Consider the following 120,763-nt stretch of genomic DNA (forward strand, 5'->3'; position numbering starts at 1 on the left):
GCACTTCAAAAGGCCACATACCAAGTTTTGTCGCAATCCAACATGTCTAAGGAAGTACAGACAAAGAAACAACTTCGAAAAATCAGCCTTTAACACCCTAAAACAGACCATGTAACTAGAACCCATTTTTGGTGCATCAAATTGTTGTGGGACAACCGCCATTAGATCCGAAATAGTCGAAAACCATTATGGGTCAGGTTTCGGCTTAATCAAGCACTCCTGGACAAAGTTATGGGTAAAAGACCGAAAAGGGGTAAGCCCCACACTATTCCCAATGTGCCCTCCCTGAACCAAATCACCATTGATGGTGGTTGTTTTTATAGTTCTGGGAAGTGACTTTCGGGAGCCATATCTCACCTGTCTCGAGTCGGATCGCGCTCAAATTTTGTGAGCTGTTGTCTCGTCAAGACGAGCGTTTGGATATGTGGCACGCCCCGTGACCACACCCGAGTGGGGAGAAAAGCTATAGAGAGGTTGTCGATTCGTAAAGAAAGTTGCAGAAAAATCAATAGCGACACTCCTCGCTCAAGCGGCCAAATTATGTTGCACGCATAACGAATCGACGTGAGACCAGTTCCATCACGTGCGTAAGCTTCAGGGTTATCCTTGATCCGAACCTTACACGTGATGAATGGTCAGATTTCACAAACAAAGGGGTCCACACTATTGTAAATTCCAGCCCTCATAATTCAGATTTCAACCAAAACCAAAACGATGCAAAATCTTCGTCCAAGCACGAAATTGAGCTACATTTGTTGCCACATGATCTTGATGGCAAAACTTGGAAAAACATCAAGAAACGAGTGCACTATCGATAGGAAGTTTCTAAGGTTCACGTAAATTTCAAGTCACATGATGGTGGCATAAAAAACACGATTCGTGGCTCGAAGTTGGTACCAAATCGATTGCCACTCCGATCCCTAGAAGAAAAAAATCATCCTTCAGTCAAACGGGCACCAGAGCAACTACTGATCATCCACAAAAGATCACGCATGTTATAGGGCAACAACAGGGACTCTTTTAGAATTTCATGAATTGTTAGTCATTTTGCACACATTTTTAAATTTTATTTTAATTCAAAATAATTGTAATGATCATCAATTGAGATAGGTTTTTGATATCCACCCATGTTTGGGCCCAATTCTATAAATACATGCCAAACCTAATTGTAAAAAGGACCCCCTTCATACTTTTAATTGATGAATAAAGTTTGAGTTTTTCCATTGAGTTTGGGTGGCACATCTTGGAGAGAGAGAGGAGAGAGAAGAAAAAGTCTAGTACCCCTCAATGAAGGTAACTTTCTCTCTCCTCCTCTTTTCTCAACTCATCTCTGTCTTTCTCTCTCCTCATCCTTCCTCTCATCTAACTTTATCTCTATCTTCCTCTTCTTCTCTCTATTGCTCTCATCTCCCTCTCAAACATGTACAACAGTGACCATCATCATACATGCCTCTCTTTCTCTCTCTCTTCTTCATCCTTCCTCTTTTCTTCTTGCTTTTTTTCTTTTCATCACTCCCTCTCTTCTTCTCCTTTCTTCTTCATTCTTTCGGCTTTATCTTTCTCTCTGTCTCTCTTTATCTAAACATGCACGGCAATGGGAATGCCATGCATGAATCTCTCTCTATTTTCTTCTCTCTCTGACATACACGGTGATGACAGTGCTGTGCATAAATCCCTTTCCCTGTTTTCTGCTCTCTCTAACACACACAGCAGTGGCTGTGCCGTGCATGTTTTTTACTCTCCTCTTTCCTTATTCTTCTTCTCTCTCTACTAATTTCTTTCTCTGTTTCCTTATTTCTTCTCTAGCTCTCGCTCAATTTCTCTCCTCACTTCCCTTTACTCTCTCTTCTTTCCTTTCTTATTTCTCTACTTTCCTTTCCTCTTTCTCTTCCCTACCCACTTTCTTTGTCCCTATTTTTCTCTCACTCTGTTATTTCTTTTCTCTCTTCTTTTTCTCTTCAGTCATACACGACGATGCCCTTCACCGAGTATGACATTCTCAATTTTCTCCTTATCCTCTAAAGACATGCAAAGTGAGGCGAGCATTAACCCGAGTGGTGGGCCGGGCGCAGGGTATGACGTTCTCAGTTTTCCCCTTAGTCCTCTAAAGACATGCAAAGTGAGGCGAGCATTAACTCGAGTGGTGGGTCGGGCCTATGTTCAAGTTTCCCTTTCCCATGTTGTGCACGGCGATGGTCATCGCGCATGACACTCCTTTCTCATTCATGTCTCTCTCTCTGTCATGGACGGCGGAAGTCCATCACTATCCATGTTCTTTCTCTCTCCTCTTTCCTTTGTCAAGGACAGTGGAAGTCCATCACTGTTCATGTTCTTTCTCTCTCGTCTTTCCTCTATCATGAATGGAGGAAGTCCATCGTCGTCGATGTTCTTTCTCTATTATCTTTCCTCTATCATGGATGATAGAAGTCCATCGTTGTCCATGTTTTTTGTCTCTCATCTTTATCTATCATGGATGGAAGAAGTCTATCGTCGTCCATGTTCTTTCTATCTCCTTTTTCTCTGTCATGGACGACAGAAGTCCATGGTCATCCATGTTTTTTCTCTCTCCTCTTTCTCTATGATGAATGACAGAAATCCATCGTCGACCATGCTTCTCTCTTCTTTCTCTCTTTTTTTCTTCTCTCTTCTTTCTCTCTCTTCTTTCTCTCTTCTTACTCTCTCTTCTTTTCTTTCTCTTTTCTCTCTCTTCTTTTCTCTCTCATTTCTCTCTTCTTTTCTCTCTCTTTTCTCTCTTCTTTTCTTTCTGTTTTCTCTCTCTGTCTCTCTTCTTTTCTCTCTTCTTTTCCTCGCTTCTTTCTCTCTTCTTTTCTCCTTCTTTTCTCTCTCTTCTTTTCTCTCCCCTTTCTCTCTCTTCTTTTTCTCTTCCCATCGAACATTTGGGGCAGCAGAAGTGTCCCACGCAATGACAGTTCATAAGAAAGATGAGGCACCCATCATCAGGCTCAAAGAGCCAAGAGTCTTCGGTGTCCATATCATCATATATGGGGGGCATGACCTATGCGAATGCTTTGACTTCCACAACTTCTTTGTCTTCTTATCCTTCCTCTTCTATATCTCCTACAGGTACAACCTAGAAATATCCATACTTCAAGGCTCTTAGCATAGCGCTTGAAGGAACCAATATAAGCAGGACGCACCGGAGAAGGCTGAAAAAGGCGTTAGCTCAGGCAGCTAGATTCTTGAGAGTTGCTAACGCTCTTACAGCTCAAGAAAAGGCAAATCCATCTTGTTCCACTAAGAAACACAAGAGGTCAAAACTAAAGAAACTACAGTCACTTCTTGAGCCCGACTTTGAGCAGAGAATCAAGAGGGCAGATCTTCTATTATCAGAAAGCTTGTCACATGGTGCAAAGCTTAAAAGCATTACCCAGCACAGGGCAGATGAGTCTAAGGTCAGGGAAAATGCTACAACCTCCACCTCAGAAGCCAAGCATTTTGAAGTTTCTTGGTATGTCACTACTCCCTCTCCCCAATACTTTAAACAATTTACGCATCCTCCAGCTCCCTAAGCCCCTTCCTCGCCCAAATACCTTGGACAGTTCACCCATCTTCAAATTTCTTGGGATGTCGCTGGTCCCATATACCCAGCCACCTCCTAAGCCTCAACCTCAAACTCCCACTCTGTCAAAACAAACTCTTCCTTCCCAGTTCACTCAGATTACCCAAATTAAGCAGGTTGTGTAATCATGCCAGTCAGCAACCCAAAATAAACCTCTTCCACCTAAACCTATTATACCACCAAAGCTCGTGGTAGGAGCAGGAACACAAACAGTTGACGATGAAAAGGTTAAATATGATGTGATAGGACATGTAAGGAAACTTCCAGCCCTTCTTAGCATCTATGATGCTCTCATGCTCTCAAGGGATTACTGTATGGTTCTTGTTCAGGCTCTTTTGAATCCATAGGTGTACGAGCCCGAGGTGGAACCCATTGAGATGGACCCAACTATCTTAAGTGGATGCATGGCGATCACCTTCTCAGAAGATGACTTGCAATTGAGAGAAAAATTCCACGTCGTTAAGAAGCGACGTTCGCAGTCTCCAAAATCAATTGGGGGTTATGCGTATTGCCTCAAAACACCTAAAGGTGTTCGTACCTGAAACCAAGAGCTACGATGGGCTTGGGGTGAATGCACCTCGAATAGAAGCCAAAGCTCCTCCTGATTAGACTATTTACAATGATTAGGCTCATCACATTATGAGAACAATGAATTATGAGCCCAAGTTCATTCAAACATTAAGGGGAGAAGAAGCAATTGCTCCCCCATTCGAGGTCATTGAAGCTACAGTGACTTGTCACAAAACAAAGCAAGGTGTAGGGTATCCCTCCACGTCCCATTCCATGAAGGGGAAGAAACAATGGACAAGAGCAAGAGGAAGAGTGCACAGAAGCAAATAAAAAAAAGAGTCACGCATCACACTGAAGTAAAAATGATAATTTTATTCATAAAGCAAGGGGATATTACAAGTGTTAGAATAAAAAAATGGTAAAAGGAAAAGAAAATATGATGACACTGTCAAAATCGATCAATCACTTCATTGATCTTGCCCCTGTCAATGGGCAATATCTGAAGAAGTATTATCCCTAATACGCTCTTAAAGGATCCAATGTGCAATAAAAAAGGGTTAAGAATAAAAGAAAGGGAAAGAAAAAGAAGCAAGGCAATCCAAATGAAGTTTAACTCTTTTATTGCATTAGAAGGAGCTAAGAGTTACAATCAATGCCCATTATTAGGGAGGTTACAAATCTTTTACATCTGAGAAAAAGATAACGACTGCGAGAAAGCGTTGCTCTTGCATCTGAGGAAAAGAAGACAGTTGATCCCCAGCGTCACGTCACTCTTGCATCTGAGGAAAAGAGGACGGTTACAGGCCATTACAATAAGGTGGAAGTGCTTTGATCGAGTATATCAGTCATACAAGGTAGACTTCTCTGGAAATGAACTGGCCTATGATGGAGAGCACGCCCTCCTCACAATGAGCGCCCTTCCACATAACAACATGGAGTCCACAATTGTACTTGAGGACTCGGCTTCCAATAGGCATCATAAGCCCAACCTTTCTATTGGACACCACCCTTTGTCTACCTGAGTCAGCACCATGCGTGATCATCATCGCGCATAACTCAACACCGTACATGATCATCGTCGCACATAACTTAGCATCGTGCGCAACAATTGCCGCGTGTGAATCATCACCGCGCGTGACTAATGCCGAATGCATCATACCGTTGGCCATGAGCGACTAAGGCCCAACGCCGGTTGCATTTTCAAAGGCTAACACCGATTGTGACTTAGAGGGGTAACGTCAATTGTGTTTGACAAGGGGTTAAATGTCGGTTGTGTCCTCTATCACCGCACGTGTTCGCTCGCGACGGTGACGCTTCACCTTCTCGAGACTCTTCGTCTCCCCATGACCCTTCTTCTCCCCGGTGACTGTGCACCTTCCCGAGACTCCTCATCTTCCATGATGGATCAAATTCCTAAAATCCTCATCTTCCCCTTGATTGCAGCTTTTTGCCTCCTCGACCCTTCGGTTTCTCGTTGGGAAACCACTTCCACTCACAGAAAACTGACTGACACGTCTCCCTCTCCTTCCCGACACCAAAAACCACTGGAGACCTCCCGAAAATCAACAGAAGTTCACCGACAACTCCTTGCTGTGACTTGAATTCCTTTCCCCTGTCCTGATACTCTACCATCGGAATCTTAGTTGATCGGTAAACTGTTTGCCTCCTTCAAAATCCGGCAACAGTGAACCCAAAAAGCCCTTGCACTCCCTGTGTTTCCCAGGCCTGTATTCTCTCTTTTCAACCGGAATTCTCTCCTTCTTGCTGCAAAATTCTTGTAAAACCTTGCCCTTACCAGAGTTCTCACCGAAAGTCTTCTTTCTCTCTCTCACTATTAAAAGTTTTTACTTAAGATAAAAATGGTGAAAAATGGGGTTAATCCCCTTATATAGGCAAAGCTTCCCTGAAGTGCCCCTCACAAAGCAAGAATATCAGACAAGTCCTTGAAGGCCAAACTTCAATAGGTCGAACCGGGTTGGGTTCAAACCTGAGGCTCGAATAGATGCTTACCGCTGCTTATGCAATGTCGAGAATCAACCTTGAAAAGGGTAAGACCGGGTCGGGCTCAAGCCCGAGGCCCGAACGTAGGCTAACCCCAGTTGTGTTCTATATTGCCGAGCATGACTAACTCCACGTGTAACAAATGTTGTGCCTGTCAGTACTACTGTCACCCATGACCACTCCCGTGCATGCCAAAGTCGCTCATGCTAGCGTTGTATGCGGTAATGCTACCACCACATATGTTGCTACTGTCTGTGGCTAGCGCCGCGTATGTCTGAACTCGATCACAGTGAGTGTTTTACCATCATCCCCATTAAGAGTTATACTAGTGTCGTAGCCCATCAGCCCCAATGGAGTTAGGTGTATACCAAAAAGGTCATGCTTACCCCTTCAATCCCCAGTGGGTTAGTCTTGCACTGTCTTATCCCCAGGAGTCGGGTTACCTTCTATAAGCTTATTCGCTATGGAGTCTCACCAGGGAGTCGCACTCATCCCCTAATCCCCACTGAAGTCTGCTTCTCATCTAAACCCCTACTGGCCTTTCATTTTATACTCATGGAGCTTCACCTACTAGGCGACCCACACAATGGTCTGTACTGCATGACCTTAAACTGTGCAATCTTGGTCTAGTTGCACGACCCTAAACTGCATGATCCAAACTATATGACCTTAAACTACAGCAAAGGTCCAGTTACATGACCTTAAACTGCATGGTCCATGCTGCATGACCATAAAATGCAAAGTCATGGTCCAAACTATACGACATTAAACTGTAGTACCTGTCCTGACCGCATGACATTAAAGGGCTTAACACCATGGTCCAAACTATACGACATTCAACTATAGCATGATCATAAACTGCACGGTCCATGCTGCATGACCTTAAACTGCACAACCTTGGTCTAGTTGCACGACCCTAAACTGTATGACCTTAAACTGCAGCAAAGGTCTAGTTGCACGACCTTAAACTGCATGGTCCATGCTGCATGACCTTAAAATGCAGAGCCATGGTCCAAACTATGTGACCTTAAACTGTAGTACACGTCCTGAGCGCTTGACGTTAAAAGGCTTAGCACCATTGCCCAAACTATATGATCTTAAACTGTAGAACACATCCTGGCTGCATGACGTTAAATGGCTTAGTATCATGGTCCAAATTATATGACCTTAAACTTTAGTGGAGGTCTAGTTGCACGACCTTAAACTGTATGGTCTTAACTGCATGACTTTAAACTGCATAGCTTTAAACTGCATGACCTTAAACCATTGTGCACCTCATGGCAGCACGATGTTAAAAGGCTTAGCACCATGGTCCAAACTATATGACGTTAACCTGTAACGGAGGTCTAGTTGCACAACGTTAAATTGCTGGTCCTAGTTGTATGAATTTAAACTGCAATACACGGCCTGACCGCATGACGTTAACTTGCTTTGCACAGGTCTAGGAGGCATGACCTTAAACATACCCCCACACACGCGCACAAGCCTTTAACATGCGTATTCGTGCACATGTTGGTTAAGGAAGGTTTAGGGCTATCCATGGTCCGAGCCTCGTGCATGATGAACGATTGGATTTCACAAATGAAGGCATCAAATCTGTTATAAATTCCAGTCGACGGAATTCAGATTCTGATCAAAACCCAAACGATGCAAAATCTGTGCTTGGGCATGAAATTGAGCTGTGTTTATTGCCACGCGATCATGACGACATGCTCAGTGCAATACAACGAAGAAATCACCAAAAAATATCAAGAAACGAGGACACTATCAATCATAAGTTTCCAAGATTCACACAAATTTCAAGTTGCATGATCATGGCTTAAAAAACTCGATTCGTGGCTTGAAGTTGGTATCAAATCGATCGCATGTTGAGCTCTACAAGAAAAAAAATCATCTTTTGGTCAAACGGGCACCAGAGCAACAGCAGAAGGGACTATTTTTGAATTTCATAAATTGTTAGGCAGGGGTAAAACAATCACTTTACACCCATTTTTAGATTTTATTTTAATTCAAAATAATTGTAATTATCATCAATTAAGATGGGTTTTAGGCATCCACCCTTGTTTGAGCCCAATTCTATACATACATGCTAAACTTAATTATAAAAAGGACCCCCTTGATACTTTCAATTGATGAATAAATTTTTCATTGAGTTTAGGAGGCATGTCTTTAAGAGAGAGAGAGATGAGAGAGAAGAAAAATTTAGGTATCCCTCAATGAAGGTAGCTTTCTCTCTCCTCCTCTTTTATCTCTCCTCATCTCTATCCTTCTCTCTCCTCCTCCTTCCTCTCATCTAACTCCGTCTCTATCTTCCTCTTCTTCTCTCTGTCTCTCTCATCTTCCTCTCAAACATGCATGGCAGTGACCATCACCGTGCATGCCTCTCTTTTTCTCTTTCTTCTCCTTCCTCCCTCTTTTCTTTTTGATTTTCTTCTTTTCTTCTCTCCCTCTCTTCTTCTCCTTTCTTCTTCATTCTTTCGGTTCCGTCTTTCTCTCTATCTTAACATTCACGGTGATGGTAATGTTGTGCACAAATCTCTCTCTATTTTCTTCTCCCTCTGACATACATGATGATGGCAGCACCGTGCACAAATCCCTTTTCCTATTTTCTTCTCTCTCTAACACACATGGCGGTGGTAGCACCGTGTGTGTTTCTTTCTCTCCTCTTTCCTTCTTTTTCTCTCTTTCTTAATTTCTTTCTCTCTCTTTCCTTCTTTCTTCTTTGGCTCTCACTTAATCTCTCTCCTCACTTTCCTTCGCTCTCTCTTCTTTCCTTTCTTCTCTCTCTACTTTCCTTTCCTCTTTCTCTTCCCTAAAACCTCTTTCTTCCTCCTTCTCTTTCTCTCACTCTGTTATTTCTCTTCTCTCTTCTTTTTCTCTCCAGTCATACACGGCGATGCCCATCGTCGAGTATGATATTCTCAGTTTCCCCCTTATCCTCTTGAGACATGCACAGTGATCCGAGCCTTGATCGTCATCCATGTTCTTTCTCTTTCATCTTTCCATTATCATGGACGGCGGAAGTCCATCACCATCAATGTTCTTTCTCTCTCATCTTTCCTCTATCATGGATGGTGAAAGTCCATCGCCATCCATGTTCTTTCTCTCTCGTCTTTCTCTATCATGGACAACAGAAGTGCATCGCCATTCAAATCCTTTCTCTCTTCTCTTTCTTTGTCATGTAAGGTGGAAGTCCATCGCTGTCCATGTTCTTTCTCTCTCCTTTAATCTAACATGGATGGGTGGGTGTCCATCGTCGACCATGCTTCTCTCTTCTTTCTCTCTTTTTTTCTTCTCTCTCTACTTTCTCTCTCTCCATTCTCTAGCTTCTTTCTCTCTCTATATTTTTCTCTTTTTTCTCTTCTTTTCTCTCTCTTTTCTCACTCTTCTTTTCTCTCTCATTTTCCTCTTCTTTCTCTCTTCTTTTCTCTGTCTTTTTTCTCTCTCATTTCTCTCTCCTTTTCTTTCTCTTCTTTCTCTCTCATTTCTCTCTTCATTTCTCTTTTCTTTTCTCTCTTCTTTCTCTCTCTTCTTTCCCCTGTATCCCTCTTCTTTTCTCTCTTCCCCTTCTTTTCTTCTCTCTCTTTTATCCTCTCTTTTTCTCTACATCCCTCTCATCTCTCTTTTTTCATTCTCTGTTCTTTCTTCTTTCTCTCTCCTTTGACCAAGGGACAAGTCTAGCACTGTCACGGTACTCTCATCGTCGAGCAATATTGCTACTGTGTCGATCCATGTTACCGTACCCGTCTTACTGGCACATCAAACTTGTCGTTGTGCTAGGCTAGTTGGTATTAGTATTTTATCATTGAGTAGTATTATCGTTGCATAAATTCGTGTTACCTTGCCCCTCTTGCTACCACGTCAGGTCAATCATCATGCTAATCTAGCCACTGTGCTAGGCTAGCCACCGGGTAAAATGTCTCCTTCTTTTCTTTTCTTCTCTCTTCTTCCTTTTCTCAACACTCATCTCATCAGCTCTTCTCTTTTCTCCTTTGAATGTGCACGCCTGTGTACATTCACCCAAAGACAAGGTGGGGTTCCTCGGCCCAGTTATCTTATAAAATTAACCATGTGTGAGTCATTGCAAAAACAAGAGAATACAGGTCAAGAGAGGCAATTCCAAACCAATTATAGAATTGGGAGGCTTTCTTTATGATCTAAGAGGGAGACCACGTGAGCCAGCCCGAGTAGGTCCCGAACCCACCTTATATTCCACTGTCATTGATTGGTATACCTACACTTGTTCTTGAGCAAGGTTCTCGAGAGAGCGATCTCAAGTCCTGGCTTCTCCTGAAACCTGAAACGTGTGCCGCCAGATCATCTAGATTCGGAGGACGAGATCGAGGCACTTAACCAACCCGATGTGGTAGCAAGACGGGCATTGTAACTCAGACCGGCATGATGGCAATACTACTCGACAACAGAACGAACACTAATCGGCCTGGCATGATGGCTAGCCTTCTCGTGGAAGTAAGATAGGCACGGTAACTCAGACCGGCACGACAGTAATACTGTTCGACGACGAGACTACCATGGCAGTGCTTGAATTAGCCTTTCTATTAGTTAAATGAGAGGGAAAGAGAGAATGAGAAGAAAATAGAAAATAAAGGAAGGAGAGATAAGAAATAAGAAAGAAAGAGAAGGAAGAGGAAAAAGAAGAGAAGAGAAGGGAGAGAAATAGATGAGAGATTACGAGAGAAGTCATAACATAGACTAAAAGAAGAGAAGAAGGGAATAGAAGAAAGTAGAAGAGAGTAGAAGAAGAAGAGAAGTAGAAGAAGAAGAGAAGAGAAGAAACGAATGAAGAGAGAGGAAAGAAGAAAGCAAGAAAAGATGAGAAGTGAGGAAGAAGAGAAAGGAAAGAGAGAAGGAGGGAGAGCGAGAAGAAGAGAGAAAAAGAATAGAAGAGAGAACTCGAAAGAGAGAAAGAAGAGAAAAGGTAAAAGAAAGAGAAACAAGAAAGAAGGGAGAAGAGAGAGAAAGAAAAAGAGGGGAGAGGAGAAAAGTCAAAAGAGAGAAAGAAAAAAGAGGGAAGAAGAGAGAGAAAGAAGAAAGAGAGGAGAAGAGAGAGAAAGAAGAAAGAAGGGAGATAAACATGGACAGGGATGAGGTCCCGCCATCTATGGTAAAGGAAAAAGAAAGGAAAAGAAAGGAGAAAGAAACAGGGATGCCGATGGCTCCATGACAAAGGAGATAAAAGAGAGGAGAAAGCATAGACGGCAATGAGGTCCCACCGTTCATGGCTGAGGAGAGAGAAGAAAGACAAAAGTAAGGATGGCGATGGGGTTTCACCGTCCATGATAGAAAAGGGAGAGAGAAAAAGAGAACATGGACGGCGATGGGTTCCACTATCTATGACAGGAAAGAGAGAGAAAAAAAGAACATGGATGGCGATGGGTGGGTCCATGACAGGAAAGAGAGAGAAAAAGAGAACATGGACGGTGATCGGTTTTGCCATCCATGACAGGGACAGAGGGAAAAAGAGAACATGGAAAAGAAAAAGACACGTGCGACGATAGGCATCACTGTGCGTGTCAAAAGGGACTCAGACACGACCCAGCCCACCTCTCGGGAAAGTGCCTGGTTCAATATCCTCATCAGATTTTAAGAAAGGGAATGTCATGCACGGTAATAAGCATCACCGTGTGTGACATGGGGCAAGAGGAACTTAGATAGTGGCCTTGCCCGCCACTCGGGTTAAGATCCAGCTCATTGTACACGATCTAGAAGAAGGAGTACATCATGATCCGCGATAAGCACCGTCGTGCATGAATGGAGAAGAGAAAGAAAGAAAAGAACATGGAGAAAGAAATAAGAGAGATATTAGAAGAGAGATTACAAAAGAGAGGAAGAGAAAGGAAGGAAAGAAGAGAAAGGAGGAGAGAGAAGAAAGGAGATCAGGAAAGAGAGAGGAAGGATTAGGAAAGAAAGGGGGATGAGTAAGGAAAGGAAAGAAAGCAGGAAAAAGAAGAAAGAAGGTGATAAAAGACACACACGGTGATGGCCCACTGCTGTGTGCGTTGAGTGAAGAGAGAGTGACAGAAATAGGAAGAAAGATAAAGATAGAGAGAAGAAGATAAGGAGAGAGAGAAAAAGGAGAGGAAAGTGGAGAGAGAAAGAAAGAAGTGGAAGAGAGAGAAGAGAGACACGCACATCGATGGTGTCATGACATAGGCCCCTGACCCTTGCCGTCCCAAACCGGAGGGCGACAGAGTGCGGGATCACTATCGGAGGTCGCATATGTCACTCAGATCGGATAGAACTCAATACTCTAATACTGTGATAAACGGAGCAAACCACAAAAGTAAAGAAACATTATATAAAAAGCACAAGATCAAGATAAAAATAAAAACTGAAACTTTTGTTATTACATAAACAACTTGGAATGACACAATTTTTCAAGGCATCAAAGGCCTAGGTACACAACACCTAGTTTCAATATAGACAAAAACACAACTTGAGGCTGCTAAACACACACAAGCAAAAGATCTCCTTGGCAGGTACAAGCCTTCGTCGACCAGATCGATCACCCCACCGGCTGTTCTTGACCTGCAGCTTCTACTCTACAGGGAGGGAAAAAGATGAATGAGCTAGAAAGCCTAGTAAGAGGATCTAGTTGCTATGCATCAATGATATATCCATCTAGGCATTATAAATATATATATTTTTTTAACTATAAGAAATCATGGTGGAAAACATTTAATGTACAATCTTATCAATATATTCATCACGGATGGCATATCGAATATCATGGCTATCATACAATCAACATAACTATCATCATTCACCTTCGTACATCCAATCATTAACCACTCACTCCTTAGATTTACCTATTCCCGAAGTAGAAGACATAATCATCAGACCAAGCCAATCCCATTGGTTAAGACTTCTACCATCACTTAGGAGAGATGGCAATGATAGTGAGTCTTCCATTCGGTAATGCCCTCACACTCACACACACAATCCCCAGCGCGTTTTGGGACTTTTGATATGCACTTTCCTTACAAGACCCGATACACTATTTCTTTTTAGAATGCATTGAAATTTAGGGGGCACAACCCACCCATCACAATTTCAACCAAACTTCCCTCCTATCATAGGAAGTTAGGAAACACTGCTGGCCTCACTTTCATATCTGATGGCAACATATTACCACAAGTAACCCGTGCATAGCGCCTCTTAAATCACTTTACAAATATTAAACACAAAAGGGTCATGCTTGAAGCATATCATCAGATTATACATCGCTTGACATTCATCACTTGGCGTTTACACCTATTACATGATTAACACATGGAATTCACCATTTGGCTCTCATTATATAGCATTCACACTTATCATATGAATATTACATGGTACTGACAAATTAGCATTCACTTTCATCACTAGAATCTCGCATGGCACTCTCTAATTAGCATTCACATTCATCACTGGAATATCACATGGCTATCACTAATTTGCATTCGCATTCATCGCTTAAATATCACATGGAACTCACTAATTAGCATTCACTTTCATCACATAGCAAACACAGTTTCGGGGAGGCTCTATCAACAGTGACATACTCCCCTAAAAAGAAAAACTTTCAATCTAGGGGGTTTTTCAAGAAAATCTTTACATGCAAATTTAAGTTTTCGTATAAATCATTCAAATAGTGGTGGTTTGGAAAAAATTGAACTTCACTTGATTAATCAAACTCGTGATAATTTAAGGTGATAATTCTGAATTTTCACAATTTCTGGTAACAGTGACATGTTAGCATATTTGGAGTATAGCTTCTCATTCGTAAAGAATTTCAATAAGGTTTAAACATGCACGTTGTAATAGATGTCATACAGCTCAAATGGCGGTGATTTAGAGGTATTTGTGAACTTATTGGGTGGTCAAAAGTTTGATACAAGGTACGTAATAGTGGCTGGAATATCTGCTGTCTGTCATCAGTGACATGCTCACACATTTTGGATTGTAAATCCTAAAATATGAAGAATTTCAAGATGTTACAAGAAACAAAGTTGTAATAGACAAGCACACCTTTCATTCAAGATCAATTTGAACCTATTTGGATACTGTTTGGTCATTGGACCATTTGATACAAAAACACTCACAGTTTTTGGAAATTCATTTGCCCATTCCTTTCCCAAATTTTACCACATACACAAGTACAAACAATTTCCTTCAAGCCAATGTCTAGTATTCAGTCAAATCGATTTCACTTAGAATAGATTCACAAGAGGATTTTGCAAAAATTTTCACCATTAACATAAACTAAACAGTTATGGATTCTAGTACTTAAGTTCCAAGATTTCCAAGCTTACTCTTGCACATCCATACACATGTTTATGCATTCTACACGTCTATACCTCATGTTGGATAAAAATAGTAATACATAGCTTCTAAATCCACTTACATTATCAGCAAATAGTACTCCTAACTCCTTGCATAGTCTCCTCAAGATTCCTTAGAGAGTAGTAATGGGGTAACATTGGGTAAGGCTCAAGAGTTTGTTCTTAGAGAGAGAGAGTGTGGGAGTGAAATAGCTTGAGGAGGAGGGCTTAAGTATTCCCCCCAGTGGGAGGTGGCAACCCCGAGCTTATAGGTGAAAAACAACTTCCATGCAGCTGGACAAGTGGCGGATGCTAACCATGTATGGCAGTGCCACACATGGAGCTGCTCTTTTCTCTCTCTTCACAGCGGGCTCTGCCTCTCTCTTATCACAGCCGGTGCCAGCTCCCTCTTCACAACCGACGCTGACTCCTCTCTTCACAGTCGGTGCTGGTTCTCTCTCTAGGGTCATTGCAGATGGATACTGCCATGCATGTTTGAAACTAAAAGGAAATAGAGAGAGAAAGAGAGAGTGTTTATAGTGCATAATCTAGCGATCTAACGAGGTAGATCACTCAGATCTGACACTTTAAACTGATAAAAAAGAAATGAAAAAGAAATGGCAGAGAAAGTGGGAACAATCGAATTCAGATCTGCCTAGAAATGAGCAGGCCTGCTCTCAAACTTGTAGCAGAGTCAGCGTGATCGGAAGCATTTCAAAACAATATTTTAAAAGAAAACTAATCAAAATAAGATCAAAATAAAATTAAAATGGTAAAACAACGGAAAAAAATGATACCAAGCCAGGTCAGATGTCCTTGGACTCCCAAGCCTTCGAGGGCTCGCCCGTATCAACACCATCATCCTCTTTGCCTCTCTTATCTAGATGTTGACCAGAAAATCTGTGATGTATAGGATGGTTGTGCCTTGGAGATGGTTATATAACTAGGGTTTTTGTGCCCTAGAGATCTAGGCTTTTGGCTTAAGGTTAGGGTTTCAGGAGGCTAAGGTTTTTGAAGCTAACTCTTTCCAAGGGTTTCTGCTTTTTTCGAAGAAGTCCGTCTATCCCTCTTTTCAACCCTCTCATTTTTCTTCCTTTTATGGTCACCCAAAGTGAGTTCATCTAAACGAGGGATTTGTTGGGGCAGAGTTATCCCATAACCAACAAATCCCTACATCAAACCAATCTTTTATTTTTTTTAAATTCTGATTTGACCAATGCGGATAGCATCACGCAGCCAAACCACCCACAAGATAACCCTATAAACATAAAAAATGATAAAAAAAAATTTGGGGAAAAACGTGTCTGGGAGGCACAGGTTGTGTCGCCTAAGGCTGGGTAGCACGAGTCGTGTTGCTTGGGCAGCATGCCTCGTATTGCCCAAACCAAAACTTGTCCAAATTTAAAATTTTCTTTTCAAGTGTGTTCCTTGGCCTCTTTTGAAGTTACCAAAAACATTGGGGTCAAAATAGATTTTTTTGCTATTTTTAATGATTGTTTTGGTAAAATAGGGAATTTTCAAGATGGCTTGGGCAACACACCCTGTGTCGCTTGGGCGGCACGCCCCGTGTCTCCCAAACCAAAATTTGTCCAAATTGAGGGTTTTCAATTTAGGTGTCTTCCTCAGCATCTTGTGAAGCTCTCAAAGAAAATTTGGGTCAAAACAGATATTTTTACTATTTTAGACGATTGTTTCCATAAAACAACACGTTTATTAGATTCCTGGTCAAAATAAGCATTTGTTGGGTTCTGGGCTGGCAAGATGGTTCTGGCTCACATGGTAAGTTTTGTGACCTATGGATTTTGGGTTTACTAGGCCAATTTTATCCTACGGGTCTAACAAAATCACAGAACTTGCCAGATTTAAAGCGGGTATCTACAGTTGTCCCTCTTTGGCACTCCATGTCCTTCGAGGGACAGGAGAGTGGCAAAGAAGTAGACACGATGTCGCTCACTGTCCTGCGAGGAGCAGGTGAACGCGTACTCCCTATGTTTCGAGGGACATGTGAGTAGCAACAGTAGACTCTTTGATGCTCCATGTCCATGAAACTTGAGGTGGATTTTACCGCCATGCCACTTGAGGTCAGGGTTTTCTCAATTTGAAAATTTTAACCTTGGCAATTTCCTTGATTTCCTTAGGGGTTTCCTAAGGCTGTCTATAAAAAAAAGGCTTTCTATAAGACAAGACTTGTCTAATCAATTCCAAATATAGAGGCGAGGAAGCACCGTGGTAATCACGGCAATGCGGTGTTCATCATATACGGGTGTCCAAGCTCCTTCGTTTTAGAAAATGCTTTAGAAATTTTGAAAGTAGGGGAAGATTTGAAATAGAACCCAGAGCAGGGACAAGTTACGATTTTAATAAAGAAATTAAATTTTTTGAAAACACAAGACATAGCATGAAAATTTTGAAAAGAGGAAGATATTTCGAAAAACGAGGTTGGTTAGTAATTTCAACTCCTACAACCATAAAGCCCACTAAGCAGTTTAGCATTATGTAGCGATGGACGATACACCCAACCTTTTACATCATACGGGGATAGACGTCGCACAAGTTTGATGTTGAACTGGAGAACCCAACCTTTTACGTCATACGGGGCTAGACATCACCTGTCTCAGCTCTTTTACGTCTCATGAGTTTGACGTATTAGCTCGATTTTTTAACATCGCACGAGTTTGACATGTTAGCTCGGTTTTTTAATGTCACACGAGTTTGATGTGTTAGCCCGGGTTTTTAACGTCGCAAGAGTTTGACGTGTTAGCTCGGTTTTTTAATGTCACACGAGTTTGACTGTTAGCTCGGTTTTTTAACGTTGCACGAGTTTGACGTGTTAGCTCAGGTTTTTAGTGTCTCACGAGTTTGACGTGTTAGCTCTAGTCTTTAATGTTGCACGAGTTTGACGATCTGAATCCTGGTTGGATGTTTAGACTCATGCGACCATGGAGCAAAGGATTTTTCTGAAATTGGTTGGCAGTTTAGACTCATGCCACCTAGGAGTACAAGATTTTGAAGCCGATTGGTAGTTAGGCTCATGTCACCGAGGAGTATATGAATTTTTTTTTTTATTTGGAAAGATTTTTTGACAGTTTAGGCTCGTGCCACCAAGGAGAGTAAAACTTTTTTTCTTTTTATTTTTTATTACTTTTTTTAAATTTTGGAAAATTGGTCGATAGTTTGGGCTCATGCCACTGAGGAGCAAATTATTCTTGTTTTTTTTTTTTATCATTATGTTTTTAGAAATTTTATTTTTTTGGAGAATTGGTTGAGAAAAGGGGCTTTTCAACTTTGCCCCTATTATGGGGAGTTTGAAATTTTTATTTTCTTTTCTTTATTGCCAACGTTGGGGGGTTCTTGTTCTACTTATACGTGTGTAATTGATTAGTCAAAGTAGAGTAGAACACTTTCCTTGCACACAATTTTCAAACTGATTTTTTTACAAATTCAGCTCCCTAATTGTAGGGTTTTTGTCTCGAATTTCCTGCTATTGCGTCATCGTATGCACGCATAGGGATGAGCTTGCCTCATTTTGCCTCAGGAGATCCAGTCAAGAGAAAAACGCTCCCAGACTAGCCAATTTCGCCATTGGCGAGGTTCACCCATCTCTTATATGTGGTAGTTGGTAGTTATACTCATACAACCATGGAGTGCCTGGCTAGTTTCAAATCTTCATAACAGGCATAGGAAGTTGGCTTCGAGAGCAGAGTCAGATTGGCTAACAGTTATACTCTTGTAGTGATGGAGGAAATCCCTTTTAAAAGGAGAAAGCTTTAGAAAATAGATGATTTTAAAAATCAAATTGAAATAGCGTTTTCAAAAGGGATGGGACCTACAGTTTTCCACCTGTGGCCCCTTTGGTGGTTGTTTTTTTTGTTATATTGTACCCAAAAATGATGAAAGGTTCCCTTGCGGGATCGTGAGAACTCAAAAATCATGAATTTGTGTTTTTACCTTTGGAACTTTCATCCTTTGCTTTGCGATCCATGAAGAGTCCTCTGGATTCTTGGGCTTTCATCCTGGAACGTCTTTCAGGGTTCGTCGAAATCACTTCGGTTTTCCATTCATGTCACTCTCCTACATCTCTCTGAGTTGGTTATGTTGGATACCTGCAGGGTTTAGGAGGAGTCTTCCTCCTCAGGGTTTGCTTGTGCAGTATTATTGGAACTTGCAAGTACTTGTTTATACTTGAATGTTTTACATCGAAAGCTCCTTCTTGGAGATTTTTTTTTTTATTATTTTTTAGTTTTAGCCGTGATGCCTTTTCAGGTTTTCAACACGTAAACCTTTTTTTTTTTTTTTTTTTTTTCTTTGTGATGGCTTTTCAGACTTTCACCACGTTTTTTAGCCCATTATAGGTAGTATTTTCTGAGATACATTGCATTAATGGGGTCGTTGAGTTTGTACTCCTCCTGATTTTTTATCTTATAAGAATTGTCTGCATGCAATCGGGTAACCACGAATGGCCCCTCCCAGTTAGGTTTGAACTTACCTAAAGGGTGTGGATTTGTAGGAGTGTGCATGATTTTTTTGAGTACCATGTCCCCTTCTTTGAACTGTGGAGGAACAACTTTCCTTTGGTACGACCTCTTGATTCTACGCTGGTAAGCAATGCTATTTTGTGTTGGTCGTAATCATTTTCATCCAAAGTAATGAGGGTAGTGATTCGTGCTTCGATCTTTTGTTCCTCATCTGCATTTTCATGAATAACCACTCGGAGGGATGGTATCTCAACCTCGATAGGTAGCACTGCTTCCATACCATACACCAATGAGTATGGGGTCATGCCAGTAGAAGTCTTCTCATTTGTTCGTTAGGCCCATAGGGTGTCATTTAGCTTTCCGTGCCAATCATTCCTGCCATCTATTTTTTTGTCTATGATTCTAAGAAGTCCTTTGTTTGTGGCCTCCGCCTGTCCGTTTCCTTGAGGGTAGTAAGGTGTGGAGAATTTCTACGTTATCTCGAACCTTTTGCACACCTTAGTGACCTTTTCATTTTTGAGATTGGATCCATTGTCAATGATGATTGACTCAGGAACATCGAATCTGAATACAATATTGTTCTTTATGAAACGGGCAATATGTTGGTCTTCGATTTTAACAAATGATTCGACCTCTACCCATTTGGTGAAGTATTTTGTAGCCGTTAATATGAAATGGTGGTTGTTTGAGGCTTTTGGTGCTATCATTCTAATAATATCAAGACCCCACATGGCGAAGGGCCTTACGGGCAATGTTGAGTTGAGTGATACAGATGGTGCATGGATGAGGTCTCTATAAAGGTTACATTTGGGACACTTCTTAACGAACTCCCAGCAGTCTTCAACCATGGTGGTCCAGTAATAGCCTTGGTGCCTAATTTTCTGAGCTAAGGCGGCTGCCCCAAAATGACCTCCTTCATTGTGCAACTCTGTTTGTACTTAGTCAATTTTTGGTTGATCAAGGCACCATAGAATGATGCCGTCGAAGGATTTCTTGAACATGAGGTCACCTCTTACTAAGAATCCAATATAAAACCTTCGAAGGGCTTCTTTATCCTTTTTAGTGGCTCCTTTGGGGTATGACCCATCTTTTAGCAGGGACAAAACTTCGTGGAACCACGGTTTTTCTTTGATTAGTGCATTTGAAGCCACGAGAGACACTTCCCCATCGTTCTCATTTTCCTACTCTAATTCTTTTTCGATCCTTGGTGGGGAAGGGTCATGTTTGTTCCTAATGTAGAATGAGAGCGTGGTGATTTCTAGAGGAATATCGACTATTGAGGCAAGGGTTGCAAGGGTGTCAGCAAACCTATTATTTTCCCTAGTCACGTGCCAGAAGGTGATTTCTTGAAATATGGGATCATCTTTTCCACCTTTTCTTGATAGGGTTTGAGCTTTTCTTCTTTCACCTTCCAAATCCCTTGAACTTGGTTTATGATGAGTAAGGAGTCACCAATTACTCTTATTTGCTGGATTTTTAATCCCAGGATATTCTCAGGCCCGGCTATTCAGCAACATTATTGGTACATGGGAAATTCAATCTGATGGCTGTTGGCATTAAAATATTCTTGGGTGAGCGTAGTATGACTCCAATACCTGACCCGTATTCATTCTTTACACCATTGAAGTATAGCTCCCAAATTGAGTCCTCAATTGTGAAGAGGTTCTCATCAGGGAGATCCATGTTAACGGGAATATTGTTTGGCAGTGCGTGTTCAGCTAAGTGGTCAGCAATGGCTTGTCTTTTGACTGAGTTTTTAGTGATATACTTGATCTCGAACTCGCTCAATAACATTCTCCACTTCGCCAAACGTCCATTGAGGACTAACATCTCCACTTCGCCAAACGTCCGTTGAGGACTGACCTCTGCAATAGGTACTTGAGTGGGTCAATTTTTTATATGAGATTGACAAAATGAGGTAAGACATAATGTCTTAGTTTCTGCATGGCCCACACAAGTGTTAAGCAGTGTTTCTTCACAACCATGTATCATGGTTTTACTGATATAGTATATCATTTGTTTTTTTCCATGGTCGTTATATTGTCCTAACATTGCCCCCATGGTCTTGTCTTTCACTAACATGTATAAGAACAGGGGTTTATCTATACTAGAAGGACTAAGGATGGGAGGTTTGGTGAGGTACTCCTTGATTTGATCGAACGCTTCTTAGCATTCATTGTCCCATATGAATGGGGTGTCCTTCTTAAGGAGTCTATTGAATGGTGCACACTTATCTGCCAGTTGTGAAATGAAATGCCTTATGGCTTGTATGCGACCTTGAAGCCCACAGATTTATCTGATGTTCCGGGAAGGAGGCATTTCAATGATGGCTCGTATTTTGGACGGGTCCACCTTAATACCTCTTTGGCTTACTACAAAGCCTAGTAATTTGCCAGATTCAACTCCAAAGGCACATTTTTGTGGATTGAGTTTGAGTTGATGTTTTCGGAGTTTCTAAAAAATGGTTCTCAGGTTGGTGAGATGATCAGACCTAGACTTTGACTTGACCAGGATATCGTCTTCATAGTCTTCCATAATGGTATGCATTAGATCGTGGAAGGTACTAGTCATGGCCCGTTGATAAGTTGCTCTGGCATCTTTGAGACCAAAGGGCATGACTTTGTAACAGTAGGTTCCCCACTGTGTTATGAATGACCTCTTGGTTTGGTCTTCTTCTGCCATGAGGATTAGGGTGTAACCCGAGAAGCCGTCCATGAATGACAGCAACTCATGACCTGCAGTGTTGTCAACCATGACATCTATGTTTGGTAATGGAAAATTATCTTTGGGACATGCCTTATTGAGGTCTCGGTAGTTGACACACACTCGGATCCTCCCATCTTTCTTGGGTACGACCACTATGTTGGCCAACCATTCTGAGTAATCGACGGGGATAATGACCTTCGCCTTGAGCTGTTTGTTGATTTCTTCCTTGATTTTGAGCTCAAGGTGAGTCTTTTGACATCGAAGTTTCTGCCTTACAAGCCTTGCCCCTTCATTGAATATTAAGTGATGTTGCACCGATGTGGGATCAAGCCCTAGCATATCCTCGTATGACCAGGCGAAATCATCGTGATATTCCTTGAGAGAGGAAATCACATTTTCCCAATCCTCAGAAGATAAGGAGGTTCCAATCTTGGTTAACATTGGGTCATTCTCAGTTCCTAGGTTTACGTCAACCATCTCTTCGATGATAGCCGTTGGGTCACCAATGAACCTCTTCTTGAATTTCTCAACATGGGAAGTAAGTTCCTCAGGTTGAGAGATTTCTTCAGACTCTTGACTCTCTTGATCTTCATCTTGGTCGTTCAATTCATTGTCTTGAGTATTAAGCACCGTTATTGGGCTATCTTGAGTGAGCGCCACTTTTGAAAATTCTTTTTCATTATTATTAGCTTTATCATGTTTTGAATTTTCTACAGTTTTTAAAATGTCGCAGAGGTGTCCTTTATGGGACTCGCGAGAGAAATGTTGGGGACCGGACTCACACGGCGGTTAGATGGCCACCCTGTGCCTATCCGTTTTTTGGCACCGAGACTCGAAGGTGCTGCTAGTATGCTTCCAGTGATTCTCGAGCTAAAGAATGATAGACCAATTTCGTCCCTAGGTTGGTGTTAGTGGATGAGCAACCATGGCTATGTTAGAGTCAACTGTTCACACCTCCTCCAGATCTAGGTCAGCAAATAGGTCTTCAATTCCTAATCCTTGTGTGTGCTGAGATGTAGAAGAAGGACTATCCCCTGTTGGGGATTTGAGGATCATCTTTGGTCATTTGGAAGGACGAGCATTGAGAGGATCGAGGCTTTGAATGCCTCCAGATACAAAGCCTGGATAGCTTGAAGGCCTCATACGGCTTTGAAAGAGGGTGAGAGTACACCCATGCCCTCTTTGTTCCCCTTTTCCAGTTTTGGCTTTAGGTGATGCAGAAATCGCTTCCTTTACGCCTTGCTCTTGACTTCCCAAGCCTTGGCTTGGTTGGAAGCCTTGGGAGAGGAGCATGTGCCAGGCTTCGAAGGACCCAAAGCCATATCAATGTTCGCATTGGATAATCTCTTCCATTAATGCGAAAGTTTGCAAAGTTTAAGGAACGGGGTCGTCGGCTTCTAGGCGTAAAGTGGCACAATCAGCTTGCTCGAAGGAAGCTAGTGGGATTAAACCGAGCTCGACCCTTATGGTTTCTGCTATAAGGGGGTTCAAAGCATACCTTCGCGACGCCATTTTTTGTTGAAAATTTGGGGCCTTGATGGGGCGTGGAGGCGACCACGAGGTTCTCGTGTAGCTCTGATCGGCCTAGCAGCATGTGGAATGAAGGTTTTAAGTCTAGATAGTAGGATCGATCTTGAGTGTGAGAGGTAATATGCCTTCAGCTAGCCTCTTGGTCCCATCGTATGCGGTGATATTTAGTTGGCACGGCTCGAAGTCATCCAGGCTTTTGCCTATCTGCTTCACCATTTTCATAGGGCATATATTCAGGGATGCCCCATTATCAACCCGAACTCTCCTTATCTCATATCCTTTCAAGACAATAGTGATATGAAGAGGTTGGACGTGAAAGCGATCGACATTAGTGGGGCTGTCATCGTCCATGAATATGATTGACGTTGGTGCCACTAGTTGGTTGAGTATCTCACACAACTCATCCAGCTGTGTGTTGCAAGGGATGTGTGTCTTAACGAGAACCCTTTCTATCTGGGCTCTGTGTGCTGGTGAGTTAGCGAGTAGCTCCAAGACGAAAATTTTGGCTTGGATCTTCCCAAGATGAGTCGGTAGATCATAGGCTGTTGTGGATCCTTGAGTTATTTTCTTAGGTTCATGATCTGCAACCCCTGTTGATGGTTTGGCTGTTGAAGTGGCTCTTAATCTGTCATCAAGAGTGTCCGCCATCAATTGGATGGGTTTGAACATTCGACCTCTTAGGGTTAAGGAATCAACTTCGCTAGCTTGGACCATGTCAATCTCAAGGGCATCATCTTCGTCATAATGGTCCCGATTAGGAGGATCATTAGAGTTTAGGGACAAAGAATTTCCTCTAAGAAGACTCAAAAGATCTTCTTCAACTTCTTGGAGATGATGATCACAAGCAAATTTGAATTGGCTGGGATCATCTTCTTCATCTCTGTTTTCAATCATGTGAATGACAACATCCTCCTTTGAGTTACTTGGAGCATTCGTTTCTTCGGTCGTTTTGGCCGTATTTTTGGGGAGAGGGTTTGTGAAGATTCCCATCTTTTGATTAGGTTCTTCAACAAGTTGATTTCTAGGTCCGACAGTGATGTCGCCCCTATTAATCAACCCTTGAATCACTTGCTTCAAGTAGAAACAGTTTTAGGTATCATGGGCATGGTTTCTATGCCACTTGCACCATTTGTTCTTATCCTTAACCTCAAATGGTGGTTCAGATGATGGCAGGAGTTGAACCATGTTTTCTTCAAGAGTAACTCCAACACTTTTTCTAACGGGTCTTTGAGAGGAGTGACATTGTCCTCTCGCCTTCGATTAGTATTTTGAGTGTTAGCTCTAGAATGACCCCTTCGATTTTGATTTCTATTATTGTGTTGGGTGGCTGAACCTTGAGCCGGTCTATTGACAACAATTTCGTTAACCGGATCGAAAGCTTTCCCCTTGCCGTTACTCTTACTTTTATTCTAGGGAGTGGTGATGGGTTTGTTATCGGGCTTAATGTTGGTGGTGTCCCTCTTACCCTTTCATGTCGCGCCACTTGCTCGGTCATGGAGTCGAAAGAGTGGGGGTTAAGGCCCTGGCTAAAGAAGCTCCTGTATTCAAGAGCTGCATTTTCTAAGGCCATGGAGATTTTAGCTGGGTTCAAAAGTGGACATTCGATGACCTGCATCGCCACCTCATGATATAGACCAATAAAATCCTTGAAGGATTCTCTTGGGTTTTGTTTGGTTGCATTGAGCTCGCCTAGGGAAAGAGATCTTGGTGTTGACCCACGGTAATGAGAGATGAACTGGTTGAACATTTCCTCTAGAGTTATGTGTGGTCATTATTCTCCGATGCCAGTTTAAAGCCTCACCAGTCAAAGTTTGTGAAAATAGGGCCTTCAACTGGTTAGGCTTGTCTCGCAAGGCTCGGAAGGAGAGGAGGTACGTGTTAGCGTGAATATCTGGGTCATTCTTCCCAATGAATTTTTTTCTAAACTTTGGGATGACAAACCCAGGGGGAAGGTCTTCCATGCCTTCAAGGGTCTCACAAACATAAGCCTTTGGGGTTAGGATTTCATGCATGGCCATCCTTATGAGCATATTCTGCATCGCTTTTAAAGTGCCTTCTTGTCGAGTATTTGGCATGAGAGTTGGCCCACCGGTCGGTGGGTTCCTAAGCATAGACTGATGAGTCGAGACTTGGGGTAGATGTTGGCTTGCTTGGGCCTGTGATGAATGAGCCGCGGTTACCGGGGCAGTTTGACACATTTGTCCTTGAGGGGTGTACTGACCCATACACATCGCCACTGGTTGCAGAAATTGTATGGTTGGTTTGACTGGATACACAGGAGGGACAGATTGAAGAATCGGCTAACTCGGTTGTGCTATGGGTTGACCTATGCTATTACGTTGGTTTTGGACTGACCCATGAACTGGGGCATGAACTGTGTAACCTAAGTCAATTAGACTTTTGAGGGCAGCCTGGATACCTATCTCGCCTAAGGGTTGGTTTAGATTGACACATCTGCCTCCTACAGTGTTCAGGACATCATGCGCTGTACTACGGCGACTCGAGGTAGGGTTGGATCCCCTAAATCTAGGTGGGTCTTAGTCATGAGATCGTTGGACATCGGGGTTATCTGGGTTCGAGTTGTGGGAATTAGCGTTAGATGCTGCATGAACTTCTTCCCTTGCATGGCTCCTACTTTGGTTTCCTAAGGTCAGATGGCTCCTACTGTGGGTATGTAAGGTTCCCTGTAGGACAATGTCTAGTCGGACCCCCTGGCTGTTCAATGTTTTCCGGGCGGAGCCAACTTTTCGGACCATACAGAGCTCAGGGTTTAGAGTGAATCCCTGGGACCCAGCTTCTAATTGAAGACGTGGACGATGGATAATGGATTGGCCTGAGTTCTGGCCGTAATCCCAAGGGATTGCCACATACTGGTCCCTAGGTTTGGGAAGGTTCGGTTTAGAGTCAACAGTGAAGCGGTCATCATAATCGCCTTGGGTAACCGACATGGCGACTCTCTTTGATTGGGTTCTTGAGTCTAGACTTCGATAAGATCTAGACTCGACGACCAAAGGCAGACCTAATCTTGACTCCAGGGGCAAAACTTTGACTAAGATTTAGGCTAAGACTAGACTGGGACCTAGAATTGCTAAAGTCAATGGGTATTGGTTCGAACCCTAAACGAAGGTAAGCCTAGTCTAGCTCTAGAGGCAACTCTATGCTTAGACCTATGCTAGAACCTAGACTAAGATCTAGACTAGATGGTGCACGAGTCTCGACTCGGAATAAGGGTGGGTCTAGGTTCGGACCAGGGTGTGAGCCTGGTTCGGACCTAGACTGAGCTAGGTGCAAGCTTGGGCTTGAACTTAGAGGGTTTTGAAACTCAGACCAGATGTGGACCCGGACTGGATCAAGATTGAACTTGGAACGAACCTTCGACTCGGACCTAGAGGGGGCCTAGGTTCGGATATGGGTGTGAACTTGGTTCGGATCTGGGCTAGGCTAGGTACAAGCCTGAACTTGGACTCAGAGAGTTTTAATGATCAGACCAGGTAAGGACCTAGACTGGATCAAAGAGAGCTAGGAACGAGCCTTTGGCTCAAACCAAGATGGGACCTGGGTGTCAACCTAGTTCGGACCTAAACTGAACTGGGTATCAGCTTGGGCTCAGATCTAGAAGGCTTAGCTCAGACCCTAAGTAGGTCCGGACTGAGATCTAAGTTAATCTACCAAAAGTAAGCAAACAAGCACACAAAAATGTTTGACCTACAAGAATATAAGACTATAGGTAGGCTAGGTCTGAAGTGGGATCCTAACTAATGAAATGCGGCTAGGCTGATATAGGTCCCCACATAGGTCCTGGGCTTCTGTTATAGGAGGTTCACTAGGTCCTACTATACGTCGAGTTTCTTTGAGACAAAGGATTACGGAGGAGTGCTCACAGTTAAAGTTACTCGAATCCCAACTGCCTCGACTCTTAAAGCTAGGTTCCCCTCATGCTGTTAATGCGGATTTTGGGGGTTTTTGAAAAATTTATTTTCTATTTTTTTGGGATTCTCGGTCAGTGTGTGCTAGAGTGTGTAAAGAAACACACAAATGAAAATAAAGTAAAGCACATAGACACCAATAAGAAAGAAAACAACTGCGCGCTCGACGCTGATCGTGCCTAATGACGCGCACTTCTAGGCGAAACTCGCTCGGGGCACAATATAAATGGAGGGATGAGGAACCCCTAATAATGTATGGTCAAAACAGTGAAACTAGGCACAGTTCGTGCTAAGTCAAGCACGACCCGAGTCAAGGATGACTCGAACGGGACATGGTTCAAGAAGGGTGCGAGCAGCCCTCGATATATATATATATTTTATTTTTTATTTTTTTTAACTTTGATGAAATACAATTAGACTAAGCATGGTGAAAGCAGGGAAAAATGGTTTCATAAAAAATTATTAAACTAAAATATAAAAGAAAAAAGTCAGGAGCAAGAAGACTTATCTATAGCAAAATATTTTTTTTATATTTTTAAAAAATTTATTTTAAGCCCAAATTGGTGAAAAAGCACAAAAAAAGGTCTAGAACAGACATGTGGGGTCTCAGAATGTTTTGAGACCTCTGTGATAGGGCGGCATGGACCGTGTCACCCGGGAGGCATGGTCGTGTACGGCATGGGTCGTGTAGCACCTGTTGGTTAGGCGGCACGGGTGTCCCTAAAAAAAAATTTATTTATTTTTTATTTTTAATATGTTGATCTAGATGAAATAAGGCTAGTAAAACTTACAGAAGTAGAAAAATCATAATTTTTTATGAAATAAAATTAAAACAAAGTGAAACAAATGAACAACAGATAGAACAGACTTGTATCAAGCAAAATTATTTTTTAGCATTTTTAAAAATTTTACTTTCCTCCAAAAGTTTTTGATCAGTCATAAGAAAGTCCCAAGACCCAGCCTGCAAAATTTCAAAAAATTATGAATTGGGCAACAGGGGGAACCAGAGTGCGTGATGCCCTAGACCTGAGCGGCACGGTCCGTGTTGCCTGATCAGCACGCCCTGTGTCGCCTGGGTGGCACGCTCTATGTCGCCTGGGCGGCACGCCTAGTGTCTCCTAAAAAAAATTTATATTTGTTTCTTGTAGATCTTGATATTATAAGATTACTTTAAACTTCGCGAAACAGCAAATAAAATTTTTTCTGATTATAATAAATTAAAATAATGCTACTGCATATCTAATAGAAAACTATGTTTTTGTATTTTTAAATATTTTATTTTGACCTAAAACTTTTGGAATAGGCACAAAATGGTACCTAGAACATGCCTGTAAAGTTTCAAAAGATTATGAGGTTTTTGAAATTTTGATTCTCGGATCACGCTCGATTTGCCCCAAGGTGGGAGCCAAACTATTTATAGCGTAGAATCGAGCAATCTAACGATGTAGATCTCTCAAATATTAAACTTTCAACAGATAAAAATAAATGAAAAAGCAATGGTAGAGAAAGTGGGAATAATCGAATTCATATCTGAGATCAGATCCGCACAAAAACGAGCATATCTACTCTCAGATCTATGGCGGAGCCAGCGTGATCAGAAGCATTTCAAAACAATATTTTCAATAAAAAAAAATCAAAGCCAGATCAAAATAAAATAAATATAATAAAAGAAAAGAGGAAATGAAGGATAAGAAAATACCAAACCGGACCGGATTGCTCGAGCTTCCCGAGGCTTCGAGGCTCGCTCGTATTAGAACCGGTTCCTTTTGCCCTTGTGGTCCAGATGTCGATCAACAAGTCTCTGGTAGTAGTAGGGTGGTTGTGCCCTAGAAATGGTTTAGATCTAAGGTTATTGTGCCTTAGGCTTAGGTATACTCAGGCTTAAGATGAGGGTTAGGGTTTTCTCAAGGAAGGTCTTTCTACTCTCTTAGGGTTTCTCTTCCAGCTTCTAGTTTCTAAAAGTCTCATCTCTCTTCAACCCTCTCATTTTTCATCCATTTATGGTCACCCAAAGTGCGTTCATCTGAACGAGGGATTTGTTGGGTTAGAGTTATCCCGTAACCAACAAATCCCTTGGTCAAACCAATCTTCAATTTTTTAAAATTCGGTTTTGACCGACGCTGATAGCATCACGCGAACAAAACACCCACAAAATAACCCTAAAATCAAGAAATATGATAAAAACATTTGGGGAAAATGTGTCTGGGCGGAATGGGTCGTGTCGCCTGGCGGCACGGGTTGTGTGGCACAAGGCTGGGCGGCACTAGTCGTGTGGCACAAGGCTAGGCGGCATGACTCATGTCGCACAAGGCTGGGCGCCACGCCAGTGCCACCCAGACACATTTTTCCCCAAACGCACTTTTATCATTTCTCATGTTTTTAGGGTTATCTTGTGAGTGGTTTGGCCATGTGATGTTATTCGCGTCAGTCAAAACCAAAGTTTAAAAAATTGAAGATTGGTTTAACCAAGGGATTTGTTGATTACGGGATAACTCTGCCCCAACAAATCCCTCGTTCAGATGAACTCACTTTGGGTGACCATAAAAGGATGAAAAATGAGAGGGTTGAAGAGGGACGAGAGTTTTAGAAACTTTAGGCTAGAAGAGAAACACTAAAAGAGTAGAGAGACCTTCCTAGAGAAAACCCTACCCCTCATCTTAAGCCTAAGTAAACCTTGACCTAGGGAACAACAACCCTAAATCTAAACCATTTCTAGGGCACAACCACCCAATTACTACCAGAGACTTGCTGATCGACATCTAGACCACAAGGGAAAATGGAACCGGTTCTGATACGGGCGAGCCTCGAAGGCTAGGGAAGCCCGGGCCATCCCGCTCGTTTCGATATTTTCTTCTCCTTCATAACCTCTTTTCTTTTATTATATTTATTTTATTATGATCTAGGTTTTTATGTTTTATTGAAAATCTTGTTTTGAAATGCTTCGGATGACGCTGGCTCCGCCACAGATCTGAAAGCAGATCTGCTCATTTCTAGGCAGATCTGATCTCAGATCTGAATTCGATTGTTCCTACTATCTCTACCATTGATTTTTCATTTATTTTTATCAGTTGAAAGTGTCAAATCTAATAGATTTGCATTGTTAGACCACTTGATTCTACGCTATAAACAAAGAGGCGAGAGAAAGAAAAAAGAAGAAGAGAGAGAAGAGAGGAGGAGAGAGAAAGAAAAAGAGGAAGAGAGAAGAGAGGAGGAGAGAGAAAGTTACCTTGACCAAGGGGTAGAAGAATTTTTCTTCTCTCTCCTCTCTCTCTCTCCAAGACGTGCCCACAATTTCAATGTAAAACTCTCAAATTTTATTCATGAAATCAAAGCTTGAGGGGAAGTCCTCTACAATTAGGTATAGCATGTATTTATAAAATTATCCTTAAAACATGGATGGATGATCAAAATATAACCTAGTTGATAATAATTAGAATTTATTTGAATTAAAATAAAATCTAAAAATGGGTGCAAAATGACAGTTTTTCCAGTGCCCAACAATATAAAAAATTCCAAAACAGTTCCGACGGCTACCCTAAAACGTGCGAAATTTTCCTAGGCCTGTTTGGGGTTTCTCCGGTGCCTATTTAGCCAAACGATGATTACTTTCTCGTTTGGCTCAACATGACAATCACTTTAGTATTAACTTCGAGCCACGAATCGTGTTTTTAAGCCACGATCATGTAACTCGAAGTTTTTATGACTCTTGAAAACTTCTGATCAATAGTGCACTCATTTCTTGATGTTTTCTCGTGTTTTCTTCGCTGAATTGCACTGAGCATACCGTCATGATCGCATTGCTATAAACACAGATTTTGTGCCCGAACAAAGATTTTGCCATCTTGGGTTTTTGGCCGGATCTTGAATTCCGATGGTCAGAATATGCAGCAAATTCGACACCTTCGTGTGTCGAATCAAACCGTTCATCATGTACAGATCGAACCAGACATAACTTCGGACCTTATGCACGCGATGAAACTGGTTTTGCATCGATTGGGTATGCGAACGCCGTGATATGGCCGCTTGAGTGGGTCATACTACTGCTGATTTTCCTACAACTATCTTCCCGAAGTGTCAACTTCTCTCTAGTTTTCTCTCTGCTCGAGTGTCATCACGAGGCGTGCCACATATCAAAACGCTCGTCATAACGAGATGAACACGCTAGTAAAATTTGTTCTCAATCCAACTCAAAATGAGTGAGATATGAATCTTTGAAGTTGCTGCTCGTGACTATACAAACCAATCTCCTTTAAAGGAGATTGGTGCAAGAAGGCCACACGGGAATAACGTGCAGCTTACCCCTTTTTAATGTTTCAGCCATAACTTTGTCCTGGAGCGTCTGTTTAAGTCGAAACTTGACCCCTTGGGGTTTTCGACCATGTTGGATCCAATGACGGTGGTACCACAACCATTTAAAGCACCAAAAATAGAGTTCTGGTTATGGAGTCTGTTTCAGGGTGTTTGAGGCTAATTTTTTCGAAACTGTTCCCCTGTATATATTACTTTAGACATGTCAGATTGTAACGAAACTTGGTAGGTGGCCTTTTGAAGTCCCTAGGAACATTTTCACTCGTTCTAAGGGGATTCTGAGACTGTCAAAATTCCATTATAAGTCAGGGCTTTATTGACCGGCTTCTCTTTTATTCTGCATCAGCGGTCCAAGGTGTTGAAAAATGTGTTCATACTGCTTGCCTCATCGAATGGTGTTTTTCGAGAGTAGCGATAAGGACAACATTTGAAAATTTTCCTTCGGCTTTATTACTTTTTTCTTCCTAGCCACAGGACCACGTGAACGTCGAGGAGATATCCACGTAATGTTGTAACTAGGATGCTCAGATGTTTGGATGAATTTGTCGTAGATCCATCCGTAGGGACTTTGGGGGAGAAGAGACTTGAGCTACTAGTTGGAGACATCTCATGGAATGCCCATCATCCACATCAAGAGCGTTGTTTCGAGTTCCGACAATTGGGGCTTTCAAAAGCTTGTAGACCTAGTTGGTCATAATTCAGGTTTGTCTGGCAGTCAGGTGCCTTTCTTAAGGGATTTCTTCCCAATCAGTCAGGGTTTTTGTTTCTTCTAGTGGGGGACATCTCATGGAATCTCCATCATCCATGTCAAGGACTTTTGCTTTTTGCTGTCGGTGGGGGACATCTCATGGAATGTGCATCATCCATGTAGGGAGCTTGCTTGGCTGCTGGTGGGGGACATCTCATGGAATGCCCATCATCCACGTTAAGAGCTTTTCTTTAGATTGACAGCCAAGGAGTTGTTTGTTGCTACACTAGGTTTGCTCTATAGGTACCTTTATGGGTCCTGTCCTGCTACGTCCAGTCGAGGGCTTTTTGGTAGCCTGTTCTAAAAGTCTAAGCATGTCGGCTAGGGAGGGGTTTGGCAAGGCGGCCTTGAAAGGGCTCTACCCTGGTTGTTGTAGGCAAGTTCTAACCTGGTTTGACATTTTCTTTCCTTCAAGAGCATCTTTGGTTTGTCAGAATGACTTTCTTATTTTTGGTAACTTCTTGGGAATGGGGTCCTTTAGCATGGGCCCCTGACCTGCCGTCTTGGCAATTCTTCTTACTTTTGGGTCCTTTTGTGAATGGAATCAGACTGTCGGATTCTTCTTGAAGCTTGTATATTTGGGTCTTGATATCGAGGCATTCTGACACGATGGATTTTTCTTTTGAATGCTAGTTGAAGTTGTCCATGAGGCGTGTGTTACATCAACCTGGTTATTTGTCCAAGCACCCTTTTCTGGATTTTCACTTGGACTTAGGAAGTGGCGTCGTAGAGATGGTTTTCACCAACCTCTTTTTATTCGAGGCTCTTTTACCCATGACCTTACAGCCATGTCTACCCTTATTCTTCCATTTTTACTCATGGTGCCCTTTCGGGTTTTCACCATGCCTGGGTTTTTATTTTCATGGAACTCTTTTCCTCATGGTTTCATTACTATGCCCATCCGTCATTTTTACTCATGGAATTCCCTTGACCATGTATACACCATGCCCATTAGTTTTTTTTTTTTCTTTCTTTTTGTGTTATTCTTTTTTTGCTGTTCTTTTTTTGTGAAGGCGTGTTTAGGGTCCTGCCTCTTGAACCTATGCGAAGCAGTTTAACGTCATGCGTTTGGGACGTGTACTATAGTTTAAGGTCATATAGCTGGATCGTGATGGAGATGGATGGTAGTCTGTGGAGGCCATGAAGTGAGTATGGTGGTGGTTTGACTCACTTGGGGGGGATGGCACGAGGCTGCCTGCAAAAGATGGATGATGTATGTATGGAAGGTGGAACACTAGCTGACGACGAGTATGAATGGTGGGATGGATCACCATTTGTGAGTGTGGGCAAGACTAACTAGGGAATGATGAATGGTAATGAAGGACGATGGATTTACTAGGGAGTTGATGAAGGTTGCATGCGCACAGATCAGGTCGGTTCGGGAAAGCGTGCGTAAAGACACATGTAAAGGGCGTGCGCACGTGTGTGGGGCATGTTTATGGTCATGCCTCCGAGATCTAAGCATAGCAGTTTAACGTTATGCATCCAGGACGTGCACTATGGTTTAAGGTCATATAACTTGGACTGTGGCTATATAGTTTAAAGTCATGCAACTAAGTCCATGTAGTTTATCGTTGTGCAACTAGACTTCATCTACAGTTTAAGGTCGTATAGTTTAGACCATGCCTATGTAGTTTAAAGTCATGTTGCTAGGACCATTGTTACAGTTTAAGGTCATGCAACTGGACCATGGTGCTAAGCCTTTTAACGTCATGCGGCCATGACGTGCACTAAAGTTTAGGGACATATAGCTGGATGATGGCTATGCAGTTTAAAGTCATGCAGCTTGGACCATGTAGTTTAAGGTCGTGCAACTAGACCATCGCTACAGTTGAAGGTTGTATAGTTTGGACCATATAGTTTAGGTCGTGCATCTAGACCGTGGCTATACAGTTTAGGGTCATGCAGCATGGACCATCATGTGGGTCTCCATGTAGGTGAAGCTCCACGGGGAATAGGTCTATGGATGAAAGTCCAACTTCCTGGGGATGAAACGGTTAATGCCAGCAGCGGCCCTACGAGGGGTGGCAAACGGAAGTGGACTTCACTGGGGATTAGGGGGGCAAGTGTGACTCCCCGGGGTAAAAGATGAAACTTCATGGAGAATAGGTTTATGGAAGGTCACCCGACTCTCTGAGGATAAGATAGCTTAGTACAAAACAGACCCACTGGGAATTACAGAGGTAAGCGTAACTTTTTTTTTTTTTTTTGGCATACGCCTAACTCCACTGGGAATGACGGGCTATGGCATAGGTGTAACCCTTACTGGGGATGATGGCAGAACACTCACGTTGGTGACCGGACATAGCCATGCACGGTGCTGACATGGGCATCAGTAACACACGCATCGGTAGTCATGGGTTGCTGTAGCATTGACACACATGGCACTAGCACAGGCAACAGTTGCGTGAACAACGTTGAGCAGTCCTTGGTGTTGGTCACGTGCGACGTAGGTCAGTGACTTTCACGTGCGGCGTTAGTCACAGACGGCATTAGTCACGCGTGGCGTTAGTCACAGATGTCATTAGTCATGCACGACGTCGTGCAGCATTAGTCGCGAGCGGCATTGGTTTGAGTTAGGGCCTCGGGCTTGAGCCCGACCCGGTCCTGGTCTATTTGATTCTTGATGCTACATAGGAGGTGGTAACCTATGCATGGGCTTTGGGTTTGAGCCCGACCCGGTCTGGCCCATCGTCGTTTGGTCTTTGGAGACCTGACTGGCATTCTCAATTTGTTGAGGGCACTTCGGGGAAGTGTTCTCTACATAAGGGCGTAAACCCCTTTTTTACCATTTTACGAAAGATTAAGGAATTTTAGCAGTGAAAGAGAGAAGCTTCTCAGCAAGAACTTTGGCAACAACATAAGGCACATCAAAGAGGTTTAGAGGAGTTTACCGGTAGGAAAGTTCTGGCTGGGAAGAGAGAGCACCGGTAAGGGAACGCAGGGGCCTTTGCGAGGGTCATTGTTGTCAAAGTTGGGGAAAGCAGGTAGTTCTACCGGTACCTACAGAGATTCTGGACTGAGGGTATAGCAGAGACTTGCCGCAGGCTTTGGATGGTTTTCCAGTGGTTTGGAGGAAGGTGAAAGGTCCGCCAATGGGTTTTCGATGAGTGGAGAGGTTTCTCGACAAGAAGTCGAGAGGTCACAGGGCAGTGAACAGTCGATGGCGGTAGACAAAGGTCCTTGGGGAAGGTAACGGTTGCCATCGACATGTGCAAGGACGCGCGTCAAACCACGTCATGGCTGACAATTGTCAGGCGGCACACCCGAGATTCAAGGTGACACGTGCACAATCTGTAGCACGTGTGAGGGATTTGAACACGGACGGCATTGGGCAATGATCAAAACATAGCCGACGTTAGCCCTTGAGATGCATAGCCTGTGCTGGTCCTTGACAAACACAACCGGCATTAACCCTCGTGAACACAGTCAATGCTGGGCCTTAACAAACATAGTCGATGCTAGCCTTAACAAACACAGCCGACGTTGGGCCTTGACAAACATGGCCGATGCTAGACTTGACGAACACAACCGGTGTTAGGCCTTTGAGAACACAACCGGTGCTGGGCCTTGACAAACACAGCTAACGCTAGCCTTTGAGAACACAACCAGTGCTGGGACTTGACTAACACAATCGACGCTAGCTTTTGAGAACACAACCGACACTGGGACTTGACTAACACAGCTAACGCTAGCTCTTGATAAACACAGTCGGTGCTAGTTTTAATCAACACGAGCAACGTTAATCACACGCGGCACTAGTCAGTGCCTTTCACATGTTGTGATAGGCAATGCCTTAGTGATTCGCACATGGCAGTGAGTCCTTAAGCTTAAAATAATGATTAGGTCTTCTTACAGAATCCCTGACGTGAAGAATCTTCCAAGGGGAGGAGAGCTTGGAAACAATGATTTTACTGGGGAGATCCTAGTCAGGGGTGAGCCCATTTGGTTGACAAAACCAATATGCAAACCAGAGTGGCCCCTTATCGTCACTTTCATTACTGACTTGGTTCGTTTTGACGTCCAGGAAGACAATGATGGAAATGTCAGTATTGAAGAAGGGGTGGCCCTCTTTCATTGTATGCATAGAAACGTGGCTTCTGGTGAGAACTTGCCCACTTTGGGGTAGATGATGGTCTTCTGTCGGTCTTCAAGTGCAAGGACAACACCAGTATTTGAAGGAGTCCTCTTCCTAGACCATCAAGGTGCTGGGGTCACACAAAAGCATTCTTGAGCGTGCCTCTCTATTAGCTGTTGTGCAGTGCTCAGGCAACTCTTATGACCAATGCTTGAATACCATCAAGGTATTATTAGAGACATGGAGTCATGCGAGCAATACATGGCTCCTCGGTCATGGTGAAGCAGGGATCTGCTTACTGGATCATCATTTCATTGGCGGTCTCCCACTTATAGGCTAGATATGACAAGTTCGTGCCTTAGAACTCAGTGATTTTTGGTGGTGTCAGCCTTGGGGAAGAGGAACCACCCGTTGGTCTTCAGAAGTTCTTTGACATTTACCAGCTGCTTTTCTCCAAGTCCAGTAATGGCTGCGTGACTTTTTCCAAATGGAAGATATTCTTTTACGGGGATTTCCCTTAGGAGGGTGGTCCAGGTAATCCGAGAAGAAAACAAAAAGCAGTTGTGAACAGGACGCCTCCAATTTTAGTGATGATTGTGTCTTCTTGGCCTCATACCTGGCCTTGTTCCTATGCAAGTTTGCTCACCCTGGAGGAGCAGATACGATCCATCCAAGCACATTCTATGTGGTTTGTGACATGGCGAGGGTGCGCCAATATGCCATGCCCTTGCACAACCAGTCTTGTGCAGCATCTATCATGGACTGGGAGCTATCTCAGAGGGAAGGCCTACAAAGGCAAGGAAGGGGGTAATGGCCTTGTCGGAGGCGAAGCTTTCTCTGAGGACTTCAAGATTCCATTCCCCATTCACTAGGTGTACGGGTGGCTAGAAGCCTATTTCCCCGCCACTTAAGTCAGAAATTTAGACGTGGGGGAGAAGATGTGCCCTTTCATGATGAGGACTGCCGGTCAGAAGGCTATATTTCATAGCCTGAGAGATACTCATAACTTGTTTGGGAATGAGACTTCCAGCATGCGTTGGGCCCTTTTCCAGTCGGGGGCCACATTGATCAGGCTTTTATCTATGAGATGGGTAAAGAGATGGATGGTACTCCTACTATCATCAAGGAGCTCATGTTCATTTTGAGCATTAGAGGGGGAGTTTTGCCCTACCAGACCCCCTATAGTGCTAGGATCGAAGGGTACTTCCCTCATCATTTCACTCGTCAGCACGGGCTGGATTAGGGTTGCCCCTTCTTTGTATTCTTCGAAAAACACCATGGCAGAGTAAGCACAGGGAAGAAGGAAGAGCTAGGGAATCTTTGGGAATCATGGCAGCAAGAGCATATTCGCACCGCATGGTCCACCTGTTTGGCTATGACAGAGGTTAGCAAATATGTGGTACCACATTGTGACAGAAGGGTCCGAGCGACCGAGGGCTATGCACGCTAATGGAGGATTACTAGCTTGGGATACTAGAAAGCTGATCATCGTTGGAAAGGGGAGAACTACAACTGGAGCTAAGATATTAGAAAGAGGAAGATCATCAAGACTCCCCTTCTTGGTGAGGTCTTTGACTTGGGCTATGCTTGGAACTGACACGCTCTTGGGATACCATGAGAGATAGCAGTAGATGACTCTTCACCGCAGCGTTTTGCCATGGAGAAGAAGATGGGGAGCCTTTTTGACAACCTCACCTTTATCTTTCAATGGAGGGAGGGTCGAAAGGTCCCTAGTCATGAAGGACGTCTAATTCAAGACTTGAATGCACTGATAGGGGGCGGCCCACACAATGCTCTTACTTCAGGCTTTTCTTGAGAGGGGAGTTTTGAGGCGACTGCTTCTTCCCTGGCAAGAGGAAAGAAAAGGCAACGCACTACCTCTACTGGCACTCGCGCACCACCACGGGATGTTAGATGTGCCCCAAAACGCAGGAGTGCAAAACTTCCTGTCATTCTAGAATCAAGAGGTAGGTCTTCATCTTCTGCCTTCTCTAGTTCATTTGCTACTCCTTCCAAGTCACCCTCTGCCCTTTCTCCATCATCTTTTGCCTCTCTTAAGCTGTGTTCTACCTCTTTAGAAACTAAGGTAGACAAATCTGGCCCCTCTGAGCCTATCATCTTTTCTTATGAAAGAGAGGGGATACCAGAGCTTAGGGTAGTGCCCCAGGTCCCTGAGTCAAATTCGATTCCGATGGAGATAAATGGAGCTGGAGACGAGGATCTTGCAAATGCTGCTCAAGGGGAGGAACTGAAATCTGAGAGGGCCTCTGAACCTCTGCAGGTTGCTGCCCCGACTAAGGTAGGGGTTGTAGTCAAGGGTAAGCCCGAGCATCTCTCGAGAGGAGGAACCTATGATTGATGAGGTTCCAGAGCATCAGGAAGATGTTGTCCCAACGAAGTTATGAGTGATGCTGGCCATTCTAATGAGGGTGATCTTGGGGGTTCAGAGGTAGTGGATCTAAAGATTGTAGGTCTTTAAGAGGAAGAGGTAGAGGTTCAGGTTGTAGGGGATGCAGACCAGGTAGAAGAGGCCGCGAATGAGACTAGAGTAGTGATCTGAGAGGATGTGGGCCAAAGGGAGGAGGTGGGCCCTGAATTAGCAATTCGGGAGGAGGAAAGGCAAGGAGGAGAAGCTGGCCCCGAACTTATTGAGGCCGTACCAGAGGCAAGGAGAAGAGGCTACTTTGGAGCATGCTGAGATAGGAGAGGTGGCTTCAGCAGGCGAAGGTCCAGGTGAGGAGGCAAGCACTAAGGGGACCAAGCAGGTTGAGACTGGGGCTACCCTTGAATCTGAAGAGCCTAAGACTTTGGGCTTCACAATTGCTCCAGAAGAGCCAGTGACTCACATGGCTATCATCCCTATGAGCCCAGCCCTCGAAACCGAAGCTCCTTCCGTAGTGGAGGACCCAACAGTACCATCCAAACCAAATTTCAGTGGGGTATCTGGCATGATTGCGGACATGCTCCATGTAGGTCTTTAGCATTTTGGGGAGCAGCCTCTCATCTAGATGGGCGAGGTATTGGCCAAACTCAGGGAGCTTTCCTTTGCGACCACTATTTTGGGGAACACACAAGAAGTCCTCTCTCGTTTTGATGCTACTTTAAATGAATTAGAGAGCTAAAGATTGGGGAGGTTTCATTATGAGGAAGAAACCAGAAAGCTGGCTTCCTTGGAGGCGTCAATCACACATCGTTGTGAGGGAATAGATTCTTGCGCATAGAAGAAGGCTGTTATGGTTGCTCATCAACTCGATCTCAAGATGGAAGGAAGAGCTTGTTTTAACAGGATGATAGCCATAAGGATGGAGATGCGGAGGTTGAGGAATGAATTTGATGATCTTGAAAGGGAGATGAATCAGAGGAGGGCCTTGGATGCCTCTTTGGCTGAGGATCTATCACATCTCATTCGCACCATCGAGTCGGAAACCGCCTTCGTGGAACAGGAGGCTCAAATGGTGGTTAAACTAAAGGAGCGTATTCAGCATGCCGAGGCTTCTTCTGTAGCATCTAGAACGGAGATCCAAAAGATCATTGGTCATTTTTTAGAGTGTCCTTTCTTTGCTTTTTATTTATATATATTCCGGCACTTGTAAAAATTTTGGATTTATGAATGAAATGCCTCTTTTTCTCCTCTGTCTCATTTTCCTGCATGATTTTATTCTTATTTTTACTTCACTGCACTTCATTTCCTTCTTTTGGGCTTGACCGCCTCTCAAAATGTTCATTGTCTCAGGGGGTCAAGACAGAATACCCTATGCCTTGCTTCATCTTTTGACAAGCTATTGTGGCTTCAATGACCTCGAATGGGGGAGCAGTTGCTTCTTCTTCCCTTAATGTTTGATTAGACTGGGGCTCATAATTCATTGTTCTCCTAATGTAATGAGCATTCTCACTGTAAAAAGTCCAAGCAGAAGGGGCTTTACTTCCGTTCGAGGTGTATTCACTTTAAGCCCGCCTTAGCTCTTGGTCTCAGGCACGAACTCCTTTAGATGTTTTGCAACGATATGCATAACCCCAAATTGGTTCTGGAGACTGCAAACTTTGCTTCTCAACTCCGCCAGAGGATCTTGCTCTTGAGGGCGAGAGGGTCGTCCTTTCCTCGACAACTCTTTTCCCACAGAATCAGGGAAGCGCAAGACCTAAAGCTGACTACCGACTTTAGCTGACCTTACATTGGGATGAGGAGCATCCTCTTTGCTTAGGGAGACCGGGTTTGGAGTACCTTCCACGGTGCTTGGTGCGCCAGTTCTGCTTTCAAGAGTGCAATGGGGACATGTAGGACTTTTTAATGGTCCGGCGTGTAGGCCACCTTCAGAGCAGGAAGATATATCCCCATAACTTCTTCAATCTCAGGAATGACTTCTGGTTCATCTTCTTGGAAAGTCGACCCAAAACTAGAGGGGGAAGCCTCATCTTTTGGCAAATATGGAGTTTCCTCAAGGATGGAGAATGGCCTACTAGGATGAATGGGAGTCAAAGGGAGAATTTTTCCTTGTCTTTCCTCTTCTTTGAACATGTTCACTAGTGTTCACCCGATATCCTCAACATCTTCATGAGGCGAAGGTTCTGTCTTCCTCACAAACTTATGATCACCATCATTTGACTTTTGCGTTGACACTGAATCTTTGAAGTAATACTTGACATCAGCATAGTGAGTTTCGGCTATAGGAAATGGTCTTTTATCGACATAGACCGTATATTGTCTCCCATCTCTACTACATTTGAAGCACTGATGTAATGTGGATGGAACCACCCCCTGGTTATGGAGCCACGGGTGGTCGAGAATGATGTTGTAGGATGTGTCGATGTTTATTACATGAAATTGAGCGTAATTGTTTAATTCACCGATCTTGAGACGAAGGTGGACCATGCACTGTGAAGTGAGTCAAAGTGAGATCCTCAGAAGCTAATCCTAATCGAGTGAGGATCCTCCTTGAGATAACGTTGACTGTTGACCCTCCATCCAGCATAATTCGGTTGATGAGGCATGCATGTATTTCACCAGTCACAAAGAGAGGGCGAATGTGAAATTTTTCTCCCAATTACAAATCATCCTCTAAGAAGGTAATCTCTCATAACTAGTTGAACCCCTGAACTGTGATGTGAGTCGGAGTGAGATCCTCAGACCCTAATCCCAATCTAGTGAGGATCCTCCTTAGGATAAGGTTGACTGCTGACCCTCCGTCAAGTATAATTCAATTGATGGAGCATGCATGTAATTCCCCAGTCACAAAGAAAGGGCGAATGTAAAATTTTTCTCCCAATTGCAAATCATCCTCTGAGAAGGTGATCACCATACATCCACTCAAGATCGCTGAGTCCACCTCAATGGGTTCCACCTCGATCTCGTACACCTCTTGATTGGAAAGAGCCTGAACCAGAACCATATCATAATCCCTTGAGAGCATGAGAGCATCATAGATGTTGAGAAGGGTTGGAAGCTTCCTCAGGTTCCCAATCACATCGTATTTTACTTTTTCCTCGTCAGCCTTTTGTGCTCTTGGTCCTACCACTGGTTTGAGTGGTATAGTAGGTTGAGGAGAAGGTTTAGGTGGAGGAGGTTTATTTTGGGCTGCTGGCTGTCTTGGTTGCGCAACCGGCTTGGTTTGGATGGTCTGAGTGGATTATGGGATTTATTTTAGTGGGGTGAAGGTTTTAGGTTGAGGGTTAGAAGGTGGTTGGGTATATGGGACCAGAGGCATCCTAAGAAATTGGAGGTGGATTGTTCGAGGTATTTGGGCGAGGAAGGAGCCAAGGGAGCTCAAGGAAGGGTAAATTGTTTAGGGTATTCAGGTGAGGGAGAAACGGTGGACTAGGAAACTTCAAAACGCTTGGCTTCTGAGGTGGAGGTTGCAGCATTTTCCCTAATCTCAGGTTCATTTGCCCCGTGTTGGGTGGTGCATCTGAAATTTTTACCAAGTGACAGACTTAGTAAGAATAGAAGCTCTGTCCTCTTTATTCTTTCAGTCTCTGCTCAAAGTCGGGCTCTGGGGACCACTGAGGTTTCTTCGACTTTGACCTCTTGTGCTTCTTTATAGAAAAGGATGGCTCTGACGTGGCTCGAGCAGCTAGGGCGTCAACGATTGTCAAGAATTCAGCCGCCTGAGCTAGCGTCTTTCTCTGCCGCCTCTGGTATGTCTTGCTTATATTTGTTCCTTGGAGTTCTCTGTCGAGGGCCTCGAAGTCTGGACATTTCAAGATTGTACCTACAATAGATATAAAAGAGGAAGGAGGAGAAGAAGACGAATAGGAAGAGGAAGAGGAAGAGGAAGAAGAGGGGTTAGTAGATGAGGGACTTTTAAGGTCATTCTCCTCATCGGACCGCTTTGTGTAGCTTTTTACGTCATCACCAGATTTGGACATGTGCAGGGGGTTTTTTGGGGGTTTTCCCTTGCTTAGACCATTGGGGGGTGCTTTTAATGTCGTCACCCTCATTAGACGCGCCCCGGGTTGGAGATGGTTCATGGATGTCCTCTTGGTGAGGTGAGGGAGTATGAATAATCGCGTCGGAGATGAAGTCCTGTAAGGTTGGCAGTGGTGGAAGAGGTCAGAGAAATTCTTGCTTGACTGACGGTTGAGGAATCTTGTTCCTCCGACGAGCAGCCTTTAGCACTCGTCTCCGCATGGTTTCCTTGGGAGGGGTTTGATTCGTCTTGCTAGGTTTGTGAGCAGCCCTAAGTTAGTGAACTGCCTCTCGCTTTAAGAACTTGAGTCTTCTTCTCCCATGGTAGACTCTATATGGATGGGAAGTCGAGGGTTCAGCAAGATCGGAGGCATCAACATGAGATTCTTACACTAAAGTATTCTCGTGGATGGGGTCACTAACTTGTGGGTGTTCTTCCATGAAGGGGTAGGAAATGTGACCTCTTCGCACCTTCTTTGCGACTATGGCTTCGAGCCCATAACATTTGCTCAGCCTGTGGCCCCATATCAGGTGATACGAGCACTAGTGATTCTTGGTTCCTTGAGCAAAGCGCTTGACTGCCTTGTCAACTTTGGTGTGACGAGTCCTTGTTGGAGCATCATACCAAACAAAGCCTGAAGGAGATCCTATGGCAAGTCATCAGAAGAGTGTGGTCCTTCGCTTTCCTCTTGTACTATCACTGCGTGGGCATCCTCAGTTGCCCTGAATGCTTTCTTAAGTTCTTCGAGTTTTATCTAACCTTTCTGGATCAGAGCCTCGATAAAGTCCTTAAGTGTGTAGCATTCCACTATGGGGTGGTTTATCCTTCAATGATAAGAACAGTAGTTTGCGTGAGTGTCGAGTCTAGCTTGATCAGGGAACTTGGTCTCAGGTAGCTAGATCATGTTCTGTTCCAGTAATAATCGAAGTAGCGCGGGAACCCATTCCTTTTCAAAAGGGTAGACTTTATTCTTATGCTTGGATAAATAATCATCTCGATTAAGGTTCGCAGGTGGGGGTACCCAGTTGTATGATTGCTGCTGCTTTCCTCTCTGAAGCATTTTCCTTGTTATTCCTACACCTTTTGAGAGATCAAGAGTCTAAGAGGCAGCTTTCCTCGAAATGATTACGGTGACGGCCTCACTGATTACACCTTTTTGCTGATTGCTCTAGGTGTTAGTTCAAGAATTACCGTTGCCCTAGTTGTTTCCCCAGCTCGAAGACTGTTGACATGACCCGCCATGGTGTTGTGACAGACTCTCTATGCGAATTGACTTAGAGTCCAGCTCTGACATGGAGGTCGGATTGGAGGCCTCAACTTGTAAAGTAATCTCAGGTCGCATGTTTTGTACACAAGTCTGGACTGCATCCTTCTCAGACATGGGATTAGGATGGCGAGCAGCCAAATCTCTCCATCTTGCTATGAATTGATCCACGGGTTCGTCAAGCTCTTGGGTCAATGTGAGAAGCTCGATTGTTTGGACCTCTCTCTCGACCTCATAGAAGCGCTGATGGAAAAGTTGCTTCATTTCCTCCCAAGTATGTACTGAATTTGGGGAAAGCCGAGCATATCAATGAAAGGCCGGGCCATCAAGGGTTTCAACAAATTAATGGAGGAGGAGTCTCCCATCAGCTGCTGTCTCTTGACATGCCGCTTGGAAATGCATGATATGCTGGTGTGGGAATGTCGTATCGTTGAACAGGGGTAACTTCCCTTTTTTGTAGTCCATGAGAAACGAAATCTGATCAATGTAGGAGGGGTATGACTTTTGGTAAAGTGTTGTACCTTGTATACCTGAGATTTGTCTGTTCTTCAAACTATGGGTCACCATAGCGTTAATGTCTGCCTGTGAGACGAGGTGAGGGACAAAATTTTCCAGTGAGGCAAGAGGAGGAGATTGCCTTGGAGCTACCTCATCCGAGTGATGAGAGTCGACCTCATGATGGGGTACATTGACCGGGGACAGCATGCTTTCCATGATATCAATCTTCTCCATAATTGCATGCACCATCTGTTCGAACCTATCCATGCGTTCTTCTTGGCTGTCATTAGGTTCATTCACCACCATTACAGTGACTATTTCTTCGGGGAGGTTAGCCTAGGGTGTAGTTGAAGGCTTCCAAGCTTGGCGTGTCGTCAGCGGCATATCGGTTCGCAAGGGCTCAGCATGCCCCTATTGAACTCAAGTCTTACATGTCTATCTCGCGAGGACCGGTTCTAGACGATCTTGGGACCGTGGCTGTTGGGTGGTCGGGTCTTCTTCTATGACGCTGACCACGTTGCAAGATTCACGCACATCTTCTTCAAGCTTTGTCATTTAAAGAGGGTAGAAGGGGTTCTGGTGAATAGGGTCATCAAAGCTGGGCGTCCCAACTGTTTTAGTGGCTTCCCTGTCAGGATTTGCAGATCCCTGTCATGCTTGGATTTGAGGCTTTGATGAACCTCATGTCAGAACTGCGATCGAGACTGTGACTGGTCGGTCTTTCTTGCACAAGAGAGAGCCGTCTTCATTAGGTGGAGCAATGGGTGTGAGCCTAAAACTGGGGTCAACCTAGATCGGGGAGGACGGAGGACGAAGGACTTGATCTCCCATCAAGTCTTTGCCCGGAGCTCTCTTATGAGCTCCAGAGGCATCATTGAGATGACGGGGCTGGTTCAAGATGGCACTCTTCGAGTACCAGGGAGGACAAGGGGGTCGTCTTCCATGTACTCGGGTTAGCATAGCGACAACGTTGCCCCAAGTAGTGGGATACACATGCACATGTACAGGTTTTAGCCTGAGGAGGCCTGATCCTGGACACTTACTCAAGATCACACAAAGGTTTCCCCGAGGTGTGGCTCTAGTGGGTGACCCACGAGCCTTAGGGTGTGTGCTTACCATGGAGGCTCCTGGGTCTCTACCTCGATGTGTTGAGTTTCTAAACATAGAGACCCGAGGTGATGGAGGAATGTGGGGGGTAGCCGTGCGGTGACCCACAGGTGCAATGGCAACTTCCTTGCCTTTTACATAAAGGGACTGGGTAGCCTTTCTGCGTACCTCAACAATACGCCGACAAGTGACTTGCCGGTGACAAGGTGCGTGCTGTAAGTGGTAGCATATGTGCTACCAATGCAAACTGCTTTGGTGGAAGTTCCACCAGAGTTAGAAGATGAGGAGTTAGGAACGTTTAAGTCCCTTCTCACACCTACCCAGGTTAAGACCTGGGAGCTCGACATTGGGTCGTTGCTTAAAAAGAAAGTTGGGAACGAAGTTCGAGGAACTTGTTCCTGGGGGAAGATCGTGAATTCGGGGATGAGAAAATCCTCGATCTGAATAAATGGGTTAAGGAACCCGGAAGCCAGGTGTGTGTGCAATACAGAAAAAAAAACAAAGGAGAGACTAGCCAAACAAAGACTATCCGACAAAGGGGTAGTAAGTCCCCAACAAGGTTAAGCTGGTTAGATGCCTCAATCTCGCCCCCTAGTTGAGATGACCTGGTGGCATGTGTCTCGAGTTTCAAGGAGAACTCGGGACTTGAGACCGCTCTCTTGGGAACTTTGTTAGGAAACAAGGGCAGGTAAACCAACTGGTGAGAGAAGAATTTGGTATGAGGCTGGACACACCTCACATGGGTTCGTGAATCACTCGAGCTGACTTGCATGGGCGTCCTCTTAGATCACGATAGAAAGTCCCCCAGTCCTTCAACTGGCTCAAAATCTCCTCCCATAACTTGTACTCTCATGATATTGCGATCACACACACATGGTTAATTTTACAAAACAAGGGCCAAGGGACCCCACCTTGTCTTTGAGCAAATGTGCACAGGCGTGCACATCTAAAGAAGAAGGAAAGAATAAGAGGATAGAGGTTGGGGTGATGAAAGGAAAAGAAAGAGAGAGAATAAAGGACAGAGAAGAGAAGAATTTTACCAAGTAGGTAGACTGACACAGTGGCTAGACCAGTAAGTGATTGACCCGACGTGGTAGCAAAACGAGCATGGTAACTCAGACCGACATGACTACAATACTACTCGACGACAGAACGAACACTAACCGGCCAGCCACGATGGCTAGCCTGTCGTTGCAGCAAGACAGACACAATAACTCAGATTGACACGGTGGCAATACTACTCGACCCATAGCAGTGCTTGACTTATCCTGTCTCTTGGTCAAACGAGAGGGAAAGAGAGAAGGAGAAGAAAAGAGAAAAGAAAGGAGGGATAGATTAGAGAGAAGAAAGAAAGAGAAGGAAAAGGAAAAAGAAGAAGAGAAGAGAAGGGAGATAAATAGATGAGAGATTAAGAGAGAAGTCATAAGAGAGAGAAGAAGAAGAGGAAGGGAATAGAAGAGAGGAGAAGAGACAAGAAGAAGAAGAAGAGAAAAGAAGAAAGGAAAGAAGAGAGAGGAAAGAAGAAAGGAAGAAAGGAAGAAAAGATGAGAAGTGAGGAAGAAGAGAAAGGAAAGAGAGGAGGGAGAGAGGAAGAAGAGACGAGAGAAGTCAAAAGAGAGAGAAAGAAAGGAAAGAGAGGAGTGAGACAGGAAGAAGAGAGAGAAAGAAGAGACGAGAGAAGTCAAAAGAGAGAGAAAGAAGAGAAGAGAGAAGTCAGAAGAGAGAGAAAGAAGAGAGAAGGGAGAAGAGAGAGAAAAAAGAGTGAGAAATAAAAAATAAGAAGAGAGAAAGAAAAAGAGGGGAGAAGAGAAAGTCAGAAGAGAGAGAAAGAAACAATAGGGGAGAAGAGAAAGTCAGAAGAGAGATAAAGAAAAAAGAGGGGAGAAGAGAGAGAAAGAAGAAAGAGGAGAGAAGAGAGAGAAAGAAGAAAGAAGGGAGATAAACATGAACGGTGATAAGGTCCCTCCGTCTATGGCAGAAGAAAAACAAAAGAAAAAGAAAGGAAAAGAAGCATGGACGGCGATGGGATTCCACCGTCCATGACAAAAGAGAGAGAAGAGAGGAGAAAGCATAGATGGTGATGAGGTCATGTCGTTCATGACCGAGGAGAGAGAAGAAAGATAGAAGCATGGATAATGATGAGGTTTCACCGTCCATGACAAGAAAGGGAGAGAGAAAAAGAGAACATGGACAACAATGGGTTCTGTCGTCCATGACAGGAAAGAAATAGAAAAAGAGAACATGAACGGTAATGGGTTCCACCGTCTATGATAGGAAAGAGAGAGAAAAAGAGAACATGGACGGCGATAAGTTCTACCGTCCATGACAGGGAAGAGAGAGAAAAAGAGAACATGGATAAGAAAAAGACACGTGCAGTGATAGGCATCGCCGTGCATCTAGACACAACCAGAAACATAGCTCGGGAAAGGGCTCGGTTCAATATCCTTGTCAGAGTTTAGAAAAGGGAATGTCGTGCAGAGCGATGAGCATCACTATGTGCGACATGAGACAGGAGGAACTTGGACAGTGGTCTAGCCCGCCACTCGGGTTAAGACTCGGCTCAATGTGCATGTTCCAAAAGAAGGAGTACATCATGTCTAGCGATAGGCACCGTCATGCATGAATGGAGAAGAGAGACAAAGAAAAGAATATGGAGAAAGAAATAAGAGAGATTAGGAAAGAGAGGAAAGAGAAACGAAGGAAAGAAGAGAAAGGAGGAGAGGGCAGAAAGGAGTTCAAGAAAGAGAGAGGAAGGATTAGGAAAGCAAAGGGGATGAGTAAGTGAAGGAAAGACAGCAGGAAAAAGAAGAAAGAAGGGGATGGAAGAAATGCAAGGCGATGGCCCACTGCCATGCGTGTTGAGTGAAGAGAGAGATAGAAAGAGCAAGAAAGAGAAATATTGAGACAAGAACATGAGATTGAGGAAAAGGAGAGGAGAGAGAAAAAGAGGGAAATAGGAGAGAGAAAGAAATAAGAGAAAGAGAGAAGAGAGACACGCACAATGATGGCTACTGTCATGACCATGTTCGTCTGTCATTTTTACTCATGGCCTTTTCTTATCCAGATGTACACCATGCCCATTTTTTTTTAGAAGGAGTGTTTTAGGGTTGTGCCTTCGAGACTTGTGCGAAGCCTTTTAATGTCATGCGGCCACGACATGCACTATAGTTTAGGGTCATATAGCTGGACCATAGCAGTAAGGAATGGCAGTCTGTAGAGGCCACAAAGTGAGTCTGGCAATGACTTTGACTCACTTGGGAGGATGGCATGAAGTTTCCTGTGGAGAGTTTATTGGATGGTAGGTGAAAGGTGGCGACCCACTAGCTGAGGGCGAATATGGGTGCCAAGATGGCTTGCCGTTTGGTGAGCATGGGTAAGACTCGTTGGGGGATGATGAAAGATGGTGAAGGTGGCTTGCGCACACAAATGGGCTGGTTAGGGAAGACATGAGTGGAAATGCATGTAAAGGGCGTGTACACTTAAGTAGGCTCACTGGAGAGAAGAAGAGGGTACGCGCACGCAAATGGGTCGGTTAGGGAAAGCGTGCACGAAGATGCACATGAAAGGGGTGTGTGGTTAACGAGCGCATGTTTTAAGGTCGCTCCTCCTAGACCTGGGCAAAGAAGTTTAATGTCATGCGGCCAAGATTCGCACTATGGTTTAAGGTCATATAGCTTGGATCGTGGTGATTCAGTTTTAGGTCATGCAACCAGGACCGTGCAGTTTAAGGCCGTGCAACTAGACCTCCGCTACAGTTTAGGATCATATAGTTTGGACCATGGGTATGCAATTTAAGGTCATGCAGCATGGATCGTGGCAGTGCCGTTTAAGGTCATGCAATATGGACCATGGCTGTGCAGTTTACTGTCATGCAATGTGGATCATGGCTGTGCAGTTTAAGATCATGCAATGCAGACCATGGTTGTGCAGTTAAGGTCATGCAATGCAGACCATGGCTGTGTAGTTTAAGGTCATGCAATGAAGACCGTGACTGTGCAGTTTAAGGTCCTGCAATACAGACCATGGCTGTACAGTTTAAGGTCATGCAATGCAGACCATGGCTGTGTAGTTTAAGGTCATGCTATGCGGACCATGGCTGTGTAGATTAAGGTCATGCAATGCAGACCATTAAGTCGTGAAGGCATGCCACTCCATGGGGAACAAGGCCGTCATCAGAGATTGGACTCCCTATGGAGTGAGACTGTGATGCAAGGAATGAGCTTCCTGAACAGGCAGGACAATGGTTCAGAGGGGAGTGTCAAGGCATGTGCGCAGCACCACATGTGGAGTGGCACATGCATTAGTAAGCCTAGGTGATGCGTTAGGTCCCTTAGTGAATCATGTAGCAGTATGCCTTGACATTCTGTGTGGCGGTGATCTTTGGACGAGACGCGCAACAATGACTCCTGGACGAGATGCACGGCGATAACCTCTGGACGAGATGCGCGGTGATATTCTCTGGGTGAGGCACACGACGATAATCTTTGGTTGAGGCTTGCGGTGATAGTCTCTGGATGAGATGCTCGGCGATAATGCTTCGTGTCTCGGGCTTGAACTGCCCCAGTCTGGTCTTATTGCCATCAAGAGCTGGAGACTGGAGCATCATTTTGAGTTTGTCTGGGCCAGTTCTCGGTACTGTGGGGTATAAAAAGGGGACAAAGCCCAGTTTACTATTTTACCGAAGGGTAAAACAGTAGAAAGCTTTTTAGAGAGAGAGAGAGCCAAAGCTTTCAGGTGAGGGTTTTTCGGCGAGCACTTCCTGGTCAAAACTTGCAGGGACAGGTCCTTAGGGATTTTTCTGGAGAGTTTCAGGAGGTGCGATGTTTCGCAGCATGATTGCGAACCTTTTCGAGAAATGTCTAGGCTTTCTGAGAAAGGAACAAGGCATCTCGAGGCCTTAGCAGGATTTGCAGAGGTGCCTTGCCTAAGTTACAGTGCTCCTCCGGTCATTCTGCTGCTGAAGGGGAGGTCGCAGAGAGTTCAGAGGGCTTATCCGCTCTCTGGTTGTTGGAGGAGAAGGAGATGGGGCCGCATTGAGTTCACCAGAAACTTAGCAAAATTCCAGTGAGGTTTGGTGAACTATTGAAGTGGGAAACCAGAGAGAAGGGCAATCCGCAGGGTCGCAGGGAAGCTTTCGGGGATTTCTGATGGTTTCGCCAACTCTAGCAACAAGCAGAAGGCGAGAAGGATTTTCTTGGTGGGGGGGAATGAATTCCCAACGAAGAGGGGAAATGCCGGTGGGAAGTCGCAGGGTTGGGGGGATCGTAACGGTCGTGAAGATGAAGGGTGGCAGGGTGGTGAACGGTCACCCTCCGCACGCACGGCGACAGGCCTTGCCGCAAGTGTCAAGCGGCGTGTCTGAATTTCAAGGGTCGCACATGCAGTGCGTGCTGACAGCTGGAGTGATGCATTAATATGCCTTGGTTCATGGGACGTCGATAGTCCTTGGCTGATCGCGGGACGTCGATTCCCTCCTGGTGGTGATGACGACTCCATCGTAGTGGGTAGACGGCTATAGTTCAACCCTTGTCTATAAGACGGTGATTCCATCTTGGTGGGCAGATGGAGATTGTCCTGCCCTTGTCAAAGCAGTTTCTTCGTGGCTGCCTAGTGTGCTTTGTTTTTTTTCTAATGGCTAAGTCTTCGGGGGCCATTCCAGACGTGAAGAACCTCCCACAAAAAGGGGAGCTTGGCACTGACATTTTCACCGGTGAGAGTACGGTGAGAAGTGAACCAATATGGCTTACCAAAGCCTTATGTGAACTCAGGTGGCCTCTGAGCGTCACCTTTGTGAGTGCCTCCGTTCAGTTAGTGACGAGGGAAGATAAAGATGGAGTCGTGATCATAGAGGAAGGGGTAGTCCTTCTGCATTGCTTGCACCAAAACGTAGCCTTTAACGCGAACTTGCCAACCCTAAGCAAGCGAATGGTGGAAACGTCGGGAATGCAATGGTCCTCTTATGGTCTGCGGGTGCAAGGGGAGCACCAGTAACTAAAGGGCTATTCCTCCTCGACCCTGAAAGTACTGTGGGGCTTCAGGGATATTTTGAGACTAGCTTCTTTCCCAGTTGCCCTCCAGTGCTTGCTGAGCTACTACGACCATTGTTCCAACACATTCATAGTGTTGTTGGAGACTTGGAGCCATGCTAGCAACACATGGCTGCTTGGTCACGAAGAGGCAGGGATTCCGCTGATGGACCTGCACTTCGTCGATGGGCTGCCGCACCTCGGTGCCATGTATGACAAGTTTATTCCCCCAAACTCAGTCATTTTCAGAGGGGAAAAGGTAGGCGAAGAAGCCCTGCTGGCTGGGCTTTGTGAGTTGTTCGAGATCTACAAACAACTCTATGATGAGCCCAAGAAGGGGCAGGTTACCTTTGCCAAGTGGGTAGCATTCTTTTATGGCGACTATACGGATGAAGCTGGTCCGTCACCGAGAAAAGAGGGGAAGGAAACGCCACCAGTTTTCAAGCTGCAGAAAAAGAATGACCATGTCTTCTTGGCGGCTTACTTGGCACTTTTCTTGTGCAAATTTGCCCTACCGGGAGGGTCAGATGTCATTTGTTCCGACATCTTTTATGTGGCCTGTGACATGGTGTGGGGGAGGGAATACGCGCTTGCAAAGCCTATACTGTTCAGCATTTATTATGGCCTGGGTGCCATTTCCAAGGGGAGACCGTACCAAGGGGATGGCGGGGGAAAAATGGCATAGTAAAGGGTGAGGCCTTCCCAAGTGATTTTATTTCCCAGTTCATTACGTGTAAGGCTGGCTTGGAGCTTACTTTCGAGACACATACCTTAGAACTAAGGAGATGGAGGTGCGAAGCTGAGGGCTGCTTTCCTCACCGGTTCACCCAGCAGCATGGGCTGGATCAAGGGTGCCCGTTCTCTGTGCTCTTTGAGAAGCAGCATAGCAAGGCAGCCTGCTGGAAGAAGGATGAATTGGGAACCTGTTGGGAGACTTTGCACTCGAGGCACGTTCGCACTGCATGAGCCACATGCTTGGAGGCCACCCGGGTCAACAAGTACGTGCTGCCCCATTTCGGCAGAACGACACGGGCAATCAAAGCCCACGATCATTGGTGGATGATCATGAACAAGGGGTACTGGGATGCAAAACACCCCTGGAAAAGGGAGGATGGCCACTGGAGCCAAGACACCCAGTAGCGAAAATTGGCTAAGACCCCTCCCCTAAGAGAAATCTTTATCTTAAGCTTTCCTTATAACTGGCGCATACTTGGGTGGCCTAGCTGACTTATCGTAGACAAGTCTTTGCCATGGCTTCCTAGTTTGGAGAAGAAGTCATAGAGTATTTTTGACCACCTCTTTGAGAGCTTCAAATGGAAGGAAGGCCGTACAGTCTCGAGGTATGAAGGAGCATCCGGTTCAGGACTTAAATGAGCTGATAGGTATGCTCATCAAATCATGAGAACCATGAATTATGAGCCCCTATCCAATCAAACACTCAGCGGTGAGGAAGCAGTTGCTCCCCCATTCGAGGTCATTGAAGCCACAGCAGGCTACCATAACGCAAAGCAAGGGGTGGGATATTCCTTTTTGTCTCACACTAATTAGGGGAAAAAGCAGTAAAACAAAAAGAGAAGGAAGAATAAAAGAGTCGCACAACAGTCTAAGCAAAAGAGTGACATTTCATTCATAAATCCAAAATTCATACAATGCCCAGCATTATCAATACGAAAGAATTTGTTGACAAAGAAGTTATAAATGAGAGTGTTCACTCAAGCCTCAAGACTGAGCCTGTAATAGTCATGTTGTGTCCACTTGATGTTGTCCTTCATAGCTGCCGCCCAGAGGAGGGCAAACTTTCAAACCAACGGGGCTATTCTCCTCGTACTAGTTGAGGTGCAAGCGATTCTCTTCCTACCTCATGGGCCGTAGCAAGTATGTCTTCCAAATCATTGATGTTCCGCTCAAGAATAGCCATGTCATCTTCGTTTTCAAAACATGTAATATCTTTAGATATCGAAGGAACCTCTGAAGGCAAGCTCTCAAAATCCGAGTGAACAAACTGTCGCATGAGCAAGTTGGTTTTAAGGTTACCCAGGTGTGCCATCACGACATGTTGCAATAGTCAAAGGCCCAGGGAAGAATCTAAGTAAGGACCTGACAGAGGGATATTTCTCAATAGAAGCTGATTCTTCTAAACCCAGAACTGCCCTAGCCTGTTGAGATATTTCAGTCACTTTCGTCTTGAACAAGTCTGCATAGGGAACATTGAAGTCTATGAGGTTGCCCATCAGCCTCTTCATCAAAAGTGGGAACGCGATCAACTTGAAGAAAGAATTTTGGTTGAAAATTTGATAAGTGGCTCTGAGAAGGTCACGCCCATTGTCCTTGGAGATATTACGTGATTGAGCCTGGTAACCTGTACAGGGAAAGGCATCTCGGCCTGTGATATGGCAAAACCACCTCAAGTGCACCAAATGAGAGGATGAACAACTTGCCCCAAAAAAGAGGTGACTACAAAAGTTGCACCTATTGTAAGTTCCCTTCGAGTAAGAAACATAAGTCCCTCTCTCAAGGTTGCAAGGGAAATCTCCTTGTTGCCCATTACTATCAAGTCGCATGGACCAAAATCACCTCGAGAAGGCAGTGGTGCACCACCACTTCTAGGAACAAGAGGTTGAGATGAGGGATGTGCTTTGTTAGGTTCAATTACCACCAACTCTCCCCTATTTTTGTCCTCAGAAACCTTTATCGAAGGGACTGGCATTTTGGAAGCTTTCGAGGCCCTGGCTGGCTGCCGCGGAGACATTTGTTCAAGAGAATGTTCCCCAACCACCTTCTGCGCACAATCACAAGATACCGGCGATGTTGATCAAGGCTATCGTCATCTTGCGGCCAAGGTGCTATCACCATCTGCCGAAATAAAGCACTTGATGCAGCCTACGCTTCAGCAATTTGCATGTGCGAGCACCACGTCCCTTGAAATTTGGGCATGCTGCCATACAAGCGCGATGTGGCCTGTCGCCGCATGTGCGGAACGAGACCGTTTGTCATCCCACAACCCTTCGCCTCTCGAACGTTGCAGACCTGCGATTTGTCTTCTCCTTGCTTCTACACATCCGCAATTTGTCACAAGCTCACAAGAATTCCACTGAGTTCCCGGTAGGCCCACTGTTGTTGCTCCTTCTTTCCCCCTAATAGCCAGTGGACCGTTAGACTCCTTCGACTTCTCTGCAACTTCCCTTCAGCCACGAAACTACCGAAGAAACACTCAAACCCCAGCAGAAGCACCTCTACAAAACCTACTAAGGCTCTGAGAAGCCATGTTTTCCTCTCAGAGAGCTTCAACACTCCCCGAAAACATCCACAATCTTGGTATGAAGCTTCGCAACCTCCTGAAGCTCACCAGAAAAGCTCCTAAAGACCTCTACAAATTTTGTCCGAGAAGTTCTCACCAAAAATCTCTTGCCAAAATCTCTAGCTTTCTCTCTCTAAAACTCTTCAACTGTTTTACCCTTCGTTAAAACAGTAAAATGGAGTTTCCCCCTTTTATACTCAGCAGTAACTGCCCTTGACAAATCCAAAAAGATGCTGCAGTCCTCAACTTTAGACGACAATAAGATCAGACCCAGGCGGGTCAAGCCCGAGAGGGCTATCACCGCGTGTCGCATAAGAAGTCATCGTCATGTGCCTTTGTCGAGGGCCATTGCCGCGCACCCCATAAAAGGTCATCGCCATGTGCCCTCGTCAAGGGCTATCACCGTGCTCCACATAAGAAGCCATCGTCATGTGCCTTCATCAGGGTTATCGCCGTGCGCCTTCGCCCATAGGTTATCACCGCGCCCTTCATCAAGGATTTAACGATGTGCTCTTCAACAAGTACCTAACGTTGTGTGCGCATCATTTAGGCCTAAAGCTGCATGCACCATCCAACACTTAGTGTCATGATCATGCTACGACACTCCCATCTGGACCATTGTCCTACCACCTTAGCAAGATCATTCCCTGTTCCATAATCTCGCTCCTCAAGGAGTCCAGTCCCCGGTGATGGCTCTGTCCCCCATAGATTCGCATTCCCTCACCACGCGATGGTCTGTGCTGCATGACCTTAAACTGCACAACTATGGTCCATGCTGCATGACTTTAAATTGCACATCTATGGTCCACATTGCATGACCTTAAACTGCACAGCCATAGTCCGCGCTGCATGACCTAAAACTGCACAGCTCTAGTTCTAACTGCATGACTTTAAACTACCCAGTCATGGTCCAAACTATACGACCTTAAACTATAATAGAGGTCTAGTTATACGGCCTTAAACTGCATGGTCCGTGCTGCATGACCTAAAACTGCACAGCTTTAGTCCAAACTGCATGACTTTAAACTGTACAGTCATGGTCCAAACTATATGCCCTTAAACTATAGCAAAGGTCTAATTACACGACCTTAAACTGCTTAGTCCGCGTCGCATGACTCAAAACTATATGACCGGGGTCCAAACTACATGACCTTAAACTGTAGCGAGGGTCTAGTTTCATGACCTTAAACTGCTTAGTCCTCGTCACATGACTATCAACTGCACCACAATGGTCTAGCTGTATGACTCTAAACCATAGTGCACGTACGGGCCGCATGACGTTAAAAGGCTTAACACCATGGTCATATATTATAGTAAAGGTCTAGTTGCACGACCTTAAACTGCATGGTCCTAGCCGCACGACTTTAAAACTGCATAACGATGGTCCGAGCTACAAGACCCTAAAATTGTAATGCATGGCGTGACAAATGGCCCACAAGCATAACTTTAACTGAGAAAAGGACCACCTCTTCGCTAGGGTGTATTTCATCAACATCTCTGCTGGAGTTCGATGTCTGCAGAAGGTCATACCTACCCCTTTAATCCTCAATGAGTCCGTTTTGCACCAACTTCTCAATGAGCGTTACTCCCTATTGCAACCCACTATCCTCAGGATTTAGGTCCATGCTTATTTTCTCAACACCCAGCGGAGTTACACTTGTACTCCGAACTGTCATGCCCAGTGGAGTTACATGAAGCCCCATCATTATCCCCAGGGAATCACACTGGCCCTCCTAATCCTCAATGAAGATTCTCTTCCACTTGTTACTCTTCGTAGGGCCACCATCTTCATCTAAAGCTCTCAGCTTGTGGATAGCCCTAACTGTTTTATCCCCAGAGAGTCAGATTGCTATTCACAGACCTATCCTCCATGGAGCTTCATCCACATGGCGACCCATATAATGAACTGCACGGCCATGGTCTGCGCTACATGACTTGAAACTGCACAGCTCTAGTCCTAACTGCATGACTTTAAACTGCACAGTCATGGTCCAAACTATATGACTTTAAACTGTAGTGGAGGTCTAGTTGCATGACCTTAAACTGCATGGTCCGTATTGCATGACCTTAAACTGCACAGCTCTAGTCCTATCTGCATGACTTTAAATTGCACAGTCATGGTCTAAACTATATGACCTTAAACTATAGCGGAGGTCTACTTTCACGACATTAAACTGCATGGTCCTAGTTGCATGACTTTAAACTGCATAACCACTGTCCAAGCTATATGACCTTAAACCATAGTGCACGTCCTAGCCGCATGATGTTAAACTGCTTTGCACAAGTTCAGGAGACATAACCTTAAAGACACCCCAACATGCGCGCACGCCGCTTTTACATGCATCTTCAAGCACGTTTCCCTAACCGACCCATTCATGTGCGCACACCACCTTTATTACCTCCCCAGTGAGTCCAATCATTATTACCATCTTTCACCATTCACCAGTGAGTCTTACCCATGCTCACAAAACGGTGAGCCATCTTGCCACCCATACTCGCCCACAGCTAGTGGGTTACCACTCTTCACCCACCATCCAGCCTTCATAGGTAGCCTCATGTCATTCCTCTAAAGTGAGTCGAAACTACTACTATACTCACTCCATGGCCTCTACAGACTGCCATTCATCACCACTACAGTTAAGTTGTAAGACCCTAAACTATAGTGCGTGTCTTAGCCGCATGACGTTAAAAGGCTTCGTACAGGTCTAGAAGGCATGACCCTAAACACACTTTCACAAAAAAATGGGCATGGTGTACACCTGTACAAGGGAATGCCATGAGTAAAAATGACAGACGGGCATGGTCACGAAACCATGCGTAAAAGAATTTCATGGAAAACAAAACCCATGCACGGTGAAAACCCCAAAAGGGCATCGTGAGTAAAAATGAATGAAAAGGGTGGACATGATCGCCAAATCATGAGTAAAAGAGCCCATAAATAACAGAAGTTGGTGAAAATCGTCTTTACTACGCCACTTCCCATGTTCAAGTGAAAACCCACGAAAGGGCTCTTGGATCGACAAAACAAGTTGATGCACTACCGCCGCCTCAGCCGACACTCAATTTTCAAACAATCACAAGCCTGGCTAATAAAATTCACAACACAAATTGGCTCATCAGGGAGTGAGAGTCTCATAAGATCTCTCACATTTCAACATCAACAACAACAAGAGTCCTTGACGGTGAGGACGAAGACCAAACGATCCATTTGGAACACTAAAAAACATCACGACGGTAAGAAATTGACGAACCTAGGGTCCAACCTTCGAGAGGCTTCAGGGTATTCCTCACCAAAATCCCCTAACCTACATGGGTCCAAACTTTCGGGCAGGTCAGAAGCCCCTGACTGGACCCGCTAGACGAGACTTATAGAGATACCCTGAAAATCAAAGGAAAACCTGGTGTAGCAAGGAACAATGCCGACCAAAGGTTCATAGCAGTTGGCCTTTAGATAGGCCTAGTTCTGTCAAAGGAGGTCCCTACAAAGGCCTCACGCTTCAGAATAGCAAATAGTCTCTTCAGGGTGCGGACTTCAACAAGATCCCTAAAACTTTCCAAATGTTTGCACTTCTCGATTCTCTTGAAGCACAACATTTGACGAGGCATGCTGTTGGAAGATATTTTTCATCATCATGGGGCCCCTGCTCAATAAAAGCCTAGCAAATAGTGGAAATTCTAACAATCTCATAATAGCCTCAGAACAAGCCAAGATCTTCATGAGTACTCAAAAAAGACTCCTGCCAAGTTTAGTTCTAACATGTCTAAGGTAGTGCAGACTGAAACAGTTTTGGCAGAATCGGCCTCTAACACCCCGAAACAGACTCTATAATTAGAGCTACATTTTTTGTGTCTCAAATTGTTGTGAGACCACCACCATTGAATTTGACGGAGTTGAAAACCCCCAAGGGTCAAATTTCATCATAAACGAACACTCTAGGAAGAAGTTATAACCAAAAGAGTGAAACAGAAGGAGTCGTACACTATTCTCGTGCAGCCACCCTGCAACTCCACACCATTCAAGGGATAGTCACGATCAATGAATTTTGATGCTCATATCTGACATGTCCAAGGTCCAATCAAGCCCAAATTTTGTGAGCGTATTCGTCTCATCAAGACAAGAATTTCGATATGTGGCATGCCCCATGGCGACACTCGAGTGCAAAGAAAAGCTAGAGAGAAGTTACTGATCCGTGAAGAAAGTGAAGGAAAATCAGCAGCATTGTGCCTTTCTCGAGGGACCAAATCATGCCGCTTGCGAGCCCGATCGATGCGAGACCATTTTCGTCGCGTGCGTAAGGTCACGGGCTATCTCTGACCTAAACCATGTATATGATGAACGGTCGGATTTTACGCACGAAGCCGACGAAGTGACTACAAATTTCGTTGTCAGAATTCTAGGTTCTGGCTAAAATTCCAAAACCTTCGTCCAGACACGAAATCGAATTGCGTATGTTTCCCTGCGATTGTGACGACATGGTCAGTGTACTCCAGCAAAGAAATCATAGAAAAACATCAAGGAACGAGCACACAATCGATCCAAAGTTTCAAGATTCATTCAAATTTCAAGTCACATGATCGTGCCCTAAGCACACAATCCATGGCTCGAAGTTGGTATCAAATCGATCGCCATGTAGAGCTCTACAAGAAAACAATCATCTTTCGATCAATCGAGCATCAGAATGACCTTGAATCATCCATACAAGATTAAGCAAGTTTTAGGGCAACACAGAGACTGTTCTGGAATTTCACAAATTGTTAGGAAGGGGCAAATCTGTCATTTTATACCCAATTTTCTAATTTCTTTTAATTCAATTTAATCTTAATTTTCAGTAATTAGGGTTAATTTTGATCATCCACCCATGTTTGGGGTAAATTTTATATATACATCGTACCATCATTGTACGTAAAGGACTGAATCCCTCACAAAAAGAGAGAATTTTTACTTAATACAGTTTCTATTTCTTCTCATTGTTGAGTCACGTTTGGAAAGAGAGAGTAAGGTGAGAGAAACTTTTGGACCAGTACCCTCAGGCTTGAGGTAAATCTTCTCTCTCTTCTTTCTCTTTTCGTCTCTCTTCCCCCCAACCCCCCCCCCCCCGTTTTCTTCTTCCTCTTCTATGTCTGAGCTCCTCGCAGAGACCATGCACGGCAATGGCAGTGCCGTGCATGTCTCTCCTGTAGTCTCACAGGTTGTTCATGGTGATGACAGCGCCATGTTCGAGCTTCGTTCTCTCTCTGTTTCATTCTCTATCTCCATGCGAGATTGGCAGCCTGTGCTGCTCATCACCGTCCGTAGACATATCCTCGATGTCTCAACGAGGAACGCGGGTAGCAAAAATTATTGTCGTCAGTGAGGGCCTCGCCCTGACACGTGATTATTACAGGCGACAATGCCCATCGCCGTCCACAAAGGGTCGCAACAATAGCCATCGCCACGTGTAGGCTCTGTCCGCACCTTTATGCACCTGTCATCGTACGCCTCATGAGAGGTAGCTGTCGCGCGACCTGTGAGAAGTTCTTACTGTGCTTTTCGTTAGAAGCTATCGCCGTCAGTAGAGGACGTGTTGTCTTCTCGCGTTGTCAACGATAATGCTTATTATCGTTCATGGGCTCCTCTCATATTCTACATCTAGCGTCGTGTGTCTTGTAGGGAGCTATTGCTAGGAGCCTCACCAGAAGCCATCGTCACTCGCAATGAGCACAACATCTTCTCATGATGCTAACAGAGATGCCCATTGTCGTCTGGGTTCTTCCCCCTCCACCATCTCGCTCTCTTTTCTCTCTCTTTCATTTTCTTCACTCTTTCCTCTCCTCACTTGATTGAGGGTGGACTTAGGCTAGCACCGCCATATTGGCCTCGATTTCAAGTAGTATTGTCGTCGCTCTAGTCCTGAGTACCATGCCCGTCTTACTATCACTTCGAGTCGGTCACTGTTCAGCTATCAAGTTAGTCTTGTCCCTTTATCAAGTTCTCTTATCTTTTCGACCTTCGCTCGAACCTTCCACTTCATCACTCTAAACCTCTCACATTCTTAGTCACACGAATGTGCATTGCTTTACGACAAGGGTGGGTCATTTTGACTCACTTGTCTTGCAAATTAACCATAAAAGTGTTGTGTAGAAAAACAAGGAGATTACAGGTCAAGGGAGGCGATTCCGAACCAACTAAAGCAGCTGGGGGGCTTTTCGACTTGATCTAAGAGGGCATCCATGCGAGCCAATCAGAGTAAGTCTCGAACCCACCTTAAACTTCCTCTCTAATCGGTTGGTGTACCTGTCCTTGCTCTTGAGCAACGTTCCGAGAGAGCGATCTCAAATCTCGAGTTGACTAGAAACTTGAGATACGTGCCGCCAGATCACTTAGATCCAAAGGGCGAGATCGAGGCACCTAACCACACACCTCACCTGGATCGATGACTCACTCAAGCTGACTCACATGGGCGCCCTCTTAGATCACGATGGAAAACCCCCAGTCCTTCAAGTGGTTCAGAATCACCTCCTTGATCTGTACTCTCACATTTTTGTAATCACATACACTGTTAATTTACAAGACAAGTGGGCCAAGGGACCTCACCTTGTCTTTAGGCAAATGAACACAAGTGTGCGCATTCAAGGAAGAAGGGAAAGGAATGATTGGATGAAGATTGAGATGATGAAGGGAGAAGGAAAAATAGAATAGAGAAAAGAGATGAGAAGGAAGAGACATTTGACCGGGTAGCTAGACTGACACAGTAGCTAAACCAGTATGGTGATTGACTAGGCATGGTAGAAAGACATGCATAGTAACTTAGACCGGCACGTCGTTAATACTACTTGACGACAAGACTAACACCGATCAGTCTGATACAATGGCTAACCTATCGTGGCAGCAAGATAGGCACCGTAACTCAAACCGGCACGACGAAAATACTGCTTGACGACGGGACTACCATGACAGTGCTAGTCTTAGCGTTCCTTGGTCAACGAAAGAAGAAGAAAGGAAGAAGAGAGTGACGAAAGAATGAGGAAGTAAAGAGAAAAGAGAAGAGAAAGAAAAGAGAGATGAGAAAGAAGAGAGAAAAGATAAGAAAGAAAAGAGAAGAGAGATGAGAAAGAAGAGAGACAAGAGAGAAGAAAGTAAAGAGCGAAAGAAGAGAGAGAAGAAGTTTGGAAGAAGAGAAAGAAGAGAGAAGAAAGAAGAAAGAAGAGAGAGAAAGAAAAGAGAGGGAAGAAAGAAGAGAGAAAGAAAGAAGAAAGGAAAGAAGAAAGAGAAAGAAGAGAGAAAAAGTAGAAAGAAGAGTGAAGACAGAAGAAAGAAGAAAGATGAAAGAAGAGAGAGAAGAAAGAAGAAAGAAGAGAGAAAGAAAAGAGAGAAGAAGGAAGAAAGGGAAGAAGAGAGAGAGAAAGAAAAAAAAGAAGAAGAGAGAGAAAGAAGAGAGAGAAGAAAGGAGAGAGAAAAAGAAAAGAGAGAAAGAAGAAAGAGATGAAAGAGAAGAAAAAAGAAAGAAAAAGAGAAGAGAGAAAAAAGAAGAGAGAGAAAGAAGAAAGAGAAGAAAGAAGAGAGAGAAAGAAGAGAGAGGGAAGAAAGAAGAGAGAGAAAGAAGAGAGAGGGAAGAAAGAAGAGAGAGGGAAGAAAGAAGAAAGAGAAGGTAAGAAAGAACATGGACGGCGATAGGCTCCGCCATCCATGACAAAGAAGAGAGGAAGAGAGAGCATGGACGACGATAGGTTTCGTTATTCATGACAAGAAGGAGAGAGAGAGTGAACATGGACGATGATAAGCTCTGTCGTCTGTGACAGGAGAGTGAGAAAGAAAGAACATGGACGACGATAAGCTCCACCGTCCATGATAAAAGAGAGAGAAAGAGAGAATAAGCTTCGTCGTCCACGACATGAGAGACAAAGAAAGAATATGGACGGCGATAAGCTCTGTCGTCCATGACAGAAGAGAGAAGGAAAGAGATAATATAGACACGTTAAGTTTCGCTGTCTATGACGAGAATGAGAGTGAAAAGAGAGAGAAGAAAAGACATGCATGGCGATAGGCATTATCGTGTGTGTCAGAAAGGACTCAGACATGACCTAGCCTGTCACTCAAGAAAAGGCTCGATTCAATGTCATTGTCAGGGAATAAGGGAAGAAATGCCACGCACGGCGATGGGCATCGTCTTGCATGATGAGAGGGAGAAGGAACTTAGATAGAGGCCCGATCCGCCACCTGGGTTAAGGCCCGGGTCACTGTGCATGTCTCAGAGATGAGAAAAGAAGGTGGACGTCATGCTCGGCGATGAGCATCGTCATGCATAATGATGGTTACTATCGTGCATGTTTAGAGAGAGAGGAGAGAGACATAGAGAAAAAAAGAAGAGAAAGAAAGAAGAGGAGAGAGGAGAGGAGAAGAGAGAAAGAAAGAAGATGAGAGAGAAGAGAGGAGAAGAGAGAAAGAAAGAAGAGGAGAGAGAAGAGAGGAGGAGAAAGAAAGAAAGAAGAGGAGAGAGAAGGGAGGAGAAAAAAGAAAGAAGAGGAGAGAGAAGAGATGAGGAGAGAGTTAGAAGAGGAGAGAAGAGAGGAGGAGAGAGAGAGTTACCTTCACTAAGCGGTACCAAACTTTTCTTCTCTCTCCTCTCTCTCTCTTAGACGTGACCGCTAATCTTAAAACTAACTCTCAATTTTTATTAATCGGAATGAAGATCTGTTACAATGAGGTATTTATAGACTTTGGCCCAAAACATGGGTGGATGCTCAAAATTTGACCTAATTGATGATAATTAAAAATTTATTTGAATTAAAATAAAATCTAAAAAAATTGTACAAAATGACAATTTTGCCCCTGTCCAACAATACACAAAATTTCAAAACAGTCCCTGTTGTTGGCCTAGAACGTGTGTCATCTTTCATGGATGATTCAGGGTTGCTTCGATATCCGTTTGGCAAAAAGATGATTGATTTCTCATTGAGCTCGACATGACAATCAATTTGGTACCAACTTCAAATCACGGATCGCGTTTTAGCCCACGATCATGCGACTTGAAATTTGTATTAGTCTTGAAAATTTCCAATCTATAATGGGCTCATTTCTTGATGTTTTTTTGTGATTTCTTCACTGAATGGCACTGAGCATGCCGTCACGATCGCGTTGCTTTATCTGCTTCATGCGTGAAATTCGACTGTTCATCACGAGTGAGGTTTGACCCAGATGTAGCCGCATACCTTCCGCACGCGATGGAACTGGTCTTGCGTCAATCCGATGCCCGTGCCCTGATATGTCTGCTCTAGCGAGACTTGTCGCTGCTGAATTTTTTGCAACTTTTACGGTAAATTGTTGTCGTCTCTCTAGCTTTTCTTCCTGCTCGAGCATCATCACGAGCCTTGTCACATATCAAAACGCTCGTCATGACGAGACGAACACGCTCCCAAAATTTGGGTGTGATCCGACTCGGGATGAGGGAGATATGGGTCTTCAAAGTTGTTGTTCGTGATTATACAAACCAGTCACCTTTAATGGAGATTGGTGCAAGAGGCCGCATGGGAATAGTGTGTGGCCTACCTTTTTTTAATATTTCACCCATAACTTTGTCCTGAAAAGTCCGTTTAAGACAAAACTTAATCCCTAGAGGTTTTCGACCATGCCGGATCTAATGGCGGTGGTCCCATGGCCATTTGACCCACCAAAAATAGAGTTCTAACTATGGGGTCTATTTCAGGGTGTTAGAGACTGAATTTTCTGAAACTATTTCTTTGTATGTGCTGCCTTAAGCATGTTGGATTGCGATGAAACTTGGTAAGTGGCTTTTGGAGTCCTTAGGAAGATTCTAACCCGTTCTAGAGCAATTATGAGACTATCGAAAATTACACTATATGTCAGGGCTTTATTGACCGGCTTTCATTTTATTCCGTATCGGGGACCCAAGGTGTTAAAAAATGTCTTCAAACAACATATAAGCTTGAAGTTTTTAAATGACAGTCCATGCATTTGTATCTCGAACCATGTGTTTTAAACTTATAAACTCATCTTAGATATATCAGCCTACAAATCGACACCCAATGCCTTTATGGCTTAGAATAAAGGATTAAAGTCCTAGACTCATAAATCTTTTAATTGGTATCTAATCCTCTCATAAGCCTAAGGTTATTCAAAGGCCAATAAGGATCAAATAGGCCTAACTGACAATGGATAAACTCTAATCACGAGTTCATCATCGATAAAGGATTCAAGGCCAAGAGATTGTACGGATGATCCATTCAACCCCAGACCAATGCAGATTAAAATAATCAAGCGAATTGAATGTTGGATTCTTGATTTTTAACTAACACCTCATAGAGAAATCTTCAACCAAATTTTAGAAGGAATCCCAAGGGGTTTTCACAAAATTTCGGCAGAGCTTCTGCATGATAAATTGAATCCCAAAAATCCCATAAGTTCAATTAATTGAAAGCTAAAGTCGGGGCAAAGCTCAGGAGGGCAGGATTATCCTATAACATGGAACCTTCTCCTTGTCGTGAGCATATGCTCAGGAATCAGGTAACAACCAGGAATTGCGAGGGGATGATGAATGAAAAAAAAAAAAAAAAAAAGTAGAAACAAAATGAAATGCCTAAAAGAAGAAGAGGTAACGAAAAATACTCACCGTATTTTAATGGATTTCTGTCAAAAAATGGATGTTTGGACTCAGAGGTCGAAAAGATTGAGTTTATAAGTTGCAGGCTTCACTTGCAGAGTTCAAATCATTGATCAATGTTTTATGAAGAAAATTATTTGATATTGGCTAAGAACGAGCACTTCTGAAATAAATTGTTCTTATGAACTAGGATTTTAGAGAAAGGCTATGGATGTCCTTAGGGTCAGAAAAGAAGATAAAACTCATATATTAGTGTCATGGAGATTTTCTGGTGCAGGAGATCGCAGAGAGCCAGAAGGGATTTTTTTTTTACCGTTGGAATGAAGTTGAAGAATGAGGAAGATGAAGAAGAGATGGGACTTTAAGGAGGACATAACACTTCAGTGTCCTTTCCCTCGGTACTTACTGAAACAGGGGCGGAATGACTGTTCAAATTTTTACCGAAAAGCCCTTGCATGCAAGTATAAAGACGGCTCTTTTACCTGAATATCCTTGGTATTATTTGAAAAGAAGACGATGAGAGCGTTAGATTTTGAAAAGAAGGTTTATCTTATGCCTTAACGAACAAGAATTAGATAAGTCTAAATGGCAACGTGTAAGTCGTGAAACATATATCGAGAAATATTGAACAGTGGGATGTGAATATGAATTAAAAAATAGTAAGACACAAATACGGGTATTTATTCATGATTTTGTGGGACTAAATCCTTACAAAATTGTTCAAAAAACAAAGAGAATGTAAAAAAGAGAAAAAGATAGCTCCTTTTAGGCCACAACTCAGGCCATTACTCCCAGAGGTGGATCAACTTGGTGATCCTAACCACCTTCCTCTTAACAGAGGCAAGGGTTTCTTTTACGTTCTCAGCCTCGCCCCAGTAGAAGTCCAACATATTCTAATGGTGTTCTGCCTCATGGTGAAGCCTCCTAACTAGTTCTTGGAGGCCAACAATTTCTTCAAACTTAGGATCTTTCCTAAGCCCAGCCTCTAGTGTCGCCTTGGAAGACCCCTCGTCATGTTCTTTGGAAGAGGAGGAGGTTACGCCCACAATCTGAAAGGTTGTAGGTCGCTTCTGGCTACTTTCTTCCTCTATAATAGTAGGAGGGATATCTATATTATGATTTAATAACGATAATAAGGTCGGGGTTTAGAGAGATGGATAGCCGACGGGGGGAATTTGGAGGAGTCATGTAGAGATGTGAGTTGAGTTTTCAACGTTGTTGAATATTTATAGACTCACGTATGGAAGGCGAAGATATTATCTCTTGGGAATAAGGAGTAATGATGATGATATGTTGAGAAGCAATGGTTTGATAAATATTCGTTCTGCCATTAACCAAGGTTATATGATGACGATAAACTCACCTAAATCATTGGATGTCACATGCTTTTTGGGATTCTCCCATGCGCACAATGCTCAGGGCGGTTTTATTGGGTGATTTTTAGTCACATACAAGAATAAGTGCATTCTAGCAAATGCACAATAAGTTGAAGGTTGATTATAAGGCAAGAGTTTTGACAGATGCCAGGTATGTCTTGACAGACAAGGGAATGAAGATATGAGAGCTTAATTAGCTTGGATCCTTGAAGATATGCCATGTGAGACTAAGTACATTTTAAATGGCACTCGATAAATCAAAGATATCCTTATAAAGTGAAGTCCTTGACGATTGCTGGATAACTGCCTTAACAAACAATGAATAAAATATGAGCCTGGTTCTTGATGATACCTGCCAAGATATGTCATTGATATGATATGAAAGTATGACATGCCTCTGATATGATGTGAAGATGTGATATGTTGCTGATAAGATATGAAGATATGAGAGATATGATATACCCAGGACTCATTAAATGAAGACCTCGATATGCCTTCAGAGCCCTAATCCATCACTCAGCCCCTGTATGTTGTAACTTATGACCGATAAAAGCAAAAGGAATCAAACAATCTCAATATGAGACAATTCTAGAATACATATACTCTAAAGGTTCATATATGCATCTTCGCAAGATATTAAAGGAATTTGACATGATACCAATGACTCATCGGTCAAATATGTTCATTTTAACGAATGATTGATGATAGAAGATATTAAAGTTAGCTTAATAAGAGACATATTCTTGGATACATATACTCTTAAGGCCCCTATATGCATATCCATGTGATAATTGGCATAATATGATGTGGTATTATATATCCCCTCATTCATCGGATGGTCACACATGTGCATCGTGACTAACGCTCTGTGATAAGGGAACATGAAGACGTTTTAATTTGAGATAAAGCATTGAGATACATGGTTAGGTGCCTCAATCTCACCCTCTGGATGTAAGAGATCTAGTGGCACGCGTCTCGGGTTTTAGGGGAACCCAGGACTTAAGATCGCTCTCTTGGGAACCTTACTAAAAAACAAGGGCAAGTGGACCAACTGATGAGATAGGAATTTAAGGTGGGTTCGGGACTTACTCGGACTGGCTCGCGTGGGCACCCTCTTAGATCACGAAGAAAACACTCCAATCGTAAAACTGGTTCGGAATCGCCTCCCTAAGCATGTATTCTCCTGTTTCTGCAATCACACACATATGGCAAATGTTATAAGACAAGTGGGTTAAGGGACCCCACCTGACCTTTGGGCGAATGTACACAGGCGTGCACATTCAAAAAGAGGAAGAATGAGAGGATGAAGATTGGGGTGAGAAGAATTTGATTGAGTGGTCAGACTGACACAGTGACCTGACTAGTAGGTAATTGACCTGTCGTGGTAGAAAAACGGGCTCGATAGCTGAGACCAGCTCAACAAAGTTCCTACTAGACGACTATACCAATACCGACTCGCTAGACACAATAACTTGTTTGTCGTGGCAATAAAGCGGGTACAATGACTATGACCGGCACAACAACATTACAGCTAAACGACAGGACTACCATTGAAGGTTAGTTTCAACCCTTCTTGATCAAACAAGAGAGTAAAAGAAATAAGAGAGATCAGAGAGAGAAAGAAAAGAAGAGATATCAAAGATAAATAAAAGAAGAGAAGAAATAAAGAAAACCCAGGCAGCTATAGGATTGTGTCGGCTGTGACAGAAGAGAAGAAAGAAAGAAAACCCAGGAGGCGTTAGGCTTACGTCAGCTATGACAAAAGAGAAAAAAAAAAAAAAACCAGGCGGCGCTAGGCTTGCGCCGGCTATGACAAAAGAAAAGAAAGAGAGAAAACCCAAGCAGCTCTAGGCTTGCTCCGACTGTGATAGAAGAAAAGAGAAAATTCAGGCGGCGTTAAGGTTTCGCCATCGGAGACAGAAGAAATGAGAAATCTCAAGTAGTGTTGAGGCTTTGCCATCTGAGACAGATGAAATGAGAAAACTCAGGTGGTGCTGAGGCTTTACCGTCTGGGATGGAAGAAATGAGCAAACTCAGGCGCCACTGAGGCTTTACCATCTGAGACAAAAGAAATGAGAGAGTGAGAGTACACACGGCGATGGACTTGCATCGTTTGGGATAGGAGAGAGAGAAGGGAAAGAGAGACCAGGTAGCACTAGGCTTGCGCCATTGTGACCTAAGAGAAGAAAGAAAATGAGAACCCAGGCGGCATTAGGCTTGCACCACTCGGCCTAAGGCCTAGCTCACTGTTCATGTCCCAGGGGCAGGAAAGCATCACAGGTTTTCCATGCATAAATGGAGAAAGAGAAGCAGGAAAAGAGAGACATGATAGACCAGATGCGGAAGAGAGAGATATAAAGATGAAAAGAGGAGAGAGAAAGAAAGATAGAGATGAGAAAAGAGGAGAGGGAGAGAGATAGAGATGAAAAGAAGAGAGAGAGATAGAGATGAGAAAAGAGAAGAGAAAGAGAGATAAAGATGAGAAAAGAGGAGAGAGAAAGATGGGAGAAGAGAGAAAGAGAGATAAAAACGAGAAAGAGGGGAGGAGAGAGAAAATTACCTTACCAAGGAGTACCGACCCTTTTCTTCTCTCTCCTCTCTCTCTCTCCAAGACACACACACAAACTCAAGCAAAAATTCAAGTCTTTATTGAATGTTGAAGAATTGTCTCTTCTCTTTTCACAATTTGGCTTTGCGTGTCCGGATGTAGATTTCATTGCCTCGAGTTTTTTATCAGAATCTTGAAATCCAGCAGGCGAAATTTACAGCAGTTTTGATGCCTCCATGTGTGAAATCCAACCGTTCATCGTGCATGAGGTTTAAATTAAAGATAGCCTCGGACCTTACGCACATAATGAAATTGGTTTCACATCGATCGGGTACGTGAGCAGTGTGATTTGGCCACTCGAATGAGACGTTCAGCTGCTGATTTTACCGTAATTTTCTTCATGGATCAGCAACTTCTCTCCAATTTTTCTCCCTGCTCGGGCATCATCATGGGGCGTGCCACCTATCGAAACGTTGTCTCGATGAGATGAACATGCTGACAAAATTTGAGCACGATCCGACTTGAAACGAGTGAGATATAGACCCCGAAAGTAACTACCCGTGACTACAAAAAATGCCACCTTTAATGGTGTTTTAGTACAGGGTGGCCACACGGGAATAGTGTGCGACTTAATCCTTTTTAGTATTTTACTCATAACTTTATCCTAGAGTGCCCGATTAAGATGAAACTTGACTTGTATGCCAAATCCAATGGCAGTGGTATCACACCTGTTTGATGTATCACAACTATAGTTCTAGTTACAGGGTCCATTTTAGGGTGCTAAAGACCAATTTTGAGGAAATTTTTCTTCATGTTCAATGCCTTAGATATGTCTGATTGCAATGAAACTTGGCAGGTAACCTTTTTGAAGTGCTTCTGAAGATCTTGACCAATTCTGGGGCCATTCTGAGACTGTCAAAATTTCTACTGTATGTTGAGGCTCTTCTTCCTCTGTCGGCGTCAGGAACCAAGCTGCTGAAAAATGTGTTCAAACAGCTTGCCCTGTCGAATGTTGTGCTTCGAGAGAAGTGAGAAGGATAACATTTGGGAAACTTCCTTCGGCTTTATTACTTTTTTCTTCCAAGCCACAAGACCACGTGAACGCCGAGGAGATTCACGCAATGCTGCAACTAGGATGCTCAGACATTTGGATGCAATGTACAGGTCCATCCGTAAAGACTTTAAGGGGAAAGAGACTTTTTTTAGGGATATATTCGAAGTCCTCACCCTCGTGTGGACTATTTGTGATTCTGAAACTGAGGATTTTATACGGACCTCGTTAGTCAAAATCAGCCAATCTGGCAATTGAGTGTCATGATGAACGACATTTTTCCCATTTAGTCCAAGTTCCTTTGTCTTAGATAGACAGCCAAAGAGCCTTTGGTCCGTGATCGTATGCGTTTTGCACCAGATATTCCTTGGCAGGCAAGGTACCTCAATTTATCGAGGTGATAACCCCTACCCACTGTTAATAGTCTTGCGTAACAGGTTCAAATTCATGGTTGACTTAGCCTTCTTGGGGCGTCTTTGGTTTTTCGGATTGACTTTCTTGTTTGTTTATTCTGGATGGTCTGCTGAAGAGCCTTTAGTCGACGCTCATCTGCATCTTGCACCATTTATTCCTTGACAAGTAGGGTGCCTCAGTTTATCGAGTTGACCAGCTTTGGGTATAACTCGACCCACTGTTAGCAATCTCGCATAACAGGTCCAAAGTCATGGCTGACTTAGCCTTCTTGAGCGGTCTCTGGCACCTTTGGAGTGCATTTAGTAACCTCTTGGGACTGATGCTCTTCCTCATGCGTCTTGTTTTGCTTTCATGGCGAGTCTTCTGTCTTTTGAGTCCTTTTTGTAAATGGACTCAAGTTGTTGGAATCTTTTCCTTGAAGCTCATATTTTTGGATTCTGATATTGTGGCACCAGAGATTTTTTTCTTTGAATGTGGGTTGAAGCCACCTATTGAGGCAAGTGTTGCATCAACGTGCTTATTGGTCCAAGCGTCCTTTGTGGATTTTCACCTGAACTTAGGAAGAGGTGTCGTAGAGACGGTTTTCACCAACTTCCTTTTATTTGGGGCTCTTTTACCCATGACCTTTCGGCCATGTCCACCATTTTCATCTGTTTTTACTCACGGTACCCTTTTGGGGTTTTCATTGTGCTCAGGTTTTTATCATTACAGAACTCTTTTACTCATGGTTTCATGACCATGCCCGTCCGTCATTTTTACTCATGGGGTTCCCTTGTCTAGGTATACATCATGCTCTTTATTTTGTGTGAAGGCGTGTTTAGGGTCATGCCTCTGGGACCTATGCGAAGCCTTTTATCGTCATGCGGTCAGGATGTGCACTACAGTTTAATGTCATACAGCTTGACTATAATAGTGATGAATGGCAGTCTGTAGAGGCCATGGAGTGAGTGTGGTGATGTTTTTGACGAGATGACACGAGGCTACCTACAAAAATTGGATGATGTATGAATAGTGGGTGAAAACCCACTAGCTTAACGAGTATGGGTGACAAGATGGTTCGTCGTTTTTTGAGCATGAGTGAGACTCACTGGGGAATGATGAATGATGATGAAATAATGGACTCACTGGGGAGGTAATGAAGTTGGTGCGCACACACAAATGGGTCGATTAGGGAAAATGTTCGTGAAAATGCACGTAAAAGGTGTGCACGCGTATGAGGGGATAAGTTTAAAGTCATGCCTCCTGGACCTGTGCAAAGCAGTTTAACGTCATGCTGCCAGGACATGCATTATGGTTTAAGGTCATATAGCTTGGACCCTGGTTATGCAATTTAAAGTCATACAACTAGGACCATGCAGTTTAAGGTCATGCAACTAGACCTCCGCTACAGTTTAAGGCCATATACTTTGGACCATGGCACTGAGCTTTTTAGCATCATGCGGTTAGGACGTACACTGTAATTTAAGGTCATATAGCTTGGACCGTGGTTATGCAGTTTAAAGTCATACAACTAGGACCATGCAATTTAAGGTCGTGCAACTAGACCTCCACTACAGTTTAAGGTCATATAGTTTGGACCATGGTGCTAAACCTTTTAATGTCATGCGGTTAAGACGTACACTATAGTTTAAGGTCATATAGCTTGGACCGTGCAATTTAGGGTCGTGCAGCTTGACCTCCACTATAGTTTAAGGTCGTATAGTTTGGACCATGCAATTTAGGGTCATGCAGCTGGACCAAAGCTGTGCAGTTTAAGGTCATACAACCAGGACCAAGGTGCTGAGCCTTTTAACGTCATGTGACTAAGGCGTACACTATAGTTTAAGGAAATATAGCTTGGACTATGCAGTTTAGGGTCGTGCAGCTAGACCTCCACTATAGTTTAAGGTCGTATAGTTTGGACCATGCAGTTTAACGTGCACTTGGACCAAAGCTGTGCAGTTTAAGGTCATATAGCTAGGACCATGGTTGTGCAATTTAAGGTCATGCAGCACAGATCATGGATGTACAGTTTAAGTTCATGCAGTCAGAACCATGGAGCTGAGCCTTTTAACATCATGCGGCTAGAACGTATACTATAGTTTAAGGTCATATAACTTGGACCGTGCAGTTTAAAGTCATGTAGCTAGACTTGTGCTACAGTTTAAGGTCGTATAGTTGAGACTATGCAGTTTAAGGTCGTGCAACTAGACCTCCGCTACAGTTTAAGGTCATATAGTTTGGACCGTAGCACTAAACCTTTTAACGTCATGCATATCGGACGTACACTATAGTTTAAGGTCATATAGCTTGGACTGTACAGTTTAAGGTTGTGTAGTTGAACCTCTGCTATAGTTTAAAGTTGTATAGTTTGGACCATGCAATTTAAGGTCGTACACCTAGACCAAAGCTATACAGTTTAAGGTCATGCAGCCAGGACCATGGCGCTGAGACATTTAACGTCATCGACTAGGATGTACCCTATAGTTTAAGGTCATATAGCTTGAATCGTGAAGTTTAGGGTCGTGCAGCTAGACCTTCACTACAGTTTAAGGTCGTATAGTTTGGATCATGTAGTGTTAGAGTCTTGCACTTGGACCAAAGCTGTGCAGTTTAAGATCATGCAGCTAGGACCGCAGCTGTACAGTTTAAGGTCATGCAGCACGGACCATGGCTGTGTAGTTTAAGGTCATGCAATATGGACCATGGCTGCGTAATTTAAGGTCATGCAGCACTGACCATGGCTGTGCAGTTTAAGGTCATGCAGCAAGGACCATGGCTGTGCAGTTTAAGATCATGCAGCACGAACCATGGCTGTGCAGTTTAAGGTCATGCAGCATAGACCATGGCTGTGCAGTTTAAGGTCATGCAGCACGGACCATGGCTTTGTAGTTTAAAGTCATGCAGCACAGACCATGGTAATGCAGTTTAAGGTCATGCAGCACGGACCACGGTTGTGCAGTTTAAGGTCATGCAGCACGGACCATGGTTGTGGAGTTTAAGGTCATGCAGCACGGACTATGGTTGTGCAGTTTACGGTCATGCAGCATGAACCATGGCTGTGCAGTTTAAGGTCATGCAGCATGGACCATGGTTATGCAATTTAAGGCCATGCAGCACGGACCATGACTGTGTAGTTTAAGGTCAGGCAACATGGACCATGGCTGTGCAGTTTAAGGTCATGCAGCACGAACCACTATGTGGGTTGCCATGTAGGTGGAGCTCCATGGGGAATAGGTCTGTGAATAGTAATTTGACTCCCTCGAGGTAAAATGATAGCAGGGGTTTTAGATGGGAAGCAGACTTCACTAGGGAGTTAGAGGACAAATATGACTCCCTAAGATGAAAGATAGAACTCCATGGGGAATAAGCTTATTGAAGGTAACCCGACTCTCGAGGATAACACAGCTTGGTACGAGACAGACCCACAGGGGCGTAAAGGGGTAAGCATGATCTTAACTCTGCTGGGGATCAATGGGCTACAATACGGGTGTAGTTCCTACTGGGGATGAGGAACAGTAGCCTGCTCCTAACTCCATTGGGGACAATGGAACAACTGTGGATCCCTTATAGGTGAAAAATTATACCCAACTCCTAGGTGGGAGGCAGACCCGCTGGAGGTTGCAATGGTAAAAATGATCCTAACTTCACAAGGGATAATGAGCTATAGTACGAGTATGACTCCTAAGGGGGATGAGAACTCATGGACAAAGCTGAACGACCTGGGTATCACTCCACTAGGAATAATATATCACACTCTACTTGGGGATAACAATGGTAGGACACGCATGGCTTTAACATGAGGCGTGCGACAATGATTATTTCTTGAACACTCAGTCGGCACTGGGTTATTAAAACACAGCCTGCACTGAGGTTACTGAAAACACAAGTGGCGCTGGGGTTTATTAAAAACACATCTGGCGTTGAGGACAGCCTGTGCCATCTCTTGAGCACAGCCGGCGTTGAGTTGCTAAGAACACAGTCGACGCTGAAGTTACTAAGAACACAACAGGCGTTGGGGTTACTGAAAACATAGTCGGTGTTGAGGACAACCTGTGCTATCTCTTGAGCACAGCTCGCACTGAGTTGCTGAGAACATTGTTGGTGCTTGGTGTGGGTTAGTGTTTAGGCCCTGACCTGAGCCCGACCTGGTACTAGTTTCTTGTTGCATAGAATTTCATGGGCGATGATAAAACTTGCTCGGGTCAGAGTCAAAACCCGGCCCGGTCCGGCCCATTGACGTTTGGGCTTCTTGGACGTGACTGGGATTCCCAGTTTGGGAAGGGCATTTGAGGGAAGCATCGGCTATAAAAGGGGGTAAACCTTATTTTCACTGATTTTCACTAAAAGATAAAAAGACTTAGGGTGAAATTTTGGTTTTAACGGTGAGGAGCTTTGGCAAACACAGGGTCTTCTGGTAGGGTTAGCGGGAGGTTGCCAATAAGCAAAGGAGGTTCCAGTCGAGCAAGGAGACACCCGCGGGCTAAGAGGCAGACTCAGTTGAAGTTGCAGAAGTTTCACAGCCAGCATAGGGAGTTTTCCAGGAAATATGGGAACTTTGGCCCTCGTTTTGTGAGTTCTAGTGGAGGAAAGAAGAGGCAAAATTGGCAGCAATAGGTTTTCCAGGAATTTTTCTAATCTTTTGGTAGTTTTCTGGCGGGCGTAAGTGGTTTCCTGATTTCTTGGGGAAAGGTCGCAGAGGTTTTAAGGGAGTTCGCTGCGGGAATTTGAACGGCTCAGGGAAACAGACCGTCACTGGAAGCTGGACGGTTGCAAGGAAGGCAAATGGTCATCGTTCCACACGTGTGAGGCCAGGATGTGGTGGCAGTTGTCAGGCGGCACTGCAGAGCTCGAGGTGACACGTGCTGGATCTATAGCACGTGTGAGAGATTTGATCCCGAGCGACAACTATCTTTTCGAAACTCAGCCGGTGCTAAATGTTAGCAAACACAACCGACGTTGAGCATTAGCCAACGCAGCCGGTGTTACGTTTTGAGTACTCAATTGGTGCCAGACCTCTGAAGGTACACCCGACGCTGAGCCTTGAGAGACACAGTCGGCGCTTAGCTTCCAAAAACGCAACTGGCGTTGAGTTTCCAAAAACACAGATGGTCCGAAGATTCTGAGAACCCAACCGGTGCTAGGCTTCTGAAAACTCCAGTCGACGCTAGGCTTCTAAAAAATCAGTTGGTGCTAGGCTTCCGAAAACCCCGTCAGCACTAGGAGTTAGCAACACAACCGACGCTGACCTTAGATGCGTGTATCTCTACATGGTGGAAGTCATGATGCATATGGTATTGTTCGCATGTAGCAGTGAGTCGTATGTGGGAATTGTAGCGCACGACGCTGACTTGGGTAGGCAAAAGGTGGTGACTAGTGGTAAGGCCTGGCTTATGATGCCCGTTGGAAGCCAAGTCCTCCAAGACAACAGTGAAATCCATGTTGTTCTGTGGAAGGGCACCCACTATGAACAGGGTACTTTCCCCATCATAGGTCAGTTCCTTGCCAAAGAAGTCTGCTTTGTATGTTTGATATACTTGTCCGATGAATTGAAGCTGACGCGAAAATGGTTGGCTTCTTCTTTATGATGAGGGTGTTTCTTTAGTGGGTTTGCTTCTTCTTCATGAAGAGAGCATTTCTTTTGGCCTGTAACCATCCTCTTATCCTCAAATGCAAGAGCAACACTTTCGGTGTCAACTGTTCTCTTTTCCTCATATGCAAGAGACTTGTAACCTCCTTAATAATGGGCTTTTTGGCTTGTAACTTGTAGCTCATTTTTTTGTTTTACTGCAATAAAAAGAGTTAAAGTTTGTTTGGACTGTCTCACTTGCTTTGCATTGAGTCTCTTTTCTTTGAATATGCATCATGGGTAGTATTTCTTTAGGTATCGCCCATTGATAAGGGACATTGCCTCCTCTCCATCAGGATGTGCTAGTATGCAGGCTCTATTTGGCGAGACCTTTTTTACTATAAAGAGACCTTCCTACTTGGGTTCAAACTTCCCTTTACACCAACCATGCATAACAATAGGCCTCTTGACGGCTAGAACTAGATTTCCACGGGTGAATGAGTGGACCTTGACTGCCTTGTCAAAAGCCCTCTCCATTCTCCCTTGGTTGAGTACGAGGTTCTGCTGAGCCTCTAACCTCTTTTCATCGAGTGCATCCAATTCTTGATATCAAAGTTTGACTCTCTCATCTTCGGCTAGTCCTTGATGTATAGCAACGTGCAATGAAGGGATTTGGATTTCAAGAGGTAAAACTGTTTCAACCCTCATAGACTAGGCAGTAAGGGGTAGAATTGGTGGAATTTCTTGTGGTAGTGTGATAGGCCCACAAGGCTTCAGGAAGCTTCTTGTGCCAGTTCTTCTTTGTCTTTGATACCAATTTTCGTAAAACGTTGCATAGGGTTTTATTGAAGGCCTCAGTCAAGCCATTCGCCTAAGGGTGGTACATAGTCGAGTACTTCCACTCGAACTAAAACTAGTTAACCAGGTGATCAATATGGTGACTTCAAAATTGAGGGCCCTCCGAGATAATCCGGTCAGGCACCCCAAACCGGTATATAATGTGATGTCGAACGAAGTTGGCCACTGTTGTCCTAGGAACTTGCTTAAGGGTGACCGCTTCGGCCCACTTGGAGAAATAGTCTGTTGTAGATAGAATAAAGACATGACCCATTATCGAAGGAGGGTCAATAGGCCCTACAATATCCATACCCCATTGGGAGAAGGGCCATGATGCCACTGTAGGGTGTAAGGGCTCTGGAGGCTGGTGAACAAGGCTTGAATGTATTTGGCATACCTGGCACTTCTTAGCATAGTTTAAGGAATCAACATTCATCGAAGGCCAATAATACCCCAATCTGCATATCTGCTCATAGAGCTTAGGAACTGTCTGGTGTACTCCACAAATTCCTTAGTGTACTTCTTCTAACACCTTATTTGCTTCTTGCACGTCAACACACCTAAGAAGAATACCGTCAAAGAGAGCATATCCTTCGAGGAGGGTATACTTGGTAGACATTCGACTTACACTGTTGCATTCGGCACGATCTTCCAAGAGCTTGTCATGTTTTAGGAAACTAGTAATGGGCTCTCTCCAATCTTCTACCTGCTAAACTTCTGCACATATTGGGTCGAAGAACTCCGGTTCTTAGTTTCAAACTTTAGCTTGTTGACTCCGTGACATTTCTTGTACAGTCTTAATTACTTCTTTAGCTGATAGAAGTGCTCTGAATGGATAAGGAGGGCGTTTGGGGAAGATATTTTTCTCATCATCCGCATCTACCTCAGTTCTTAGTTCAATGTGTCTCCACTCTGCCACCCAGACAAGCGTGGATCCTAATGAGGATAATTGAATTGTAGCCCCGAGTTTTGCAAGTGCATCAGCCGGTGAGTTCAACCTCTTGGGGATGCGACTTAAGGATACATCCTCAAACTGGGCCATATACGATTTTGCAGTATCGTGATAAGGCTTGAGAGTGTCTTTTCTCACGTCATAGATCCCTTTGAGCTGTCGAATAACCAACTCAGAGTCGCCATAGATCTTGAGCTTCTCCAAGTCTAGGTCGAAGGCTATCTCCAATGCAATTATAAGGGCCTAATATTCTGCCTCATTATGAGAACTGGCCTCAGCGAGAGAGAAAGAAAGTGGCAATACTCCGCCTTTCGGGGTTAAGAATACCACTCTGGTGCCTCCTCGATCTGATTGGAAGGCTCCGTCAAAATACTTCTCCCACGCATAAGCAAGTTCTACAAAGAATACTTCTTCATCGGGGAGGCCGCTCGATAAAGGAGATTCTATCGATACAGGGTGTGCTGCGAGAAAATCGGCCAAAGCTTGGACCTTGATGGCCTTTTGTGGGACATACGTGATGTCGAATTCCATCAGCAATAATGCCCACTTAGCAAGGCCTCCTGACAAGCATGGGCATGTCATGAGAAAATTTACAGGATCTGCTTTTGATGTAAGCTTCAGTTCATGACCAAGCAAGTAGTGGCGAAGTTTTTGTACTGTGAAGATCAGAGCCAAGCACATCTTCTCTATAGGGGATAATTCTTCTCGGCCTCTTGCATCCTGCGACTGAGATAATACAGTATCGTTTCTTTCTCCTCATCATTGTTTTGTGTCAACAATGCCCCATGCAACTCGTCCAGAGCAGTAACATATAGGATGAGAGGTTTTTCCAACACTGGTAAAAAGAGCACTGGACGGTTGAGTAAATATTGCTTAATGTCATCAAGGGTTGCCTTACATGCTTCATCCCAGATGAATGGAGTATCCTTCTTTAAGAGGTGCGTAAAGGGTTTACAGTGACCTGAGAGGTTTGAGATGAACCTACGATGTACGCTAGCTGCCCTTGAAGAGAGCGTAACTCTCTCAATGTGGTTGATGATGGCATTTCTTGGATTGCCTTGATCTTGATTGGCTCGACTTCAAGTCCTCGGTGTCTGACAATGAACCCCAAGAACTTTCCCGAACGCACACCAAAAGTGCATTTCAATGGGTTCATTTTAAGCTGATGAAGACATAGTGTCTCGAATACCTTTTCAAGGTCTCTCATGTGAGCATCTTTCTCTTCGGATTTTACCACCAAGTCATCTACGTAACACTCCACCTCTTTGTGCATCATATCTCTGAAGATGATTGTCATTGCCCTCTGATATGTAGCACCAGTGTTCTTCAATCTGAAAGGCATCATTGTGTAGCAGAAGACCCCTTTTAGAGTTAAGAACGCAGTGGTTTCCTTGTCTTCGGGTGCCATCCGTATTTGATTATCCTTGGAGTACTCATCCATGAAGGAAAAGATTTGACAGTGTGCCATAGAGCCGATAAGCATCTCAGTGAATGGCAACGGGAAGTCATCCTTAGGGCAAGCGGTATTCAAGTCACAGAAGTCAATGCAAACCCTGGTCGTTCTTCTTCTTGACTAGAACAACATTTATTAGCCATTTCAGGTACTTGACTTTGTGAATGAAGCCTACTTGTCCAAGTTTGGTCACCTCGGCATCTATTTGCATTTCAAGTTCAGATCTAAACCTTCTTGATTATGTTTAACAAGTTTGATAGTTGGATCAATGCCTAGATGATGAACGGCAACTTGAGGGTCTAAGCCACGCATTTCATGATAATGTCAGGCAAGGATGTATCAGTTTGCTCGAAAGAAAGTAGCAAAATCTCCTTTCTCTTCTGGAGACATATTCGTTGAAATAAAAGTGGGCCTGGGGTCGAATTTGTCTCCAAGATTTATTTCCTCGAGCTCGTCAGCTGTGGCTTGACCGCCTTCTTCCCATTCTTCCGGGGCCTCTTGCAACTCCTCATCATCTGCTTCTGAGGTCTTCTTGTTAATCTCAAGTGCAGAGACCGATGATCCTGACATCTCTGCTTCGAAGAGGGTTCCAGGGTTGGTCGTGATTTATGCACCTTTGTTGAACCGAGGAATAGAAGGGTCAACCTCCAACGTGGACAGCATATCAAGCTGTAAGGGTTCGATTTGGAAGTCAAAGGGAAGTTGAGATTCGGCGATCGTGGGGAAAGAATTATCCTCGTATGAATAGCATGGTCTTTGCACTGGTGTCTATAGTGTTTGCCCCGCGCTGGGTAGTACTTCATAAACTTGGACCATGTGGCAAGCCTCCTGAGAATAGAAGCATTGCCCTCTTGATTCTCTTAGTCTCTGTTCAAAGTCGGGCTCAGGGAGCCACTGGGGCTTCCTTAGCTTTGACTTTTTGTGCTTCTTTGAGGAAGGTGACTCTGCTTTGGCTCGAGTTGCCAAGGCATAGCAACTATTAAGAATCCAACTGCCTGGGCCAGGTTCTTTTTCAACCACTTCCGTTGTGTCCTGCTTATGTTGATTCTTTTGAATTCTCTATCGAGAGCCCCGAAGTCTGGACATTTCAAGGTTGCACCTACAGAAGACATTGGGGAAGAAGGATGAGAAGCAGCAGAGGAAGAAGGAGAAGGGTCAGAAGGTGGGGGACTTTTAAGTTCGTTCCCCTCATCGGACCGATCTGGGTAGCTTTTTATGTCATCACCAGAATTGAACGTGTGCAGGGGATCTTTAAGGTCTTTCCCTTGCTTAGACCATTGGGGAGTGCTTTTAACGTTGTCATTCTAATTGGATGTGATCTAAGGAGAAGATAACTCGGGAATGTCCTCTTGATGGGAAGGAAGGAGGATCGTTCTAAGGATAAAGTCGATTAAAGTTGGCAGTGGGGGAAGGGGCCTGAGAAACTCTTGCTCAACTAGTGGTTGAGTCATCTTGTTTCTCTGGCGAGCAGCCCTTGGTGCCCATTTCCTTCTGGTTTTTTGAGGTGGTGCTTGATTTCTTCTCGCTCGACTTGCGAACAGCCCTAGGGCGAACTGCTTCTCGCCTTAAAGACTTGAGTCTACTTCACCCATGGTGAACTATCCATGGCTGGGAAGTCGAGGGTTCAGCAGTACCGGAACCATTATTATGAAGGTCTTGTATCAAGAGGCCCTCGTGCACCAGTGGAGTAGTGGCTTGGGGATCACTTATTGGAACGTTGTAAGACTCTTGACATTCCTGTATTTTCTATGTAATTATATCATGGAAACTGGTACATTCGCACAAGTAATGCCCCCATATCTGGTGGTATGGGCACCAATGGTCCTCAGTTCCCCCGGCAAGGCGTCGAGGCTGCCTTGCCAGTTTCAGTGTGATAAGACCTTCTTGAAGCATGATGAAAAAGAAGGCTCGAAGGATATCAGGCGCACCGTCTTCTTCATCAACGGTCACTATGTGAGAGGCTTATGTTACCCCGAATGTCTTCTTGAGTTCCTCAAGCTTAATCTGACCCTTTTGGGTCAAAGCCTCGGTGGGGTCTTTTCGCGTGAAGCAGTCATCTGTGGGGTGATTGATCCTTTGATGGTAAGCACAATAATTTGCCTAAGCATCAAGCTCAGCTTGCTCAGGGAACTTGATCTCTGGAAGCAATAATCAGAATAGCGCAGGGACCCATTCCTTCTCAAAGGGGTAGACCTTGTTCCTATGCCTGGTCCAATCATCTTCCCGATTAAGTTTTATAGGTGCGGGTACTCGGTTGTACGACTGTCGTTGCTTGCCTGCCTGAGGTGTTGTCTTTGTTGTGCTCATGCCCTTGGAAAGGTTTAAAGTTTGGGAGGGAGCGTTCTTTGGATCAGTGATTGTGACAGCCGCACTGATCAATCCTTGTTGTTGGTTGCCTCAGGGGTTAGTCTGAGAGCTACCATTGCCCCGGTTATTTCCCGAGCTTGCAAACGGTTGTCGTGACCCGCCGTAGTGGCGTGATAGGCTTTCTATGCGGACTGATTTAGAGATCAGCTCTGACATGGAAGTCGGATTGGAGGCCTCGACATGTAAAGCGATTTCAGGCCACATTTTTTGCACACAAGTTTGAACTGCTTCCTTCTCGTGCATGGGATTGGGATGGTGAGCAACTAAATTTCTCCATCTTGATATGAACTGGTCCACGGGCTCATCAGAGCCTTGGGTCAGCGTGAGAAGCTCAAAGGTTTGAACCTCTCTCTCGACCTCGTAGAAGCGCTGGTGGACGAGTTTCTCCATTTCCTCCCAAGTATGCACCGGGTTTGGGGGAAGTCGAGCATACCACTAAAAAGCTGGGCCATCAAGGGTTTCAATAAGCTGACGGAGAAGGAGTCTCCCATCAGCCACTATTTCGCAGAACGCTGCTTGGAAGTGGGTGATATGTTGGTCCGGCGACGTGGTTTCATTGAATAGGGGGAACTTCCCTTTCTTGTATTCTGAGGGAAACGACACCTGGTCAATGTATGAAGGGTATGGCCTTTGATAAGGTGTTGCACCCTGTATCCCGGGATTTGTTTGTTCTTTAAGCTATGGGTAACCATAGCATCGATGTCTACCTATGAGATGGGGTGAGGGACAGAATTGTCCTATGAGGTAGAGGGAAGGGGCTGCCTTGGAGGGCACCATCTGAATGGTGGGAATTGACCTCATGGTTAGGTGATTGTCGTGCTGCGTCTATACAATCAATCTTCTCCATCATCGTGTGCACCATATCTTCAAATTTGTTCATACGGTCTTCCTACGAGTAAAATTCATTTACAACCATTACGCTGACGGTTTCTCCAGGGAGATCAGCCTTAGTTGTAGTTGAGGGCTTGCTAACTTGACGAGTCGCGCACGACAGACCTGTCAGCAAGGGCAGCATGCCCCGACTGGACTCGATTCTTATATGCCGATCACATGAGGACCGGTTCTCGACGATCTTAGGACCGTGGCTTCAAAGTGGCTGGGTCATCTTCTACTACACTAACCACCATGCAGTGCGCATGTACTTCTTCTTCAGGCTTCGTCATCTAAAGAGGGTAGAAGGGATTCAGGCAAAAAGGGTTATCAGAGCTGGTTGCCCCAACCACCTTGGCCACTTCCTTGGTCAGAATTTGCCGACCTCTATCATGTTAAGCTTTGAGGTTTTGATGGACCTCGAGCCAAAACTGTGATTGGGACGACGGCTGATCAACCCTTCTTTCACAAAAGAGAGCTATCTCCATCAGGTGTGGCAAAGGATGAGGGCCAGGGACTGGAGTCATCCTGGGCCAGGGAAGATGAAGGACTAGATCTTCCATTAGGTTTTTTCCTCGAGCTCTCTAATGAACTCTAGAGACATGACCGAAATGACGAGACTAGTTCAGGATGGTACTCTTGGAGAAGGTCTTGGAGTACCAAGGCTGGAGATGCTTGCTCGAAGAAGGAGGAGCAGGCAAGAGCAGGGTTGAGTCGAGGGCGAGGGGCTATCGATGTCGAAGACATGTGTGAGACCCCTGAAGAAGGGTCATGGGTGACCTGGGGGTCAACTTGGGCTCGAGCAAATGGTCTGGTCGTAGGAGGCCAAGAACTGTGAGCAAGTGTCAGTAAGAGAACAAGTGGAGGCATGCCCCTTATAGGGTGTGCTTGTGTGTGCTAGGTAGGAGGGCGAGAAGGTTGCCTCCTATGTACTCGGGTTGGCGCAATGAGGGCGTTGCCCTGAGCAGTGGGATACATATGAACAACGTGTACAGGACCCGACCTTGGGAGATCTGATCTTGGACGCTGACTCAAGGAAACATAAGGGTTGCTCTGAGGTGTAGCTCGAGTGGATGACCCATGAGCCTTATGGTGTGTGCGATAGGTGGAGGCCCTAGGGTCTCCGCCATGATGTGTCGAGCCTCTAAGGATAGAGACTCGTGGTGGTGCAAGAATGTGAGGGGTAGCCTTGCGGCATCCCACAGAAGCAATGGCAACTTGTTTTCCTTTTGCAGCAAGGGACTGGGCAGCCTTTCAGCGTACCTCAGCAATACAACCGACAAATGACTTGCCGGTGGCAAGGTGCATGTTGTGTGCAGAAACAGAAGTGTTGCCAATGCAAGGGGTCTTGGCAGATGTTCCACCAGAGCTAAGAGATGGGGAGTTAGGGGCCTTTAAGTCCCACCTCACACTAATCTAGGTTAAGACCTGAGAGTTAGACCCGGGGTCTTTGCTCAAAAGCAGGGTTGGAAACGAAGTTCAAGGAACTTGATCCTTGGGGACACTCGTGAATATGGAGATTAGAAAACCCCCGATCCAGATGAATGAGTTATAGAACCCGAAAGCCATAAGTGCAAATACAGAAAATAAAAAGGAGAAACTTAGCTAAACAAGCACAATCCGACTAAGGGGTAGTAAGTCACTAGTGGAGTCATCAAGCTGGTAAGGTACCTTGATCTCACCCTTTGGATCTAGGTGATCTGGCGGCATGCGTCTCAGGTTTCAGGGGAACCCGAGACTTGAGATCGCTCTCTCGGGAACCTTGCTCAAAAGCAAGGGTAGGTGGACCAACCGATGAGAGAGGAATTTAAGGTGTGTTCTGAACTTACTCGGGCTGGCTCGCATGGGCACCCTCTTAGATCACGAAGAAAGCCCACCAGTCGTCAAATTGGTTCGAAATTGCCTCCCTTGGTCTGTAGTCTCCTGTTTCTGCAATCACATACATATGACAAATGTTATAAGACATGTAGGTCAAGGGACCCCACCTTGCATTTGAGCGAATATACACAGGCGTGCACAATCAAAAAGAAAAAGAATGAGAGGGTGAAGATTGGGGTGAAAAGAATTAGATCGAGTGGCGAGACCGACATAGTGACCTGACTAGCAGGTAATTGACCTGTCGTGGTAGTAAAACGGGCTCAATAGCTCAAACTGACTCAACAGAGTTACTACTAAACGACTATATTAATACCGACTGGATAGACACAATGACTTGTCTGTTTTGGCAATAAAACAGGCACAGTTACTATGATCAGCACAACAACATTACAACAAAACAACATGACTACCATTAAAGGCAGTCTCAACCCTTCTTGATCAAATGAGAGAGTAAAAGAAAGAAGAATGATCAGAGAGAGAAAAAGCAGTGATAAGAAGAGAAGAAAGAAAGAAAACCCAAGCGGCGCTAGGCTTGCGCCGGCTGTGACAGAAGAGAAGAAAGAAAGAAAACCCAGGCGGCACTAGGCTTGCACCGGCTGTGACAGAAGAAATGAGAAAACTCAGGCGCCACTAAGGCCTTGCCGTCTGAGATAAAAGAAATGAGAAGACTCAGGCAGCACTAAGGCTTCGCTGTTTGAGACATAAGAAATGAGCAAACTCAGACGCCATTGAGTCTTCACCGTCAGAGACAGAAGAAATGAGAAAATTCAGGCGACGCTGAGCCTTCGCCGTTTAAGACAAAAGAAATGAGAGAGTGAGAGCACAAACGATAATGGATTTGCGCTATCTAAGACAGGAGAGAGAGAGAGAAGGGAAAGAGAGGCCAGGTGGCGCTAGGCTTGCGCCATTGTGACATAAGAGAAGAAAGAGAAAGAGAACCTAGGTAGAGTTAGGCTTGCGTCAATTGGGCTAAGGCCTGGCTCACTATTCATGTCTCAGGGGAAGGAAGGCATCACACCAAGCAATAGGTCCGCCATGCGTGAATGGAGAAAGAGAAGCAAGGAAAGAGAGACATGAGGGATCAGAGGAGGAAGAGAGAGAGAGAGATAAAGATGAAAAGAGGAGAGAGAAAGAAAGATAGAGATGAAGAAAGAAAAGAGAGAAATAGAGACGAGAAAAGAGGAGAGAGAAAGAGAGATAGAGATAAGAAAAAGGGGAGGAGAGAGAAAGAGAGATAGAAATGAGAAAAAGGAGAGAGAAAGAGGGGAGGAGAGTCTCCTCTCTCTCTCTCTAAGGCACACGCACAAACTCAAGCAAGAATTATAGTCTTTATTGAATGTTGAAGTATTGTGTCTATTCTCTCTTTACAATTTGGCTTTGCATGTTTATATAGAATTGGGCCCAAACATGGGTGGACAAACCAAAAAACTACCTAAAATTTATGATAATCATAATTTAATTGAATTAAAAGAAATTCCAAAATGGGTGCAAAAATATTGTTTTCCCCCTGTCTAACAATGTGTGAAATTCTAAAACAGTCCTTGCTGCTACCCGAGAACTTTCGTGATCTTCCATGATTAATCTAGGGGTTTGATCTAATGCCCGTTTGATCAAAAGATGATTCTTTTCTTGTAGGGCTCGGCGTGGCGATTGATTTGATATCAACTTCGTGCCATGAATCATGCTTTTTAAGTCATGATCATGAGACTTGAATTTCAGATGCATCGTAAAAACTTCAGATCGATAGTGCGCTCGTTCCTTGATGTTTTTCTTCTATTTCTTCGCTGAATCACACTAAGCATGTCATCACAATCAAGTTGCAACAAACACAGCTCGATTTCAAGTTTGGATGAAGATTTCATCGCCTTGAGTTTTTTGCCAGAATGTTGAAATCCAGCGACCGAAATTTACAACAGCTTCGATGCATTTGTGTGTGAAATCCAACCATTCATCGTACACGAGGTTCAGACCAGAGATAGCTTCAGCCCGTACGCACATAATGCAATTAATTTCACGTCCATCAGGTGCGCGAGCGTCATGATTTGACCGCTTGAACGAGGCGTATTGCTGCTGATTTTACCGCAATTTTCTTCACGGATCAGCAACTTCTCTCTAGTTTTTCTCCCTGCTCGGGCATCGTCATGGGGCGTGCCACCTATCGAAACGTTCGTCTTAAAGAGACAAGCATGCGAGCACGATCCGACTTGGAATGAGTGAGATATAGGCCCGAAATTCACTACCCGTGACTGTGAAAACAGTCACCTTTAATGGTGTTTTAGTGGAGGGTGGCCACACGGGAATAGAGTGCGGCCTATCGCTTTTCGGTATTTTACCCATAACTTTGTCCTGGAGTGCCTGATTAAGTCAAAACTTGACCCATAGGAGTTTCCGACCATGCCGGATCCAATGGCTATAGTTCCACAACTGTTTAACACATCAAAAATATAGTTCTAGTTACGGGGTCCATTTCAAGGTGCTAGAAGCTGATTTTACCAAAATTGTTTCTTTTCTGATTTCGATGAAACTTGACAGGTGGCCTTTTTGAAGTTCTTATGAAGATCTTGATCAGTTCTAGGGCCATTCTGAGACTGTCGAAATTTCCACTGTATGTTGAGGCTTTGTTGATCTGCTTCCTCTTTATTCCACATCAGGGACCAAGGTGCTGAAAAATGTGTTCAAATAATACACATACTCACATGGCCCATATATGACTTTTCAAATGATAACCAGAGGATTTTTTATGAGATGCAATATTTTTCGTCGTTATTTGTCATTAAGGATATAGTGCTTGACAGACATAGCCTAAGGAAATCTCGTCATATGATATCATAATGAGTTGCATCCTTGAAGATATATATATCAGGAGGCCTCATATACCTCTGAGTCCAAGAATTATATAAATTAGGAAATATTTGGAGGTGGCTTAACCCATCATCTAAAGCCTTGAAGCTTATACACTATATGTTAAAGGTAAGATGACCCTCGACCACCAAAATTGAGATTTCTCTCTAGAGACGAGGAATTTTCACATGAGACCAGGACCATTGGATTCTTGACTCGATGTCTTATCACCCTTAAAAGGTGTGACATCATGATAATTATTGAGAAGGAAGTGGTTGCTTCCGTAATGCACTAGTCTTGCTGATACAGTTTCCCACAGAAATAAGTTAACTTGGATGTACTAGATCTCTCTCGTCTGTGATCCACTTGAAGCTAGACATGGACAATTGTGTTCATCTATGAATCCTCTTTCATCTCTCCATGTTTCATGATCAAAAGATTCATCATAAAAAAGTGGTTGAATAAATATATAGACTTGTCAAGACTGCGTTGGCAAACCTCGTGTAGCAACAAACAATGCCGACCAAAGGTTCATAGCACTTGGCCGCCACATAGCCACGATTCTAACCAATGAGGTCCCTTCATAATCCTCAAGTTGTCAGAATCGTAAATAGTCCCTTGAGGGTGAGGACTTCTACAGATCCCTCAAAAAGTCTCTTCTCCCCTTAAAAGTCTCCACGGATGGACCTGTACATTGCATCCAAACGTCCGGGCATCCATTCTGAATGTTGTCCCTCTTGTTTCCCTAGAAGAACAACATTCTACAGGGTAAGCTGTTTGAAGACATTTTTCATCGCCTTGGTCCCTAGCCATGAAGAACTGGTCAAGATCTTCATGGGGACTCCTAAAAGTCTCCTGCTAATTTTCGTCGAATTTCAACATGTTTAAGACAGTGCTAACTGAGAAACAGTTTCGACAAAATCAGTCTCTAGCTCCTTGAAACGGACCCTACAACTAGATCTATATTTTTGGTGTCTCAATTTGCTATGGGACCACAGCTATTAGATCTGGAACGGTTAAAAACCCCTAGAGGTCAAATTTCATCTTGAACGATATCCCAGAAAGAAGTTATAGGTGAAAGAGAGAAACAGAAGGAGCCGCACGCTATTCCCGTGCGGCTACCCTGCAGTTGAAACTCCATTAAAGGGGCAGTCACGATTAGTGACTTTAAACTCTCATATCGCACCCGTCTTAAGTCGGATCATGCTCAAATTTTGTGAGCTTGTCCGTCTATCAAGACGAGCGTTTCGATATGTGGAACGCCCCGCGACGACGCCCGAGCCCGAAGAAAAGTTAGAGAGAAGTTGTTGATCTGTGAAGAAAGTGTAGGAAAATCATCAGTGTTGTGCATCGTTCGAGCAGCCAAATCACGTCGCTCGTGAGCCCGATCGACGTGAAACCAATTGTGCGTAAGGTCTAGGGCTATCTCTAGTCTGAACCCCGTACATGATGAACGATCAGATTTCTCACATGAAGCTGATGAAGTGATTGCAAATTCTGTCATCGAAATTCTAGATTTCGGCCAAAACTCCAAAGCTGCAAAATCTTCGTCCGGGCACGGAATCGAGCTGCATTTGTTTGCCCGCCATCGTGACGGCATGCTCAGTGTTATCCAGCAAATAAATCACATAAAAACATCAAGGAACGAGAACACAATCGATCAAAGTTTCAAGATTCATTCAAATTTTAAGTCACATGATCGTGCCCTAAAAACACAATCCATGGCTCGAAGTTGATATCAAATAGATCGCCATGCTGAGCCCTACAAGAAAACAGTCATCTTTCGATCAAATGGCATGAGAATAATCCTAGATCATATATGAGAAATCATCCATGTTCTAGGGCAACACAGGGACTGTCTTGGAATGCCACAACTTGTTAGGAAGGGGTAAATCTGTCATTTTTCACCCTATTTTCTAATTTCTTTTAATTCAGTTAAATCTTAGTTTTACTTAATAGAAGTCCCTTTCCTTAATGGAAGTCCCTTTCCTTAATGGAAGTCCCTTCCTTCTCATTGTTGGGTCACATTTGGAGAGAGAGAATAAGGAGGGAGAAACTTTTGAAATGGTACCCTTAGGCTCAAGGTAAATCTTGTCTCTCTTCTTTTCTTTCTTCTTCTTCTTCTTCGTCTGAGCCTCCCTCATAGGCCATGCACGACAGTGGCAGTGCCGTGCATGCCTCTTTCTATCCTTTTTTTGCCATCCTGTGGTTTCACAGGTCATGCATGGCGATGACAGCACCATGCGCAAACTCATTTCCCCCTTTATTCATCCATCTCTATCTCTCAGCGAGGCTTGCAGATAGCACTACTCATCGTCATCTACATATATATCCTCCTTGCCTCAGTGAAGAACACAAACGGCAAAACTTATTGCCACCCGCAGGGTCTCCTCCTGTTGTGTGCATATCGCAGACAGCGATGGCTATCGCCGCCCGCGAGAGGTCGCGGCAAGACTTATCGTCGTCCATGAGCTTTCTTCATGCGCTCGGTGCCTATCGTCGTCCGCGAGCTTCCTTCGCATGCCCGGTGGCTATAGCCATCCGTGAGCTTTCTTCGCACGTTCGGTGCCTATCGTCGTCCTCAAGCCTTCTTCGTGCGCTCAGTGCCTATCATCGTCAACAATCCTTCTTCGTGGGCTCAATGCCTATCGTCGTCCGCAAGCCTTCTTCGTGCGCTCGGTGCCTATCTTTGTCTATAAGCCTTCTTCGTGGGCTCAGTGCCTAACGCCATGCGCAGACTCTTCTTGCATCCCACGCCGCAAGAACTGTCGTCGCGCGCCTCGCGAATGGCTATCACTGCGTGCTTCACAAGAGGCTATCGTCCCCCTCGTAGGGGTGTGCTGCCTTCTTGTGTTGCCCCAACGACGATGCCTAGCACCTCCCGCAATTCACTGCTCACCCTCTAGCAGTGAGCAGTAGTTTCTAGCGTCGTCCAAGGATGTGACACTGCTACTCCACTGTTATGGATGGTGACTCTTAGCACTGTTAGGACCCCATCTCTTCGTCGTCTCGTGCATTTTCTTCATTCTCTTCTCACTTGACAGAGGGACTCAGTCTAGTGTTGCGATAGCGATCTGGCTGTCGAGCAATATTGTCATCGCCCTGGTCCCAAGCACCATGCCCGTCTTGCTGCCACACTAGATTAGGACAGTCATGTTGACCTTAGTTTCGAGTAGTATTGTCTTCGCACCGGTCCAAAGTACCGAGCCCGTCTTGCTACCACTTCGAGTCGGTTATTTCACTGGTCCAACTATTATGCTAGCCTCGTCCCCTTGTCGAGTACCCTCTTCTTTTCTCCTCTCATTTAGATCTTTCACTTCATCACCCTAACTTTTCACATTCTTAGGCATACAAATGTGCGTTGCCCTAAGACAAGGGTGGTCCTTTGGGCCCACTTGTCTTGCAAATTAACCATAGTAGTGTTGTGCAGAAAACAAGGAAATTACAAGTCAAGGGAGGCGATTCTGAACCAACTAAAGCAACTGGAGGGCTTTCTATCGTGATCTAAGAGGGCACCAGCGTTAGCCATCCCGAGTAATTCACGGACCCAGATGAGGTTGGTCTCCACCTCACATCCAAAATTCATCTCTCACTAGTTGGATACATGCCCTTGTTCTGGAACGAGGCTCTAGAGAGAGTGATCTCACGTCCCGAGTTTTTTGAACCTGAGACATGTGTCACCCGATCACCTAAATCCGGGCAGGTGAGATCAAGTCACCTAACTAGTGTGTTGATGCAACAGGGCAAGGTCATTGCCTATGCCTCCAAATAGTTAAAGCCATATGAGCAAAACTATTCCATACACGATTTGGAATTAGCAATTGTGGTATTCGCCTTGAAAATTTGGAGATATTATCTGTATGGGACCCAATTTAAGGTGTTTACCGACCTTAAGAGCCTTAAGTACTTACTCTCTCAGAAATAATTGAACACGAGGTTACGAAGATGGATGGACTTTCTAAATGATTACAACTGTACCATCAACTACCACCCAGGTAAGACGAACATCGTGGTAGACGACTTGAGTAGGAAGCCCATGGTGTCAGTGGCTCACATGTCCGAGAGATGAAATTACTAGAAGACGCAATAGAATGGCACCCAGCTCTGCCCCTTAATGATGGGGTAGGAATAATTTCGTGTATAAAAATGAGCCCCGTCTCTTTCAGCAAATCCTTGCAGCACAAAAGGAAGATCCTCTACTCACGAAAATTCTTGAGGAAATGAAGTTGGAAGGAAAGGAGGATTTCTCTATGGACAACTATGAAATGTTAAGATTTAAAGGTCGGGTATGTGTTCTTAATGATGAGAATCTAAAAAGGGCTATCTTGGAAGAAGCACACCACTCCCGTTACACGGTGTATCCAAGGAGTATGAAAATGTATCAAGATCTAAAAAGGGTCTTTTGGTGGAACAATATGAAGAGAGAAGTAGCACAGTTTGTTTCGAAGTGCTTGACCTATCAACAAGTGAAGGATGAACATCATAAACCTACCAAGTAGTTACAGCCCTTACCCGTGCCAGAATGGCAGTGGAAGCATATAACTATGGACTTTGTGTCAGGCCTGTCTAGATCGAGTACAGGACATGATAGCATTTGGATCATTGTGGACCGACTAACTAAAGACGCTCATTTTTTATCGGTCTGTACTACCTATACCCTGGATAAGTTGGCCCAACTATATATCAAAGAGATAATAAGACTGCAAGGGGTACCTGTTGGTATTGTGTCTGACAGGGACTCCAGATTTAGTTCAAGGTTTTAGAACAGTCTACAGTCGGCCTTAGGGACCAAACTCACTTTTAGTATTGCTTTCCACCCTCGTACTAATGGATAGTTAGAAAGGACTATTCAGACCCTGGAAGATATGTTGAGGGCCTGTGTTACAGATTTCAAAGGAAGCTGGGACAATCATCTGCCTCTGATAGAGTTTTCTTATAACAAAAGTTTCCAAGCCAATATCCAAATGGCACCTTTTGAGGCATTGTATGGGAGGAAGTGCACATCACACGTATGTTGGGACGAGGTCGGTGAAAAGAGACTGTTAGGGCTAGAGATTATTCAAATAATAACATAAAAGATTGCTTTAATTTGAGAAAGGCTCAAACAGCTCAGAGTCAGCAGAAGAGTTATGCTGACAATCGGAGAAGAGATCTTGAATTTGAAGTAGGCGATCAGGTCTTTCTAAAGACATCACTAACTAAGAGCATAATGAGGTTTGGCAAGAAAGGGAAACTGAGTTCTTGATTTATTGGATCCTTTGATATTTTAGAAAGAATTGGAATTGTGGCATATCGACTGGCTGTACCGCCTGAGTTGGCTAATATTCATGATGTGTTTCCTGTGTCACTATTGAGAAAGTATCAGCTAGACCCATCTCATGTGTTGAAGTATGAAGCGATCCCAATTAGGGAAGACTTAACTTATATGGAACAACCAATTGAAATATTAGATAGGTGGGTTCAAGTATTGTGCAATAAAGAGATTCCCCTGGTCAGGGTTCTGTGGCAGTATCATTCACGAGAATCAACATGGGAACGAGAGGATAAAATTTGGGAAAAGTACCCCCATCTATTTGATTGACTAGCTAGTTTGAGGATAAAATCCTTTTAAGGGGGGGTTGATGTAAGGACCACGATTTCCTGGCCACGAAAGCACAAACAATGGCAGGACTCTGATAAGATTGAAGCATGTGCGGTAAAAAAAGGGAGAAGCCTACCACCACACGAGTCAAGAGGGTATCACCGACTGCAAAGAGAGAGAGAGGAGGGTATCGTCGGTTGCAAAGACAGAGAGAAAGAGAAGTCAGCACCGTGCGTGTTATCATCGCACATAGAGAAAGAGAAGTCAACGTCGTGCATGTTATCGTCGTGCGTAGAGAAAGAGAAGTCAACACCATGCGTGTTATCGTCGCGCATAAAGAAAGAGAAGTCAGCGTCGTGCATGTTATCGTCGTGGGTAGAGAAAGAAAAGTCAGTGTCGTTCGTGTTATCGTTGCTCGTACAGAAAGAGAAGTCAGTGTCATGTGTGTTATCGCCGCGAGTAGAGAAAGAGAAGTTAGTGCCGTTTGCTAACAGAAAGATGGGCTAGCACCGTGCGTGTAGCATCAGGCGTGCAACGGCCACCTGCCAGATGCATGCTGCTACACACACCACTTGTCCTTATGCATGTGTGGTGCTTGCCACTTGTCCAGCCTTGGGCTGCCACCCAGCCAGCAGTACTTAAGACTTCCCCTCTCACTCTCACGCCACTTCTTTTCTTCCTCATCTCTCTCTCTAAGACAAAACTTGGTGAAGTTCTCAACCCCACTGTTGAAGCAGCCATTGTTGGAGTTGAAGAAGAAGACTGTCAAAGAAGATTTGGAGGGCACCATTGTTGTTTGAGTAAGTAGATCCACCACCATTGCACTACTGCCATGAGAATACATGAAATTGATTTTCTACAAGATGAGTAATAAAAAGTGAATGTCTTGTAGTGATTCCTACGCCTTGTTTCACTAAAATTGATCCCTTTGCTCTATGATGAATTTTGGTGCTGAAAAATGAATGTATGGCTTACAAATTCGATCGAAAATGTATGTTTATGTGTGTATATTGTGAGGGAACAGTTATTATGATGTTATTCACTAAGAATTGAAGGCTATGGAACATGTTCTTGAGGCATGTAAATTGTTACTGTGAAATTCCAGGAACATGTATGTTTTGTAGGAGTCTTTTGAAAAGACAAATGAGGGCCAATTGACCTCAAATTACTGTCATTAGAAAGATATGTGAGTCTAATAAAATATTCGTGTTCACCCATTGCTGAAATTCCTTACAAAAGTGAAGTTATGTTGCAAAATATATAAGTATGCTATTGTTGGTTGTTCTGCCTGGATATTTGTACTGTCACTACTGTTGCCACTGGTTTTGACTAACCAAACAAAGTCCATTTCCTTTCAAACAAACTATCGCCTTTTGAAAGATCTCAATGTAGGCTTAAACATTCATGAAAAATTATTTCAAAATTCTTCCTAGATTGAAAGCTACGTAACTATTTATAAAGGTATATCACTATGGACAATTTTTAATAAAACGCAGAACCATCACTTTAGTAGGAACGGACTGTTGAACAAACCAAATGGAGTCCAAATGCTTTCAAAATACCCTTGTCGGAAAGATACATGTCTCGGCTTAAACTTGGGTTTCGAAATTATCTTAAAATACCTCACGGATTGAAAGTTATAGTAGTGCAAAGTAAGATATGTCGCTGCCTCGCAAGCACAGCAGGGTACAGCTATTGAACCTCCATTGTCTTGAACCTTTAAAGGGTCAAACGGGGTCCAATTGCCTTCAAACCACCCTCATTTAAAAGATAGGTGTGTCTAGTGTAAAATTAGTTTTGGAACGGCCTCTAAATTTAAAATGAAATAAAAATTTTGACCCTAATTATGATCAAATATCACTGTTTGAAATTGCAGGAAATGTGATACTTTGAATATGACACTGTGATTCTGTGAATATGACACTACGATACTGTGAATATGACATTATGATACTATGAATATGACACTATGATACTGTGAATATGACACTGTGATAAGTGAATATGACATTGTGATGCTGTGAATATGATACTGTGACACTATGAATATGATACTATGATATTGATAAGCCCCTCCCACTTGAGTGTTTTTATGCATTGAGCCACTCCCACTTGAGTGGTGTTCGCCACATCATGTTGCAATCCCGCACTCTGCTACCCTCCGGCATGTACAGTATGGGGTCAGGGGTTGGGGTCGTGACATATCTGGTCTGAGGCCCCTCTCAAACTTACTCGCCTTACGTGCCTTTGTATCGATGATGTGAGGCACATACCTAGAGGGCTCCACAAACTTGGCTATGTATTGTTCCATTGACAGCCTCCCTTATTGCAGCTCGAAGAATTCAACCTCTTTCCTCTCCCGAACAGAGTCGGGGAAATATTTTTCATCAAATGCCACCAGGAAATTTTCCCAGGTGGCCTCAATCCATGCCTCCATCCAGGATTGTTTCACCGAACTCCACCAATGTTCGGCCTCCACTTCCAGCATAAAAGTTCCCAATCTAACCTTCTGCTCATCAGAGCAGTGCAAGACATCCAGAATCTTCTCTACTTGTCTCTTTCATCTTTCGGCATTTTCCACTATGTGTCCCAAGAATGTGGATGGTCCAAGCCTCCTGAACCTCTCAATCAATCCGCAACCATCTTGACTTGGGGCGGAGGCAGCCAGGGCCGGCATATGGTCTTTCATCATTTGAGTTAGGGCCCCAAGGATTTTGAAGAATTTCCTCAGGGCCTTGATGTTCTCATTACTGGAACTCCGATTGTTGGTACGAGTCCTCGTCATCTTCAACCTAATACAAGAACACCTAGTTACTAACCTATTCAGAAGACCACTCTAAGGATGCTTCTAAGACTCTCTAGGCCAAGAATCCTATCCTGGCTGCTCTGATACCATAACTGTCACGACCCCACCCTTTGACTCCTACCGTGCCTGGCGAAGGGCAATAGAGTATAGGACCGTGTCTAAAGGTAGCGAATGTCACTCAGGTGCGAGTGCGCTCAACGCTTTTAGAAAGCTGGAATCAAAGCAAACCACGAAAGAAAATAATAACTCCAAACATGACCATACAAATATATATATATATATATATATATATATATATATATATATATATATATATATATATATATATATATATATATATATATATATATATATATATAATTTCCAAAGTATTACAAAATATCCAAGGCACCGAAGGCCCTAACAACGAAATACAAGTTTCCGACAAAACAACTGTATGGTCAATTGCCATCTACACCTACAGTCAAAAGAAACTTCTTCGACAAGTACGGGTCCTCCACCGCCAACCACGATCGCCCAACAGTCCTCGCTCGACCCACAGGATATCACTCTATAAAGATGAAAGTCAAGGAATGAGCTAAAAAGCCCAGTTAGTAGATCAAGAAACCATAATTCCTACCTATGAGCATTATCTTATAATAATTAAGATGTCATGTAATCATGTGCCCAAGTCGTATATATCAGTGTATCATATATGATTTACAATGAAGCCATAACCAATGAGATATCACGCTATTTAAACATGCAAATCTTAACAGGTCAGTATTATTATGCACACGTCAACAATTTTCCATTAACTCACTCCTTAGACCACCTACTCTCGGAGTAGAAGCCCTAATCATCGAGCCAAGCCAATCCCATTGTTTAAGACTTCTACCATCACTCAGGAGGGAAGACAATGACAATAGGTGACCCATTCATTAATTCCTTCATATGCACACACCCAGTTCCCATCGCGCTTTGGGGCTTTTGATAGGCTCGTGGCCTTGCAAGACACGACTCTCTCGTAGTGCCTCCATATAGATTTGGGGGAAAACTTCACATTCACTTCCTAACTCCCATCCTAACATGGGGATTTGAGAAAGATCGCAGCTGTCGGCACTATGATTCACACAGTAGGTACCGTACCAAACAGGCAGCTGCCAGCACCATCATTCACACAGTAGATGTTTATCCACATATTACACATCTGACCACACAAGTCTTACCATATAGCACATCTCAAAAAATCACGTACATATGTCTCAACGGAACATATAACGTGTACACTTATCACAACAGAACATGTCTCACTGCATGCTTTCATTTCATAACAAAGCATACTCCAATTTCATAATGGAATAATCCTTATATTGCATTCTTACCATATCACCCCACACTATCAATGGATAACCCATAGCATAGTGCTTCATACCACATCTATGGCATAACTAAATTTCAATCATACCCATTAACACTTTCATCAGCATTCACTAATTCTTAAACATTTCTTACTTTAATCATGCACATTCACTTAACCTTAACAGAGCAGGAGTTCAAGTGTGATAGTCTCACAAAAATGGACTTACTTTCCAATCTGTAGGGAGTTTCGACATGGTCCCAAAACATTTTCTAAATAGACTCACTCATAGTTCATTTAAAAGAGGTTTGAGATCATTTGGACACCATTTAGTTAGTAAGCAGTTCAGTACAAAACATGCAAGAATTCTGAAAATTCACGGTAACTCACAACAGTGACATATTCATACAAACAGAGTCACCCACATTTCATTTAAAAGTAGTTTGAGATTATTTGGGCACCATTTGGTCAGCAAATAGTTCATTAAAACATGCAACAGTTCTGGAAATTCACAGCAACTCATAACAGTAACATATTCATAGAAAAAGGGGCATAATTTCCAATCCACATAGAATTTTGGCATAACTCCAAAAAAAATTCGAAGTAGACTCACCCATCTTTCCTTTAAAAGCTGTTTGAGAACATTTTTACATGATTTGGTTAGTGAATAGCCTTATGCAAAAGCATGTAGAGTTCCTGGAATTTCATGTCACATAGTTGGCATGTTTTAGCAAGAGCCTCATAACTTTCTAATCACAAGAAATATCAATATGGGGTCTTTTGCCCCTGAAAATAGACTCAAAGAGGTACTTCCTTACAAAATTTCATGGTTAAAAGAAATATTTTCAATGCTCAAATAACTACTTAAAAGAGAATCATAATTCTGGAAAAACAGAATACAAGCTTAGCAAGGTACTTAGCAACAATTTCAACACCCATTTCCACCGTCACTTTCATATTTAGACTTAAATTTCACTATTTAATAAACAAATTAAGCATGCATTAATCAAGACAGGAGAATCATGAAATCTAAATCCACTTACAGCACTCAAAAGGATCTCAATTTCCCCAACATAGGTCAAGTTTCCAAGGGTGGCTCAAGCTTGGAAGTTCTAAGTGTTTGAGAAGGGAGAACGTGGGAGAGAGAGAGGGCTAAAGCCTTTTGAAGTTTGTGAAGGGGGTTTATTTATAGGCAAAGAAGGGGGAGGCAACAAGCAGGTGGCAAGCAAAGGCTACAAGTGGCAAACAGGCAGCGTGCAAGTGCCAAGTGGCAAATCAAGGGGCATGCAACAATCTTGAGAGAGAGAGTTTTGGTCACGTGTGGCAGTGACACGCTCGGCGTCTCGCACGCAGTAGTGGCGCACTCGACGGTGTCATGCACGGCATGTAGCTTGTGCGCATGGCGGCTCTCTCACTCTCTCTCTTCCTGCCACGCACGATCGCTCTCTCTCTTACACTCTCTTCCTGCCACGCACGGCAGCTCTCTCTCACTTTCTCTCTTCCTACAATGCACGGCAACACTATCTCTCTCTCTTTTCCTACCGCGCATGGCGGGTCTCTCTCTCTCTTCCTACTGTGCATGGTGGCTCTCTCTCTTACTCTCTCTCTCTTGTGTCGGTGACTTGCCGGCACACTTCAACAGGCCGGAGAGTCTTGGTCCTTACAAATGGCTACTGTTACATACTAACGGCTACAAAATACTTCACAAAATTGGTAGAGGTCGCATCATATGCCAAAATTGAAAGCCAGCATGTTGCCCATTTCATAAAAAATAACATCGTATTCATATTCGGCGTTCCAGAATCAATCATTACTGACAATGGAACCAACTTCAAAAATGAAAGTGTTACTAAGGTGTGAAAAATGTTTGGGATAATGCAGAAATTCTCCACACCCTACTACCCTCAAGGAAATGGGCAGGCAGAAGCCACAAATAAACGATTTCTCACCATTATAGATAGAATGATAGAAGGTAGCAAAGATTGGCACGAAAAGTTAAATGACACGCTAGGGGCTTATCAAACAAATGAGAAAACTCCTACTGACATGATCCCATACTCATTAGTGTATGGTATGGAGGTTGTGCTACCCATTGAAGTTGAGATACCATCTCTCCGAGTGCTCATTCATAATGATTTAGATGAGGAACAAAAGATTGAAGCATGAATCGCTGCCCTCGATACTTTGGATGAAAGATGACTATGAACAACACAAAATATCGTAGCTTACCATCGTAGAATCGAAAGGGCATACCCAGAAAAGTTGTTCCCCGACAATTCAGAGAAGGAGATATGGTACTCAAAAATATTTTTCACACTCCTGCAAATTCAGACCCATTAGGCAAATTCAAATCTAATTGGGAAGGGCCATTCATGGGAACCCAAGTGCATACAGACAATTCTTACAAAATAAAAAATCAGGAGGAGTATGAACTCAACGATCCCATCAATGCGATGTATATCAAGAAATACTACTCGTAACGAACTCAAAAAAGGATAAAGGAAAAAGGGGGACGTGGTAAAAACTCGAAAGGCGCATCACAAGTAAAAAAGAACCTCCAAAAAGGAGGCCCTAATTCAAAACCTCAAGTACAAATACATACTTGCAAGTCACAACAATATTGCATAAGCAGACCCTGAGGATGAAAACTCCTCTTAATCCCTACAGGTTTCCAACAAAACCAACCTCAGGAAGATATGGGAAGGCAACATGAATTTGAAACCCAAGAGACTTCAAAGAACCACAAGAAGAATGTCGAAACCTCTCTAATAAAGAAGCCCAGCAGAACCCAAAGAAGAACTCCTCATGGTTCTACGAAATACAGGATGGAAGCTCCACAAATCAAAGGAAACTTCAAGTATCGTGAACTCTCACGATCTCACAAGGAAATCCATTTCATCATCTTTAAATAAGTGAATAAAAGGAAATAAAGGAAATGACCACCAAAGGGGCCACAAGTGGCAACACCTGTAAGGCTCGTCCCTCTTTCGAAAATGCTTTCCAAAGTAATCTTTCATTTTCTTACAAAAAAAAAAATCATTTTCAGAATTCTTTTTCTAAAATCAAGAAAGGACTTCCTCCATCACTACAAGAGGTTGAATTGTTAATCGATTGGGCCTTGCTCTTGAAGCCAACTTCTTATACCTGTTATGTAGGCTTGAAACTAGCCAGGCACTCTATGGTTGTACAAGTATAATTGCCAACTATCACATATCGGTGATGGGTGAACCTTGTCAATGACAACATTAGCTAGTTCAGCTGCACTCTCTCTCACTCAGCTAGATCCCCTGAGGAAAAAACATCTTTTTTCATATACTTTACTTTTAAAATTAACTATTTTCAAATAATTTTAAAATAAATTAGTCTCAGACAGCGTGTTAGATGCTCCTTGGTGGCACGAGCCTAAATTGACAACCAATTTCGAAAGAAAACCCCAAAATAAATTCAAAAAAATAAGCATAAGGCAACCCCAAAAACCTCTGGATTCAAAACCATGTGATTTTGGAGGTCGATGGCCTGGGAGACATAGGGTCTATCGCTTAGGTCATTGGCCGAAGCAACGCTATTGGTGTCGCCCAAAATGTTTTGGACAAAAATGCCCCTGCTCCAATTTCGAAGCCTTTCAAGGACAAAAGTTGGTTTTGTTGTGCATTTTTCTTACAAAAAGATTGTTTTCAAACATTTAATTAATTTTTGAAAATTTTCAAATGCTCCTTGGTGGCACGAGCTTAAACTGTCAAATAATATCAAATGAAAAAAATTTAATTAAAAAAAAATTCAAAAAGAAATTCTCCTTGGTGGAACAAACCTAAACTGCCAACAAAAATCTAGTTCAGAAAACATCTAGCCCCGTATCACGTAAAAGGTCGAGTGATCCGTCTAATCCCATATGATGTTAAAGGTCTGATGTATTCAGAAAACATCTAGCCCGCTATAACGTAAAAGGTCGGGTGTATCCATCTAACCCTGTATGACGTTAAGGTCGGGTATATTCAAAAACTTTTCTAGCCCCATATGACATAAAAGGTCGAGTGTATCCGTCTAACCCCGTACAACATAAAAGATTGGGTGTATCCTTCTAGCCCCATATGACGTAAAGGGTCAGGTGTATATGTCAATCGCTGCATGACGTTAAACTTCTTAGAGGGCTTTATGGTTGCAGGAGCTAAAACTGCTAAATAAAAATTTGTTTTTAAAAATATGTTTCTCTTTTGGAAATGATTCACTATATGTCTTATGTTTTCAAAAATATTAATTTTTTTGTTAAAATCGTAACCTGTCCAAGTCTCTTAGTTCTATTTCAAAACTCTCCCTATTTTCAAAATTTCCAAAACGTCTTTGAAAACAAAGGAGCTTGGACACCCATATATGATGATTATCGTATTGCCGCCTCATCTCTCTCTTCAAAATTGACTAGGCAAACATTTTCCTAAACAAGTAAAACCTATATATGACCTTAGGAAACCCTAAGGAAATCAAAAAAAATGTCAAGTTCAAGAATTTAAAATTGAAAACCTCTTAAATTAAGTGACATGGCCAAAAAATCCAACTCGAGTTCCAAGCTTGGATAAATCACCGAAAACCCTAGGATGAACATGCCCTAGGGGGGTGAGCGGGGAGTGCATTGTCTTGGAGGAAATATTTGTGGGCCCTCTGATCACGTGACATCAGATAAATTAAAATGTCAATAGTGTCTACTTCTTTGACACTCACCTGTCCCTCGAAGGATAGGAAGTGTCAAAGAGGGGCAACTGTAGACACCCCATTTTGATAACTAATACACTCAATGGTTTTCTAAACCATAGACAGCTTTAGGATGACATTATCCTAGTAAAGCCCCAGACCATAGACCACCATAGTCCATACTGCCTGCCCTGTGATACTGAATCCTGCAGACCACCCTGCTTTAGTAAAAATCATTAAAAATAGCAAAACATCTCATTTTAATCCAAATTTTGGCAAGCAGCATCACAATAGCCTGTAGACCCCCCCAAAACTAGAATCTACCGATTTTGGGCAGATTTACTATATGAGACACCACCAGTGTCGTCCAGCCCAGACTGACCCAAATCAGCTGATTTTTTGCAGGCAGTATCCCGATAGCCCCAAAATCTGCCCAAACAAGAATCTGCCAATTCCAAGTAGATTTGATTTAGGCAACATCACTGGTGTCGCCCAGCCTAGACTGACCCAAATCGACTGATTTTTGGCAGGCAACATCCCAAAAATCAGCTCTGACTAGAATCTGTCAATTTTGAGCAGATTTGGTCTATGTGACACCACTGGTGTCGCCCAACTTCGACTACCCCAAATTGGAATTTTCTGCATGCCAACCCCTCCCGAATCATTTTTGGCTAGGTTCATTGAACTTGGACCATTTTGGTATAGGCGACACTACCAGTGTCGCCCAAGCCTTTGACTACCAAAACGATAGTTCAGGCTGGAAAATCTTCTGGTTATGGTTTGTTACCGATTCCAGATAACTTTCAGCTTATAAAAATGTCATTTCGGGATCATTTTAAGTTAGACTCTTTAGATCTTATTAGCTTGTATGCCCAGAGAAAACTTTGAGATTGTGAGACCTGAGAAAAACCTAGACCTAGGAAAGTCTGAGGTTTAGGCCACCTGCAGCCCTTAGATTAAGAGATCCATCCAACTAAGCCAAGGCTGGTCAAAACATAAAGAGAAACAAAGAGGACGCAGGACATAAACAGCCAGTCCTGATACGGGCGAGGCCTCGAAACCTCGAAAGCCCCAAGCCAACTGATCCGGTCTGGTACATTTTTACTCTTTCTTGTGTTTTAGTTCCTTTTTTTTTATTATCAAACAGCCACCTAGAGTAACATAAGCATTTGTGAACAATTTATCATTGTGGCCACCTTTAACTACTGTGATGAAGTTTTAAATTCTCATCCACTATATTATGTAGGGGTGGCAATGGACCCGGACTCGACCTGAGACCTGCCGGGTATACCTGACAAGGGTCTGGGTATGGGTCCAACATTTGGACCCGCCAAGTCGGGTCTGGGTCCAAAACCTAGACACGAGAACTATTCGGGTCCGGGTTTGGTTTGGTCTTGGTGTATTAAATATCGCATACAATAAAAACTCGTAGTCATATTTTACTATTGAACGACAAATCAGACAACTTGGCGGGTGATTGTAACCTTGTTGCCAGTAATATAAGTATATGATGGTAAGAAAAGGGCAAAAAGAAAACAAAATAGAAGCTCAAAGTGAGGATGGCAATGGATCCAACCAGACAATGGACTGACAGGATAGACCTAAGACCCAACGGGCATAGGTATGGATCTAACTTTTGGACCTGACGGGTCGGATCTGGATCCAAAACCTGGACCCGAATACTATTCGAATCTAGGTCCTGGTCCAGTCGGACCCGACCTGTACCTAAGCCGTTGCCACCCCTAATACTATGGGTATCATACGACCCATCTATTTGCAATGAAAACCTCTGTATCACGCGGGTATATAGCAAACCCCAGTGAAAACTTCCAGGTGTTACAAAACACCCCCAAAGGTATCATATGACCCATCTAACAACTCGTTTGCATCCATCTTTAAGAAGAATGTTTTATGCCTTGGGGGACAGAAGTTTAGGACTGCTCCCCTAATGCATACAACTATTTTCCACCATTAATTATCCATGAATATGCGTACCATATTACACCTACATCATTATAGGAGTTCTAAATTCATTTTTCCATGAAAAAATTGGATTTCAAGGGAAAAAATATAGCTCTCAAGGTGTTTGATGTGGGAAAGGATATTATATTAACACCAACCATGAATGAGCAACTCATATATAGAATGGACTAAATTTCTAAATTTTTCAAATTAGGTGTTACAATTTCTTCATAACGCACTGAAGGTGTCACGTTTTACTTGATTTATGAATAGAATTTAAGCTTGGAAAAGCTTTATGTAAAATTGTAATCATACTTGCACAAATCTGTAATAATTTTATTTGGATAGTGTAGATATGATACTATTTTATGAGACATGCCATTTTTGTATAATATTGTAAAAGATGTGTGTCATCTACACTATCCAACGTATTTAATTCTACAAGTAAGATTGCCAGCCCATATAAATCACACCTTTTAAGTTTTTACTCTCCTTACAAATTAGGAAACTCCCACTGCGCACTAGACCTATTATACGAGGTCCCCATGCATATTTTTATCTTTCCTCACATTGTTGGTATCTCTCTTTGGTAATTTTTCTTTATTTTAATTTATCTAAGTTTTATTTTAAGGAAAAATATCAATTAAAGGATCAAATCACTTCATAACATCATTAAGGCACAAATCATTAAGCATCAAAATAATACAAATTAACATTAATAGTGTTGTTTTTTTAATCTCATTGACTTAAGTACGTCCTTGAAATATATAATAAAAACATGACCAAACTGCCTAAGTTTAAGATGGATAACCCTAAATAAGCAATATTAAATAATTTATCCCCACTTAACAAGGCGACTGGCATAAATTCCCCATTGTTATTCAGGGTTAGCAATATGGAACAAGGTTTCACAATTAAAAAAGTGAGTCCCACATTGCTGACACGGAACAAGCTGGGGTACTTGCATCATTTGGCAATTCTGTGTTGTTAACCCTGAACGACCCCAAGTTCTATTCACTTCGGCAATTTAAGTAGGGCTAAATGATTAAAATACCCTTGTTTCGAGTTCCCAGATGATGAATGATATCATGGCATTGATTTTTACTAATGGATAAGAAGGCTATAAATAAGAAGGCCATAAACCATTGTGTAAGCATTAAGAAATCAGTAGAATATAGAAACTGCATAGCATCTCTGCTGGACGACGACAAAAGGGTCGTTCTCAGAACTGTAGTTTTTAAGTTACCTTACTCGTCGGATTATGTAAAGTACAAGAGAGACAACATTGAAAGCTACCTCTTTTTAAAGAAAGATACTTCCCTTTCCCACTGATGTAACCTCAACTTAGTGGCCAATGCTGTCACTGAAAGAATGGTGGAATTGTCAATTCAGGTTGGTAGCGTTAAGAAGATTGCATTATTGATTTGCCATTAGCCCTTGGTGCATGGCAGATTATAATGGATGATGGAAAGCATCCAGTAGGAAGATGTTAAGAAAAATAATAAAAAGGGAATGTATATTAGGAGACTATTTATTTTTATACACGAAGATTACAATTATTTCTAACTATTAGATTTTAAATATGGATACTAAGAATGAGTCAAATTTCAAAAAAAAAAATTATTAAGCATTGTGCAATATCAATGATACGTTCCTAGCCAACTGATTTCACATTTGATAACTAAAAATGAATGTGACTTCCATATGTCAAAAGTAAAGATTTCACATTTGATGACTAAAAGTGAATGTGACTTCTATGTGTCAAAAGTAAGAAGCCTCATCTTATACTTTTTCAGCAGAGAATGTTATTTGTGAAGCCTCTCTGGTAGTCAGCAGTTATTTGGGGATCCTCATTACGGCTTCATTACTAATGGTTAAGATTCAAACTCAGCTTAGACAAATGGTTTGATTTTGATTCTATATTTTATACAGCTAGCTAGACACTTAAAGGGGCAAACAAAGCATAGTCAACAAAAATACCAGGAAGAATGGTACTATTTAAAAAATCAGCAAACAGAGGAGGTAAGCAGGAGAGATCAAGTGCTAGTTCTAACAAAATAACGAAAAAGATGGATGCTTGAGCCACCATTTACACCTACTTAATCAAGCAAGAAAGCAAGCATGCCCATTCCTCTTAGGCTTCCTGATGCCAAAACCCACTAATGTTTTGGGTCATTTACATTTTAGTGCTTTCTAATGACAGCATTCAATAGGTTTTCAATTCCTTGCTTGAACATTTCTTTCCTAAAATGCACAATTTCAATTTATAAGGAACTCAACCCTGAAGTCGTATGCATCGCCGAGAACCTCAATAGCCGATGATGGCAGAAGCTAGATATCCCAAGAAAGCCAAACCTCTTGCCCTGGGATCATAAGGGGTATAGCCTTTCAACATTCAAAGTTCACATACAAAGTCCCCACTACTCTCAATATAGTCATCGGCATCATCAGCATCCATGTCATCAAGGTCCATGCTACCAATAGTGGATAAGCCACCAATGACCTTAGGACCTTCGCCGGGCGTTTTTGCTTCTTCGATAATCATCATTATCTCTTCGACGCTTTGAGGAGAGTTAGGCTCATCCATTTGATGATTTAGTTCAGCTCCTTCCATCAACTCTATTGGCAAGTTTTTAAGGAACCAAGGATGGTTTTTTATCTCAGGAATAGTGATCCTCTAGAACAAACCACAAGCCAAGTAATGGAGAAAGATCCGTCAAATTGAAATCCTTATGAAAGGCACTATCATGGGAACACCATAAATCCTTAGGATCATCAGTATCAATTGAAATGATGGATGACAATGTTGACAGAAAGGGAACCACCACTTGGGCCATGCCACTTTCGTACAGGTCCCATTATCTCTACATCACCATTCATTGAACCTAAGGACTATGTTGGCTATGGTCCAAACTCCAAACACCATAGAGAAATAATAAACATAAACAAGATCCAATTTTCATGCTACCTTTTCAGGGTTCGCGATAAATATCCGGGACAAGAGATGTCTGCACTCTATTGATACACGAACATAGTCAGGAATGCTATAGTGGACACTCAATATTCTCTGCAACACAGGATATAAAGGAATAATATTAGTAAACTAAATGGTATGACAAAAAATAATAACATCACTACAATTCAAGAAAACGTTGTTAGGTTCATAAACATTGTAGTCCACCCACCCCAATTGTCTTCCGGAAGTTTCTAGGGTCCTCTGGATCTTCAAATGGATACGTACCAACAAGCATTACATACAAAGTTACTCCAGAAGACCAAACATCCGCAATCTGCAGAGTCCAAGAATTAAACAAGAATAAGGGGGCATAAACGCGATTGGTGTTGTAATTGTAAACAGAAGATTGGGAATTCTACTACATGTTGCAGATGATGGATGGTGCAGATCAACTTTAGTGGGGGTCCACAGGACTTTCACCCACGTACATCCGAGCTCCACCATCTGTCATTAGGAACGGACAACAAATTGCGCCCTTTGGAATAACAACACACATACTCCGTAGGGCTATGGAGTATTTTTCTATCTTTGTTACCTTGCCATCATATTCTCTTCTTGCTAAAACCTCTGGAGCAATGTAAGCTGGTGTACCCACTGTCGATTTAGGTTGAGAATGCAAAACAGAAGACTGACAATGCAGAATGAAGGATCAATAAATGCAACTTTCTTTAAGCGGTATTGATTCTTGAAGAATTAATGTTTGGTCTCATTTTCTTCTTTCCTTCTGTGATTGAAACAACATGATTGTAACATACGATTACATTAGGAGTAATGATCTTATGAGACCCTCATACATACGGGCTACATAAGACCCCACTTTAGTGCCGTCAAATCTGATACCAGATCTCAAGAAGAAATGGGGATACCAGCTCACTGATAAAGGCGGTCAAATCTCTATCGCCCACTCTATTATCCTTGAACCAGCACTGCAACTTTCGTCTCTTGAACCAGCACAGTAACTTAGCCAAACGAACCCAAGTCCATCACTCTCACTCTCTCTCCCCTCTAAGAAACTATATTCACCCCCCATGACTCTCTCTATGAAAAGGGTCTTCTGTATCCAATACCTCTCTTCTAGACTGGTCTTCTACACTTTTATTACACTCTCATAGAAACCACTGATCTTTCACTCCTGGAGTGGTTTTTGCTCTTTTATTAAACCTTTTCTCTCTCACATATCCTTTCTCTTTCCATAACCCAAAAACCCTCCTGCTCCCAATTGTGCCTGCCCATATTTACACATTGAATCTTCTCTCTCTAGAATTTATCCTCGTCTTGCTACAATATGAGCTCGCTGAAATCTACATGGGGAATCCTCCCCCCTCTCGCCCTCCACACGTTCTTGCAAAAGCCATGAAATCTCTATCTCTGATCTCTTTCTCTCTCGTCTTACATGGAGAATAAGAAGTCAAGCTTGTTGGGTCATCAGAATTTTTCCTGGAAAGTCAAGAATTCAGGCTTGAAGCCCCGTTTCGCCCAATGTAAGAACAGGAGAGATGGGAAGCACCTGGTTCGAGGTTTTTTTCCTGATTTTGATAGGCTAATTTTTGCGGGTATGCATAATGTTGGTTCTTCTTCTTCTTTGAATACGATTGACTTCCCCCAAACTCCATTGGATTCTCACCATGACTCCTTGAGACCCATTTGTCCTAGGATCAAGGGCTAAAATTTGCGTGTTTTTAATGTGGGTTTCTCTCTCTCCAAAGTGTAAATAGATGGAAGGCTCGAACCTCTCCGGCTTTTCCCTTATTGACAATTTTCAACAGGTTTGATGTCATGTTTTGAGCAATTGGACTCTCTCTCTCTCAATTGGACTCCCTCTCTCTCTCTTTCTCTCTCTGTACATTGTAAATGAATGGAGAACCAGTATCTTGTTTCGTTCATATCAATTTTCAAATATTACTAATTGTTGAGTTTTCAAATGAATATTGACGTTCATGGGTTGCAGTTGATATGTTGGATATTTTATTTACCTAATCTCTCTCTCTCCTCTCTCTTCCTTCAACATCCTACCCAAACCCAAGTTTTTACTCAGTCTTCCCCCTCCCTCTCTCTACAGTTGTGATTGATTGTCATAGTTATGTGCGGCTTCTCTTAATTAGGAAGAGGCATGGGCCTGTGCTCTCAATCCTTCAACATTTAATCCACTTGAGAGAGAGAGAGAACTTCATCAGGGAAGAGTCTAATGGTGAGTGTGAGATCGCATGGACTTGTGCCCTTTTTCCTTCTTTTTTTTTTGACTTTAACAATTTCACCTTATTCTTTTTTACTGCCTTTCCCGGTGAGCTAGCAACCCCATCTCTCCTCGAAATCTGGTGTCAGATCTGACGGCACAAGAGCAAGGTCTTATGCAGCCCATTTGTGCGAGGGTCTCATGGGATCATTACTCTTATATTAGATCTATTTCTCATAAATGAAGTTCTGAATCATACAGAAAAGGTACCTTAGAGTAGCCAAAATCACAAATTTTAAGGCGGGGAGCTGGGCTTCCATCAAGGAGTACATTTTCCAGCTTCAGGTCCCTGTGGCATATTTGCTGCATAAGAAAGTAAGAAGCTCTTATCCAATGGCTTCAAAGGAGTCCAATGGTGTGGCGACTGGTTCCGATGAGGGAGGTCAAGATATTAACCTTTGTCCCTCATAAAAATTAGATACCTCACCCCAAATGGAAGGAAATAATAATCTAAAAAATACATCCCATTTAATTTTGGTTGTGAAGACATCAGTGGTTTAGTTAAAAGTAGGTAGCAAGTATTCAAATTAAATGAGGTCCAGTGAATACCATGGAATGACAATAGCTGACTCCTGATATTAGTTGTTGAAAGAAAAACCGTGCCTGAGCGGAATAGAGTCATTAGCAAATATGACTTCCAATGCTACAGTTAATTAAGCCTTCAAAGAACATTAGGAGAGCAGTATGTAAATTTAAAAAAGAACCTCGTCCTCGCTAAATCGGCCAGCATTGCATATCCTCGCGAACAGCTCACCTCCAGCAGCATATTCCATTACTATGGCCAGATGAGTAGGTGTCAAAAGGACCTTGCAACACCAGGAAATCAATACCAACTTCATTGCTTTGCAAGGACAGAAAAGAAATGCAAGGAAATATCTAAAGCACATTTCTATCAACTTTTATAAGGAAGCCGATTCACGAGGATAGGCATAGAATGACATTTTTATTTTTCTTACCAGACACAGCACTTAAGAGAAACAATATTACAATTAGAATATTTACTCACAACAAAACAGCCATGTACGCAGCAAGCGAAGAAATAGAAGCACCAGAATATCTCAAAGGAAAAAATTTTCAAATAACCAAGATCAGTACATTGTGAAATCTCGCCTGGGCATCCGCTATGGACCAAATGCTCTTTTCTTTTCTAAAACCCTTAAGAAGAAACAGGGGAAACTGTTCCTTAAAGGAAACAGGAATTAAGACTACTTGTAAGATATATTTTCTTCACAAGTGCCACGATCCTTTCTTGATAGGTGAGCTTACAGGGTTACAATGTAGTCCTGTTCATCTCAATGATTACAGTGATCGAGCATCCCCTTTTGCAGATAACTTACCCACTGAAACCAAAACAATACTGATATAAAACATAAAAGGGAACTACAAAGCACTGGTTTAATTTCATAAACTTGAGAATTCGCTGTTGGCAGGCAATAATTCGAATGAAGTTCATTCACATATTATTGCATATTTTGCAAAGAATGGATCTCGAAACTCTCATATTAGGATTATGAAGGGCCTCCTTGGGAAAGATTATTTCTTGAAACTCTCATATTAGAAACTCTCACATATGGGGCATAATTATTTTATTTAGCATTTATCAGTCTCCATATAGAGATTAATTCTTGAAGTACTGAGTACTAAGCTCTTATTTCAGATGCCCAAGCTGTCAACCATGAGAAAATTACCAGTTCCTGTTAGAGAAATCCCGTAATTACATAATTTGATGTCTATAATCTCCTCTCCACAATCCGCTTTGAGGAACAAACATCAGATGCCCCTTCGGAGCTCCATTAGATTTACATAATCATATGCTACAGCTCTTGCACCCAATTTTCGTATTGCAAGGAAATAAATAGGAATGGAAAATAAAAGCTCATGAAAGTTAGAAAAGGAGGAGTAGTACCTCTTTGAATCGAACTATATTGGGGTGCCTTAATGATCGGTGGTTCATGATTTCCCTTCGTACATTTTCATCAATCTAAAAACCAGTAAAAACCCATTCATCAGTAGCTGAAGAAACAGAGAGAGAGAGAGAGAGAGAGAGAGAGAGGGAGAGAGAGACCTTATGGCCTCTGTCTATGTACTTGACGGCGAACAGCTCGTCGGTCTTCTTATCTCTGACAAGTCTGGCTACTCCAAAGTTTCCCGACCCAATATCCATCATCAACTCATAACGCTCCATGCCTCTCTCTCTATACAGTTAGTTAAGAAAAAGATTGCTTGCAACCCAAGCCTCCCTCTTTCGAACTGCCACTCTCTCTAAAACTGTGCAACGCTCCCTTGGGTTATATAGTGTCTCAGGTCTCTGTCTTGTGTGTTATTATCAAATGACTACCATGTTCTGCAACTATCAAATGACTCTCTCTCTCTGCAATTATCAAATGACTCTCTCTCTCTCAACGGGCACAGTAGACCAACCCCAATCATCCCTTTCCCGAGGTGGAATGCCTCGTGCTATCTCTCAACGTGCCAAAATTCCTTTTCCCGAGAGGACCTCTGGAGTGCTTTTGCGGGCAGATGAAGAAGAGATACAGCGGAGCGACCTGCGAAGAGAGATAGAGAGAAGGGACAAACGCAACAACCGAGAATTATGAGAGGTCCAATCTTTGTCTGCAAATTGGAGAGGGCAGAGAACGCCCCACGTCCCCTCGGTGCCCCACCAGGCAAGAGAGAGGTTTTGGAGTTTTGAAAATGACACACATCGAGGAAGGTGAGTAGGATGCAACTTGTGCACATAAATTCCTGAGGGATTGTATAAAGGGGGAGGTTTATATACTTCCTCTACAAGTATGCTTCCCCTACAAGTATGCTTCCCAACTATCCATCGAGTCGAGTCGTCCAACTATCCATCGAGTCGAGTCGTACAATTTTGATAAGGAGGGTCATTTATCATTTGATTTTAGATTCGACATGTATTTTATTTTGAATTTTTTTATACAAATTTTATGAATATGAAATTTAGTAAGTGTCATTTTTCCTTGAGATGCACATATAAAAAGTATTAAAAATATTTTTTTAATAAAATAAATGACCAAAATCCTTTTGAAATTTCAAAAGTATTTTGGTAATTTTATTTTATTGGAAATATTTTTTTTATATTTTTAGCTAGTGCGAGTTTATTAGAGGATTGAGGTCCAAAATTTGGTGTCAAAATAGTTTGTAGAAAAAAATTAAAAATAAAATAGTATAGAGACGTGAGATTGTGATCGGGACAATCTTAGCCCTCCATTCAAAATGGAGGATTGGATAAGGGGAAGTATGTAAGTTTTATGCTGAAAGGGATAGCATAAAAAGCTTACCCTTGTATAAAATGAGATTATATTTAGTAAATGGTGGTCATAGTTACACCATCTGATGTGAAAGGTCAATGGAATAAATGGAGCCACCAATTTCACATCTAATGATCAAAGATTAATTGTAATCACTTTGTACCAAAAGTAAATGGTCTCATTGTATACTTTCTCAACTCCTAAAAGCTCTTTAACAATAACCTCAAATTGGACTCATAATGGCTAATTGGACCTGTAAGTTAATGAGAAATGTTTTTATGTGACCCCAACAACAACTAAGTTATATGTGACCCCAGTTGCGTACCCTGAAGTCACGCCAATTGCTGTTTTATTTTTCATTTTTTATACAAAATATTTTTGGATGAAATTTTGTGCATCCCGTCATAAAATTAGGGCGAACTTGGGAAAAATAAAAAATATATATTTTTATAAAAATAAATGACCAAAATTCCCTTATACTTTCTAGGGGCATTATGATAATTGTTCATCACCAAAATACCGTCCAATTACTTTTATTTTGTGCACCACTGTCAGATCTATGCATATCCCAAACTTTGCTTTAAAATGATTTATAGAATAATAAAAAAAAAATGTATGAGCCATCCGATCAAGATCTAATGGTTAAAAGCCAATTTGTTACATTGTGACTCAAACCATCTTAGCCATCTACTTAGACATGATAGTTGAGACTGTAGGGGTCACATATACTATATATGTGGGCGGAGTGGGCGGAGTCACATAGAAATCCTTCCCTAATAGTATTGCCTACTTTGTTGCTTTGGAGGGGGCTTTGGAACTCTCTTCTCTTTTGTTTAATCAGCGAAACTCACATCATTAATACGAGAAACTCACATTGTAGCTTGTCACATATTTGAATCTTCCTTCTTTTTTTTTCTTTCTGTCAGCACATATATTATGCTCCCTCAGGAGAATGATTTACTTATACTTTGGTGGCTTTTCTCAATTTTAAATGGTAAAAGTTTTTTCTTAGTAAGGTATTTGAATCTTTTTGTATGGCTTTATTTTACCATGAATTAGAGCATTTCATGGTAAAAGTTATTACCATAGTATTTTATTGCCATATGCATTTGCACAAACCAAACATATGAAATACGATTTACATATGTAAATATTTTTCAGGGAATATTTTACTATTTTACGCATGAACCAAAGGTACCCTAATACAATCCTTGAAATGTAAGATATCTATACATAAGTACAAAATGGAAATAAATAAAAAAAAATTAAGGATTTCATCTTAGCTAAGACATAATACTGAAGTTTGGAATCAATAAGAGAAGTTAATCTGTATAAAATTAAATGTATGGTAATAATATAAAAACTACAACTGAATATCCACGGATTCACATCTTCCATGCAATCCGAACATTGGACATGCATATTCCATGTTTCTTATCAGGTGTTATCTTAAGACATACCAATTCCAAGATAACCCAATTCCAGGAGAACCCTATTCCTTGGACAAGCTTCTCCAAGTACCCAAACGAAGCCTTTAAGAATTACTGGATGACTATTATAAAAATAAAAAGAAATTGAAATTTTAGTTTCCTAACACTTAAATCTCACCATCTAAAAATTGGAGTGTACAATTAGTAAATTTGTTTTAGGAAAACGTTTATATAAGGGTGAGGCCCTCAACAATCAAATTAAGGCACACTTTGAAAATTTACTAGAGGTTGTTTTGATGCATGAAAATCCTCAAGTCAATCATCTTGACCTAAAGATGTATGGAAATGAGAAAAAATAGACTTCCGGTCTCGGAAATAGTGTATCTCGTAATACATTTTATGGTCTGTCAATTTTTAAGATTTTCACTCTTAGATTGACTTGATCTACACTTTTTTTGAAACTTTAAATTTTATAATTAGAGATGAAAATAAATATTCAGACCATCACAAAGATGTTTAGCACTGAAACAACACCTTTCGACACTACTTGAAGGTGTGTCTTACTTTGATTGTTTAGAACCTCAGCCTTATACAAACCTCACCTTTTTTATTATTAAAGTTAATCTATAGATAGAAGAGGTAACATCCCCAAAGGTTCTAAAATTAATTCCAAGTGGAGTTTTAACTCCAGGGAGTAAATGGACATTCTACTCCCTAAGGAGTAGAATAACTTTTGGCTTTAGCTAGTGAAAGAAAGGAAGAATTTCAACTTTTTGGCTCTTAGCTCGTTGTGTTGGTTATTCCAAAATGGCGGCTTCTGTAATTAGAAGAGAGTGATCCGGCATTGAAGAACAGTCCAATTGATCATCTTGATCTTGAGATGTATGGACATGAAGAAAAACAAGAATTTCACATCAAAAAAATAGTACATCTTGTAACAAATTATCTTGACCGTTTAATTTCAAAATTTTCATGTGTTTATTGATTTACTCGATTTGTACCACTTTTGAAATTTTACATTTTATAACTAGTGCTGAAGACATATGCACCTTACTTTTAATTTCAGGGGTATTTTGTTCATTTTATAATTGGTGTTATAAAGGTTATAACACCAGAATGACATATGCACCTTACTTCTATAGTAAAAGGAGGCAATCTTGTACAAACCTTGCCCAACATTAAAAATCCATGCACTGAGTGAACGGTTCATGTAAAATATAACTGGGGATCTTGTCCAACATTAAAAAGCCATCCAGTCGTCGAATTTTGATCAAGAGAGCCACTTACCGTTTGATCTTAGATCTGACGTCTTAAAGTATTTTATTTTTAGTTTTTTTTATACAAATTGTATGAATATGAAATTTGGTATTTGTCATCTTCTCATTAGGGCGCACCTTTAAAAAAATATTAAAATATTTTTTCGATAAAATATAATGACTAAAATACCCCTTGAGGCTTTCAGGGGTATTTTGATCATTTTATTTCATTGAAAATATTTTTTTTTTATATTTTACACTAGTGCAAGTTTAATAGAGGAATGGATGACTAAAATTTGGTGTCAAAATAGTTTATAGACAAAGAATTAAAAATAAAATAGTGTAAAGACGTGACATTGTGATTGGGGCCATCTTAACCCTCCATTAGAATGGACGGTTGGATAAGGGGGAGGATAGAACTTGTACGATGTAGGACAAGCATAGAAAGCTTGCCCGAAATTAACACAAATGGGATTCAACGTATCAAAAATTTGGCAAACTCACGTGGAAATTCTTGCTTTTATATATATACAATCATCCAAAAACGTATTATTGCCCATGTAGAAAACCAATCACATTAACTACAAATTGTACTACGTTACATTGTAGAAAAATGAAGAACAAAAATTATTATCGATGTAATAAAACAAAAAATTTCTCCCTTAGAGAATTCTTAAGCACAAAACTGACCACCCTTGGGCAATCTTTTACATACTCATAATCTTAAACTCATGGCAAAAGATTCGAAAATGGAGCAGAGAATAGTAGTTACCCAGATAGTAGTCAAATCCTTCAACTGATCCAATAATCTTCGCTCTATATCATATGTGAATGACTCACAATTCACTGTATTTTGAATGAATAGCTAGAACACCAAGCACGAATAAGGCACTTTATGATCATCCAAAATTATTAGTTCATCTCTTTCCCTATCTCCCTTCAAAATCCAAACCCTCAATCTCTTATAATTGGTTATTCCAGTAATACAAGCATTGTCCCCACCCTATAAAGCACGGTCCCTACGCTATAAGTAAACAAATGCATCTGCATGGGTAAGTTGGAAATGAGAGACCAATACTCATTCTCCATATCAAAAACCCTCAAATAAGTTTGGAAAAGAGAGATCAACACTCATTCTCCATGTAAGAAACCATCAAATTATGTTCTTCTATGACAGTACTTTGAATTGAGAGATAGCATTTGAAGACTGGGGTTTTTCCGAAGCTCGACCTCCAGGTATTTTCTATGACTGTCCAACTAGTCAAAATCTAATATTTGCCTATCTCACCCTTTGATTTCTCAACCAAAATCTTGAAATCACACGAATTTGGATAGAAATAAAACCCCAAACATATTGACATTAGACAAGGATTCAGAGATCGTTGTGCATATGCCAATGACCGGATTCATTATGATGAATGTGAAGTCTAAGTATGTGTAGTCTAAGTCATTCGTTCGGCACAAGCAGCACAACATGCCTCGAGAGCATTCTATACCTTCTAGATTGTTTATCTTAAACATAGAGTAGCTTTGTACGAAAATTTGGAAATCATCAGTTAGAGAAAGTTGATGGATTATTGCAAATAAAGAAGAAAGTAGGAGTTCTTTCCATGCGGTGTTTAGGGATTTGAAATCCATTATGGATTCTACAGGAAAGTGCAACAGGAAGAAGATTTCAATTACTATATCTTCAGGTAACAATGAAGATAGAGGACCTTGTCCTTGCATTATCTCACTAGGGAGAGAACCTTGATCGAGCTGTGCATTACTGACATTGCCGCCTCAAGAGAACCTTGAACGTATCAATTTCATGATGAGAAAATTTGAGCAAGAGAACAATTCAATTTCATTATAGAGAAATTCGAGCAAGAGAACCATTCAATTTCAAGACGAAGAAAATTGGAGCAAGAGAACCTGTTGAGCCCATTGATTTCAGCAGTCGAGCAAGATAACTTGTTTCAATTCAAGCAAATAAAAATATATAATGGAATGCTAATACTACCAAAATAAGAACCTGTTTCAATTCAAGCAAATGAAAATATGTAATGGAATGCTAATCTTACCAAACTAAGAAGTTACATATTTTCAGTTTTTGTTCCTGTTTCCAGTAGGAAATAGTTTCCTGGTATGTGTTTGCTTTCTAACTCCTATTCAAATTGGAAGTGGAGGGGCTTTACAGTTAACGTTATCCAAAGATAGAGAAATTCATTTAGACATTTCAAGATTCTTAGTTTAAGTTGAGGAACAAAATTAGTTCTCAATCACCATATAATTTCAAGAGCACTAACATAATTATCATTGGATGAGGCTTAGATGGATAGTATGCAACATTAATTTGTTATATAATTTTTTAAAATATTTAATGAAGCACAAGTTGTCATGAATGCAACTTAAAGATATTAAAAATTCATATTTTAAAAGTATAGTCATAGTGATAATTTTAAATAATAAAAAATTAAAGTTTAAAATCACAAAAAAATTAAAAATGGGTGCGGTTTGTATAGAGCCGAGACTCTAAACAATCAAAGTAAAGCAGCCCTTCAAATAGTGTTGAAAAATGTGGTTTCAATACTGGATATCTTTGTGATAGCGTTAAAATATATTTTCATATTTAATTATAAAATTTAAACATTAAAAAATAGTGTAGATCGAATAGATCTAAGAAAAATTGAAAATTGACGGTCCAAAAATACATTACAAGATGCACTATTTCCAAAACTTGAAATCTATTTTTTTCTTATGTCTATACATCTTGAGGTCGAGATGATCAATTTGAGGATATTTACGCATCAAAACAAACTCTTCTAGTGAAATTTTAAAGGTGGGCTTTAATTTGATTATTTAGAGCCTTGGCTCCGTATAAAACTTCTTCCTTTAAAAATTGATGTTCTATTTACATAGTTAAGAAAAATAATTTATTTAAATTTAAAAATTTATAAAATATTTATTGAATTTAAGAATGCTGAAAATTAGTTGCAATTAAATTTTAAAACCATAATAAATATTGTAATAAATGTAAAGTTACTTAGAAGAATTTATAATTTAACAATAAAAAGTTTAGAAATTGGTAATCAGCTATTTCAAAAGCATATTTTTTTTTTTTGACAAAGGAATTTTGACTTTCAAAATTCTTACCACTGAAATACCCCAAAAAAAAGTCCTTAAAAAAAAGAGTCAATGAATCATCAGTGAAGTTTAAAAGCATTATATAATTTGAAATTTGAAATTTGAAATTTTAAAAAATCAAATTTATTTAGATAAATCATAATTAGAAAGGAAAATTTAAAGATGTTGGTGAAAGAAAACCCCTAATGAAGCAGAAAATTGTATTCTTGGTTTTATAAGTTCTTGAATTATTAAAAATAGAATAAAATATGATTTACTATTTTTTACAATTAAGATAACATATGTTTTAGAAATTTATACATGCGCTAAACATTTAGAAATCAATAAAAATTCATGAAAGGAAAGCATTGGCTTTCCTTTCATGAATAAAAATTTGTAGTATATAAAAATTTATGCGCTAAACATAAAAATTCCACAAACAATGGCTTCTATAATTTTTAATATATAATATTCATACGTTTGTAATAACATTAAGCATCAAAGGAAAGCACGCAAGTTTTCTCAATTAAAGTTAAAAACTTTAGCAAATTAATATAGGTAGAACTTGCAAATTATTAGCAATTGTAAGATCTTAAATAAATTTGTTTTTAAAGAAATCATCCTTGAAATAATGGCACTAACCAAAATTAATTCAGAATCCATACTTATGCAATTCAAATAGAACTATTATATTACTCAGTAAAAGCAAGGCTTATGTAATATAAACCTATTCTAAACCTTGTTCTACAATCTGTATGAAATAATATAATTTAAGATAAAAGAGAACAACTTAGCTTTAAATAGTAATTATCTTTGTTGAGCTTAAAGACATGAAGAAAATATTTGAAAAAATATGTATGAAGTGATACGGCAAATTTCCTTTTTTGTTGTTATTGAACTGTCGAGAAGAAGTTATGGTCAAATTTTCAAGAATATTAGCTATAGAACAATATAAAACCCAAATATTTCGTAATCAAATATAGAATATATATTAAAGAAACTAAAAAAATATTTCCAAGGCATAAACATTAATAATTACATATGTAAAGGTTAAAAAATTTAAAACAAAATACAAAGCTAGTATTCTATTTTCTAAAAACGATAGGACAACATCTTTTATATATTTGAAGCTTTCTAATTAGAATATGTAAAAGTTAGTTTTTTAAACATTTTAAAAACATAAAATTTTACAGTTAAAAGTTTTTCTTTAAAAAAAATACAAGAAAAGAAAGAAAACTTGTATCCAAATTTTGTTGAAAAGAAAATTTTCTTTCTCAAATTTTGTAAATAGAAAATTTTAAAATTAGTTAGAAATTGGTTTTTAAAGCATAGAAATAATTAATTCAATGGATAAAAGTTCTTAGTATAATACAGAAATACGACACAATAAATACAAATCAACAAAAAATAATTGTAAAAATTATCGAAATTATAAATAATTAGCTGATATTTTGTTTTTCTATTTGAAGATTCTTATGTTCTAGAAACAAAATAAAAAACAAAAAAAAATGAAATTATCAAAAAAAGGAAAATTTTTTTTTGACAAATGTTTCTATTTTTATTGACAACTACAAAAAGAAAATTACATCATTAGAAACATTAAGAGATGGTAAAGAAGCTCTACCCTTAGCCAATAAGTCAACCACATTATTAGCTTCACGATAAATATGAGAAAAGAAGACCGAAACAATAGCTGCAATGTCCATAATCTAAAACCATAAAGGACGAGGGACTCTTAAATCCTTATTATACCATCTAATCGCATTCATAGAGTCCCTTTCAATCATGCAGCTATTACCAAGCTTTCTAGCAATGAAAATCTTCAATCCACTAAGCACAACACTCAACTCAGCATAGTCAGCGGTTGCATTACCTATCAGACCTACATAGGTAAATATAATATTTTCAAAACAGTCATGCAACTGGCCACCAATCCCAGCTGATCCCAGGGTTACCCAAAGAGCTCCCATAAAAATTCAGCTTTAAACTTCCAAGGCAAAGAGCAGTCCAAATGCATCTCGGTCTAATGCTACCAACAGCAAGAGAGAAGATTATTGAGATTAACCATGACATCTACCTGAAAGATGCCCCATCCCTCCTTAGTAAGTGTTAGCCACAACCAGATAGAAAGTTTGATGATATGAATTAATCTATCAAAAATAATAGAAATCCCATCAAAAGTTATCCTATTCCTCTCCTTCCAAACCTCCCAAAGGATCACATTTTTTGCTATCTTCCAAATTACACTACCCGTATTAGGCAAACGAGGTAGAGCTAAATGTGAAACAATCCCTGCCACATTTTGGTGAAGCACCATATTTAGCCCTAAAACACCAAACAACCAATACCAGATTCTCACAGTAAAAGGGCAATGAATAAATAAATGTGCAACATTTTTTCCATCTGTCTTGCACTACAAACATACGGTTGGCATAATTGTTCCCCTTTTGATCAAATTATCAATCGTCAAGACTTTATTATGCACAACCAGCCAAATATAAACTTGAACTTTGTGAGGAATCGGCCACTTCCATATTTAAGCAATATGAGGACGAGACCATCTC

At 42.5% G+C, this 120,763-nt stretch overlaps 1 protein-coding gene across 7 annotated transcripts; it reads right to left on the minus strand.

Annotated features, from left to right (window-relative positions):
• Positions 1-12,431: 12,431 nt before the first annotated feature.
• Positions 12,432-111,722, minus strand: LOC18425288 (serine/threonine-protein kinase SRK2A). 7 transcript variants are annotated; one of them, XM_088863890.1, is made up of 10 exons: positions 111,202-111,722; positions 111,043-111,117; positions 109,841-109,942; positions 109,686-109,739; positions 109,347-109,439; positions 107,439-107,531; positions 107,073-107,177; positions 106,856-106,954; positions 97,856-97,938; positions 12,432-12,654 (listed from the first exon to the last, which is right to left on the minus strand). In XM_088863890.1, the coding sequence occupies exons 1-9, from the start codon at positions 111,319-111,321 to the stop codon at positions 97,903-97,905; spliced, it is 777 nt and encodes a 258-aa protein (XP_088720016.1). In that variant the 5' UTR covers positions 111,322-111,722; the 3' UTR covers positions 12,432-12,654; positions 97,856-97,902. The 7 variants fall into 7 exon arrangements, with proteins under 7 accessions (XP_088720016.1, XP_088720015.1, XP_020517638.1 ...); XM_088863889.1 differs by lacking the exon at positions 12,432-12,654 and adding an exon at positions 96,280-96,453; XM_020661979.2 differs by lacking the exons at positions 12,432-12,654; positions 97,856-97,938 and adding an exon at positions 96,280-96,453.
• Positions 111,723-120,763: the final 9,041 nt, after the last annotated feature.

This window comes from Amborella trichopoda, chromosome 4, assembly GCF_054954075.1.
Source record: "Amborella trichopoda isolate Santa Cruz 75 chromosome 4, AtrichopodaSantaCruz75HAP2 v2.0, whole genome shotgun sequence".
In the NCBI taxonomy this organism is placed as follows: Eukaryota; Viridiplantae; Streptophyta; class Magnoliopsida; order Amborellales; family Amborellaceae; genus Amborella; species Amborella trichopoda.

Bases quoted from the DNA above. Each gene is read 5' to 3' on its own strand.
- LOC18425288 (XM_006829852.4), bottom strand. From the start codon at position 111,321: ATGGAGCGTTATGAGTTGATGATGGATATTGGGTCGGGAAACTTTGGA. The intron at 109,943-111,042 runs GTACTACTCCTC...TGGTGTTGCAAG, and splicing joins ATATAGTTCGATTCAAAGAG to GTCCTTTTGACACCTACTCA. The intron at 107,532-109,346 runs GTACCTTTTCTG...CTGCATTGTCAG, and splicing joins GTGATTTTGGCTACTCTAAG to TCTTCTGTTTTGCATTCTCA.